General features: G+C 39.2%; 8 protein-coding genes across 21 annotated transcripts; 4 read left to right on the plus strand and 4 right to left on the minus strand.

Moving 5' to 3' along the window:
* Positions 1-12,337: 12,337 nt before the first annotated feature.
* On the plus strand, positions 12,338-26,501 carry runx1 (RUNX family transcription factor 1). Of its 2 annotated transcripts, none has more exons than XM_088401929.1 (8): positions 12,338-12,472; positions 16,849-16,988; positions 17,069-17,179; positions 19,368-19,524; positions 20,374-20,478; positions 22,304-22,552; positions 24,413-24,559; positions 24,635-26,501. In XM_088401929.1, exons 1-8 carry the CDS (start codon positions 12,385-12,387, stop codon positions 25,156-25,158), a joined length of 1,521 nt encoding a protein of 506 aa, XP_088258055.1. In that variant the 5' UTR covers positions 12,338-12,384; the 3' UTR covers positions 25,159-26,501. The 2 variants fall into 2 exon arrangements, with proteins under 2 accessions (XP_088258055.1, XP_088258063.1); XM_088401937.1 differs by lacking the exon at positions 12,338-12,472 and adding an exon at positions 15,579-15,891.
* Positions 26,502-27,216: 715 nt separating this feature from the next.
* On the plus strand, positions 27,217-34,014 carry donson (DNA replication fork stabilization factor DONSON). 3 transcript variants are annotated; one of them, XM_088401898.1, is made up of 11 exons: positions 27,217-27,723; positions 27,961-28,035; positions 29,412-29,612; positions 29,762-29,940; positions 30,046-30,121; positions 30,942-31,132; positions 31,330-31,476; positions 31,929-32,127; positions 32,840-32,909; positions 32,985-33,115; positions 33,208-34,014. In XM_088401898.1, the coding sequence occupies exons 1-11, from the start codon at positions 27,319-27,321 to the stop codon at positions 33,346-33,348; spliced, it is 1,815 nt and encodes a 604-aa protein (XP_088258024.1). In that variant the 5' UTR covers positions 27,217-27,318; the 3' UTR covers positions 33,349-34,014. The 3 variants fall into 3 exon arrangements, with proteins under 3 accessions (XP_088258024.1, XP_088258033.1, XP_088258042.1); XM_088401907.1 differs by having other exon boundaries at positions 33,265-34,014; XM_088401916.1 differs by having other exon boundaries at positions 33,268-34,014.
* On the minus strand, positions 33,923-41,356 carry LOC148427291 (serine/threonine-protein kinase 24-like). The gene is made up of 11 exons (XM_088401948.1): positions 40,695-41,356; positions 40,219-40,449; positions 40,061-40,117; positions 38,542-38,650; positions 37,600-37,757; positions 37,131-37,316; positions 36,905-37,053; positions 36,377-36,500; positions 35,843-35,911; positions 35,628-35,764; positions 33,923-35,549 (listed from the first exon to the last, which is right to left on the minus strand). Exons 1-11 carry the CDS (start codon positions 40,728-40,730, stop codon positions 35,516-35,518), a joined length of 1,290 nt encoding a protein of 429 aa, XP_088258074.1. The 5' UTR covers positions 40,731-41,356; the 3' UTR covers positions 33,923-35,515.
* A 1,060-nt stretch (positions 41,357-42,416) lies between these two features.
* Positions 42,417-74,751, plus strand: LOC148427292 (sodium-driven chloride bicarbonate exchanger-like). Of its 4 annotated transcripts, XM_088436791.1 has the most exons (27): positions 42,418-42,651; positions 44,679-44,708; positions 53,755-53,836; positions 56,360-56,503; positions 56,604-56,745; positions 57,620-57,780; positions 58,116-58,304; positions 58,627-58,715; positions 60,952-61,109; positions 61,194-61,281; positions 61,529-61,675; positions 61,974-62,074; positions 63,137-63,311; positions 63,498-63,631; positions 63,725-63,970; positions 65,420-65,525; positions 67,281-67,442; positions 67,552-67,665; positions 68,243-68,404; positions 68,492-68,743; positions 68,823-68,891; positions 70,265-70,438; positions 70,567-70,689; positions 70,819-70,883; positions 71,341-71,445; positions 71,949-71,986; positions 73,543-74,751. In XM_088436791.1, the coding sequence occupies exons 1-26, from the start codon at positions 42,604-42,606 to the stop codon at positions 71,959-71,961; spliced, it is 3,279 nt and encodes a 1,092-aa protein (XP_088292917.1). In that variant the 5' UTR covers positions 42,418-42,603; the 3' UTR covers positions 71,962-71,986; positions 73,543-74,751. The 4 variants fall into 4 exon arrangements, with proteins under 4 accessions (XP_088292891.1, XP_088292900.1, XP_088292917.1 ...); XM_088436765.1 differs by lacking the exon at positions 71,949-71,986 and having other exon boundaries at positions 42,417-42,651; XM_088436774.1 differs by lacking the exon at positions 71,949-71,986 and having other exon boundaries at positions 42,417-42,651; positions 56,607-56,745.
* Positions 74,752-76,171: 1,420 nt separating this feature from the next.
* LOC148427293 (uncharacterized) lies at positions 76,172-78,729 on the minus strand. 2 transcript variants are annotated; one of them, XM_088407719.1, is made up of 6 exons: positions 78,530-78,729; positions 78,340-78,437; positions 78,140-78,268; positions 77,486-77,602; positions 76,503-76,649; positions 76,172-76,434 (listed from the first exon to the last, which is right to left on the minus strand). In XM_088407719.1, the coding sequence occupies exons 2-6, from the start codon at positions 78,426-78,428 to the stop codon at positions 76,410-76,412; spliced, it is 507 nt and encodes a 168-aa protein (XP_088263845.1). In that variant the 5' UTR covers positions 78,429-78,437; positions 78,530-78,729; the 3' UTR covers positions 76,172-76,409. The 2 variants fall into 2 exon arrangements, with proteins under 2 accessions (XP_088263845.1, XP_088263846.1); XM_088407720.1 differs by having other exon boundaries at positions 78,514-78,729.
* A 428-nt stretch (positions 78,730-79,157) lies between these two features.
* LOC148427294 (dipeptidyl peptidase 4-like) lies at positions 79,158-92,605 on the minus strand. 5 transcript variants are annotated; one of them, XM_088407449.1, is made up of 27 exons: positions 90,274-90,368; positions 89,724-89,856; positions 88,340-88,427; positions 87,246-87,341; positions 87,043-87,134; positions 86,755-86,829; positions 85,929-85,981; positions 85,789-85,861; positions 85,520-85,640; positions 85,026-85,180; positions 84,803-84,900; positions 84,601-84,730; positions 84,469-84,507; positions 84,277-84,375; positions 83,328-83,398; positions 82,962-83,015; positions 82,775-82,887; positions 82,443-82,490; positions 82,274-82,372; positions 81,688-81,757; positions 81,424-81,618; positions 81,300-81,354; positions 81,119-81,218; positions 80,383-80,441; positions 80,237-80,309; positions 79,628-79,701; positions 79,158-79,559 (listed from the first exon to the last, which is right to left on the minus strand). In XM_088407449.1, the coding sequence occupies exons 1-27, from the start codon at positions 90,300-90,302 to the stop codon at positions 79,467-79,469; spliced, it is 2,385 nt and encodes a 794-aa protein (XP_088263575.1). In that variant the 5' UTR covers positions 90,303-90,368; the 3' UTR covers positions 79,158-79,466. The 5 variants fall into 5 exon arrangements, with proteins under 5 accessions (XP_088263575.1, XP_088263576.1, XP_088263578.1 ...); XM_088407450.1 differs by lacking the exons at positions 89,724-89,856; positions 90,274-90,368 and adding an exon at positions 92,542-92,605; XM_088407452.1 differs by lacking the exon at positions 89,724-89,856 and having other exon boundaries at positions 90,274-90,347.
* A 1,666-nt stretch (positions 92,606-94,271) lies between these two features.
* LOC148427295 (sorcin-like) lies at positions 94,272-99,752 on the plus strand. Its single transcript, XM_088405201.1, has 8 exons — positions 94,272-94,403; positions 96,212-96,421; positions 96,494-96,563; positions 96,640-96,683; positions 96,765-96,912; positions 98,339-98,452; positions 98,517-98,575; positions 99,352-99,752. The coding sequence occupies exons 1-8, from the start codon at positions 94,380-94,382 to the stop codon at positions 99,376-99,378; spliced, it is 696 nt and encodes a 231-aa protein (XP_088261327.1). The 5' UTR covers positions 94,272-94,379; the 3' UTR covers positions 99,379-99,752.
* On the minus strand, positions 99,745-121,353 carry LOC148427296 (voltage-gated inwardly rectifying potassium channel KCNH7-like). 3 transcript variants are annotated; one of them, XM_088405189.1, is made up of 16 exons: positions 121,135-121,353; positions 119,462-119,692; positions 116,015-116,170; positions 115,001-115,480; positions 112,379-112,593; positions 110,734-111,159; positions 108,897-109,128; positions 108,658-108,825; positions 107,295-107,495; positions 105,667-105,921; positions 105,376-105,581; positions 104,305-104,389; positions 104,022-104,210; positions 103,340-103,499; positions 103,121-103,263; positions 99,745-101,740 (listed from the first exon to the last, which is right to left on the minus strand). In XM_088405189.1, exons 1-16 carry the CDS (start codon positions 121,268-121,270, stop codon positions 101,682-101,684), a joined length of 3,342 nt encoding a protein of 1,113 aa, XP_088261315.1. In that variant the 5' UTR covers positions 121,271-121,353; the 3' UTR covers positions 99,745-101,681. The 3 variants fall into 3 exon arrangements, with proteins under 3 accessions (XP_088261315.1, XP_088261308.1, XP_088261301.1); XM_088405182.1 differs by having other exon boundaries at positions 103,121-103,499; positions 105,667-105,910; positions 107,296-107,495; XM_088405175.1 differs by having other exon boundaries at positions 103,121-103,499; positions 105,667-105,919; positions 107,296-107,495.
* Positions 121,354-143,211: the final 21,858 nt, after the last annotated feature.

Consider the following 143,211-nt stretch of genomic DNA (forward strand, 5'->3'; position numbering starts at 1 on the left):
GTTAGTCTTTATTAGTTGTATTTTTAAAAGCTTAGTCTAATCATTGTTAATTTAAGTAGTTGTTTTTGTTTCTTTCAATGTGTTTTTAGAAAAAAAAAACACAGTCGGTAAAGTGTTGCAACTTTTTTGAAGTATTATTTTAAAAATTATTTTGGAAAATATCCATCCATCCAAAACTTAATCTTCACAACAGTCCACAGACTTTGAATTATGATACAATAAGTGCAGTACATTCCGTTTCTAAAGTTAGATGCATTGCAACCCAAATTAAATAAAGCTAGGATGCCTTGTTTGCCAAGTTGCTAGTTTCTAAAGTGTATTTAATTTTTCAATTCCCGTTGAGGAGTATTAAACACGGCTGAACATCAGTGCCAAAGGATCGTGTAATACATTAATTGCCAAAGATGAAAACGAAGGGCACTATCGTCAGTTTTGGTTTTCTAGACAGATTATTTTATTTCTTAAAGTGACACTGTGTAAGCTTTAGACTATTTTTCATTAGAAATGAATACATTGTTATTATAAATTTCATAAACTTGCAAATAAATGTGTCCTTAACGACCGACAGAATGTTTTAAATATAATCGTAGGTCTAGTTATCATTAAATTATATTACATGGGAGGCTGCTGTGTTTGTTGTAGCTATGGGCAGCAGGAGATGCTGCATTTACCGTAATGCCCCTGAAGCTCCCACAGGTGCATGCCAAACACTACATATACTCCCTTTATAATACTTATATTGATTTCATTGTTTGACGCAGATGATAAAGAATATCACGTTTGTTAAATTTGTAACTTGAAGAATTATAGAGCAGCAAAATATGTGCTCTTTAGGGTTTGCATTGAGGCAAAGCCAGAAAAGATGACGCTATGTTGTTATTTTATATCCGTATTTGCAATGTAAATCTTTCTTTTATGTTTTAGCTTGCCATTATTTTTTAACTAGTAGTCTCATTCAGGAGGTTAAAGCCTCTTTTCTGAAGAATTGATTGTTTGCGATACTGCTGCTGGCCGTGATGTGAGTTGAGCTGAGTTGAAGTTACTGCCACAATGAGATAGCCGCCATAAAATCACTGGTGGGAGGAGCAAGGAGGTCGCAAATAGAGAAATGAGATGTACCCAAGGAGGCTACCTTTAAAATGTTTGCTGCCAGGTCACAGTATTCAGACAAGTCAGAGTCTGACGTCGTCGAACATGACTCAGTCCTGATTTTCCTGGAAAATTGCCTCCGACTCCACCTCCCCTCCGAAGACTTTGCATTCGAGTTTACTTTTGTTTGTTGATCCATCCTGTTGTATTTTAGCAGCTGCTAAGAACACACACAGAGTGACTTGGCACAGACGTGAACCGTGTTCAGTCGGACTTGGTTTGATGTCGTGGGAGCTCAGTGGGGGTTGCTAGCGTGGGGGTTGCTAAGGATGACGAAAGGAGCGCAGGCAGTTGTTTTTGCCTTTTTCAACCTTTCGTTTTGAGAAAATCAATGGCATGTTTTGATTATTTTGAAAGAAATTAATTGCATACCAAAAGGAGATTTTATTCACTCCATTAGAGGTTAGCTCATCGTTATTTATTACTTAATGATTCTGTGTTTGTTTTATGACATTGGCGACCTTATGTCTTCAGAAAGCACTCTTTTGGCCTTGTACGTCTGATTTGATCCAGGAAGTTGCAGCTGGGGGTTGTGTTTTGTCTGGGAGGGGTCAACAACGAGCCTTCTCCCACTGAGCTCTCCCAGAACACACGCAGTAGGAAGTCCACTGTCCGAAGCGCTTCCAGGGTCTCTCTCCACTGTTCAGTCACCGTCGAGTCGTGACTGTCTTTCTTTATAAATGTTATGTCATATATATTTAAATGATGTTTTAAAACACACAGTGCTGATGTAATTGGATTTGAATCGGATCCAAAAGAGTATTTTGTCACACTGCATCAATTGAATGGTCATGCTTTCTGTGGTGTGCTCGTCTTGGCCACTTGTGAGCAGCGTAAGAGACAGGTGGCTGTGGCACTACCTGTGCCATTCACAGAGATGTCTCAGAATGATCCAGATTGTCAGGACGTCACTAATATTAGCCGTTAAATGCAGATGTTTGAGAATATATGACTGAATACTGTAAAATTGCCTGTCTACATGTGTTGCTGATCATGTTCAATCACTTGCTTAAAGGGAGTATGTGTAATTTTTTACATGCGCTTGTGGGAGGTTTAGAGGCATTACGGTAAATGCAGCAATATTGTACACACCCTTCTCCCCCATGTAGTATAATTGAATGATAATTAGACCTACCATGATTTCTAAAGCATACTGCTGCTCGTTATGAATACATTTATTTACAGGTTTTTGAAATGTATAATTTAATATCTTCCTTTTTAATGAAAAATGGTTTAAATCTTACATATTGTAACTTTAAAGCAGTGGTTCTCAAATGGAGGTACGTAAAGGTACTTCAGGGGGGTATCAAGAAATTAATTTTTCAAATTAAGAACAAATTAATTGGAACATAAAACAACTGTGATCCAAGGCAGAAATAAAACACAAGGTTTTTCACAGTCTCTCTTTCCACAGTTAAAATCAGCTAGAGATACCGCTAGAAATCCATCCATCCATTCGTCCATTTTCTGGAGCCGCTTATCCTCACAAGGGTCGCAGGGTCGCCGGTGCCTATCCCAGCTGACTTTGGGCAGTAGGCAGGGGACACCCTGAACTGGTTTCCAGCCAATTGCAAGGCACACAGAGACGAACAACCATTCATGCACCTAATCACACCAATACATACACCTGTCATGCATGTTTCTGGATAGACTGGAGAGACTCCACACAGGCTTGGGGAGAACATGTAAACTCCACATAGGAATGCCGGAGCCAGCTGGATTTGAACATGGGTCCCTGAACTGTGAGGCGGATGTGTTAACCACCGTTCCACCGAGCGGCCGCCTCTTGAAATGTTGTTCCAAATATTAGTAAATGGGACACAGATTGCACGGCGCTCCTGTTTTAAGTCATGTTTGTTCATCCTAAATTGTTTGCTGCTGAGAGGGTACTACCCTGAAAAAAAAAATAATAAAAATAAATCACAGTTGGTACATCATTGAAAAAAGGTTACTGGTTTTAAGCACTACTACTATTTTTCCATAAGCCAACCTTCCAGGTCCACTGATACTGCTCAGCACCACAAGTAAGTGGTTCCACAAAGTCAGTGGTTCCGAAACATCACCTGGCGAATACAACATGACACCAAAACCACATTAGATTTCCATACAGTGGATTTATTAACATAACACATTCCATCGACTGTAACTGAGTTTTATTGCTCTCATAACTGGGGAGGGCAACATAAACATCTTAGCTCGGCCACAGCAGCAGCCAGAAAGGCAGATGCGTGCACATGTAGCATGACGTCGCCACACAATTGTACACCGCAGCACGTACACCGGCTCTCGTCCTAAATGCACCGGTATGCATGAAAAACTGGTATTAAATAAAATAAATAAAGAAAAAAATGTTTATTAACCCTAATAATAATTGATATTATATAACTACTTATATGTGTGCATCAGCAGTTAGATTTAAGCCCCTTTTGAACCTGCTGTCTATTTATTTATTTATTGCACGTCCATGTACCAATCCGAGCTTTGCGTTTGACACATTGAGCACTCTTGGGTTCAAAGATTACACATAATACATAATATTTAGTCATAGCTTCTTAAAGTGAGCTGAAAGGCTACCTTTATGTGGTTGTTTCATATATGAATAATTCAAAATAAATGGAAAGTGAACAACTTGTAGTATTGTAGGATTCCTCCACTATTTGCCCAACTGCTTCCTGTTATTTGAGTCACTGCCACAAGACATTTGTATCTCAAGTCTATACTTGAATAAATGAATCCATCGACAACTTATATCGGAAAAATGTCATAAACGCGTGCACTCAAATCTCAAGGCTGACTGAAATTAAACCTGAAGTCAAGATGAATATGTTAAATTCATCATAACTCAGAAAAGATGAAACTAAGGTTTGAACCCTGAACCTCAACACATGCTTACCACTTGTCAACCACTTTCAGCTGATTATAATGTATTTATTAAAATCCCTCCTTTCTCCGATCCTTGGTTCCCATTCCATTAATCTTAGATGTTTTGATGGAAATAAAACCATCAATGTGGCATGTTATTGTTTCGTATTTTCTACTGGTGCTGGCTCCTCATATATCAGGCTGAATTTGTGGTTGTTTTCTCCCATTTCTGTCATGAATTTACACCTCTTGCCACATCATGTGGAGTGCTGCGCAATCTGTTTCCACTTGCCGACATTGTTCGCTGTTCTCAGCCTCGTCACCTTGAGCTGAATGTGGTTTATCTGGAGGCTGCACTTGTGGCGCTTGTGTGAGTGTGTGCGTGGCTGCTTGTGTGTCAGGTAAGGTCAACAGAGGAAACTCAACAGGTCTGTTGGTGGCTGATTTTAAGATGAGGTGATGCAAACTTTACAATTTAGCACCCCATAATTCAAGTTTAAGGCAGTCGTAAGTTGTTTTGCTCCCAAGCTCGGAGCACACTTTTCACCACTGTGCATTTTTCCCGTCAGTCTTGTATGAGTTAGAAAAAAACTCAGCTGTATTTAGTGACAATATTGATGGGGCGTGACATGGAAGAATGTAATCCTTACAAATTCTGTGGAAATCCACTGATGAATTACGTACAAGATATATGTACTGATTATGTTATTGTCAGTCTACTGTCAAGACAATGAAGAAGACGTGACTTTGTTCAACAATATGCAAATTCCTTCCTCTAGCTTCACACTTCAAAAACACAGGCCATGACTATTTACTTCAAGGTTGAAGATTCAACCTTACTAGCATGCAGCTATCAAATGTTTTGGTATTTGCATATTCTACTGAAAATTCTATTGACTATTCAGATATTGATATTGAAATATACATGAATATTATGGGTGTGCCAAAAAAAATCGAGTCACTTAAAAATCTGGATTCTCATTTACTACAATTTAAATCAATTTAAAATGTCTTCAAATCGATATTAAAGTTAAATATCGATCCCTATCCTGTTGGCTTTTGTTTGACATGACATCAACACACAGCCAGTTCTGGAAAGTCAAGCCAGAGCTGCGAGACCCACAAAAGAAAAAAATAAATAAATAATGGAGGAAATTCCATCCTCTTTGAAAGCAGTCTTGCAAACTTGTGTGACACATAAAAATCGGCTGTGAATGTAAATGCGTTGTTTCAGTTCGCCACTACCAAATGGAGTTTGACTGTAACAGATCTGGTGAATGTGCAAGCATAAAAGTTTGTCCCAGTTCCATGGAAGCTGTGATGAATATTTCTGCCGCCTTCCTTCTAAATAGATTAATAATTACAGCAATAGCGTTCAGTCATGTCTTTATTATTAACTCTTTCTCTCCTCAAGGCCGACTATCCTTCCTCTAATGCACTTTTACATATGGCGCACACGCACACGAATTGACTGCGCTAACCAGGAAAAGCTATTTACACAGAACAGAACGCAAATGGCCAGTAATCAACATAACGCAAAACATCATGTCCACGAAACCAAATAAAATAAAACAGAACAAGATCAAATTCAAAACAATGTAATATATGGAAACGCCAAATCAAATAGCAAACACTTATTACTCTCGTACGTTGTAAATGAATTAAAATACTGTAGACTGAACTAAATAACATGTTGATAGGATAATGTGGTCTGTCAGTAGAGCAGTGGACCCGGACGGGCCAGAACTGACGTGTGCAGCAGGAATATCTGTCGCTGCGCTTTACGCGTTGTAAAGCCGTTTCTCTGCACTTGCATGCTGACTTGAACTGGCGTCAAAGTTTTCTAGCGCAGACGGTAGAAACCGCCAACAGCAAAGTGCCATTTGACGATCGATGAAGTCTGCCAACATCCCTAGCTTTCTGGTTGTTTCTAACGTCTCCTAACCACACGGGGTCCCTTCAACCATTAATGGGCGAGATGGCGGCTTTGTGTTTATCAAAGTCTGGCTTGGACGGCTGTCCCGTGCGAGGCGAGGCAAGGTCCCATCAGTGCTGCGGTTAACAAAGAAGTCATGCAAAGAGTCGCCTCACCCTTTTCATACTCTCGCTCACCCACTCTGCCTGCCGTGTGCCCCATTTGTCCCCACTTTGTGGTTAAAAAAAGAAAGCAAAGTGTTGTCTTGATGTGTGTGTGACTGCGTACATATGGCTGCCACCCATTAGCATCCTCCTATTCTTGTAAATTCCACACATTGACTGCGCCTTCTGATTTATTCATTGCCTCGTTTGGGATTCGATGCGTGTGGTCGCTTTCAAAGTGTCTGATTGGCTCATTTGACTAGACCCTTCCACTTTCATGATTCACTTGCGTTACAGGGAGTCTTCTGGGGTGCTTGGCATGTAAACGCCCAATCGTACACTGCACAGTCCATGCCAACATACTGTAACTAATGCTTGATAATGTATTCTTAATGGTTATTCAATTAAAATCTGAGAATGCGTATGTTTTACTTATGGAGGGTTTTTTTGATGTGAGGATGGAAAGATGACTAAAATATTTGCAGGCAAATCCATTCAAAAGATATATGGACACATTTTTAAAAAATGTTAAAAATATATATATATATATATATATATATATATATATATATATAATTTCAAGGTGCATGTGGCACCTTTCATTAAAATTGCTGTATTGTATGTTACGAAAACACATCAGTCTTTGTGAATTGGTGCAAAACTTTTTTGAATAACTTCAAGAGATTCAATACCTTCAATAGTTTCATTGGCATATTCATACTACACAATGAAATTCTTATCCAGTTCACTTTCCCAAGCAGACTTACATTCCAGAGTAGAGCAAACAATAAAGTACACAATAGTAGGCCATAAAATACAGGCAGTGATATTGAAGCACTGTTATGAACATATTATGGAGTGGAAGAAAACTATGAATATAATCTTTTAATCTAGAGAATATTGTATAGATCACTTGGAAATTCATCTTTGTTAGGACAAGGTACCCCTTTTACATTATTGTGGCAGACCTAAGTGCAATATTTACCTAGTCAGTATTATGTGAGTGTACGTGTGAGCGTGTGTGCGAGTGTGCATAGCAAACAAGTAGAATACAAAAAGTTCTATTACCTCACAATCAATGTAAAATGTTTGTTTTTAATTGTTTATATTTTATATAGGAGGATAAGGAAAATATTTAGCCTGACTTCCCCTTCAGAGCGAAGAAAAGATATTACACAGAGCACCAATACAGCAACTTTGATAAAGTTTCTAAAAAACAAAACAATGAGAACTTTAAATGATTCCGTGATACCTTTTAACAAATAAATTCCCATTAAAACATTGCTGTTCTATTGCTCACACTTCTTTTCACCAGTCATCTTCCACCTGTACAGGTTTCATTGAGTTTTGCTGTGCCGCTGTTTGAAAAATCACTCTAAGTTTGGCGTCTTTGAAATTTGGCCTGCCGTAAAAAAACTGGATATTTCTAGGTGAAACCTGTCAGCCAGTCTGAGAATGAAATTCCCTGCGGGGATAACAAAATTGAAAAAGTGGTGAGAATTTGTAAAAACTAATGAAGTTATACTAGTCCAGTTCACTTTTGGGAGAAATTTAAAAAAATGACGAAGTTATAAGTTTTTTTTTTTGACCAGAATTTCAATAGGCGACAAAATTCCAAATCTTTTCCCAAAGTTGTCATTTTTTCCCAACCCGAAAGGCTCAATTTCCCGAATGGTTCATCCAATTTCCAATATTATATCTGAAATGTGCTCAGCCTTAAGTGGCCATTCCAAACACTTTGCACAGTGGCAAAATTTTATTTAAAAACATCTTATCACATTACCTCTACTAGCCTTTTAGAAATAGAAATCAAATATAAGTAACATATGCCATAAGTGCAATTTAAAGGCCTGAAATAATGTGCATGGCGACCAGTGTGGAAATCCAAGGAAAACCAGCAGATGCTGGATATTGAAAAATATTCAAATATGATCAAAGAGGTCTGATTTGTCTGTCATCAGCATTATTGTCCTAAAATGTATTCAACCCCAAATTTCTGACAAGGTGATCCAAACTTGGTTTCTTCAACTTGAGGGACAGGGAGAACGAGAGCGCGCCTGTGTGCACGCCGGAGACTTTCTCGGCCTAATGCACCTGCTCAGCTATTCAAACTGCACTAAATGCCGCCGGAGGCTCCTCGGTCTTCTTGCCTCCATCTCGCCCCGGTGTCACTCAACACGTGCGCTCTCACTTTGTGGGCCCCCCACCAACCCGCCCCCTCCCCTTCCCATCCCACTCCCCACCTTCAAACCTTCAAAGCCATGTCGGCTCCGTTCATGTGAAGCGGCTGTTCACTGTTCTCTGTCCTTCATTTCTTGTGTCAGAAAATCAATCGTTAGTTAAGCAAGAATTAGCCGCTCGTCTGGCTGAATAATTCAATATGCACACACTCGCTTATGCACAAAAGATGAAGACTGTTTTTGATTTTTTTTTTCAGTCATTTTTCGGACAATTGTCAAGCTCTAAATCAGATGATAGAATGGAGAAGGGATTGGGATCTGTGGTCAGTGTTTCTTACGATTCCAAAGAAGAGGTATGGCTTTTATACTTTTAGTGCAATTTGATTGTAATTGAATGAAGAAGCAAGAATACAGAAAGGGTAGCCACTTTCATACTTGGTTCCTGATTTACTGGCTTATCAGGAGAGATGTTACATCAAACACTTTAGCATAACTTGCTATTTCCCAAGAATGAGTCGTTTCATCATCGCACATAAAGATAATGAGATGTGTGACGTTGACACTAAGTGAGTCTCTGGTGCTCGATTACTACTTTGCACATGTAACCAAGCAGAAGTGGGTGTAGGTCACATAGTTAGTGTAAGTAAGTCTAAAGTTCTAATCTTCAAATTTCAAGCAAGTTACTGAGGCAAAATGTAAACGAGTCAAGTCTAGTCATTTATTTCATCCATCCATCTCCATTTTCTATAACCGCTTCACCTCACTAGGGACGCAGGCTTGCTGGTGCCTATCCCAGCTGTCTTCAGGCGGTAAGCAGGGGACACCCTGAAGTGGTTGCCAGCCAATTGCAGGGCACACATTGGCAAACAACCATTCACACACCCAATCACACCCAAGGACAATTTAGAGTGTCCAATACACCTATCATGCCAGTTTTTGGAATGTGAGAGGAAGCCACGATGCTCGGAGAGAACCCACGCGGGCACGGGGAGAACATGTAAACTCCACACAGGGAGACCGGAACGAGCTGGAACTAACATCGAGACTCTGAACTGTGAGGCAGACAAGCTCAACACTCTTCCACCATGCCAACCATTTTACGAAAACATATGAAATAAAAATAATTTTAAAAAAAACCACACATTTTGTAAGTGTAGGTTGTAGCCTATAAAGTGCAGTGGTGCCACCAGAGGTATACCGAATTATGGCTTTAGTCCTGCTGTGCCATCCCAAGATTTTAACTGGCCCCCTTCTTGCCACTCCTACTAAAATATCTGTAGACAGTTTTTTGTTGTTGTTTGTTTTGTTTTGTTTTTACATCTTAGCTACACCTTTATTATGTGTTTTGCTTGTGATGTATTGCTTATTGAATGACTTATTTCTTGTTTTGATTTTTGCTGTGTGTTTGCGTGTCACTTGCTAGTCCTGCTAACTCTAATGTTAAAAAAATCGATTAATTACTTTGAAGCAGCGGTTAACTCCATCCACATAATACATCCCATGAATTATAGAGAAGGTGTGTGAGTCTGTCTACTGTATTGTTTGTGTGTGTGAATTGACTGAGCTGTTAATCAGCGACACCCCTGACACTCATATTTGGAAGCAGAGGAAGACTGTGTTTAACTACTGTGCTCGAATCAACAAGCACTTTGCAACCCGCTTCATTACTTGTCTTCACCTGATCACTACTAGCCGCACCACCACCTCTTGATCAATTCCTTGTTCGGGATGACCAAATTGTGCTGTGTAGAGCTTTTTGTGAGCGTAACACACCAATATTGATCTACGTCCTGCCAATGTCGCTGCCCTCAGGCTGGTCCAGCTAAGGGGACGCATAGCTGCTGGCTTTTTATGTTCGTTCAGAAAAAAAAAATCTATTCATGCTTTTTACATACAGTTTGCCCTCATGAAGGCTCGAATGGAGCCCATCGTAATTGATTTTGGGCTAAAGGTAGACTACACAAGACTGACGCTCACATTCACACCATCACTGAATGGAAATAGGAAATGAACCCAGGCGGCCTGCACTGAGGTCAGGTGAATGTACTACTCATCAGTTCTTACCGTTGGAGAATTGAAGCGCAAATATTTTGTGACTTTAGTTCTTTAGATGTTTCCCTACATTAATAAAATATGTATATATTATTTTTCTTAACATTTGGATCAATTCTTCAAATTCAGCTGTCTCCTTTTTTTTAACGCCAGTATCGTATTTTATGTTCTTAGACAGTATTAGTGCTTTTATTATTTAATTATGTGGTAAATGAAGTACTATTGAGAATGGAGGCTTCTAACAAGAACATAGATAGCCAATGTTAAAGCTACGCTATAAAGTATTGTGAAATTGATGAAATGCCTATGTGCAAGTTCTGGGGGCAAATTGGTCCTTCAGGACCATGGACAGCACCGCATGACTACAAAGCCAACAATTAAGATTTGGTGTGGAGTTTGTGGTCACAATTTGCTTGCAGTTCTGATCTCCCAGGTCCAAATATACAAGATGTGAGTGATACTAAATTTTGAGTTGGTACATCATCATTACCACACGTATTTCTGTGTTTTAGTACATAACAACAAATCAAATTGAGTTTTGATACATAAATGTCAGGCCTCTAAGAGGTACTATATGTTCAGACAGAAGCAGACTTTGACACCATTCAAAGGCCTAGGATATTTATTCAAGCTTTTCGGGCATGTTAACAATATTTTTACAATTTTAAAAAAAATTGCAATATTCAAATTTTATCAGTTGACTTTTTGATGAGCTGTACATCCTAATAATTGCAATTAAAAGAAAGAAACTTTCATTATTTGTGAAATTTTGGAACAAAACAGAACATTATGGTGAGGGAAATTTGTTGACTTCTCCTGTAAAACAAATGTTAAAATAAATGCGTGAAAACATATTTGAAAACTGCAAAATGCACGCAACAAAACATACTTTAAAGGGGTAGCCCACTTATCACAGGAAAAATGTATTATTATAAAGCTAATTTGAAAAATGAATCATTTTTCATATCAGATTATTACCTTTAAGAAACATTTTTCCATTTGTTGTCGACTGAAATGACATCACGTCTTCAAGTTACGACCGATCACAGCTCACCTGTTTTGTGCAAACTAAACCGTTATAGGTTGTTAGCTGTTAGCTGTTAGCTTACTTTTTTAGAGTAGCTTATCCTCATAAGGCTTGCTGGTGCCTATCCCAGCCGTCTTTGGGAAGTAGGCGGGGGACACCCTGTACTGGTTGCAATCGCAAGTACCGATAGCATAAATTAAGGCCAGGTATGGGCTAATTACTGATATAGTACTTGGTATCAATAGGTACTTGCCCATCGCTAAAATGTACTGCACTGATTAAAAATAAACTAGAAAAATAAAACAAAAGATGAAAGACAGTTTGAACATTTGATTTTCCCATATAACAGCTAACGTTTTTACTATTTGACTACCTGTATTAAAATAAAATTAAGTTTTGAACTTATTAATGTTATTCGATGTATGGTGCAACACAATTCCTATTATACTGCAGTCAGCCCATCGGTGTGGACGTAAAAACTCAACAGTATATTAAACAAGGAACCAATATAAACAAAACAAACAAATGAAAAAAAAATGTCTTTTTCGCATTTGTCAGTGCACTCAGTTTCAAAGAAGAACTTTCAAATGGGATAGAAAGGAAAGGGAAGGTCTTGGAGATGATGGGAGTGACCCCAAAAAAAAAAAATGGAGAATATGCCACTGAGTGGTAAGTGAAAATGAAATTAGCAGTTGCGAAAGCGCCTGAGGGCAAAGTGGACTCGTGTCCCCTGTGGCTACGTGCTTTCGAGGCGAGGATGAATTCAGCATGACTAGCTGTTCTTCCTTCACATTTTGGTGGGTTTTTTTTTTCTTTTTGCTGGAGGGGAAGGATGGCGAGGTGAATGAGAGTATATAAACTGCTGATGAAGATGACTGACTTCTTTTTTCAGGGTTGATCACCTCCTAAACATTTCAGTCATCTGACCCTTTTTTTCTTGATTTCAAATATTTTGGGGGTTTGTTATAACTTCCTGTTTTTATTGTGCTTGGTTTCAAATTGGATAAGTGACTGTCTCCTGCCAAGGATCTCAGCATGAACCCAGGAGCTTTTTCGGGTTCTGGTCCACTGTCCTTGGCCATGTTCTTGATGAGGAAGGGCCGATCGGGCAGCGAACTCTTTGGTAAAACAACAACTTGTTTCATTTTCATCAACAGTACTTGTGATATGTTTTTTTTCTTCCAAAGTCTCGTTTGAGCATGGCAGTTTTCTTTTATGCCAGAAATCAGATTAATAACTATAACATGATAAAATTCTACGTAAATCAAGTGGAGATAGACCATGATGTTTTTTTTTCTGGCTGTTGGTCATAGTCAAGAACGCTGATTATGAATCATTTGAGCCGATATTCATTTTCGGTAAAAATAAAAAAAAATACACTTCAAATTATTCCAACCTTGACTTTGAATGTTTTTCAGCATGTTTATTGAGCAGCCGTTTTTTTTTTCTTCATAAAATGTAGACCACATACTGCAGCTTTTTTCTGAAAATCCAGCTCACCAAAATTTTAAAATGACCACAATGTTGAAATTTAAGTTATTTTTGTTTTCAAATACATGTAAAACAAAACGGAATTGAAATTGAAGTAGTTACCTGAACTGTTTAAAATCAAAGAAAAGTTTAAAATCGATTCATTATTGGCCGGCAGATTTTTTTTAAATTTCTTTTAAAGGCTGATGCCGATATTCTTCAAAATGCCAAATGTTTGTGCCAATAACCAGCTTGGCCCATAATTGGTCTATCCCTGCCTTTCAAAATCAAAGCGATATGTATGGATGTTTTTTTTTTTTAAATCAGAAGCTGGATTGTTGTATTGGACACCAGGCATCTACTACCAACCAAATAATTAAGATTTTGAAATGTATGGTGTTGACCACCAGCATATATAATTTTAACCAAATAATATGAAAACATGTCTGCAAAAGCTACATTTACAATATCCTGTCATTAATAAATTGCTGGGGAAATGTAAGTAGTTCAGTTGATGGAGCAAGTTGAATTTTCGAAATCAGATTCATGTACAAAAGAATTCTTTTAATTTAAAGGCTCAATATCACTGACGGGAGGGCAATTTTTCAAATTCTGAAGCGAATTTGTGAGGAAGGTTTTCTTCAAATGTGATAAAGTCATCGTGATTTGTAACACCTTCATGGAAACTTTCAGCACCTTTACAACATGTGCTGTCTTGAATTGAAAGAAGATAAAACCAAGATGCAAAAAACAAATCGGATCAGTCTTCCCAGAAATTGATTTTTTTTTTAGTCAAAGAACATGTAAAGATGACACCATAATTACATTTCTTTCTTTCTTTCTTTCTTTCTTTCTTTCTTTCTTTCTTTCTTTCTTTCTTTCTTTCTTTCTTTCTTTCTTTCTTTCTTTCTTTCTTTCTTTCTTTCTGTGTTATCAAGATTGTGAAATATAAATATTACCGAGAGCAAATCACATCCTGCTCAGCTCTGGGCCAGACAAGAAAAGAGGCTGCGTCTACATTTTTTATCATTCCCCTTTGGCCACAGGGGCAGACTGGCGTTTTCTCAAAACTCTTCCGACAGCAGCTGTGAGGCAATAAAAACGTTGACTTAAATCATACGTGCTCACGCCGATGATACATTTGGTATAAGGTTAGGCGTCCCAAAAATGTAATATTTAGCAGACAAAGTACTGTAAACTATATTTTCATCAAAAGTTTTTATTTAGAAAGAATTTGTTGACCTTACAGTAATTTTGTATTGTGTATCTATGTTTTTATTTAGATTATTTTCATTTTTCGTTTGCATCGTCAGGAACATTTCTGTAGCTAGCTTTATGGATCATTCACTGTCATGGTGAGTTAGGATGATCGACTGTCTGTGTTTATCAACAAGAGAGACATCAAAACGATCAAGTATTTTCAAACATCTTCGTTTACCACCCTTAATTATAGGGACTGGGATTTTATACGTCTGGACTCCCTAACATACGTGAGCATAAAATAGCTTTGAGTAAAATATCAAGTCAGCAATCAAATTTAGTACAATACGCTGACTTGAAGACGGCTATGCCTTCGATCCCTCACTGTCCCCTATTGGTCGTAGACCGGTACTGACCTGTTTTAAATGCAAAATTCGGGTGTTCAATCAAATGTGTACGTTTGGGCGAATGTCAAAAGAAAACAGTAGTGACGCTCACCTTGCCTCGTGATATTTGATCTTTTCACCACACATGTACCATTGTAGATCAATGGCAGAATGAACACACTAAAGCTTTAATAAGGTAGCTGGAATGAGTCAAAAGCTGGAGACCAAAAGCAAATGTCCAATACATTGGACACAGAAGAATAGGTTGGGGCTTTGGATGAAGTAAAACGTCTTGATTTGGAAATTGAAATGTGAAAATGAGGAATTATGGGAAACAATGGGAGTTTGAATGTGGAAAGTAGCCCCACATGTCCTGAATGAGCTGATCACTGTAAAATCGGAATTATTTGAATCCTTTGAGAATGTGGTAGGATGGGTTATAGTATTCAAATATTTACATTTATTTGTGATTTTGTTTTTCCTCCTGGAAAAAAATGTAAAAAAAACAACTGAAGACATCTCTAATTTACTGAATGTTTGAAGTTGGAATCTGACGAGAAATCTGGAATAATTAAATACATTTGCAAATTCCAAAATTGTGTCAAATTTTGTTAAAATTGAGAAATGTTAAATAAGGAGATGGTTTTAGATTGTAGATTTCAGAGAATTATAGTCACACGTATAGCACGAAACCACACAGTGAAATTCTTACTAGGGGCTGTGAAAATGATTTTAAAATGAATTATGAATGACCTGAATAGTTTGAAGTTGGAATCGTATGAATGATAAGAGCATTATGAAAGGGTGAGTTAAAATTGAAAACCTTTTTTTCCCCTCGGGAAAATGTGATGTAAACTGAAACAACAGTTGCCTGGATGTTCCATATGAGCTATACCGTTTAAAAAATATATCAATTAATGCAGGGGACGCCCCACCACCATTCAAAAACTCAAATAAAATAAAAACATACATACCACGAACCCTTTTGCACGGACAACGCGATGATTGGCGCCTTCCAACAGACAACCAATCTAGTTAATGCTAAGCACAACAAGAACCAATCAGGTGACACCAGTGAGCAACCGCCGAACTTGCCCGGATGTTACACAAGTGTGCGTTGTTCAGTAAAAATTCAGTGGCTGTGAGCGACCATAGTCATTTACGAGCAGGACACACACACACACACACGCGGACGAGTGTGTCAGATACGAATATGAGCAAGTTTCCGTGTTGAAACAAGTTTGGCGTGTCTTTTTTCCTCCGTCGTTCTTGTTTGGGTGTTTAAACGCTCATTTGCGGCAACATTTTTTTTTTTTTTAACTGTCACAGAGAGGAGGGAGAAGAAACTAAAGGAAGTCGTACCCGCACCGGTTGTAACTGACTTTTAATCATCAAGGAGACAGAAAAGCCTAAAAAGGAGACTTATCTGGACGTTTATTGACTGAAAGAGTCGCACAAATGGTCTTCCTTTGGGACGCCAAATACGGTACATCAGTCATTATCTTTATTGATTATTATTTCTATTACTAGATTACACAGTCGAAGAAAAATGTGCTCGCTCTATGACTGGCTATTACTCATATATTGCGTTTCAAATGCAGTATTTTTGACAAGCATGATGAGTCATATTAAAAGGCATGCCTCAACTTTAACACAAAACTAATGTAAGCATCAAAATATAATAGGTAGTTTTATATAAGATTTTTTGAAGGGGGCGAGGGGCTATTTATACTTGAGGATGGAGGGCAAATCAATATTAACATACTTTGAAGTAATTCTTCATGGCAATGTTAAAATGTTAGTTAATCTCACCATTCAATGACAGCAATGTAAGTATTACAATCAAATTTGATTTTTTTTTATAGATAGATAGATAGATAGATAGATAGATAGATAGATAGATAGATAGATAGATAGATAGATAGATAGATAGATAGATAGATAGATAGATAGATAGATAGATAGATAGATAGATAGATAGATAGATAGATTTTATTTGCTATGTGGGTAAGTAGTCCATTTATAATAATAATTATAATAACAACTATATTTATTCCAAACTGTTATTAGTACACTACTGAAAATTACCCCCATTAGACTAAACATATTGCAACTGTCAATCAAAATTGAAAACATTAATTTTGATGCCAATTATTTTTATTACCATGGCCAGATATTGTGGCTGTTGAGGTCGCAACATGTGCCAGTTACCAGTGTGATGCACAACACTGAATCGATAATTATTGGTTTAGCAACTAGCGACGTAAAATATTTTTAGGTCTCGAAAAATCGCTTCAAATTGTCGCCGTGATTCTGGAAACGTCTCTTTAGTCTTTTTTTTTTTTTTCTTGATTTCATATATTTCTTGTATTTGTGTTTCAAGCTATTAGTCATTATTTAGGAGCAGATGTATTTCGGTAGTGATTGAAACATTGTCTTCCAGACCCCTGCCCTGGCCGGCGCTACACTCCCCCATCCACCACCCTTGCCTCAGGGGGAAAGATGGCCGAGGCCCTGGGTGCGCAGGAGGCTGGAGGCGGAGCATCCCTGGTGGGCAAGCTGCGCATGGCCGACCGCGACATGGTAGTTAACTGCTCGTGGCTCCTCGTTAAAGTTTTTATTATCTTTAACCAAACCGAAATATATGATGATTTATTTCGCAGGTGCTATCAGATCATCCGGGTGAGCTAGTGAAGACAGACAGTCCCAACTTTTTGTGTTCTGTGCTGCCTACACACTGGAGGTGCAACAAAACTCTACCTATTGCTTTCAAGGTCAGAAAGCCTCTGTACATATAAAACTAATTGATGGATAAAACATTTGAAATCTTAAGTCCAAGAAAATATTTTGGTCAACTATTGTCAAAATTATTTAAAACACAGTTTAGTCACAAAAACTGCTGACAATAACTCACTGTTATCAAAGGTGACGACAATTTGCAATTTAATCAAGCAAGAAACATAAAGAGGTAGACAGCAAGTGATGTCATGCACTGGATCTGGCCCCCGGGCCTTTTGTTTGACACCGGTGACTTAGCTTAGTGGTACGTGTGCCCCTGGGAGTACGTAAAGGCACTTGAGGAGGTGTGTGAGATTTAGAAATGATTTCTGAAGGTAGCAGAAAATCTAATTTAATACCCTTTTTCATGCTAATTAATGGGAACTTGAAGCAACTTTTGGCTTACTTGTATTACAGCTAATCCTTCATAGTGAATGCCTTTATTTTCTGAAATTTTATACAGTTGCACATTTTCATCAGTGAGGCAATTTTCTAGCAGATGAGCCAGAATTAAAACAGATGACGTGACAGCATCTATTTTCTGGTATTTGTAGAATCAAATAAAATAGAGCTGAAACCAGACATGTGTGACAAGTTTAATTAAACAGTCAAGGATGTCACAGCAGTCTGCTTTAGGTCATATATTTTTCCATCCAAAAATGTTTTGTGCTAGTTCAGGGGGACTTGGCTGAAAAACAAAAACAAAATAAAAATCACAGGGGCTATCAAGATATTTTGTGCGTGTGATTCCAAACACTCCAAACTAAAACAGAGTGCTGGGAGAACCACAGTTGTGAAATCATGAAATTTCAATTGACCTGAAACAATCAATTGACAACAAATGATGTAAATAATTTCACATTTAAATCCATTTGTTTGTAAATCAAGACAGGATTACTTTTCCCTTTTTGTGAGATACAGGTGTTCCTAGTGAAAAATATGTGACTTTGGTCAATAAATGTTGTGAATTACTAGGTTGTCAGAATATGGAAAAAATAACAAACAATACAACGACTATTTTATCTTATCTTGATGTTAGGAAAGAAGAAGAAGGAGTCCGGTCTCTCTGTTGTCGTCATAATCATCATCATTATCTACTTAGCTTGGCTTTAATGGATGCACCTTGTCTTCAGTGCCTTAAAAGTAAACTACAAGTAGCATTAATATGAAAACAAAGCGATTCATAATCTGCTACGACCCACGACATCAAACACACATGTGAACTGACTACATTTTATGCATGTAGTGTATTACAGTAGTTGTGCGTGTTCATGGGTTAATGGTCTTGTTACATCCTGTTGATGCTCGTGCACGTCTTTCCTGCACTTTCAGGCCAAAATGCATTTGTGGCAAAAGTGGCTTTTAGCCGAAGACCCGACTCATTTAGTAGGGTGTGTTGCATTAGCCCGATCGCAGGTCCTCACGCTCGCCAACATGCATGGGTATGCGCGTGCTGTGTTATGCATCCAAATGAAGTATCGCTTGCCTCTTCCTGATGACAGATTATTGCTATGATGCATGCAAACCATGGATAGGTTTGTGGGTTTATGTATGTCACCTGATTTTTTTGAAGCTCTGCCAATGCCAAGTCCTGATACAAAACCTCGGCAATATTGAAAAGGAAAAAAATAGCACCTCCCATTTGTCTATTTTTTTGTAACAAAACAATTGCAACATGCTTGCTTTTATATGGATAGTGGATGGATTAGGATTGGGGGATATATTAAATTGGGTGTGTCCACTGTCTCCACTTTCCACATTCAATTATTTCCATATGACAAACTTTATCATCGTTACATGACATCTTCTTGTTAGCTTCCCTTGACAACTGGCTGTGTTTATTTAATTGCGTTGTGATGTTGCACAGTATTCATTACAGAGTTACAGAGCGTGTGTGTGTGTATACATATATATATATGTGTGTGTGTATATATATATATATATATATATATATATATATATATATATATATATATATATATATATATATATATATATATATATATATATTTATATTTATTTATTTATGAAAAATATGAAGTCACAACAAAAGGACCACAAAAGCCACATGGTTTGGGCCTTAATTTGAACACATTGAACAATACTGATTGATAATGTTTCCAAGTCCTTTGTCAATAATTAATGATTTTTTAATTTTTTTGTTTTGGGCGGTGGTTCAAACAGGTGGTTGCCCTTGGAGAGGTCCCCGACGGTACAATGGTGACGGTGATGGCAGGCAACGACGAGAACTACTCGGCAGAGCTCCGTAATGCCACGGCTGCAATTAAAAACCAAGTGGCCCGATTCAATGATCTGCGCTTTGTCGGCCGCAGCGGGAGGGGTATGCTGTTTTTCACGTGCGCAAAATTAGCACACCTCTTGTGCACTAATACCACATGGCACTGACGTACACATGGCAAAGCGCAAGTAGCAACATACTGGTAGAGACGCTCCCTTTTTTTCCAGACACACACACACACACACACACACACACACACTCAACACTTAGGCAAATAGTTCAACTCATCTATTTAAAACAGCAGTGTGTGTATATGACAGTTTAAAGAAAAGAAAACAAGTGCTTTCATTTCCATACATGCCAGTGGAATTATATATTGGTGAGAATACTAGTCTTCTGTGTATACGGTATATACTTATGAACACCTTATGAACTCTGAAATTAGTGCAACGTTGAAGGGAAGCAGTTCTCAAAAACTGTGTTTCTACAGCTGGAAGTGAACACAACATCAGAGTGTTCAGCAATGGCCATCAATAGATTAGTAAAGGAAGTCAGCTAGTAGTTTCTTTGTTTTGACACTTCCACATTTACAAATTTGTAAACATCTGTTGTAGCTCTGATGCCGTTAAGATGATGAAGGAAAAGATTAACTTGGTCATCGTTAGTCAGAGCTTCCTATTTTGCAGAAATTTACATCCAACCTTGTACTCAGTAACATTGTTTTTTGGCTTGTGACAAGTAAAGTATTTTAAAAAAAATAAACAATGGCAAATCATAAACAAAGACTTTAATAAGAAAGATTAAAATATACAGCTGAGTTGTCCTTAAAATGTCATGAAATTTGTGGTGGTTTTCTATTCTACATCTGCATGGGCTTGAACAATTACTTGATGGCTTTTTTCATATTGTTTTATGTCATCCCTTCATCTGTTTTTTTTTCTTCACATGTAGGTAAGAGTTTCACATTGACCATCACAGTGTTCACCAACCCCTCTCAGGTGGCAACATACCAGAGAGCCATCAAAATTACAGTCGATGGTCCCAGAGAGCCACGGCGTAAGTAACAAATCCAATTCCGTGTGGGAATTTTTCTTTTCTTTGGGAACACGTCAGTTTGAAGCATTGCCTTGAAGGTCAAATGACCACATTTTGCAGCAACACTTCTGGTTGAATGAGCTCAATTTGCTGTCTTGCTGGCTAAGACAGAAACTTGGAATTCTTGCTTCTGAATGTGCAGCTAAATGAGTCATCGATGCAAATGTCAACTTCCTCTATCACTTCAGCTCTGCTCTTGCCGTTGTGCATGACTATCACTGGTATCAAGCAAACAGCTCTGAAGTGATCATTGCTGGAGTTTACTGGAGGTTCAGCGCGACACTTCCTATTCGTGATTCGCTACGGGTGAATTCAGCAATTCGGAGTAAGTTTGACAGATAAAATTAATTCATGAAACACCGCCAGTTGGCACAACTGTTTCATGAATTATTTTATTTGTCAAACTCAAAGTTAGTAGGCGGTGCCAAATCCTGTTTCGCTCAAATCTTGTCCAATCCAATGCTTTGGCGTGAAGTGGATGGAAACATGGCAGCTATGATGACGAAGGACCTTCCTGAGCTTTCAAGCGAATTAGGTAGAGATATTTTAGACCTTGTTGTGTATGTGAAAGCACGGCCTGCCGAAAACGATTTAATAGAACATAAAGTGGAAGAATGTATTGAAGTTTTGTCATTTCTGCGCTTTCCGATAACGACATTGACCCAAGAGTGACCAAAGAAGTACTCCACATTCGTTGGTCTTTCTTGGCTTGAAGAGCAGGGTGACCAATCAAGCGTTCGGGCCCATCCATCAAACTTTGACGGGGGAGTTTGACAGATAAAAAGAACTCATTAATCGCCGCAACACAGAACCGTGAAATAATTAGCTAAATGGATAAATAATTATATATATATTTTAATGAAATAACAACACATTTAATGAAGCTGATTTATTTGATTAATTAATCTTTTAATAAATAAATGACACGACATTAATTAAGGGAACATTTACTTAATTAATGACACTTTAATTAAATTACTCAATTTGATTAATTGATTAATTAGTTACACTTTTTTCTTGGTACATGTATTTACTGAATTTTGGTACCTTCGGTGCTCCATATTGTGATGGGGTTGATTTCTTTACTGTCGAAACAACTCAGCAAAAAGTTAAACAAAAGAAGCGCCGCCCACTCGATAAGACTTGCTCTGCCAAAGACTTCAGATAAAACGATACTACCAGTCATAATTTTATGTGTTATTTGTTAAAAGGAAAATCCAATAAAATAACAATTAAAGCTCATTTCTGCAATGATGTTCTTGCAGCTAATGAAAAAAAACGGCTTAATTAGTTTAACACTTCCGGGGGTGACACTAACCCTAAACAGGTTATTCAATACAGCACAGCAGTTTTACTTCTCAACTCCTAATGTGTTGTTTTGTAGCTCTGGCACAGTGTAAAACAGTTAACTATTTAGAAAGTGTTAGTTCAACTATACAGTGTGAAGCTGTATAAACCAGGAAAAGTGTATAAATGGTCTCTGTGAGACTGTTTAACACTCTGATGTATTGCCGTAAACGGCGACAAACACTTTTAATCCAGCCTAAAGAAAAAATAGTACTTGCATCTGCAACTACAAAGCCTTTTGGATCAGGCCTCAATCACTTACACTTTTCACAATTTGCGGCAGGGCTATATAATAGTGAGGGATTACTGTGCGCATGCACACATTAGGACCTTTGAAGTGTAACCAACACCAATGTGCACACATACACAAGCATGCACACACACACACACACAAAGCTACATTGTGTATATCAGGCTCAGTAATGAAATTCTCTCTTAGGTCATCGTCAGAAGATGGATGATATCAAACCTGGGTCATTGGCTTTTTCTGAGAGACTCACAGAGCTGGAACAGCTGAGGCGGAGCACCATGAGAGTGACACCCCCACACCACCATCATCCTCATACACATCATCATCATCATCATCATCATCATCAGCCCTCCGGTTGTAACTCACGTCAGTCGACGGCGGCCGCCGCCTTGCACTCGGCTACGTTCTCCAGCCCCGCGCACACCCAGATGGCAACTGGTAAGAACTAAAGTTTTGGGATGGTTGTGACACAAAAAGGGCATCAATATTGTTTACGCTTTTAGGTATACTTTTATGTAACAGAAAAGGATTTATGGATCATTTGGAAGGGCTTCTATTTCAACGTAGAAGATAAGGTGAAAAGTAATTGATGAAAGAATTTTGCTTATCCCAACAAAAGCACGTAGGGATCCAAAACATAAAAATGCATCAAACCCAATCTTTTTTACAAGCCTGTTGTTCCTCCTTACTGTTTGTGTTTGTGTGTCATCATCGTGGAACCTCACTGGGGCACTAAACAGTGGTATCATTTCCTCTTATTTGCCTGGTGGTGACGCTGAAAGTATCCTACTAAATGTAAACTAACACTTTTGTCCAACAAAAAAGAACACATTCATTTTTGTGGAACTCCAAGCTAGTCTCACTTCCAAGCTGTCAACCTATCAAGTAATAGAAGGGATTTGTCACGATATAATTATATATGGCCAGCTAAACAAACAGATGAATATCAATTAGTTTCTGCAAATGTTTACCTTTTTTAATGATCAATTACAGCATTCCTACAAAAGGACAACTGTTATTTTGCCACCAAAAACACATTTTTACGGTCTGTTTTTGTACGTGTTTTATTGATGGGAAGGACTGTCCAAGTGTTCAAGATGCTACTAAAAATATATTTATGTCAAAGTGTACAGTATATATGCGCGGATTTTGCTCCTTTTGTCCAAATTTGTCACTCAAATGACCTATTTTCAAACAGTGATTACTGAAGAACGGAATAAAGTAGAATCTTACTTTCTTTTTCTGGGTAAAGAACGGAAGCCAATGTTTCATATGGCACCACCAATGTCTACATAGTCATTCAATACAATCTTCTGTCGGCCTTGAGAACATGTGTCAAAATACTTGAAATCTGCTGGCACTCTCGGGGTTGCCTTTTCAGATAATGCTTGGCATTGAACGAGTTAAAATAGATAGACTTAAATAGCACTGTTTGAAACTAAATAGTTTTAGTTGAAAATAGTTGACTTCAACTTTCAGGATTCCTCATCACATCCATTCCAATGGTAGTATCTCAACTTTTTTCTCGCTTGGGCTCAATAAATCAATATGTATGGTGCCGTACCAGCTAGCCAGCTAGGCTAACCAACCACTTAGCCGATGGCCTTTGTATGCTGTGTGAGACGGTGTAACAAAGACAAAGAATTTGGATTCTGTGTTTGTTTCCGAGAGTCAATTCACATTTTTGCTCAAGTCACCGAAGTTTTGTTTTTGTTTAGGAGGGCTGGGCAATAAATTGAATTAATATGATTCATTCCTTATTTCTTAAATGGAAGCTCTAAAAATGAACCAAACTCTGAAATTGGGGTTTTGGTCAAGTGGCAGAATGTCAGATGGGTAGTTTACATACACAACATGTTCACGATAGCTACAGTATTAATAGACTTTTTGCCTATCTGATTGACTTGATCATGATGGGACAATATTTGTTGACGTTCTATAGCTAAATCAGTGATTGTGTAAAGTCTAGTTATGAAATACCTAATTGCGGCATTCAAGCAAGTTATACGGAAGCTATGAAAAGCTTCTTTTTTTTTTTGCCTGTAGGTTGAATGTTAAATCTATGTCAAGTTTGATTTAAATTGTGTAACTTATTGTAGTCTGAACATTTGCATATAATTTATTTTTTTTAACAAATGAATGCTACTTTACATAAATGTTTATTGGGTTTGTTACTTTGATTTAAATCATACGGGTCCAGAATGACTGGAAAAAAAAACATTTTATTTTATGTCCTAGTTCACAGCCCCAGTAGCAAGTGCTGTATTAAATGCTTTTTCCTCCTGTCCCTTCTCCTAGAAGGTCGACAGATGCAGTCATCTCCATCATGGTCCTACGACCAATCCTATCCCTACCTTGGACAGATAACCACACCTAGCATCCACTCAACCAATCCCCTCTCACCAAGTCGCTCATCGCTAGGCGACCTTTCCTCGCGTCTTACAGGTAATGCACACATTTAAAGATTATGCAAGACCAAAAAAACACATTTGTAAGCCTTGAATTTTTTCCCTCATTAAGGTCCTGACCTGACAGCGTTTAGTGACCCAAGGATGACCTTGGAACGATCTTTCACTTCTGTCCCCTCCTTGCCAGACACTCGCTTCTCGGACCCGCGTGTGCATTACCCCTCCACGGCTGCCGCCTTCACTTACACACCCCCGCATAATCCCGTCTCCAACGGCGCCATTGGCATTACCATGGCGACAGCTATGGCCACCACACCCGCCGGGAGGTACCACACGTACCTGCCGACTCCATACCCATCAAATACACCTCACCAGGGCCAGAACAGGCCCTTCCAGTCCACCTCCTCGCCATACCACGTGTACTACTCCACGTCAGCCGGCTCCTACCAGTTCTCCATGATGGCCGGAGGAGGTGGTGGGGACACACGATCCCCGCCGAGAATCCTACCACCTTGCACGAATGCCTCGACAGGCTCCCCGCTCTTGCCCAATCAGAATGAAGGTGTGGTTGTGGAGGTGGAGTCCAGCCATAGTAGCTCGCCAGCAAACGTGGAGGCTGTCTGGAGACCTTACTGACAGGAATGTTTCGTGAATGTTTTCATCGGCAAGCGATCATCAAAACACTTCTACTGATTGTCAAGACTGACGGATCAAAGATGTCTGAGGTCAAAGATCATATTTTTCATTTTTCAGTTGCTCTTCAATTATATTATTACAGTGGTGCATTGACTCCAGAGTTACCCAGGCGAGTAACTCAGATCAGTCAAGTTAGTCTCACATCAGATTTCCCCTTTGGAGTGGTTGTCGTCAAACATCATGTCACAAAGGTTACATGACCAAATTCAGACAACAGGAATTCGCACAACAAAAAACATTTCAAACAGCTTTTATAATTGTACATTTTTATACAATGTACATCACCTCAAATAATTTAAGCAACTGCATGAGTGTGGGTACCGGTGCGTGTGTGTGTGTGTGTGTGTGTTTGGAAATTTTATTCGATATAAAAGTGGATGTGGATTATTAAGGTTTTTTCCGGTGTTTGTGTTGCATATCCACTGAGATCATTTTGATCACCTTTTGGCCACTCTAAGGATTTACGTTTGGCACCTCGTCAGTTAATTCTGCTTCAGTATTGTACAGTACTACACTTCACTTCAATGTAAATTAAGTTTTATGGTTTTAAGCAGTGGAGTTCATCTTTGTCTCTGCAAAACGCAGTCTCTTGGAATCCCCAAAATACGTAACAAAATACCTGAAAAACAAAACAAAACAAAAACATAATTTGAGCAAAAAAAAAAAAAAAAAACGAAACTTGTACTGTACTTCCATAACTGGTGGTGGCCGGATGTTGTGTAGCTTGATGCCGCCATCTAGCGGTCGTTATTTCCGCTCGCAATACAAAAACTGGACCAGATTTAACTCGCGTCTTGCAAAAAATGAGCTCGTTGGGACACTCTTGGGTCAAAGTACCACTGTATAATTATTGTTTTGTTGAACTCTGACTGGGCAGTATAGAGGAAAGTGGTTAGCACTTCTGCCTCGTAGTTATGAGGTCAGGTCAAATCTCGGCTCAGGCCGTATGCATGCTCCCCGAGACAGTATGAGTTCAATCTGGAAATCTTTGATTCCTCCCACATTTCAAAAAACATGCATGTTTGGTTAATTTAAAACTCTAAAATGTGCATAGCTCACCTAAAAAATAAGTTTTTTTTATTTTTTAAATGTATCTTCTATTACATAAATGCACATGTAAAAACCCGGAAGGAAAAAATGAAGTGTTGGTTTGTTGTCTCATATCGTGACTTTCTAAAAATATTAGAGTAAGTCGTTTTTTTTAAATGCAAATTTTCAGGACGCTGGTCACCTCTGCTGAAATCGGCTACATCATCAAACAGATTGTTCACGTCAACACTGAAATAAAATTAATAAACACAGCATAATAAGTAAATGGTTTGTTTTACTATTGATATCGTATTGGAATTTAAAGGGAAAAAAACAGACCTTGGGCCATTATTTGAGGAAGGTAACGACAGTCATTTTTTGACGTCAAATCCATGTTTTCAATTTAGACCAAAGCTAAAATAAAATCAACAGTCTCACTGTTCTAGGAGGGAATTGTTATTTGGTGCGAAGGAGCCAAGGTCAAAATTGGACGAATCCAGATCCAGAATTTCCCCATTGTCTTATTCCTTGTTATCAGAAAGCTAAACTTAGTTATTGAAAAATATTCGTTTGCCTGTTTAGTTTCCTACTGAATACATTTCAATGATGACTCACCCACAAACCAAAATTGATGTCCTCACCAAGTGATCATTGAAGCACGCTGAAATGAGAAAACCAGTCGTAGAAACTAGAAAGTACTTTCTAGTTTCTGTTAGAACTACGAATAAATCATGAAGAGCTGGCACTGAATGCTGGGGAGCTAAAATGAACGACACGTAGAATGCGAAACCGATGTTTGACCCTGACCATCTAAAAGATGGGTTTGTAAAATACTTCCATTAATATAGTAAAGCGATACACTCCTCGCCAATAGACAACGGTAATGCACATAATAAACGCTAGCCAGTCTATATTTTACTAAACGAAGAAGACAATCGACATGCCGAAGAAGAAATGTAATACGTCATACCGCGAGGCGCCAGTTTTTCAAAGCGTTTGTTTCTCCGTGGATGATATTTTCAGGATTTTTTTTAAGTTACAGAGTTTCCGCAAAAACCTTCTGCCAGCACAATGACCGAAGACTCAAGCTATTCTCCTAGTTTCAAACGACCTTCGGAAATTATGCGAATGCGAAAGAAAAGAACCCGCAGCGAAGCTTTCGCTTCTAGCCCGGGTGTTGACACCGGCGGTACCGAGCAAAGTTCTTCCCCACCGTCGTCGTGTGTCCGGCCTTTTTCGCCCGGGCCACTTTTTTTCAAAAGCCACACGAGCTCCGGTGGTGGGCTGAAGCGCAGGAACCCTTTCGCAAACATTGAAAACAAAAACAGTCCGGGAAAGAAATGTCTCATTTTCGAGAACGACGAGGCGCAAAGGTCAACAGCAACAGGAGATTTCACAACTAATAGGAACGACTCTGTTTTCTCTGAATTGATTAGCAAAGTAGAGGACAAGGAACTACACGAAAACGACAATCAGGTTAGTTGTCAGTTATATTTTGAAGAAATGTTTCCCTTGACTTGACAAGTTTAGTTCATTTGTAGCACGAAATATATATATCTCAAGTCACCCATCCCTTTTAAAATGAACATTCCTTTTTGGCGCTATTATGGGAAATTGGACAATATGCCGTGGGACGCTTGAAGATCTCTCACGGACAATTTAAGTGCCGTACGTACGAATGTCTTCGCCCCCTAACCCCTTTCCCTATGTCAGGAGTGTCTTTCGCCCTCAGAAGATGTCTCTCTTTTTGAGGAAAGCGAGGAAGATGTCAAAACACCATTGCTGAAGGTAAGTGTGTGTGTGTGTGTGTGTGTGTGTGTGTGTGTGTGTGTGTGTGTGTGTGTGTGTGTGTGTGTGTGTGTGTGTGCGTGCGCGGGGGAGGGGGGGGTAATTTTATGCAATTCTAGATAGTAATGATGAGATAAAATTTTCAGAATGTTTCATCACTACAGGTAGGGTTGTGACTTATAACTGCCCTAGCTTTTGAACATCTATCACAGTGACTTTAAACTCATCTATTTTAAATGATGTACCCCCTATGAAATTGTCTTCTGTCTTTTTGTTCAGCAGAGTACTCCATAACCAGTTCAAAGCATTTTTGGATGATAAAAGAAACTCTTAAAACTGTGTGCTATTCAGTCTTTGTCGGATTTATGAAACTTTGAAAGTATGTTTGGATTGGTATCTATTGCCGTATTTAACCCGGAATTATCGATTGTGTATGGTCATTTGTTTCATTTCTGACAGGTCTGCCAGAAAATTGTATTACTAATGACAATACACACCTGTTTAAAAAAAAACCAAAATAAAATAGTTTTGCTGGAAAAGAGTGACTCACATTTTTACGATAAGTATTCCATGAGCCAAACAATTTACTCTTACTTGAAAAGGAAAAATTACCAGTCCTGCTATGGCATTAAAAAGTATTAAACTTGGATTAAACTGCAGAAATTATGTTAAAATTGCACATACTTCCTGAAGTGCCTTTACGTGGCCTGAGAGTACGTACTTGAACCTCAATTTGAAAACTGCTGGTCCTCCATCCAGTGCAACTCTACATCACATGTATTATATGTGGTGGATTTTTTTTTTTTTCCATTCCCGGAAATCTTCTAGTTTCTCTCTCTCTGCTTAAGTAAAAAAAAAAAAAAATCCATTCCCGGAAATCTTGTAGTTTCTCTTTCTCTGCTTAAGTAATAAGCCAATGCTTATTGGTCATTATTTTACCATTCAGTTTGTAAACAGCTCAGCAAATGTCTACCATTAAATGTGTCTATTCTTGTAAACAGTACCTTAATCTCTTATCTGGATCTATTATCTACATTCTATTTTGACAAGGAGTCTCAAATGTTCAACAAGAGTTCACATTTAGGTCTCTCAGAACACGCTGACAAATTTGTGTTCCTAAAACTCATCCTCGAATTAAATTACAACTTCAAGCACTGTGTTTTATTTGTTATTATTCAATGTTATTTATTATTTATTCATCAATCTTTTGCATGTTCCTGAATTTAAAAATGTGGTGATAATGCCTGAAAATCTGGGTCATATTCCCAATTGATACCAATTCAAGTTGCAGTTGAGGGGTATCAAAGTTTCAAGATTCCAGTGCATTTATTTGACCTTTTATTTTATTTTTTTTCCTCTCTCTTTTCTCAATCCAGAGCCCGCAAGCCATTTCACCTCTTTCCATCGCGCCACCTCTGTGCACAGAGTATCCAGCAGACTGGAGCTTGAAGACCCGGGTTCTGTTTACATCCTCGCTGTCGTTGTCTTGGTCTGAGCAGCCAAAAGCTCAAGAGGAAGCCTCTGGGCTCAGCCAGCACTGCCGAGCACAGTTCACCGCATGGCCCCACAATCTACAGGTATAGCGACCTAATGTCGTGTTAAAATTTTTTTTTTTTTTTTAAATATATATATATACATACACACACACACACACACACGCACATACATACGTATACATACATACAGTACATATATATCGAATTTGTTTCCTTTGTTCTTCCTACAGGATCCAAAGTCATGCACAGAGCTTCGCTGTGCCTTCCAGCAGAGTCTCATCTATTGGCAGCATCCCAGCCTGTCTTGGGTGCCGCTGTTCCCGAGAATCAATGCTGATCGCAGGTTTACTGGAAAGAGTGCTCCCTGGGCTCAAGATGCTGAACTGCAGCGAGGTCTAATAAGTGACTGGTAAGGATAAAAGTCCTTTCCAGTTCTCCACCAAGCAAAATTGATGTTAACATTATACCTTGACCTACATTGTAGAGGACAAACAAATTCTGTCTGTCTGTGCAGGTCGGCCAGTCTGTCATCACTCTACAGTCTATTAAAGGCCAAACTGTGTCCTTATTTCTATGTTTGCTCCTATCAGGTACAATTGTCTTATATGGTTTGAGCAAATGCCAACAGGAAATGTATGAATTTGAAAATCAGGAGGGAAAGAATTATGATGTGTTGCTCTGCACTTTTGGGGTCTTGATGCACTGTTCCCTAGAACCCCATAAAACAGTTACCTCTAACTGTAGCTGTAAAGTAGTTATTTATAAATTATTAATTTGTTGATTATTTTATTGATTAATCGATTAATTGCATTTAAAAAAGTTTTAGAGCCCATCCCCATATTAAATAATCAGAATGCGTAAGTTCTGACACCGAATATCGAACTGATATTAAGCCCTCTTTCAAAGAATCGGTTCTCCTGATGTCAGCCAATAGTAGTATTGGCGCTAGTCTTGGAGCCGTTTTGCGAGAGGGGGGTTGCGTATCATAAGTAGCTTCAGGGAGTTCAGTACTCAAATTGTCATCGGACTGAAAAAGAAGTTGTATTGAACATCATTTTCAAACAGGGCATTATTTCAGTTAAACATGCAGCACTTTCACAAACAAAGGAATTAAGGTTCATCTGTTTTGGTCTGTAATGTCAGAAAATAGGCAAATGTATCGCTTCATGTTTTTCAGAATAAGAGCAGACGTTTGCAATTGCATAAAGAATTACATAAAAATAACAAAGATAACATACATCTGTTTTCACGGATGGCGGCAAAATCTAAGAATATATACTGTTTAGAGGCTGAAATTCCAAGGATTTGACTTATTTCATGATTTCCAGCTTTAGTTCAGTGGATATCATCTACTTTCCCCAGTACTCATATACTCTAAATAAACATGTACCTGTTTGTTTTCATTGTCAGTTCACAGTGTTGTTCCGGGCTGCAGGACTTGGTGGGTCAGACAGTGTTAATGCACTGGTTTCTCCCACAACCAGAGGCCTTCGGGATGCCATGAAAGATGAAGGTATCGAGTTCGGCCTGCCTCTAGTGGAGGGAAGGACAACAAGCAAAGAGCAACAGCATCTTATTGATGAGGAAGGGCAACAGAAAGAGTAAGATGTGATATTGTATCTTCTGTTTAATTAATAGGAAAATGTATTGTTGCTATCTTAATTTCACTTCATTTTTTTGGAGACTACTGGAACAATGGCTCTATCATGCAATCATATATATTGTATCTGCTGTATCTTATCCATCTACCCATCTATCTATACCCACCTATACATGTATCAAAATACTTCTATCACAGTAGCTGCAAACACAAAGAAGAGGTGTGCTGCTCAAATGGCCCTGAAGCTGATGACGACGATGAAGATGGGGCCGGCAGCCTCTCTTGGCTGAAGGAGATGGGAGTTCAGGACAAGATTAACAAACCAGACAGCGTTGGCATCCAACTGTATCCTCTTGTAGTCAAAATTAATCATTTAATCAACACCAATTTTAATAATTGACCAACCTTTTCAGAGCCTTGTTTCACTAATATTGCCCAAATTATCTGATTTCAGCCACATGTTATTCTCTGACCTCTAATTCTTCATGAAATCTGAAAGATATATTTGCACATATCTGATGTTACTTTGCGAAACAAACCAAGTCGAACCTAATCACGAGATTAAAAAGCATTGGGTAATGAACAGTAATTGAGAAATGGTTTATTGACTTTATGACTAGTTAATAGACTAAAGCACGATCAAATTTTCTCTGGGTAATCGATGGATCATTCAACAGAATATCTTTTAGAAAAATTGTCAGTTGTGATAGCCCTGGTATCCTCCAGTGTCTCCTCCAGCTTTGCAATGCCGCGTCCCATTTCCTTGTCACGTGATGCCCTTGACGATCTGCATGCAGTCGCAAGGAAGGCCGAGCGGTGAGCGTGGACCACAAGCCGGAGTCTGTGGTGTATGTGGAGGGGCAGCACACGTTCACGCTCATCAATTTCCTAATCAACTGCAAGAGCGTAGTGGCGGCGGCCGGATCTCAGGCGGGGCTACCACCTACGTTACTGGCCCCCGTTGCTTTCAGAGGAGCTGCTATGCATTTGCTAAAGGTAATCACAGATGACAGAAATATTATCATTCTGTACATAAGTAGAAGTATAGATTACTTAAAGTAAATGTTAAAAAGCCAGTTCTGATGGACCTGTTGAAGTTTTTTTTTTTTTTTTTTTCCAAATACAAACAATTGCAGGAATGGAAGTAGTCTTTACTTTGGTCAAGCTATAGATGCTTGTTTAAAAAAAAAAATCGGAAGTAGAACTTCCACCAGTGACCTGAAAAGCCCTCAAATGACGACGTGATGTACCACTCTTAGATCGGTGATCCCAGACTTTTTTTGTGTCACGGACCGGTTGAGACACACATTTATTTCTTGCACCAGCGACTGTGGTGACATACTAAACACAGTAACTTAATAAAAATGAATCCCCGGGAATAATAAATGTGCCTCAAATTGTTTAAAAAAAAAAAAAAAAGTTCAAATCCGACTAACTGTGTTAACATCATCGCTACTGCATGATCAAATTAAGATGACAGAATTGAATACTGCTTTGGTGGGGTGGCTAAATGATTATTTAGTAACAGCTTGGGCTGGCCATGCAAACTCAACATTTTAATGCTGTCTTCTTCGACTCTTGGGTGCTATTTGTCAAAAGGAGTCAACAGGTTTGTGCCTTTTTTTTAACAACATACCTGCACAATATCTTTATTTTCAAATTTACATTGTTAGTGTTAGATGACCCAGGTGTGCTGTGATCCTTCCAGGCCCGCTGTGTGAATGTCAAGAGCCAGGTTGGTACATCATATCAGAACATGAGCAGCATGGAGGTTACAGGTGCGTATGGGACACAGAAGCAACCTTAAGCTGGGAGACTGCAGAAAGTCAGTTTGTTCTTTTTCGCCCCTCAAGGCCCCATCCTGCCATCCTCTCTGCACGCCATTACAACCCTGCTCCGACCCGCACAGAAAGGAAACTTCTCAGCCACTCTTTATACACATGCGCCGACCGCCATCTTGAATGTTCGCGGAACTAAGCAACAGGTAAAGTGCCCCTTGGTGGGGGAAAAAACAACACTTAAATGTAAACTTTTTCTGATATTGTTTCTGATATTTTCTTTTGGGGGGGGCGGTAGTGTGCTAGTGGGTCATCGGACCTATCTTCATTTGGCCTCAATCTGGCCTCCATCCAGCAGCTCCAGCAACCATCCAGCTTGGAGAAGGCATCTCTCACACAGATCACTATGAACAACTACAGCTACACCTGGAAGAAGTGATTTGCTTCTGGCTCCTCCTGATTCAGCTAACGAAGGGGGTCGGTGCTATCATCTTCAGGTTTTATTTATTTATTTCTTTGCCCAAATCAAAATGCACTTCAATGTGTAAATTGGTTAACATTCTGAAATGTTTAACAAAATTAATGCAATGTTTTGGTCTTATGCCACTTATCTTAAATGTTTAAATGCACACATACTGAAATTACTAAATACAATTCAGTTATAGCAAAGGTGTCCGACGACAGTCCTCTAGGGCCAGTTGGTAGCTTGCGTGTTTTCCAGGTTTCGTTCCCACACCACACGCGCGATTCAAGTGATTAGCTCATTAGCAAGCGCTGCAGGCGCTTGAAAATGCTCCTAGTAATTTGAATCAGGTGTGCTTGAGAGAGCATTGCAAACATGCAGGATACCGTCCCTCGAGGACTGCAATTTGACACCTTTGAGTTATAATATAGGCAGTAATTATTTCACGTGGTGGGGTTCAGTTATTTATTAAGGTTCATTGGTATGAAAGTGTATGCTAAAAAATGATTGTTTTGTATAAATTTGTCGACATAAATGTTTTCTGCACAAATTAGCAGTAGCATCTTTATTTCTTGTGCCACTTTGAAAGCTTACATTTCATTTCTCGAGCAATGACTCCAGCAAATATTATATACAGTATAAACTGCCAGCTATGATAAATTTACACAATTCTTTAGAGTATTTTTTTTTGTACATTTCTGCTAAGCATTCCTTAATTCAATAACAGCAGTTAGAAAAATACCATATATTTCTTACTTTGCTTCTTACCTGTGCTGATAAGTGATACAACCTATCAACATTATTGCTTCTTTTGCACAGTAGATTCTGGAGCTCTTAAGTAAACATAGCAATACATGGCTATTAGCAACTGTAAAAAAATGTTTACTTTCAGTTCTCTTTCAATAAGTGCCTCACTTTCATGGACTTGAAAAAAAAATCTGAAATGAAGACTCTTACAGTGAATTAAAAAAAAAACAAAAAACAGACCATGGCACTTCATGTGTGAGGGCATGACAAGTGGCATTGTTTGGCTTTGTTGTCACATAAATCTCCCATTCTTTGAATATAGTTATACTATCCAGGCCATTGAAATGAAAGGATTGGAACTTCTAACAGAGAGAGAAAACACTTGCTCACTACAGAGTCCCAGACATAAAATGAGGGAAGGACATTGTTGCCGTAATGTAGAAACAAAACTTAATTTGTTGTGACCAGTGGCTGTGGCTCCACAACAGCCAGTTGGTAACAAGTGCACCTTCTCTACAAATGGAAAGGTAACGGCTAGGTTTAGGACATTTTGTTTAGCGTTTTCTCATTAAAGTGCACGCTATTAGTTTACCTAGATGTTCAAGTTCTTGCAACGCTTATTTGAACCCACTAAATAAGTATTAGAAATAAGCATCAGTACAACATGATATATGATGGTAAGTATAGAAATTTTGTTGACCTTATTGGTCAGCTCCTGGGCGTTTGCTGACTTGCTATCATACTTTGTTAAAGTGAATGTCATATTGGGATACGCGATTGTTGTTTCGATTCATATTGCAATACACAAATATACCAATATTATCACTAATCCCTACTACCAATAATCGTTTTATGCGTACAATGCACCTATTTGGTTACCATAATTATGTCCGGGGCTCCGTAACTCACACTGATGAAAGAAAGAAATCCAAAATGAAATGATGTGCATCTTTAAAAAAAAAAGTTCCTTTAGCAGTAGAAGCATCTGCACAATGTGTAGGGGACATATTTTGTACACAGTGATACAGCTCCTGCAAACTGACAACCCCACCCACTTGACAGTTAACTTAAAGCACTTTACCTGAGAAGAACGCTGCTGGTTACCTTTGGGCATGTTGGTGTAAACACGGCATTCACACCATGCATGCTTTGTCAAAAAGGTTCCACCGGGATATGCCGCTATCTTGGGTTAAACAAGGAGGGTGTGGATTTAAGTCTTGCCTTGGGGCCTGATATATCTCAACTCATGGCCTAGCAAAATGCCATAGCATGAGTCCCGGCAGAATAGATGGTGATCAAAATCAGCTGCTACTGAATGAACGGGTCAATGGCAAAGGGGTGTGCATGTGAGAGTGGAGAGAGACAGTTCCGTGGCTAGGTAGCAGGGTGCCACTCACTATGGGAAAGAAGATGATCTGCTTTTGGAGAAGCTGCCCAAAAAAAAAAAAAAAAATCATAAATGTAAAGTTAATCCCAATCAGTAGAAGAGAAAATGGTGCTGGTGGTACCTTTGAAGCCTGTGGATCATGTGCGCCACCAGGGAATCCGAAATTCCAGGGTACACTTCCTCGGCCCGCAAGATGGCTGCCTTCAAGTCGTCCAGAACCATGGGTTTCCGGTTGACTTGTTCATGTCTAGCCTTGAGCTGGGAATGTTAAAAACTCTTTAGCCACTCAAAAGGTTCTTGACACTTTCATTGCGGATTTTGCGACTGAATTGTCACCTCGGCTAACACAGGAGTGATGACTGTGGAAAGGCTTTGTGAATAAGGCCTCTTTGGAATGTCTTTAGTCTGTATGGAATCATAGAGGATAAAATGAGAAAAAATGGCAAATATAAACAAAACTATCATATCATCCGTGTCTAAAAGTGTGGTAAATGTACTCAGGATCAAGTGCCCGGATCTACACAGAGGACAGGTGAATGAGATTTGTGAACCCCCGCTATATTACAAATGTTTTGGTATTTTTTTTTCCCCTAGGTTAGGTACACAGGCCAAGTCCAAATTTACAGTTACATGCCACTTTGAAACACATAATGAAGTGGCGCACTAAACTCTGTTCGAAGACGAAGTTGTAATCACGATACAAGATGACGAAGGAGAGCATTTATTCTTCATAGTTTGGTAGAGAAGAAATGCGGACATCTGTGACAATCCCTAAAAAGAATTAACTCCAAAAGGAGAAAAGATAATTCTCTGCAGAAAAAAATTTAAAAAATGCAATTGATGTGAGGTTGTAGATACTTGGTACATTACCTGCTCAGTTGCCGCTGACTGTCCCTCGCCATTTTGTAACTTCTTTGGGTCCTTTTCCCGAATGGTAAAGATCCAGTTGTCACTGCCAAAGTCGTTACCACCTGATGCCTGCCCATCTTGCTCCCTAATATACATGTCAACCAACGTGTCAGATTTATGCGAACACAGCATAGTCATATACAAAAATGCAGAGATGGCACTGGTATGCACTTAAGTAGAAGTCAAGGTGCTTGTTCAAGGAAATTCAAAGTGCGGATTGCAGTACTTAATAGTAAAGACAAAAAGTACAAAAAAAGATTTTTGTACTGGTAATAATGTGCAGAATTCCCATTGTGATCATCTGGCACATTACAAATATCTGCTTTGCCCAAGTGATACGTATCTTTATGTCATTACATATGGGGTGCGAAAGTAGAGTCATCAAAAAAGACAGATTCGTTCAGGTACCCGGTACGTGAATACTCACTATCAACTATATATTTGTTATTTTCCACAACTGCAAAAACAAATAGAGCTGTGACCGCTTACGAGTCTGACTCATCAGAACTTGACTCTGTGGTTCTTGATTGCTCTGCCTTCCACCGTTTGTACTTGTCCACCAGCTCGGTCAAGTAGGACGTCTTTTTGGCGTGGCGTACAATCAGCTTATGTTTTAGCAGCTCCTTGGCGGTCGGCCTCTGCAAAAATGAAACCCGCAAAAACCCTTTTAATTCAACCTTGATGGGTAACTTAGAACCTGGATGAAAATACCTACAAAACCGGGCTCCTTGTTGAGGCAAGCCTCAACAAACTCCTTGAGAGGCTTGCTGTAGTTTCCCTCCAATGTCGGAGGGTTGTTCTTTGGGATTAGAAATAAAACTTTCATGGGATGGAGGTCCGAGTGTGGCGGTTCACCTTTCGCCAGCTCAATGGCTGTGATGCCTAAAGACCAGATATCAGCCTGAAATCCAAACAAAGATGTTGCTGCGTTTCTCCTTGTCTCAAAATATTTGGTATCTAATAATTGAAACACGGCAAAGGTAAAACAACATTTGTGACAAATACTCCTTTGTAGTAGTCCAAGATTTTGTTTTTTAGAATCTAGGTTGATTATGGCCCCAGAAAAAGATTGTTCAACCTTCATTGTTCTTCATTTTGTGTTTTTGTCAAATATCTAGGTTGATCATAGCCCCAGAACAAGATTGTTTAACCTTCACTGTTCCTCATGTTGTTTTTTTGCTCACTTTAGAGTCGTATGCAGACTGTTTTATGACCTCAGGGGCCATCCAGAAAGGTGTTCCCACAAACGTGTTGCGTTTGATCTGCGTGTCAGTAAGCTGCCCGGCTACGCCGAAATCTGCCAGCTTCACCTCGCCTTGCTCAGAAAGCAGCACGTTGGCGGCTGGGGAAATGCAGAGTTGAAACAACAAACATATATGATTCATTTGACCACACTGTTATTAGAATTAGCATAGACTTTTAAACAAATGAAAAACCTGAAGCATTTTGATTAGAAAAAAATGTGCCACCATGTGAACATTTCACATTCTAGAAATTGTAAACAGCAACAGTAAATACATTTCATGAGGTGAATGAAACCGCAATGAAATTTACTTAAAATGACTAAAACAAAAGCATAAGGGCAGAGTTGATAAAAATGTTTGCAGATGAAAATAGTTCTCTATCGACATGCCTTAAAGAGACAATGTGTCAGCGTTAGACCGTTTTTCATTAAGAAGGAATAAATGATTCAAAAACTTGCAAATAAATGTGTTCTTAATGACCAACAGTATGTTTTAAATATAATAATAGGTCTAGTTATCATATTACATTACATGGGCGGTGTCACCCCTCTTGAGGCTGCCATGTCTGTTACAGAATAAAATAGAAAGCCATTTGTCAATATTAAAGTATAATGAGATGTCAACCTTCACCATCATGTGCACAAATGGAGGTGGTCCCTCTAAAGCTCTGGCTAAGGTCAGTTTAGATTCATAGGTGAACTATCATGAGCCAACCGATTCACATGTAACAAAATTAGGAATGGGAAAAAGTAGTTTCTCTTTTGTAATTGAAGCATACAGCAGAGATAAAATGTAAAATGCCAGCTGTTTTATTTAAAATGTATTTCTGACACTGATTGGTCGCTTTCAATGCATGAGACATAAGTGTGCATGAGAATGTACCTTTGATATCTCGGTGGATCTTCTTCTCAGAGTGCAGATACTCCAGCCCTTTGAGGATCTCTCTCAGAATGGTAGCAATTTGGGTCTCATCCAGAGCACCTGGCTCCATCTTATAAAGGTAAAAAAAAAAAAAAAAAAAAATCAAAATTGTCATAATTTAGGAATGCTCAATACCACGTTTCCAAACAAATACCAGTATTCGTGACTAGTCAATGATACCAAGTACCGATATCGCTAGTACTTTTGATACACAAAATTTCCCACCAAAAAATAATCGATCATTTTAAAAACATATACATTAACATATATATATATATATATATATATATATATATATATATATATATATATATATATATATATACACACACACACACACACACACACACACAGAGTATATACTGTATATCTAAAGCAATAATTCGTTAAAACCACAAGAAACAATCAATTTGATATTTTTCTAGTTCCATATTGCAAAATGGTCACAACTGGGAGGCCGATATTGGAATCGACTGCAGTCACAAGTTTAGTACTTGTGACTGCAGTCGATTCCAATATCGGCCTCCCAGTTGTGACCATTTTGCAATATGGAACTAGAAAAATATCAAATAATGAGTAATAATATCAAAAAATTTGAAGGATATAATAAATATCCTTCAAATGAGGCTTGCATTGCCGACAATACTGATACACTGGTATTGGTACTTGTCCCTCTCTAATCATTACAAAATGTATTACAGTGCTAATTCTAACATTATGATAGCAAGTTGCTGCTCCAATTGCTGCACTATAATGCTTACTATACTTACTACAATGCATTTAATGAAATGGGGAAACATTCTAAGATTTGAGCTGCGCATGGCTGGATCTTTATTTCCCATGTAGCCTAGTTCAGCCAAATCTCAGTACAGCACAATGGGAGAGAGGCCAAAATAACAAAAACAAAGACAGACTGTTATATTTTTAGAATCAAGCCCCAAACACAGGACATTATTAATCTGGTCATCCACCACACCCTTGCAAGAGACCGTGAGCTCAATCCCTCAACCAACGTGACCGTGTTAATGAGTAGGTAAAATGATTCAATATGTGATATTTAGTCCAAGTTTAAACCAATACATGTATATTCCGCATTTTGATTACAAAGAAAATTAAAGGCCACTAACACTGGTGAAAAGAGGACACGCTTTGATGTTCTGAGATAAATGAATGCCTGGTGTGGAATTTTGACTTTTCTACCACAAGGTTTGCCTCAGGAGTGAATGTCAACATGTAGGTTCAAACTTGTACACCATTACAACTTCAACCCAAAACATGATTTTTGCAGCAATTCTGTGTGCATCTACTCACGCTTCTTATCGCCTTCAATTTCCCGCGTCTTACCACAACTGTCACTGAAAAAGTGTTCCGACATCAATATGCATTGCCACAATGTTTTTTGTTCATTATCACAAATGCATTGCTTTCAGTAATTCTCATGTTTTGACAACTTAAAGAAAAGAGAGCTCATAAGACTCACCAAATCTAAAGCTGAGCCTCCTCCTAAATATTCCATGATGATCCATAACTTGGCATCCTATACAGTTGAGGCACATCACATGAATCAATCATGAATCAGAGAAATGTGAGTGATGGCTCCTCCAATAACATTGAACTAATTGTCTGGTGAAACATCACCTTCAAGTAGGAGCCATAGTATTTGGTGACAAAGGGGCTGTCGCATTGGCTCAGCACAGTGATCTCCTGCTGTATGTCTTCAATCTCATCTTCGGCTTCCTCCAGATCAATGATTTTGATGGCCACCACTTTCTGAGTACGATTATCAATGCCTTTGAAGACTTCGCCGAACGAGCCCTTGCCAATGCGCTCCAGCTTGGTGAAGAGCTCCTCTGGGTCCACTCTGATGTTCTGGGTGGATGTGGAGAGGTAATGATTGTATACACACAAATAAATACAAGGAAGAAAAAAAAAAAGTATTGGGGAGAAAATAAACACTAACGGACTTGAATATAAATTAAGTCTTTACGCACCTTGTCAAGCGCTCTAAAATTACTATTATATGTTGTCTGTTTCAATGTTTAGCTCGGACTGGTCTTTAAAGTCTGTCTGCTGATGCTTGTATCGACTATGAGAGCAATAAACGTTGGGCTTACCTGCATCCCTGGCAGGTTCCCAGGGGGATGGGCCATGGTGGGACTGCCTCAGAGCTTCTAGGCTAAACTAATATCCACCACTCGATAGGTTACGCGACTATGGGCAGCTAGGCCCGCGGGACTACGATGTCCGGGGACTGTTAGGCTGCTGTTGTGGAGTTCAAATAATGTCAGAAACTCCCCCCAAAAATGAGATGCATAATAAGAGGCTGGAAACGCTAACAGACGTTTGCTAACAGTGAGACAGTCGATAAGCTCCGAGTCGTTTAACGCCTCCCTTTAATTCAACGTCGGTAAGATGTTATGAGGTGGCAGCGGTTTCTCATGATGGTCGGGAACCAAATTGAACTTGCTAGACAGGCCTTAGCCCTCTGTCACTTTGTCAAAGTGAAGTCTTTCGGTAACAGTTTTAGCTCGCTGAACAGTTAGCATCGTTAGCTCGCTACCTAGCTAGCCAATCATAACAGACAACCGAATGTTGTCTGCTAGTAGTGGCCGCAAACAACGGCGACCCCGGCATGGCATGTACGGAAAGCCAAAGAGCGGAGTCTTAAGGCAACTGTATTCGCACAAACTCTTCGTTATAAGGTCGAAGCAGCCAGTGTTTTGGTTGCCTTCCTCAGTTTAGCCCCGAACTCCCAGCCATCTTGTTATAGTTATGACGTTTCACTGTAGGGCGGTTCTGATCTGAACGATTCCACCGGTCTGCGTGAGCAGCCAAGAGAAGATAATTTTCAAAGTGGCCGATGTTCAATCGTTTACAGTATTCATATTTGCGTTTATTCCGTGCTATTGTATTCTAATTGCTTATGTCTTGCAAAATGGCAATGCTGAGTGAATGTTGCGACCGCAGTACTTATTTCGTATCCGTATTTGTTTTTCTTGTCATATAACCCTCGTTTCGTTCCCTACGTCATCTTTCTTTCCAATTGTCCAATATCCCTGCCCTATTCACATCCTTTCCATCTTGCCTTTGCCTAAAAGACACTTCCTTCCCTCCTTTCTTATCATTGATCATCTCTTCCTTCTTTTCACCCTTTCATCTTAAATTCTATCCAACATTCCTAGTATCCTTTCTTTCCCTTTGCCCATCTGTGCATCCATTCTTAGTCTTCCTTTCTCCCATTCTTGTTTCCTGTGCACTTTCTTGTCCTTTTTTCTCCCCTTTCCCATCCTTAATTGATTCTCGTCATCTCAACCCTTTTGCATTTTCCTTCCTTTACCCATGTTAATATGAAGTGTACTGTATATGTTGTACAATTCATCTCAGACAAGTCGTAAGTACTTGAGCTAAGGTTAATTAATTAATTACTACACTACAGTAGACTAGATTGTTCCCACATTTTACCACATGGTTGCGCCATAGTCCAGGAGTGTTGTGCCGCAGCATCCTTCGTCATGATGCGCGATGGCGGTACTCGATCGCGTGCCGCATAGACTGAAATGTGCACAAGATTACACGATGTGACTTCATTTCCGTCATTTTACCACATGTTGTCTATAGAGTATAAATAAATGAGCTTTGTACCACTGCCGCATCAGGAACTCTTCATTTATAGACGGCCAAAAACGTAAGACACAAAGTCAATGCGCCAGCTACCGTTTCTTGTGTATTAATCACAAATGATTAAAATGTGCACGTATCGGTGTTACAATCAGTTCGTACGGGGGCTTTCCGGCACGATCCCCCTCCCCACGTTAGAATGGGCAGGCACAACCGCCCTCCTCCATGCGTAAAATATGTAGGACATGGTTTGCCACCTCCATTTGAGAAAACTCGAACCGGTAAATATACTGTACAGCGAGTGGAGGGGAGAGCAAGCCGTATTAGCCACTCTCCTCATCGTCAGCCTTAATCAGCGTCTCGACTGAAGAAAAGCAACACATTTGGTAGGAGGGGGAGGAAAAGATGGACATTACCGACCAGGGTGCTCAAATGGAGCCTCTGTTACCAGCGGTGAGTCAAATGAGTTTTGTCTTCGTTCGCATGTGAAATATCCACGTTTGGGTATTTCTCCTTAGACTAAAACACAAGACGGTCGTTTTATTAGTTTATCTTTCTTGATTATTTTCACAGTGCTTCACATAATGAACGTGTTTTTTTTTTTTTTTTTTTAATTCAGGTTCTCCGCAATGTGTAATTCGAGTTTACAGTAACAGGCCAATTCATTAGAGCCACGTTTAATGTCAACATTTAATGTCAATTAAGGCAAGACCTTACATGTTTGGACAAGCCCAACCAGTTATAGTATATCAACATTTTTTTTTTTAAATTCTGGTTGTACACTACCAGTGAGAACTGTATTATTGGTCTCTCAAGTAACAAACTGTGGGAGACAAAATACAGCTCATCTAAAGATTGACTTAATCAAATGCTGTCAGTGTCATTCAAAGCAGCAGTTATTATAAACGCAAATGGAATGTTAATTTGTACCCAAGCCCAATGTGTACTTCACGCGCCCTCTACTTCCTGCAGCCTCTTATGCAACCTGTGAGCTAGGATGAGGCATCTTTGACTTGATTTTACCACACACACTTTACACTAGCAAGAAGGTCTGAATTCTCTGACATCCATCACACTATTTGGGATTAATCATCTTTAGCTGATGCAAATTCAAATTGAACATCTGTCCACTAAGGTCAGAGGCCCACTCCATATAGCCAACAGCGGAATCCAAACAAGGATGTCTGAAGTCGCTGTAGCGTCATAATTACTATTCAGGAGCTTGAAAGATAGAGAAAAAATAGTCACCCTTCTGGAGGGAGATGGGAGGTATTTACTAGGTTTTTAACCGTTACGGTACATAGCGTGCTCGTTCTCCCTCTTCTTCCATGTGTTGTCATAGTGTCAGCAGGATGTCATGTCTATGTGGAGCAGGAGTAGAGCCATAATTGCCGGGAAGCAAGTATTGATGTGATGCAATGTGATTTAAAGCAGCATTTCCCAAACCTCTATTGTGGTGAGGCACAAATTTACTGTGGAATAATCCATGTTTGACCAACAATTAAAATGGGTGGATACATAGGTTAACAGGTGAGTAAAAGAATTCCTGCATCTACAAAAGCAAGGAGGTGTCTAATGGTTATCATTAGTGATTAACAAAATTATTGACCTTCACCCATTTTAAAGGGCCGATGTCATGATATTTTAAGATCAGTTCTATTTAAATAGAATGCATAGAAATTATATTTGGAAAATTGGCAATTTAATTTGTTATCAGACATATGTTATATGGTACCAATATTCCTAACTAGGAGGTGAAACGTGTCGTTTACTTAAGCTGCACTTTTTACCGTATGGCTGCCTTGTCCCTTTCATGACTTCGTTCAATGCCAGCCGGCCACAAAACATTCATCCATATGTGCGTCATCTTGACCACTTCTTCTCACGAAGGTTGCGGAGCGCTGGGAACTACCTCGGCGGAGTGAATGGAGACAAAACAGGCGTTTTACTGACAGTAAAATACAAAACCGTGTCAAGAGGCTGTGCTCACTAAAAGCTGTTCCTCCTATGTAATTGGTCCTTTGGGAAGTCAGAATTCATAACAACAGTTCCGTCCGCAGGCGAATTATTTAAAATTGACGTTGATTCTTCAACAGTGTAATCCCAAACACATATTTTCACCATTTTCTGCCACTGTTTATCATAAATGTTCCCCTTGATAATATGTTCCATAAATATACGAATTTCTCTTTAGCGATTTCTTAGCTCAGTTTCTTTATCTTGCTGTATGTTAGCATACAAAATGTTAGCACCTTACAATTTCTTTGTTTGTGTGTAACATTAGCCCTATATTTTAGCGTGCTTTTTCATTTTTGGGGTGTGGTTGGGTGCGATCATAAATTGAATATTCTAATTCTCACATTGTAAATTTGAATAAATTTTGTGATGTGTCATTCAGACTCATCTAGTGACATTGGTTACTTGTTTGAGTGAAAAATGTCTTTCTTTTTGTCCTGAAGACTGATGTCTTTTGATTGCAGGAACAAAGTACACAAGAAACTAAAAATGTGGTAAGTACAACTACTTGAATTCTGTCAATTTATCAACACAGTATCTTGGATTGCTTATGAAGCTAAATTACCAGGAGCTAAAAAAATGTGACAATTATCAAGACTGCAAGGCTCTTTCACTTTTAGTTTTTAATCTTGTTTAAAAGACTGTAAGTAAAAGCTGGGCAGCAGGCCACAGTAACTTAAAAAGTCAATGAAAAGATACCAGATGCACAAAGTATGGAGGAGCCAACCTTTGACGGCTGTTCAAATGTTGTACTGAATCTTCTTCAAAGGCACTGGGATATCTGACGTTCAGATTCAGACACACGGGAAAAAACATGCAAAATGAACCATGTTTCCTTTTGTTCTCTATTGCCCGCTTTAGTGTAATCCCTCACTTATGTTTATAGAGTGTTCTGATATTGGATTTCTGCCCTATGACATTTTTTGCTGACTGAGATTGTGCAACAGGTATTGTGTTCCTCCTGATCAAGTTAGCATTCAAAATGTATTGAATCCATTTTCATTCCACTTGTGGTGTTTCAAGCAATACAACCCCAACGCATTGTTGATCCACCTTCATGCTTAACAGTTGGACAGAGGTTCTTTTCAGTGAATTCTGTGTCCTCTCTTCTCCAAACGTACTTTTGCTCATTCTGGCCAAAACGTTCAGTTTGGACCCCATCGCTCCACGGAAGTTGTTTCCATAAAGCGTCAGGCCTATGTATGATTTTGCGAACCTCAAACACGGATTTTTATGGTGAGCACATAAAAAAAAAAATTTTCCCTGATTACTAAATAGTACAGTATCTTTTCACACTAGAATCATGTCCCACGACTCCAATGTTGGCCAAATATTTCTGGAGTGATCATGCTCTTATATTTTACTTGATCTTCCAGTGTTTGGTTTAATTTTCACTATTTCTGATGATGCCATGTCTGAATTATGTTCTTAACAGTGGATATTGGGATCTGAAGACACTTTGCTCTCTTCTTATAGCATTCTCTTGCTTTGTGATGGTCAATTATTTTCAGTTTTAGTTCCGTTGTTGGGACAATTTCAGACGAATCTGGCTATTTAACAGATGATCTTTCCAGATGATGATTGTGACTGATCCATGACAGTGTCAGGTCCCAGTTATTTTGAAAATGTGACTGATGGATAAAAAAACAAAAAGTTTTTAGAACATATAAGAATGTCTCAGATATAATGTGATGCCTTTTGGAAGTTTTTCCTTCTTTGCTTAGCTTTTTTTAATCTACATGAATAATTAATGTACCTGGGTTGCCCATTTTTTACTCACCATTCTATTTGCGCTAGTACTTTATGAACAGAACATCTTACACAAGCAGGGAATCAAGTGAGCTATTTGAACACGGAGCTCATCAGATGATGGACCAATCGATCCAATGTATTTATATTTATAAATTTGCTGTAAAGTTGACCCCCAATTTTTGAGATGTATTGACACCAGCCTGGGTCATAAATACCCCATCACCCTCCACTCCATCATCCCCCAAAATTGTACTGAGAGTATTGATAAACATTCGATGCACATGAATTCCCTACCCTAATGAACACCATCCCTCCAAACGTACTACAGTATTTATAGAAGCACAATCCTGTAATCTTTTTCATCAACACATCGATATTTAGCATCATATTTTATCAATATTATTATAAGTGAATGCTTACAATTTAGGATGTTTTCACACTAGCACCTTCTATCTATCCATTAAGGCATGAGCAAATTAATCAGCTGCTTAGGTTACCGTGATACCGAGGTAACTCCTGTACAAGAGCAATTAGCAGTCAATGAGCATTAGTTCTTAGTGCTCTATCAAAACATGAGAAGTAGTCAGATGACGCCAACAAAATGTAACAACTAAAAAAAAATTACGTTCACAATGGCATTGGCAGAGATGTGTGTGAGTGGAGCAACAGTGAAACACTAAAGTAACGGTAGTTGTTTTTGATCTATTTTTGGTTGGGCACGGTGTTAGTTTTGACTGGTGCTGGTTGTGGTTTTTGCTTGGCTTGAACTTGACGAAAGTTAGTCTAAACAGTGATGGGAGTCTGACAGGATTGCCCCGATTGCTGTTCTTTTTCTGAAATATGAACTTTTATGCAGTCCCTGACCCAAGGCTTGTGGTAACAAATCTACCAGGCTCGGAAAGAAACAAGATGTGCTCAAATCGTGGTAGCATCGGTGATGTCACAGCGCTAATCCCTGTTGAGGGGTGGGGGTGATGGGCGGATTGGCGGATGAGTGCGAGTGAGACACATTTGACCCTGGATGAGAAGAGACACGACTGAATCAGAGCTGAGCTGAGTTGCATTTCTTCACTGGAATTTTTCGGATGCGAGATTGCCAGCTTTTTTTCCGAGCTGACATCGAGGTGAGCTACGTCATCTATCCGAGTGGGACACATAACTCTTCTGACCCTCTCAAGCTGCTACCGCCTGCAGAACAAGGGGGACAGCGACCATCCTGTCCCATCCCAAGGGACCAAAAATGCTCTCGGTGGACTGCAGCCAGGGATTTAGTTACCAGGTAGGCTACTGGAATTCATGTTATTTGGAAAGTACTTGCCAAGGGTTTGAAATGTGCTGTTGTGCATGAGAGAGGTCCCGGGGAGCTTGGCTTGACAGATGGGACTGTTCTGTTCCGAGATTGGGGCTTACACCTGCTGCACTGATCCCGGTTGCTTCACGGAGGAAAAAAATTGACAAAAATATTCACGTGTTTGTGCTGTTTCAACAGGCTTTTTACACAGTAGGAATATGTCTCTTTTTATTAGTAGTGATGCTTTCAGCAGCGATCATCGCCACGGTAACCATCTGTAAGGATGAAAAACCATGACAACGAAAACCTCTCGCCAATCGCAATAGCCACCTATAATCCGTCTCTGTCTTTGTAAACTACATACAAGCAACAGAATCATCTGTAGTTCTTACATGAATGCAGCTTGAAATGGATTTGCATTCCTTTGTCTGTCAACAACTTTTCTCAACCTGATGTATTGTTACCTACCGTTTTAACATGTACCGTATGCCTCTTGCTGCGGTGTGTTTTTTGTTTTTTTGGGGGGCAGGGGGGTAAACTGTATGTTTCCAAAGTTGCTCCCGCAATAGTAATTTAACCTTCATTATGTTGCTCCCCAGGGAACACCCATGAATAGCTTACTGCAGAAATTAGGTCACACATTGTACCTGCATCCCAGAGAGTTACATGATATTGGGAAACGATTACTCATAAGGAGCATGTACGTATGGAATACATGACTTGAAATAAGCACATCGGGTGCTTTAATGGGGTCATAATATGTCAAATTGACTTTTCAATTGCTTGTTTTACTAATGGCTGATTTCTGGAGTCCATAAAATGAAACAACCAAGTTCATGTTTTCAAAACGACTGAGCTGTTCTTTACTGGTTGTGATGTAACAGTTTGGCTAATGCTTATAATGCCGTCTCAAGCTGCCTGTGACTTGGCAGCAAGGGTGGGTGAAGATTCACCATTGTCACGTGACGATATGGATCCAGCTGCTGGAAAACACACAAGCATTGTTATGTCAAACCCAACAGTAACTACGCTCAAAAAAATGATTTTAAAAACCTGCCTGTCTTGTTGATTAATCTGATATTGGTTACATCAACCAATAAATTGATCAGAATTTGGTCAGTCCTTTTGGTTATCGGACTAACAATTACCGGCATATTGGTTAATATAACAACTAATGAAATTGGTTACAGTGAAATGAGATTGGTTGTAAATTTTGTACATAATATTTGGTCTTTCCATGTGGCATACCCGGTATCTAATACAGAGATCCCAGGTTGGAATGAGTTGAGAAAGAATAATAAACAATAACTTTCCTTTTTGGGGGGGGTGGGCAAATTAAGCAATATATTTGTTAAAATGATCAGTTTGTTTGGTTGGCTCCATCACAATTATACATAAAATGTAGTTTTTGTGGTTAATCACAATTGCTGATCACTGAGTCAAAAAAAAAATAACTAATCACTGATCTGATGACAAGATGGGGCAATATGTCTATTTAAACAATTACTTGTTTTGTTTTTTGTTTTTGCTGCCTATGCATGTGTACTGTTTTTAGATTATCAATAAAAGTATTTATTTGTTGTTTAAAAAAAGAAGATGTTTTTCCAAGGCACAAACGTCAACGACCTTAAGAAGGCATTTTAGAACTACCCAAAAATAAAGTGAAAGTTCAGTCAGGTAAAACAAAAATATCTTAAGACAAAAATAATTGATGCAACAATTCGCTGTCATTAATTTACTATACTGTAATTAAATTACTTTATAGCACCAGGTAAATACTGCAAATATGAAAGTGATAAAACGGCAAAAGATTGCTACAACTATTGAAAATCACCATTCATACTGGTACAAATGAACATAGTAATGTCATCCCTCAAAACACTAATACTACATTGGGTAAATTGTGGAACAGATTGATGGTATCACATTGTTCGGCAAATAATGACATTACAGCCAATAAACGACCTTGCATAAAATGGCAAATATCAGGTGATCGGGATCAAGCCGATCAGATTGGCATAAAGTCTATTAGATTAGTGGGAAACACTACCATTAATGATCAGTTGTCTTAAGCAAAAGATTGGGTAGACACATCACTACCAGTTAACCATTTTTGAGGTAAATGTATCCTATATATTTTCAGGGTATAGGGTCGCTGTTATCAATAGCAACTAGAGTTATTCCATTTGTTCATAATAACTGGCAAATACTTGAATGTTCAATTAAGTTATTGTGTTTGGTGAAGGACCTGCTGCATATACAACACCTTGATGTTAATCTGCTGCTTCCATGAGTGAAAATAATGTTTATTCTCTTCCTGGAAATAGGTTTTTTTTTTTTTTTTTTTCAGGAGGGGGGGGTCCACCTCTAGGCTTTGATTAAACGAATGTTCAGACAGTTCTAGAAAAGTGTCTATTGAAAATGTATGCAAAAACAGGTGGAGTGTTTGGATTGTGTCTTTGTCCCAAGCCATGTGTGTTCATGTACTGTATGTGCAAGCATCATGACCTTCAGGAGAGGAACGTGACATTGCTCTCATTCTGGACTCATTCCTACCAGAGCAAAGCTGTACATTAATTTCTTTGTGAAGGCAGAGTATTATTTTCAGCTTTTGCATTGCAAAGCATTATATTGTTGTCATAATGTTGTGGCCAGTTGGCACGCAATAATTCTTCTGGAGCGATGATGCACTGTACATACAGAAACACGTGAGCATTTCTCTTTATCACGCTTGGTCGCATGTCCACCCCTCCTCCACCTCATCCATGCCTACTCCCCCCTGCAGTCTCAGTAACATGCTCCCTGTTCTTCCCTGAAGGCCCGAATCACATGACACATATCATGAAATTCATGATTTCATTTCTTCTCTGCCATTGATTTTTTTTTTCTTTTTCACCATTCAAAGTGTGTTGGGTTTAGCTAAGGTAGCCATATGATTGCAGCCTATAAATAGAAACAGGCCTGCAGGGTGGATATTTTGGGCTCATCATTACATAATAGGGACTATGAAACATGCATTTGTGTGTTTGAATTTTGGGGTGGAAAACAATTGAAACAGCACAGTACTTCAGTCCTGTTTCCACTCAGAACATAGGAAGTCTGGGGCAAAAAGTGCACTTGCGTCACGATCGAGGTTTATGCTACCCCATAATCGGGGTTAAAGAACCTCATATTTTTGGTAGTCCACGTTGAGTTGATGTAAAGTGATGCAGTCAAATAAACTGTGAGTGCATCATTGATATTTTTTTTTAACCCTCAACTTGCTGTGCACACCTGTGCACCCCCTGTTGATTTCAGCGAAGCTTCTGTCTTGATAAATGGCTTTCGGTTTTAATTATCATTGCAGAGCGGTAAAATCGACCTGCTGTTGAGTTCAAACCCTAAATAGATTATGTCTCTGTTGTGGACAAACTAGACTGACCATTTATCCAACTTTAAAACTTGAAAACTGTCAAATTTGGACAGTATTCCTTGTACATGTGGATTGAGATGGCATGCGGTTCCTGTGATATAGGTTTGTCAAATAAATAATAAAATGTTTCTATGTACCCCCTGCAATGTGGTCACACCACAGACTAGTCTTTGGTGTTTGGTGTATCGACAGATGTTTGAGATGCCCTACTGTGTGAGTGGTTATTGAACGATCCTCCAGTCAACTGTGCAAGTGACGACATGCTCGCTTTCTTTTGCTTTTCTAAACAGCTTTCTATAGTTTAATGCAAGCACTCATTTTTATAAACCTTGTAAATCTAATTTATAATCAACTGTTGCCATACCTCATAATCCCACATTGGAAACACGCCACCAGAAATGCTGAGCTTGCAACAGTCTGTCAACATTTTCCATTATTCTTAGACACGGCAGCAGGTAGTAATTCTAGTTCCATTTACAGTATGCGGTGAACTTGAATGTGAAAGTGAACGGTTGAATCCTTGACCATTTTGGGCCCTTTTCTTCCACATCATTCATGTAGTATTTTAGCCGAGGGATGGAACATCTTGTTAGTGGGATAACTGAGCCGTCCTGCCATGCTTAACTTTGACATGTTGTCACCATCTGGGTGAAATTTCCGCTCCTTAGTGTCCTCAAAGTGTCCTTGAGCGAGACACTGAACCCCCAATTGATCTTGATGCTGCGTCATTAGTAGGTAAAGTGCTAGTTAGTCTAAAGCGCTAAGGTAGTTTAAAGTACCACAGGTAGAAAAGCGCTATTTGACTGTTAGTCCATTTACCATTTATTTAATATTCTTTCATTGCTTTTCTTTTTATTTGAAATCCCTTTGATATAAAGGGTTAAATTCTCTTTTAAGTGGTTTATGACTCACTGTGACCATTGTCACATAAATGGAAAACAGCTTGATAGCTGGACAAAAAAAAAAAAAAAAAAAAAACACATGACATCTGAATTTGACAAAACAATGGGACAGGTGAAATCTAATTCAGGATAAGAGGCTCAAAAGCAGGACTGTCCTGGTTAGATTAGGACACCTGGTCACCCTACAAGAAACCTTTGAAGAACCTACACAGATACAAGACTTGTCCTAGTAGGTCAGATACATTATGTACATTCAGACAGTACTGGAATGAATTAATCACGGGACTGAGGCTCTTCACTGTTAAAAGACTGTATTATTAAATATATTTAAAAATATATCATTTTAATTGTATTTAGCTTACTATTCAGAAGGACATTTTACACACAAAAGAGCTGCTTTCCAATCAACACTTGACAAAAAACCCTTCATTTGCCAAGCTCTATTTCTTTAAGTTGGCGTATTTGCATCTGTTGTTCTGCTTTGTGTGACTTACAATTATGAAGAATAGACCAATAATTGTGCTATGCCCAGTTGTGGGTAGGTAAATTGTATCAGTAAATTATGTACGTCACAGTTGTTTGTTGTCCACCGTGGGAGCTTATCATCTTAAATTTTCTTATGCAAATCTAGCTATTTGGATGCTAATAATAGTTGAACACACATTTATGGCTATCAGCACCACTTGTTCCTCACATGGCAAGCAGGTTTCTAATTTAATTTGCAGGTCAGCAAGCATTAGACGAGTTGTTCATGAATCTTTAATGTCTTTTACCTTTCTTAGCTACATAAAAGGAAAGAGAAAAATAGAGTGCATTTCAACATTCAAGAGACATTGTGCAGGTTTATCTAATGTTGCAGTAATGTGATTTAAATGCGAGACAAGCCTTTGTGTTGTTGTTTTTTTTTGTCTGTCTCTCTTGTCAGTGTCGTGAGTGGCTGAGTCATGAACACTGACCTCAACTAAGGCAAGTGAGGGCTGCAGTTGTTTGGTTTTTATTCTGGGTTCTCCTGTAACATCCTCAAAGAGTCGCCGTTGCATTCTAGGAGTCATTTTAGTTGCCTAACCAAATTTGGGACGATTTACAGCTGATTTCAGTTTTCTTCCTTTGTGGATTATGTGGTCAGACTGTGGTTTGTTGGAATCCCGTATAGCTCTGGAAATGCTTTTTCAACCTTATCCAGACCAGTAGTTTTCAACCATTTTGCCATCTTATGCCGTTTTATTTTATTCATTTACAGTCTTACGTGTTACGTTTCTTCATCAGTGGTTGTAGCCTACTTGACATTATGTGACAGGTGCTGTTTAAATAAATTATTGAGTCTGCAAATCTAGCATTATTGTGTCTAGATGTGAACTCAGCCATGCAAAAAACAAAAATGAAATAAGGTTAATGTTACATTTTCATAGTTGTTACAGGAAGATTCTATCTACATGGATTCCATAAATAATCATTATCTATGTCTGTGGTTTTCTTAGTAGCACAGATAAGGCTTCATTGGAAATTAAATGCCACGAGCTTGACTGTCTGTCCGCCAAACAAACCTTTTTGATCTTACGGCTCATCATCCACGTGCTAGTCCGTGTGCGAGCGAGCGACGTGCCATCATTTCACTTGCTCTTTAATCTTTGCAGGATAAGCGTCAGATGTTCAGCAAGCGCCATCCTGAGCTTGTCATGATGTACTGCATGTGTACTTATTTTGTTTGCAAAAATCAGAGGCATTATGTTGATTGGAATTTGCATTAGATGAACATTTAAATCATGTTTAGTCCCTTTAAATGGACATTTTATACATTTGATCACGTTTCAAAGCAGCTCGTATGTATCTTAATAATATGCTTTCATCAAAATAGCCCAAGGATATGGGCATGCTAGCATGCATGACACATGATGGATCTTAATAAGAAATGGCTCTTGTCAATCGTTGAAGAGCATTTATTTATCACGCTTTTCAAAGCATGAATAAAAGTGTTAGATGACCCTGAGCCAGGGAAAGCAGCTTTCAAATACCGAATTCGAATTGCCTGGCTTTGTTGTTATGTCTGCAGCGAGTTTCACTCTTTGGTGCATTTTGGACATATCTTTTCATTTCATAAGAAGAGTGTAAGATATATATATTTTTTTAGATTACATAGAGTTCTTTTTCATCCCTGAGCTATGCCTTTTCTGTGTGTTTGTCAGCGGACTGATGAAGAAGCAGTGGTGGACCGTGGCGGAACCCGTTCCATGCTCAATACCAACTTTGAGAAGGAAGAACTAGAAGGTAATACTTTCACTTTTATAAAATAACAATATTAATAATAATGATGATGATGATGATGATGATAATAATGATGATAATAATAAATTAATTGTATTTCAAGGCTTTACTGTAGGGCCGCAGCTGTGAAATATTTTGATATTTGAATACCCTACTGAAAATTCTATCAAATAATCAGGTATTTGGAGAAACAGAAACAATGTAAATATATTTTTGCTTGGCGATAGAACAGTTTTCCACGTAATAAAATTAAAATGTTCCATCCATTCATTTTCCTAAACCCTTGTCCCCACAAAGGTCGTGGGCTCCCTGGTGCCTATCCCATCTGTCTCTGGGCAGTAGGCGAGGTGAACTCTGAACTGGTTGCCTGCCAATTGCAAGTTACACAGAGACGAATGACCACTCACACTCACAAACATACCTAAAAAATATTTAGAGTGCATGTTTTTGGAATGTCATACGAAGCTAGAGTACAGGAAAAAAAAAACATGTGGGCACAGGGAGAACATGCAAACCCCCACAAAAAGGCCAAAGCCAGAAGTGAACCAGGGACCTCAGAACTGTGAGGCAGATGGGCTAGTGAAAGAGGACAACAGTTGTTGTGGTAGTAAAAGCCAAAAGGAAGACGATGATAGCAGCTGACTATTTAACTCTCCATGACATTAGTGAGATTTTAGACAAATGTCTCCCTGTTTGGTTTATAAAATGAAGCAATATCAAAACCGCAGTAATGATTTTTGCTGGCTACATTTGAGAAAGCCTGCTTCGTTAAAACATGATCAGTAGGTACAGCAACTGTGTCAATTCCGTCATGTCTCTAAAATGTCTTTGAAAAACAATCTGACAGCTCTCGCAGTTGAGTACTGCTAGCCTCTAACGCTGATACCATCTAGTGCTGATAGCCGCTAACATTGAAGCTACTGCTAATCACTGGTAACAGGTGCCGTATAATACAATGTCAGCATGGTTATTACAATTTTAAGCATCTTTTTTAAGCAGCAAGTGTATGCATCGATGTCCATATGGTATTTGGGAAGGGCAGGTTCATTTTAAAGTCTTCTCACTGCACTCGGGGCCTGTTACTGTCATATATGGCATGAACACCTATTGATGCAGTCAACTTGACTTCTTCCTGTACACGAAATCAACGCGTATCTGATGCAAAAAAAAAAAAAAGAAGAAAATACTCTGAGCATTTCTTGAGGCCCTCGAATTACTGAGACTCGTTTCACTCCTACTGGCGCTGTACTATGTCAGTCATGCAAAATTCTAGAATAAATACTTTATGTGTAAAGACTAGAATGCAGCACTTTTTAATATTACTGGGCACTGTGGCACCTCATATGGTGCAGGAGGCAAGAACAGGGCATTCACAGTTCTCTGACCACTCAGCTGAGGGCCAGGGAAGGGTGGAGGGTTGGGGTTGTGTAGCTCTGGCCAGTCAGCTCGACTGCAATAAAAAAGAGGAGACAGTCAGCTCACATTATCTTCACTCTAACCTTGTGCATGCATGCTCACTCAAGTTCTGCACGCACAAGTGCAGCAACTAAAATGTGGGACAAGCTTTCTGGAAGTGCCGTTGTTTGATCTGCATTAACTGCGAACAAACAATAAAAAGCAGAATGTCTGAAAAGACTAATCAATCCTGATTAGCTAGCTCCAAATGACAGGGGTGTTCAATGACACCTTTTTCAGATACCAGTAAGAGCACTCAACTCTTGAGTAGTCGCTTATACCGATACCAAGTACTGTTACCTCTAGTACTTTTGATACATGAAATGTCCTCCCAAAACAATGACAGGTAATTTCAAAGAAATAGCAATCAAATTCCATTCTAGCAGTTTTTTTTATTTCATGAATGGCAATTTTCAAATTTGTAATCATAATCTGCTGTAAAAGCACACGAGTATTGGCTGCCATAATGAGAACCGATACCTAAAATTTAATAAGAACAGGTACCAGACCAATATCACTATGCAGTACTCGTCCATCCCTACCAAAATGGATAGGTTCGTGGGGTAACATCAAATCCTCGATCTACATTGACATCAGATGTAACTTCATTAATTGACCAAATCAATAAAAATAGTTAAACATATTATCTAATATATACAATGTAAAATATTTTTTTGAATTCAATCATTGTTTTTCTTAAGCAATACTCACAGACATATATTTTTTCTCTTCAATGAAAAATGACAGATACTGCAGATACTGAGTCAGTTGCAATACTTAGCTGTGAAACTCTTGTCTTCATGACAGCATTATACTGCCCCTGGTGGCCGGGATTCGCAAACCAACAAGAAACGCAATCAATTAGTCATGAAGAGCAAACTGTTCTATTCTCTTAAAGTTATTGAAATAAGTTTTTATAAATTATGGTATTACATAGTGCTGTTTTCCTATTAAAAGAAAAAAAAATTGTAGGGGGGGGGGGGGGGGGGGGGTGCATTACTTAAACTCCGTACTCGAACATCTGCAGTTGGAAAATAAGCTTCTTTTTTGTTCCACTTTTGTTGACTCCAGGTCACCGCACTCTGTACATTGGTGTCCATGTTCCTCTGGGTCGGAGGTCACATCGCCGCCACCGTCACCATGGTCATAGACATAGGAAACGGTCCAAGGAGAGGGACTCCACGGCTGATGACGGACGAGAATCCCCCTCACACAGTCAGTGCCTCGCTGTTCATGACATTTACTTGTGGCTGCTGACATACATAATACTGAAGCTTCAGTTTTAGCAGAAATGAAGGCTTGTCCTTTGCTGCAGCAGACACACCAGCCCAGAGAGTGCAGTTCCTGTTGGGGACAGAGGATGGCGATGAGGAGCACATCCCTCATGCCCTGTTCACCGAGCTTGATGAAATCTGCCTCAGGGAAGGGGAGGATGCAGAATGGAAGGAGACTGCCAGGTGGGGATGTTTTTGTTGCACCACATCCCACTTCATAATTCCTGCAGTCCTTATTTTTATGTTTGTAAACAATGGACGTCAGAAAGCGATTGTCGTTTTCAGTTAAAGTCAAACGGTAGACAAACACTTGTTGCTTTTGGTGTTGGGCTATCAAATAAATATTCGACATTTAAAATTAATAAAAATAATAAGACGAATTGATGAAAAAAAATCTAAATTAATTAGGAATGTGCAAGTACAGATACCAGTTATTTATATCAGGGCAGTGCCTGGCTTATTTAAACTTATTGGATACTCATGAAAGCTGGTGATAGTACCCAATGATCCTTAAAGAACACGTTTTTTAACAGGAGCTAAAGGCATGCATGAATAAATAAATGAATAAATAATTAAAAGAATGAATAATGTTAAATGTAAACGGTATAAAACATAGTGCTAGTTATTTTTCTCAAACACATTAATCAATGTGATTTGGAAAATAAAAATCTTTTTGACAGCGACTGAAAAAGTTGAGAACATTCGCAGACTTTGACATTGAGAGCGTCGCTGCACCATCTAGTGCCATAGATTTGCATTACACTACACAGCGCAATAGCGAAGCCCCTTTCCCTACCAAAATAAAGAAATAAATGCTATGTTGCACCATTGACACTGAACAGTGGTATAGGAGTGAAACGAGTCGCAGTAATTCGAGGGTGTCAGTTGAAAAAAAATGCTCTAGGTGTTTTTTTTCCTGCCTCAGATACACGTTGATTGACTGTACACTATAAGGAAGAATTGAAGTTAACTGCATCTTTGCGTTTATCAGCTCTATAAGTCATGTCATTCTAAACGTTATGCAAAAACTGAAATGATAGGTATCTAATGTGTGTAGGTGGCTCAAGTTTGAGGAGGATGTCGAGGATGGCGGCGAACGATGGAGTAAGCCCTACGTGGCTACGCTGTCACTTCACAGTCTTTTTGAGCTGCGCAGCTGCATTATGAATGGGACTGTTATGCTAGACATGAGAGCAAATTCGCTGGAGGAGATAGCAGGTACAACAGTTTTTTTGTTGTTGTTTTGTTTTGTTTTGTTTTAAATTAGGAATCAATGTGAACTTATAAAGAATTTTCTTGTAGCCACTATTTTGTGACCAAGTAATTTCAAATGTAATTATTGTTAATGCAAACAATGAGCCCCCGCAAATTCACAGTCCATTAAGCATCTATTTGCACTCATTATTCTCCTCAACTAGTTGCTGAAGAGCTCACTTATGCTATATTTTGTGCCTTTTCTGTAACTTATCAAGCCAGTGTGTGCATTATGAAAAAAAAAAAAAAAGTCTAAGTCCTGTAAAAAAAAATCAAGCCCAGCTTGCTCTTTTTTTCAGATATGGTCCTGGATCAGCATGAAGTCTCTGGCCAACTGGGTCAGGATGCCAGGAGAAGGATTCGTGAGGCCCTGCTCAAGCAGCATCACCACCAGAACCACAAGAAGCTTGCCAATCGCATCCCGATCGTTCGCTCATTTGCAGACATAGGCAAGAAGCAATCAGAGCCTCATTCCATGGATAAGAATGGTGAATATACGTTAGCCATTACAACACAATAAATACACGCAAACATTTACAATCACTACAAACAACTTAATTGGGCATTTGAGCAAGTTATGCAGAAGCTATGAATACCTACTTTTTTGCACAAGTCATGAATGGTAAGTTTACGTTAAAACTGATCAGTTTTAAATGTATGTTGGGTTTATTATCATCCAATAAAGTACAATGTTAACAACTTATTGCTCTGCTAATGTAACTTTCACTATGGCTTTTTTATTTTCATTTCTTTCATGAGATTCTTTTTCTCCTCATTTTGTTTGACCTGACATCAGTGTTTTCTTGACAGGCCAAACAGTTTCATCTCAGTCCCAGGCAGCCAGCACCGAGGGCAAACAGGATGTCAGCAGAGAAAACAGCGCTGTCGACTTCAGCAAGGTGAGCCACCGCTGGTTTGGCTGTTTATCCGCGGAAAAGTGAGACCCGGTCAAATTATTGATTTAAGATTGGGTACCGTGTGGAATGGTCAAGCTATGAAGCTTATCCTGGGAAAATGGACACCATGTCATTCAAGGACCAACCCATTTACATTACAGTCAAAACTTTGAAGCTTGCTCAAGAACATACTCCTCCGCAAATGAAAGTTTGCATTCTGGGTGCTTTTGTCTGATAGTTGTAAAATAGAGTTAAATACATCCTCAAGATGCTTGTGTGGGCTTTCTCCAAGTACGTTGACTTTACTCATAGGTGTTAATGTGAGTGTCAATGGTTGTGTTTGTGAGTGCTTTGTAAAATCACAGTAGATTGTACCAGCATGGCTTGCAGGGTTCCTTTCTGGGGTTTTCTGGGAGACAAGTAAAAGTAAAAAAGTAAAATCTACCACAACTACCAATGTATGTATCTTTTAATTTAATTCACAAGGATGTATTCATGACAGGATGATTTCCCATCAAAAATAAATCTTTTTCATTTCAGAAGCATCCTACAAAACGTTGTTTTGGTTCTTAAAGTAGATAATGGCTTTGGTTGCCGGTCAGTGCAGGGGTGGCTCTCCAAAGAAAATAATGAAACCACCATACCATTTGCTTTGTCACATTTAACAGAAAGATGTGATGGAACAGTTGATCCAATTAGCTATACAACATAAATGTTATGTGTTTTCACAAAACCAGGCTCCCACAGAAATTAGTTTTGAGTTATTGATGATATTTTCAACAGAGATGTCTATTTTGTAATTTCTCAAAAAACAGCCTTAATTTTCTCGCAGCCAAGTTCAAATGTATGAAAAAAGGGATCAGTAGATGATGCGCACCTTTGAAAGATTATTGTGCCAAAACTTTAAATGTGTTTTTCTCAAAGGTAGAGATTTCACTTTCACTTTGGCAACATTCAAATTGCTGTAGTTTAATCCATTTTTGAGCGACCTCCATATATATTTATATCAATTTAAAGTGAATTAGGTGTAGCAGAATACTGTAGTTTTCTGGACTCAATTTTTGTTTTCATAGACATTAGTCAGATTTTGTTAAAACATGCCATAAAGAATTGTTAACTTGTTTAATTTTAGGATGTTTAATAAGTTAATGTAGAATAATTATAAAAGTGGCCCTTGCTTCCTTCCAATTTTCTGTCATTCAACTCACTATGAAAAATTGTTTGATATAGTACTTGTTTGCTGCCGAGAGAAATTGATAAATATATATTTTTCCCCAGTAACAGTGGCCCCTTCAGAAATTTTTAATCGGGATTATTACAATTTTGGAGTGGCACAGCAAAACTCAAGACGATAATTTCAGTTTATTAATTTACTGTCAAAGGAAATCTGCCTGTCAAAAAGAAGGACGTAAGAAAATGAGTACTCATATTCTTTTTACTGTGTATTTAATGTTACTAATGTGCACATACAGCACTAATAACTACAATGAACATTTTGAGGTTTGTAATTCGTAAAAAAAAATATATAAAGGCGTATATTTTCTATTCTTCACTTGGTACATACCTGGAGTAGCTTGGCAGATTACACCATCACTAATAACACCTATTGATGATTCTTACACTTTTTCCACAGTAGATGATTCAAAGGTGTACAAGTGTTACAAAAAACATAAAATACTTGTAAAATACAACAAAATGCTGTGATCTACTTGTCTGTTATGAAAAACAGTAGACTAAGCTAGCAGGTTAACGTTTTTGAGCTAATTGCTAACAAGATGCTCGTAGCTAGTTATCCTTAATACTAATTATAAATACTCTCTGACACAAAATAAAAATGCATTTAATTTATACTGACTTCTAAAGATCGCACGAAAACCTTTACAAAGTTCACATAAATGATGTTCATGGTTAAGGACACAGCGGTAAATTCACTCTTACGTAAGTTCCTTGCAAGACGCTAAACAGAAGCAAGTGCCTAACAAAACAACATTGTTTGCTTTTGACTAGATAAGCTAACTTTTACCAAAAAAAAAAAAGGCAGATCTGACACCATAGAAACACAAAATAAACAATCATATGACTCTTCATGAGCCAGAATATGCACCTTTATTTCAAACCATACATCTACTGGGCAAAAGTACTAAAACCATACGAGCCTTTTTGGTGACCACAGTGTTTTTCAAATCATGGCCCCCGAATCATGGCCTTAAATGAGTCATTGAAAAGTTTTGTTTTTTAGATTGACCTTCACTTCATGAAGAAGATCCCCCCTGGTGCAGAGGCCTCCAATGTGTTGGTTGGGGAGTTGGAGTTTCTCAACCGTCCTGTGGTGGCTTTCGTCCGCCTAGCACCCGCTGTGCTGCTCAGTGGCTTGGCTGAAGTTCCCATCACCACCAGGTAGCTCCCGCTGTCCACAATGTTTCCTCTTGGACAGATGATCCCATGTGCTCCCTGGCTGTGTCCTCTGTGTACATTTCATAGATTCCTTTTCATCCTGCTTGGGCCCCTGGGAAAAGGGCCGCAGTACCATGAAATTGGACGGTCTATCGCCACCCTAATGACTGACGAGGTGAGCTTTTGGTCTAGGTGACATGGAACCAGCAATCGTGACAGAGTATGTGTCTTCCTTGAACTCAAGCTGTCCTTTGAATTCTGCCCCCGAAAAAGTAAGCTCCAGAGGGATGAACGCATGCCATGATGAGCATCTGGATTTTCCACAGTGCAACTATATTATTAATGCCAGATGTTGCTTTTCACCCCCGGGATGAACTTAAATAAAAACAATCGAATACCACCCGAACTCTTTACCTCCCCAGGTTTTTCACGATGTGGCATATAAAGCCAAAGACAGAAATGACCTTGTGGCCGGTATTGATGAGTTCCTGGACCAAGTGACAGTGTTACCCCCGGGAGAGTGGGATCCCTCCATCAGAATAGAACCTCCCAAAAATGTGCCCTCTCAGGTAAACTCACTCATTTTTATAACAAGTGCGTTCTGCGTAAAGTAATCCATTGCCGGCTGCACAAAATCCATTTAATATACTGCTTCACAATTAAAAGCCTTTTGCAGGAAAGGACAAATGTGAAATAAACAAAAGGGATAGGGGGTGAATATTTTGCACTACAATGTCACATTTAAATATGAATGCTTTTGGTGTGGGTGTTTTGAGTGCAACTGCACTGTTTTAATTCTCCACTCTACCTGAAAGCGTGGAGTTTGGATTCAAGAACAACATCCCACTTTTTTTTTAAATCACGCAGGAAAAGCGAAAGATTCCTCCTCTTCCAAATGGAGTCACCGATCTTGTTGACTCTGAGGAACACGGAGGCCACGGTGGCCCTGAGCTTCAACGCACTGGAAAGTAAGTAGGGAAAAAGGAAAGATTGGAAACGCCTTCAAATATTTTTTTTTTCCAACATTGTAAATGACTACTGAAGTCATCTAGTCCAGTGGTTCTCAAAGTGGGGTCTGCGGACCCTTAGGGGTTCGTGGCCTGACTGCAAGGGGTCCGTGAAATAATCTGGGTGTTTTGTAATTGATTTAGTTGATCTTTTAACAGTTACAGATTTGTGCCTTGTTTGGCTTAGTCTTAGTTTATTAGCGCCGCCTCTGGCTGCTGTTGATAGTGCATTGATAGTGTGCTGTCTGTCTACCCATTGCAGTCTTAATAAAGCAACCAATTCAACCAGTTTAATATATTTCTTAAAAGGTTAATCATTTTTAAATTTGGCAAAATACGTTTTGTGTGTACAATTGCTTGCTGAAGAGGCGATGAAGCCAGCAAAGCTAACACTGTTTTTGACTAAATACTAGGCAGCAACCGTTTTGCAATTTTTATTTCCTGAACTTCTGTATCGCTGAAAAGCAACACACGTACTAGTTGTTTAATGTTGTATGTTGCCGAATAAACAGGGCACTTATATTTGGCCTAAATGATTTGTTTTGTTTTTGCAAACATTTGCGAAGGGGATCCTTAGGAACTTTGCTTTCTAAAAGGGGTCCCTGACTAAAAAGTTTGAGAACCCCTGATCTAGACAATGCATCAACACACAAATAATCGCTTAGTAAAATTACAATGTTTGAGGTTTTTGATTCTTCAAAGGTAGCAAATCTTTCATCTTCATATTTTCTCAGTCAAGTTGATGTGAATGTTACCTTATGACTTTGAACAACTTTCAGTTAACAGCTGTCCATTTTCAAATGTTAGCAGCTTGAATTTCTTGAAGTCTTCATGTGTATGAGAGAGCATTTGAATTGGAATGTTTTCTAACCTTTTGACTCGGTACTGTAACTGTTTTCATTGGCTGGTATTTTGCAAATCGCAAACGTTTGACATTTACCCACTGGCGTGATTAATCTCGCAAAAGTAACCTCACGGTTTCATAGCAAAGCTTTGCACCTAAAATGTGGTCTCCCCCCCAAGGCTGTTTGGCGGTTTAATCCTTGACATCAAGCGGAAAGCCCCTCACTACCTTTCTGACTACACTGATGCCCTTAGCCTGCAGTGTCTGGCATCTTTCCTCTTCCTCTACTGCGCTTGTATGTCACCTGTCATCACCTTTGGAGGTCTTCTCGGTGAGGCTACCGAAGGACGTGTGGTAAGAGGATTAAAGCGGGTGAATTTTGCGGGAAATGCATTTTCCGCAAACACAATATTAGTCACGATGCCATGTTAAAATTAGAGGAGGCACATAGAACATATTAAGGTGAAGAAGACAGTGCCCATGCTTCACTTCCTATAATAATATTCGACACACAACAGTTGTTATTATTTTTTCCTTCAGAGTGCTATCGAGTCCTTGTTTGGGGCGTCTATGACTGGAATCGCTTACTCGCTTTTTGCTGGACAGCCGCTTACAATCCTTGGCAGCACCGGTCCGGTCCTTGTGTTTGAGAAGATCCTTTTCAAGTTCTGCAAGTGTGTTTTTTTTTTTTTTTTTCCTTAAGTTTTCACAGTTGAATCACGATGCAAATAGACGCTGTTTCTGAAAAGTTTCCCATCTTCTTGCAGGGAGTATGGCCTCTCCTATCTCTCTCTGAGAGCCTGTATAGGCCTTTGGACGTCCTTTTTCTGTCTTCTGCTTGTGGCCACAGATGCCAGCTCGCTTGTTTGTTACATCACCCGGTTCACAGAGGAAGCCTTTGCTGCCTTGATCTGCATCATATTCATCTACGAGGCCCTGGAGAAACTCCTTCACCTGGGCGTGCACTACCCCATCAATAAAAACAACAACCTTCAGAAACTAACACAGTATTCGTAAGTGCCTTAATCAGGTTATTGGTTCAAGAGAAAGATCTGCCCTGTTTTCTACAAAGGTTGACTGTGGTGGGATGGAAAACAAAACTGTATTTTTTATTTGATTCCTTTCTCCGCAATTTTTTTTCTTTTTCCCCCAAAAGTACAACATTTACTCATTCCGAATTATCTAGCTATGACTGGATAGTCGAAAAAGTGGTTCTCAAATTGGGGTGTGTGTACCCCGAGGGTACATAAAGACACTTCAGTGGTTACGTGAGAAATATACTTTAAAAATACCATCAATTCAAAAATCCTTTTATGGTGCATCAAAGTGACACTGTATAAGATTTAGACTTTTTTTTTATTAAAAATGAATAAATTATGTTATTATACATTTCAAAAACTTGCAAATAAATGTGTTCTTAATGGCCAACAGTATGTTTTAAATATAATTGTAGGTCTAGTTATCATGAAATTATACTACATGGGGGGTGGCACTCCTCCGGAGGTTGCCATGTCTGTATAGCTACGGACAGCAGGCGGAGAGTGTTTACGGCCGTAAAACTCACACAGGCGCATGCAAAATGTCCTAGTGCTAATTTCTTAGTTAGAAATTGGATTGTCCAATGTCCCACTTCCTTGGAATGCAACATATGCCAAGAGTAAACGTCAGAGACGCGTGTGACAAACGGAACGTGCTAACAAGAGCTCTTGACATGAAAGCAGACCCACTGCTCGCTTCACTTTTACTTGAAAGGTAAGAGAAGCAGAAATACTGTATACCTGACAAATAAAATACATTTGCTGCATATGTGATAAATAGTTATCAATGCACTAGCATTCTATCGAGCTTTCAATTCTGGTTTCTTTTAAGGTTTCAGGCCTGCTAAAGTCATCTTTTTGCAAGAAACTTTAAAAAATAGGTATTCAATTATGTTAACAATTTAGGAAAATTTCATGTAACTCCACAAAATGGATTTCATATTCAGTTGGCTCTTCAATTTCATTATCTTAAAAACCCAGTCCTGCCCAACAACAGGGTGGTTTGACCCAAACCGCTACATATCAGCAAGCAAGCATTGTCTGTCAAGTGCTTGAAAACTTTATTTTGAAATAGGTTAATGATTTCTTTTTGAGGGGAGAACTTTAATATGATACCAAAGGAAGTCCATTTATGTTCCTAATTTTCACGTGCCCAAATATTTATTCATAATTAGGTTATTACGTTTTTTTGTTTTCGCTTTTCTTCCAAATTCAAGAGACCACTATGCAAAGCTAAAAAATTAAAAACAGTTACTAAATCAGACAATGTTCACACAGGACTTTGTTTTAACTCTTTTTTTTTTTTTTCCCCCCATCCCTAACCAAAACTGCTTTTCAATGAGATACTTGGCTGAAAAACGATGGCACGGGGACTATATTCCAGTAAAAAGATTGAAAAGCACTGGCCTCCATTGTATTCCACAGGTGCACTTGTGTGGAGCCCAGAAATCCCAGCAATGAAACTCGACTGTTTTGGGAGGAGAGGAACATCACGGCCTCCCAGGTCAACTGGACCATGTTGGAAGTTAAGGTAGAAACATCTTTAAACTCTGTGGTTGGTTTTACCAGTGCAATCCATTTCTTGTTGGACAATAGTTATGCCTCGAGGAGCTCTCAGTGGTGGAACTGCCACAGAAGCTCTGGTTTGTTGTGAACTTATTCCGTGACAAGATCTATTTCTGCCATATGAACTCCTATTGTAGCATTTTGAGCACAAATGAGCCCAGACCACTAAATGGATAATTAAAACCTGGACAGGGATTTCGGAGGATTAGGTTGTCACTCGCTATAGCTCATCAGCAAATCTGTCCCGTAATGAAATTTATATGGGCCCACAAAATAATTTAAAGATGCATTCAAAAAAATGAATATGACTGAACCCATTCGTTCGGTGTTCATAGGAAGTAGACAAAACTTCTCACTTTTACAAGCAATACCAAAATGGATGTTGCAACTTACAAGTGGAAGTGACCATTTATATGTCACATGTATATCTTTTTAAATTGACTATTTTACAGCTTAGCACTAAGTACACAGTGCTTCCATATTTGACATGACATCATAACTCCTTTGTCAGTTTTCTACTTCTGTCATGTATGTTAAACATGGGTGCCATCCAGTGTTCGAAATGAGAACTATAGCACCATTTTATTCTTTTTAATTTTCTTTGCACTTCACTGAGCTCCTTGAAAATATGTTGTACACCCATGTATTTTGATTGGGTAGTTTCAGTTTAGTAAAAATGCATCACATTTGTTTATTTAATTCAATCTGTTATATATTCATTTTTAATCAATAGTTTTATGTGTTTATGAATTTCATCTTATTATGTGTTCCTTACAGAATAAGTATTTTATTGACGATGCTAAAAGATCGATGCTCATCATACCTATGGAAACTGTTGGGCACCTGGGCCCCAACAGAAATATTTGGAGTCACAAAAATTACACAATAAAAAGGACAAAGCAATTCTATAGTTAAAAAAAAAACTAAACCAAAAAAAAACACAGAGTCTTTGCAAGAAGCTAATGCTGACATCCCAATAACCAGTGATGGTTAGTGTCAGTGTTTGTGAATACACCAAAATATATTAAATTATAGTATCGCCTATTTAAAAGTGATATCACTAATCACCAAACAATGTTTAGTGATATCACCTAACAATGTTTAGTGACATCACAGTTTAGTGAACACCATATGAAAGAAAATACACATCTGGGCTTTCTCCAGATTTGTCCAACTTCAGTGAGAGACAGAGTCTGACTCACACAGCTTATCTAGTACAGCGGTCCCCAACCACCGGTCCGTGGACCGGTACGTGGTTCAACTGGTACTGCATGTTGGCAACATGTTAAACAAAGTTGTCGGAAATGTTTCTAAGTGGTCAAGTGTTGCTTGGACGCACGTTGATTTGAGAGTATGTCTCCGCATCAAAAAATTATGTGTCTCGGACGCAGGGACGCTGGCAAACAAGAGCACTGAATAGCATCGAAAATGTCCATTCACTTCATACAATTTAAGAAAAAATGTTTTATTACTCTGATAAACAGGTGACTAAAAAGAAAGTTATTTTTACCCTGCTATTCCACATATGTGACACTAAATGTTTTTAAGTAATACTGTATACCATGATTTTAGCAGATTTGATCATTTGCCAACTTGAGAATAGATTTTCCTCCATGTGGCCCCTGAGCTAAAATGAGTTTGACACCCTTGCTATAGATTCACTTGCCTTCCATCATTATCATCACACTACCATCCTCATCGTGTCCTCTGGTGCCAGTAGGAGTGCGAAGAGCTGCACGGGGACTTTATAGGCAGCGCCTGTGGTCCCCACGGCCCTTACATTCCTGATGTCCTATTCTGGTGTGTGGTCCTCTTCTTTACCACCGTCTTCATGTCCGCCTTCCTCAAGGAGTTCAAGACAAGGCGCTACTTCCCTACCAAGGCCAGTACCAGTGTAACAACCACTTTGTGGTCTAGCATTTGTGGTCTGTCATTCTGACATACTGTAAAAGAAAAAAAAAAAAAAACGTCCGTGTTTTGTTTGTCTTCAGGTGCGGGCCATCATCAGTGACTTTGCTGTCTTCATCACCATCCTCACCATGGTCCTGGTTGACTACGCTCTGGGCATTCCATCACCAAAGTTACAAGTTCCTAGCAAGTTTAAAGTGAGTCTTATCCAGTCCACGTGATCTGCATATGTGAAATATTGGACTTCCAAATATTCAAAGCAATGACTGATAATCAGTGTGCAATTTTTTCATCATCCTGCTCTTATGCTTTTTGCTTGAGCATCCTGGGTCATATGATTTGAACATCTTATGCTTGATGTCAATCAAAACATCAGAGGCCTGGGGATTGTTGGGAAAAACGCTGTGAGGGAGGCAGCTTAGAAAAAAATTATCATATTTTAGGTGTCAATTTTTTTTCTTTTTAGTGGCAAGAATTTTCGAAATCCTTTAGAGCATTTTATTATAAGGAAAATATTTGACCTGACTTTCTCTTTAAGAAAAAGTCATGTGAAAAAGATGCTTCAACTTTGCTTCATGAACCTGTTGTTGCATTGTTTTACTCCTCTAGATGGCACTGTTTTGTTAAAGCAATAGTTATCAAACCTTTTTTCAGCATTTTACCCCCTGTGAAATATTTTGCTGCCAAGTACCCCCTAACCATTGTAAAAACAATTTTTGGGTTGACTTCCCCTTTAAAATGTAACAGCTCCTTTTCTGTCTTTACTGTTTTTAGCCAACCAGAGACGATCGCGGCTGGGTTGTAAACCCCGTGGGCCCCAACCCATGGTGGACGACCATCGTCACTTTCATCCCTGCTCTGTTATGCACAATTCTCATCTTCATGGACCAACAGATCACGGCTGTTATTATCAACAGGAAGGAACACAAACTGAAGGTACTCCTATCCAAACATGGAAATGACTTCAGAAGAAGTTGTTGGGCTCGTGGATAAAATATCCTGGATTGGGCTGTGGTCTTTCAGAAAGGTTGCGGCTACCATCTCGACTTGTTGGTGGTCGGGGTGATGCTGGGCGTGTGCTCTGTGATGGGCCTGCCGTGGTTCGTGGCCGCCACCGTGCTTTCCATCTCTCACGTCAACAGCTTGAAGCTGGAGTCTGAGTGCTCTGCACCCGGGGAGCAGCCCAAGTTCCTGGGCATCCGCGAGCAGCGCTTTACTGGCCTCATGATCTTCACCCTAATGGGATGCTCGGTTTTTATGACATCTGTTTTAAAGGTCAGCAAAATAAAGAAATGAATTGATGCTGTGTAAATATAGAGACCTCACAAATTATTCATCTGGATTTCAATTTTAGTTCATCCCGATGCCTGTGCTGTATGGAGTGTTTCTATACATGGGGGCGTCATCGCTTAGAGGCATCCAGGTGAGTTTTTGGAGTCTTTGAGATGGTTTTGTTGTATAATGTAAGCCCATTGGACTACAAATTCTGTTGGGTGGTTGGCTGCATCTTTTTTTTTTTTTATTAACAAAAGCATTCTCAAATGTTACAACGTTTTCGAGATCCGTCAATCTCAAAGTCTAGTTTTGTCTTCTGAAAGGGTGACGGATGGGCCTTCTCTTGTGGCAAACAAAAGGGTCAGACCTGTTCAGTTGTACAGTATTTAACTTTAAATCCAATATATTTGTGGGCGGAACTCTGGAGGAGTGGTTAGCAACACCTGCTTCACAATTCAGAGTCCCGACTTCAATTCTAGCTACCTCCAGCCTTCCTTTGTGGCGTTTGCATGTTCTCCCTCTGCCTCAGTGGGCCTCTCCTGGCTTCCTCCTTCAACAAAAAACATGCATAAAATGTGTATTGGTCAGTCTTAATTGTCTTTCGGTGTGATTAGGTATGTGAAATGTTTTTCATCCCTGTGTGCCCTGCACTTTGCTGGCAATTAGCTCAGGGTTTCCCCCGCCTACTGTCTGTAGTCAGCTGGGATTGGCACCAGCAAGCCAGCGATGCTAGTAGTGAGCATAAGTGGCTATAGAAAATGGATATATGGATATATTTGCATTTGACATTTAAGAACTGTTTGTTTATAAAAAAGTAGGTACACTTTTTCAATGTTTATATGCAATATATTTTAGCCTAATCGTTATGTAATTGCATTTTTTTACTCTCCCATGTTTAGCGTAGGAATGTTTAAAGCATTGGTTCTCAAATGGGGGTAAGTGAAATTTAAAATACCTTTTAAAAGCAGTATAAAAAATCATTAAAAATAGTGATTACATGTAAATATTTCAGGAAAATAGACTGTGAGTTCAAAAAAAGTTTTGTATTCAATTTGATTAGCCCAAAAAAAGGGTATAAAAAGGGTCTGGCCCAAACTGCCATTATGCCACCTAGCATCAGCTGTTAAAAAAAAAAAAAAATCTTTGTTTAAAAATAAGTTAAGGATTTCTTTTTGAGAACTGACCTTTACTGTGATCCTAAAGGAGCAAACTGTACTGTATGTTGATAGTACGTCTTATGTGCACAAACCTTTATTTACTTACTTGTTCTTCTTTTTTTGTTGTATTAAATGGAGGTCCAAAGTTTAATAAATCAGACAGTGTTGGCACAGAACTCTGTTTGAAGTCCCCCCCAACCAAAAATGCCTTGGGGCGAAATCACTTCAATAAGTAGGAAGGTAGCTAACTAGCTAGCTAGCTCGATCGACAGACAGAGACAGAGAGAGAGAGAGAGAGAGAGAGAGAGAGAGAGAATGTTTTTGAGAAAAGGTGAGTAGCTACATGTGACCTCTGTGTTTGCAGTTTTTTGATCGTCTCAAATTGTTTGGGATGCCGGCCAAACACCAGCCTGATTTCATTTACCTTCGCCACGTTCCACTGAGGAAGGTGCACCTCTTCACCATCATCCAGCTCAGCTGTTTGGTGCTGCTGTGGGTCATCAAGACTTCCAGGGCCGCCATCGTTTTCCCAATGATGGTAAAAAAAAAAAAAAAGAGGGAGAGAAAGAGTGGGCTGGGTCATTCCAAGTCATTGACGCCATTGAGCATGAACCTTTGTTTTGATGCCGATTAAAATGTGTGTTTTGCGTATTTATTTTGCGCAAGGTCTTGGCGCTAGTCTTCATTCGAAAGCTCCTGGACTTTATCTTTACCAAGAGAGAACTGAGCTGGTTGGATGACTTAATGCCTGAGTGGAAGAAAAAGAAACTCGAAGACGCTGCACAAGAGGTGCAGTGATGCTCAAAGGACAATGTGCAGTCATTTGTACACTTTTAAAGGAAAATTTCATCTACTGCACTTTGTGGAGATGACATAGACTCCTGTATGTTGCTGACGGTCACTTCTGCCTCTCCGTAGGAGGAACACAGTATTATTGTAGAAGAAGAAGGCATTGTGCAGGTTCCTCTGGAGGGACAGTTCAAGTAAGTCGTTTTGGAACACCCACATTGTCTTAATAGGTTCTGTGTGTCTCCGCTCGTCCAAACTTGGCACTCTGATGAATGCCATCCGTTTTGATAATCCCAGAGGGCAGCCATTTTATCATTGGCCGTCCAATGAAAATGACATGACGTTTGCTCGGGGCTCAGAAAACAGCCAGTCTCTGCTGACCCGTTTGCTGAGTTTGGTCATGTGAGAATTACAAGTTGATCCATGATTCATCATTACCTCAGCAACTGCAATGGCATTTTCAGTAAACAGCAAATGCCAAAATGGCTGACACTGAGATGGATCCTTCCCTGTATTCCAAAATACAATGGTTAGCTGATCGGCATAGAACATGTTATTGTTATGGAAATTTTAGGGTTGACAGGCTCAACCTTTATCGGCATCTCATTTTACTTTTTATTTTCATTATTATACGTTTGTGTGTACTTGAAGGGGTGACCCAGCTACAGTGAACATCACTGATGAGATGTCTAAAGGTTCCTTTGGGAATGTTTGGAAAGGTGTAAAACCCGTGGAAAAGGAACCAGCTGCCAAGAGGTAGGCCCTCAAAAACAACAGCAAAAAACTAGGGGGAGGGCGGGGTTGTTTTTGGGTGAACCTGACAAGTGTGTAAATTTTTTATTTCCCCATGCGCAAACTGTGTTTTAGTTCCCGGAAAACATTTAAAATACATATACTGTATATTCTTTCGGTTTATTTTTTATTTTTTGTGATGCTACCATTAAATCAGAACTTCAGCAGTGTTTATTTTTGTGAATTTTATAATGAAAGTTGTCATTGTTGTGAAGTGACTCCCGTTACTTAGTTTAGTGACTATAAATTTAACCAACCAATATTTGTATTGGCTTGTCAGACTGTTCTACACAAATACATTTTTTGAATGATCTTTCTATGACCCCGGATTTTATTGTTTTTATTTTTTTTTACAAGTGTGTGTGTGGATGTGACTTATGAGCAGCCCTGTCCTAATGGTTGCCCAGCCAGTAGACTAACATAGAATCTCCTGCATTGCCTCCCTCTGCCTCATTCCACCCATCAAGCTCCCCTTCCTAAACTCTCAGAAGCTGAGAAGCCAAAGGTGAGTCTTGTCCTGTTGCTTCTTTAGGGTTTGCAATAGCGCCAGGTTTTGACCCAATAAATGCTTTTGGTTTAAAAACATACACTACAGTATTCGCCAGGGCGCGCATGCTCGTCTGCTGGCCGTGCATGGTTGCCTTTTGCTTGTTAGGGAGACGACAGCTGGGCCTCGACGGGAGGGGGCAAAATTTAATTGAGAAGCACTGCCCTAGATCATGATATTTTGTATACTTTCCACCGTTAAATATATGCATATAAATTACGTTTTGCATGTTGGCAAGTTAAGTTCTTATTAAGTGTAAGTTTTATGGTACTAACCAGGAAGTAAAACGTCTTGCCGGCGGTCCGTGCTTCTCACCGTGTGGCTGCCGCTTCCCCTTTATGATGTCGTTCAATGCCGCCGGCCACAAAACATCCATCCAGCTCTCATCTTGACCCCTTATCCTCATGAAAGTAACGAGGTGTTTAAAGGTGCCAAAAACTGGCCTTTTACTGGCATTGAAATGGAAAACAGCGTCCATAGATCAGAGTCACTGACACACGTTCCTCTCATCAAACCAGTCGCCATGGGAACCCAGTATTCAAAAGAACATTTGCACCCACGGTGGCCGCGTGCTCGCAAACATACATTTTGTCCCACCTAGACACAGTGAAAAGACACGATTTATTTGTGAACGTCACATCACTAATATACCAGGATTGCAATCAACCCCATTGAGCACCCCTTGTCTAAACACAGGATTCTGATCAATATTGCTTTATAAATATAAAACAAATTGCAAAAGTTGACAGCCAGTCACAAAATGGCCGCACCCTGCAATGGATAAAACCAGGCGGATGTTGCTTCTAAATTCATACCCATAAACCGAATGTTAATCGGAATGCTGTGTTTAGATCTGTGGTGGTACATAGGACATAGTCGTAAAGAAAATGACTTGACTGCCTTCAACGTAAAGAAATGAATTACATGTGTTGTATTTTAAACTAACATATGGCTGACAGAGGGAAGACAACTAGCGTAATGCTAACTCACGATGCAAAATGCCGTCATGGGCTAATGAATAGCAATGATGGTTCTGTGTTGCAACCTATAACCCTTCTCACAATCTGCCCATCTCTCCGCTCTTTATTTTTTTTATACCATCTAGCTAGCTATCCAATCAGATCGCTCCATCGTCATACCTATGCTGCTTCCAGCCTTTAGGGGCATGTTTGCATGATATTTTAGGAATGTAACACTAGTTCTGTTGCATCGCATAGCCATATCCTCCCGAGCCCCAGCCTATTCGTTTGGACATTTGTTCAGTTGATGACATGCCGGCCCTTCCGATAATGTCTCTCGTGGTGGGGTGAGATGCAAAAAAAAATTCAGCTATCTTCCTGAGACAAAATGGACACAAAGGTGGACACAAACGAATAGGCTTGTTCCTAGGAGGATATAGTCCTTAATGGAGTTGTTCCTTTCACAATTACCCACAGCCTTCCTTTGCATGTACTAAACAAAGTCATTTTCTGGTATTTGAGTTTTTGTTACCTTTTTTCTCCTCACTTGCCCAGTTTACCCAAGAAAGTTGAGAAGCGCCACAAGCGTCGGAGGCACGACAAGAGCTTGGATCGGGAGACAAGTTTGTGATGACACACACTGGCAGACAATGCCATCGTTCTGTCTGTTCTGTTCATTGAAAAAAAGAAGCTGTGCCACACTCCACCACCTTTGTACTGTGATACACCGATTTTTCTTTTGTTGTATGTGTTGTGTGAAACTTGTGAATAAAACGTAAACTGAGAAACAACGTTAAAACGTCAGTGCACAATTGTGTGAAACCAGCAACAAAATGGGCCAACTAAAGGACATCTTTTAACAAATGTTTAATTATATTTCATATGTTTTGCAAAACCTGTAACGTTTATAAAATCCTGCCTCAGCCAAATTCTTCAATCGCTAAATATGTGATGGACTTCACTGTAGAATTTAGGATTTCTGTGAAAAAGTGTGTCTAAAGCGAATCATTTTGGGGGAAAATATTATATGAAATCTATACAATGAATATATATTCTGTATATTATTTTCTGTGATGTTCCGACTCTTTTTGTTTCCCTTATCATTTTTAAAGTAGCACTCGATCTGAGCCTCCTTTGGCAAATCACTACTTGCTACTTTGTCTTTTTCTCTTTATTTATCGTTGCTAAACATTCGAGTGGCTTTTAGAAAACTCTTTACCGCTGTCAGTACGTGTCATCTACAGACCTAGGCTGTCTTCTGTGTTGTGTTGGCGTTCTAAATGTGTTTTTTTTAATGACACCATAGTACTTCTAGGGATGCAATAATGTTTTGGGTTTTTTTTCTGCAAAGGGCAACCTGTAATATGTGCTGAATGGTCTTAACAATGTACCATATATATTTTGTTTTCTTCAGTGTTACTAATATTATATTACTACAAATGATGTCTAAGGCATTTTTCTGATGTAGATGTTGATTTCCCAATATTTGACGCTTCTCTTGCTGCTTACACAAACTAATAAGAGGTCAAAAGAATATCACTATCACATATTTTGACTGCATCTGTGTGTATTTTATTATTATTATTATTATTATTTTGCCTTAAATTTTGATAGCTGATAGCCAAGTACTTTCGGTTCACAATTTTATGCCAGATTGTGTAGTAATCAGTTCCAATTTGTTGTTGAATTGTGCTTTTGCTCAGCAGACTGAGGAGAATGCAATCAAGAGTGTGTATAAAATTTCAATAAACATACATAATGTTATGCCGCCCCATGGTTTATTTTTGTTTCTAAACTCAAGGAGCCACCAGGAGAAAAATAGTACTCACGGCCAGTACTTTCAAAGGGCACTTAGAAATTTTAGCCTCTTGTGTATTGGGGCTTTTACAACATACTGGGAAATATCTTGCGCTTTGTTAAACTCCGCTTTAGACTTTTACTTACCCCAAATTAAAAAAACAAAACAAAACATTTTAGAAAAGTAAACGTTATCTGCGGCGTCATTGTAGGATATGGCAAAAGTGGGGTTGGTTTCTGGCTATGCGCACGAGACATACAGGGTGCATTCAAATGCATTTGGACATTTCAAAGTCAGGCATAATTACCTTTTATCTATTATAGATTTATTTATTTATTAATTTAATGATCTGGGGTTACCCACTGCCTGATTTACCCGGCGACAGTGGATTAATGGGATAAGCCCCCCCCCCCCCCCCCCCCCCCACACACACACACACACACACAACCAAAGCACTGTTTACAGTGAATTGTCTTTAAACATCTTTTATGAAAAACAAAATAACTAAAAAAGGATAATTAAAAATCAACAAAGTGCGTCTTTATTCAATGCGCTTTATTTAAAAAAATCTTTAGACATCAAACAAAAAAAGCACTTGGTATCTTTAAATGTCTACGACCATAATGCCAATAGTCACGCCACATTTTACACCTTAAGAATCATTGCAGCAAGACCGTATAACAAAACTGAAAGGTATTTTGCAAAAATAAAAAAAAAAATAGTGTTTCAGGAATTCAGGGAACTTTTGTTATGCAGGTTATATTTAGCCTTAGAGCTCCTACCTGTGGTTGCTTGGTACATTGTTTTGCTGAGAGAATTTTTTTTTTTTTTTTTTATCAAAATATCAAATATCAAAATTATGATTGTTTATTTGTTTTGGCTTCCCAGTGTCGTTTGTTGAAAATTTGACACCGTTCAATGCGATGCAATTTGCTACCAGCGTCACAGTGCGTGTATGATTCGCTAACACCACGTTTATTGTTATTTTCTCGTTTTATGACAACCTAACACTGGCCATTGTTTAAAAAAAAAAAAACAGGCCCCACAAAAAAACAGGCCAAAAAGTAAGTGAAGTTTGGTCATTTAAAATGCTGTTATCAAGTTTTCTCGCTGGTTCAAAATTTAAAGCTTCAGAGCATGCTTACAATAGCTGTGAAAGTCTTTTTAAATGTCTTCACGATCTTGTTATACCAGCGCACGCCAGAAGCACCCTCAATTAATTAATTATGCAGGGTATACTGTTCAATATTTTACATTGGATTTAATTATTTTTAGATGTTTTGATAAAAGAATGTATCTATTGGTATCATGGCCACGTTATGCGATATTTTTTGAATTGCAATAGAAAAAAAAGTCATCATATCTGAGCAGTAAGTAATGCAAACGCTCGATGAAAAAAACATTTATTTTGCAGAGCAGAATTCCATATACCTGAGCTTTATATTTGTTTTGGTTTTTTCTTATGCTTATTTTTACATTTCATAAATAGAAAATAATTTAAATGTAGAAAAAATAATTCTGGAGGTGCCCTCAACACAATGGAAGAATCTCTCGTTTTGGGGTGGGATGGCTTCCTGTTCCTCATGTTTGTTTTCTCGCATCTTCCACACAGAGAGCTTTTTCCTCAGTGGTCGGCTTGTCTTCTCTTGCTGGAATCCACAGAACATCACGTTAGGATCATGCTAGTTGGCCCGGGCAACTACTGAGTGATCTTTACCTCTCCGCTGAAGACTTGGAGTTCATGACCCAGAGTAAGTACTCCTTGGCCGCCATGGAGTCCAGGACTTTGTTGACGTCGCTGGTGAAGCTTCCGTCCACGTGCCGTTTCCGGTTCAGCCCCCGATCCTGCATCTTGACGTCCCATCTAAGTACACGAACACCATGGAAACCATTACGGCACCATTACTGGACTACGGGGTGTCCAGATTTGCGCCAGTGGGGAAATTACAGGTGTTTTTTACTTTCTTTCGTTCCCTTTGATGAATTGTGAGATTACTCTTGTTTTATTGCATGATTTTAGATAGCAAATTTGGCAATTTGCATTTTAGTAGTCCATAGTAATTGTTTCTTGTTATCGGTAAAAATACGTTGCCAGAGTTGCTTTGTATTGATGGGGGGAAAAAAGAATCATGTTCTTTACCTCTCCTTATTTACAAACCATCCATTTTCTAAGCGGCTTATCTTGTTCAGGAGCTCAGGAAAACGGAGCATATCCCAGCTAACGTAGAATGTTAGCGTAATATATTCAATATTCTGCTTTTGGGCAAAAAGCAGAATACACCCTGGATCGGTCAGCTCCAGACAACCTTTCTGATTTTGTGAGAAGTGAACCCGTGCTACCCCAGATGTCAGACAAACGAAACCTTACGCATTTACAAAACGTAAACAAATCTACCCTGGAAAGTAATCTCATTACAGTTTGATAGGTGATTGACATTGAACCTGCTAGACTTCAAAATGGATCTATTTTCTTTGGATGTTTTTAACGGCAGTACGTTATGCTAAAGATTGAAGCTAGCTAGCGTTGTTCATGTTGTAAAATGCAACTTCTCTTCACTCCACTCAGCGCGTTCATATGATTTATTATTGCATGAAAAGGGACATGAAGGTCAAAGGTGAAGGTGGCAGGAAAAAGCAGCCTAGGTTGTCCCAGTGGAATCAGGCACTGGAGGAAGGCAAAGACGCAGGAAGTTCCCCTACTCTCTTTGCGCCTGTTCGGACATGATCTTGGCCACAAAGTCTTTCAATGCCCGGTCCTGGAGGAATGAGCTCACGTCGCTGGTGTACGTACCCTCGGCGTGGCGTTTTTCCGGGAAGCTGGGAACACAGGAGCCATATTCTGTCACTGCAGTGGCTATATTGCGCTTCGATTATATGAGGTAATATCTTTGTTTCAAGGTATAGCTGACCGTTTATGAAGCTGTTTAGCTAAAGTCAAGCCATATTTAGGTTAGGATTTGGATGTAGAGTCTACATTTTTCCCCTGCCCTGGTCCGCGTTGGTTCTCCATACTTAATCCCAAAATGTGTTTGCATTGTTAATTGAGTCAACCATGTTTTCCCCCCCGGCAAATTCTGTCCTGAGCGAGCCTATTCATTTGTGTTCGCTGTTGTGTCCATTTTGTCTCAGCAAGGTAACAAAGTGAACTGTGTCCCACATGAGACAGCACTAGGATGTCCTCTTCTGAGCACACCAGGACTTAGTGGGGCTACTCCAATGTGTCAGATGATTAAAACCGAAAAAAAAAGTCCACTTCAGTGGACGCGAATAAATAGGCTGTCTCTCTGGAGGATATCATACAACATGATAAACTATCACATCAGAATACACCCGTTGTCCAAAGGCACCACTAACCCGCTCCTCTTGTTGTTCATCAACCACCGAACAAAGTCCTGAGCTTTGCGGTCTTCGAGATATCTGCTGTAGTCGTTGGAGAATGTCCCTTCCGAATGCCTCCTCACTAAAGCATCATCTGCTTCTGAGCTAGAGGTGGACGAACATGTCAATCACAGACCGACAAAGGAACATTTATTCTCAGCCAGTTTGGGTTGTACCTTGACATGTCTTGAAGAGGAACCTGCCAGCTACTCTGGACTAAGCTGAGGACGACAAGGAGGCCAGCCAGGGAGCCGATGTTTGTCATTGCTACAACCTGTCCCGTAGAAGCACATCGACACACATGCGACGGTCGTTCTATAAAGCCGGAACCGTCTGTGAAGACAAGTTACCTGTAACGCCGCTCACCTTTGTGCTCTTTCACAACGCCGATAGTTCCTGGATAACTTCTTGTGTTCGCCTGTCGCTCTCGAATACCGCGTGCGGATGTGCTCAGGTAGGATGGTTTCACCACTATTTACGGCCCGCCGATTACTCTCGACCCATTAGTCATTGTGTTTCGGTTCTTGCTGGGAAAGCCGCTGATGCGTGATGCACAGAGTGCGAAGTTCAAACAAATAAACTGAATACTTAGGGCAAACAGATAGCAGGATGTCATCCTTAAATTGGCTACCGTTATATCACGTGTACAGTGTGTGTGTGTGTGTGTTTGTGTAGATTTGAATGCGGGCACAAAGGTAACAATGAGTCAGTATTTGAGGATCTTTGATGATTCAGTGAGGAAGGAGGGGAAACATTTTAACATCAGTTTGTGATGGACAGAAAACCTTTTGCTGCTCTCTCTCTCTCTCTCTCTCTCTCTCTCTCTCTCTCTCTATATATATATATATATATATATATATATATATATATATATATATATATATATATATATATATATATATATATATATATATATGCACACACACTAACACATACTAACACATACTCATTTCTTGATTTTCAAACAAAATTCACACTATTCCTTTTGTACTACTGAGATCATAACACCTTTTTATTTGTCATTTGTTATTACATTATTATATCCACCAATATCACAAAAGTGGACAACCATATCAACATAAGCAATCATAAATACAAGCTAACTTAGCATCCAGGTTTGAAGGTCAAATACATTGTGGCTATTGTTTTTATTGACTGCACTGAATGCGGTTTTGAGTTATGGAGTGCTGTTTTTCACTTGTTTTACGAAATGCTCCTCAATTTTAATGACTGTACATCATATAAACAACCGAGCATGTAAACGTGCCCTCGTGCGACTTTCGACGCGCTGATCCAGTTGACTTTACGCGAAGCATCTCTGTAGGAAATGGCTCATATGGGTATAGACGTGCTGGTTGGCGGAACCGGGAAGCCCGTGGTTCTTGTCCGTGTACCACTGAAGGACAACGTCAACACATTCAAGGTGGAAGTTTGACATTTGAACATCTCAGTTCATCCGCTTACCATAGCTTCAAAGTCCACGTGCTCGCTCACCAGAGCTTCGGAGATCTCAGCCGCTTGCTGGAAATGAACGTTGTCTAGAAAGAGGAACCGGAAGTTATGCCAAAGTAGCCTTCGTTGTGTTCAGGGTGGGCTTGTTCACTTGCTCGTCCACGGATCCTTTTTCTTCTCCCCTTCACTTGACTTTGTGACTTTGTACGGTTCTATTTCGCCCCTCCAGACCGCCAGAGGCGGTGCTTAAAGCGCGGAATCAAACCTGCGCTTTTAGTTTCCGTATGTCCGAATGCAAGATGTTAAGAGGGACAATTCTCAAACGACTTCATGACATCTGTACAAATGTAGAACCTCAGCATTAACTCCTTCTCTGACAGCCTAGTAAAAATCAATGTCAACGGGAGTGAATGAGTTCAAATGGTAAGATCATTTTTAGTTTTTCATTTTATTCATTGAGATTCAGATCAGATATTCAGACCTTTTTTTTCCAGTTTCCGTTTAGTTTGAGTCATTTTACTATTTTTCATTATCCATAAAAACCTTGGTCTGTTCAAGATAGGCTGAGCAGGATCTTCCATCGCATCCTTGTTCTTAATAACTTGTAATAAAATGACTCACCGTCTGCTGTTCCGTGAATCAGAAGATACTGCACTGAATGGAAATTTTTGGCCCGTGCAATAACTGTTGAGTTCTGTGCAGAATGGGATTGAATGTGAACATGTATACAGTAGCAAGGCAAGTAAAAGGGGTTGATGTAAACTTACAGCGTAGGCTTCTGGATTATCGATTGGCTTTGTCATGTACCGCTCGGTGTAGATGGAATCTGGAAAGAACCCAAAGTGGACTGTTGATACTGGATGCATTGCAGTTTGCAATTTTTGTCTAGCATGCGTAATAGTTCAATTTTGGCCTAATTCTTACCTACTTTGGATAAAAATAACTAGAGGGATGCACACTATTTGATTTAAGATCAAATAGACCAAGGAAGTATTTTTTAGCTCAGACTTGTTTTTTGTTGAAAATTATTCGGTCATACTCTTTAATCCTGCTTTTTACACTCAGGAAAAGTGACGACTTTAGGTTCACTTTAAAACATACTTCTTTGGTCATAATTGTCAGTGTATATCGTGAGATGATTTGTGTGTTTGGAAAAAACGGGATTTGTTTACTGTAAACTGAGGGATCTTTGCACAATTGTGGGGGCAGTTGGGCTGTACATGTATGTCAACTTAATGTAAATAGTTTTTCGGCTTTAGAATGACATCATTAATGGGTCGCGATTCGCGATTTCAGTCAATGAGATGCTGGCAAAAAAACAAATCATAAGCAATTAAATCACCACTGTGCCAAAGGTTAGATTCCATCTTTTTATATGCATATGTTTAACTGGGGAAAGTTTAAAATACCACAATAAGGGCCCTCCCTAGAAATGAGATATTTCTATTTTTTGTTTACCGTGCTAAGATTAGTGTAATGTGATATTTGTAATGAAAAATATACCATAATATTCCCATTTGGAGACTGGTGCAACTGCCATTCCACATTTAAAGACTCCACTTCCAGATCCCAAAGCCATGGAGGCCACATATCCGCCATAAGACTAAAAAAAAAAAAAACCCTCATTAGACTACCTTGAGGTGCAAGTAGCATAAACATGACCTACAGTTTTTGGATGACTCACCCATCCCCATATAGCAACTCTATCTTTGTCAATAAATCCCATTTTGATGAATTCCCTAAAAGAGAAATGTAGTTAAGGTCTCATGGAGGGAAAAGATCTCGTGTTGACCCTTCAGCCTCCTTACCTTGCTGCTGTTATCTGATCTTCCACTTCATAGGACCCGAGCCGTTTATAGATTTCATGCATTAGCTTGTCGCCTTGGTAACCGCTGCCTCTCCCATCAAAGCTGGCAACGATGATTTTCTCTGCGCTGGCAAGGTACGTAGACCAGCTCACGCTGTAGGTGAAATCTACCTTCTGGCTGCAGGGACCAGCATACCTGCAAGGGTGACCTGCGGTTTGTATCCTATGAGTTATTGCGGGAGGCTGGCGGGCGATGTACTCTTACACATCCAGCAATAAGGGGTACTTCTTGGACTCATCAAAGCCTGGTGGCAAAACCATCTTGTACCAGAGTTCTGTCACAAACAAAAGAAAAAGCTTCCATCGCACACACAATCTATCTCAAAAACATTGCCAGTTCACAAGTATTTTTTTGTTTAGGAATACTAAAACATGTAGTTACAATCCATGCATATTACCTTCTACATCATTTGGCAGAGGCATGGCCTCGTAGGGTAACGGTAGCTAGAGCAGGGGTCACCAACTGCGGTTCTTGAGCGCACCTATCCAGCATGTTTTCGGCGCAACCCTTCTCTCTGAGAAGGACTCGCGCATCAGAAGAGGGTTGCATTGAAAACATGCCGCATAGGTGTCCTTGAGGACCGGAGTTGGTGACCACTGAACAAGAACAAGGTAAGTGCATTTGAGGCAACTTCCGATTCAGCTAATCTTCAGGTTTTATTCCTAGTTCATAATGGTAAAAGTGACGCTAGTATCGTCTGCCGTTGCGAGTATCGGTACCTTGAAAAAAGGCCAGGTATTGGCCCAATATCAATACGTGTCCCTAACAATAGCCATCTGTCTGAACTCACTGTATCCAGCAATCTCCACAGTTCCTCGACGTATGCTGGGCATTCGGATGTCGGAAATCAGTTGGCTGAATTGTCCGTTATCCTCCAAACGCTTCAGCTCTATTTAAGAAAAGCAATGAAAAGATTAATGAATAGAAGTCTTTTCCATATTTAGGTAAGCAGCTGTCACCTTTGCCTTCCTTGCAGTCCAGAAGAGAACTGTAAGGAATGCCAGGACCTTTGATGAAAAATAAGCAACTTTAAGATACCACACAACATTTTAACATATCCTCCAGAGTGCCGGCCGATTCATTTGTGTCCATTGTAGTGGACATTTGTTCATGGTTCTATACAAGCTAGCACACTAAGTCCTAGTGTGCACAGTAATAACAGGACATCTTGGCCTTTCTAATTATGTCTCATGTCTTTGGGTAGGATGCAATTCACTTTACGGTCTTTGAGAGACAAAATGGACACAAATGAATACGCTGGCTCTATTTGGCCTAAGAGACAACAACTGACCACGGCAGCTCATGAGGTAGAAGCTTGCGTTCTGGCTGAAATAGGCAGAATTATACTGGCAGTTTTCACTGTTCAGGTTGCAAGTTAGACACTTGATCTCTCCCTTGGTCCATCTACAAGAAGCACAAGCTATATAGGATGCACGATGAATGGACGTCAATGAATCACAACGGTAAAGCGGCCTTACTTATAAACATTCCTTCCTCCCGGTTTGCCTCCCTCTTGGTTGCTTGAGTAATATCTGTGGAATGTTATTATTGTTAAAGCGTCAATAACCTTAAAGGGGAAGCCAACATCATTTTTTTTTCCCAATAATACGTTCTCTGCGGATCCCCTAAAGCTCTAAACATGGTAGTTTCGTTAATATTGCATTTTTGGACCATGAATTGAGCGTCGCAATCCACCCAGCTCAGCTGTTTTCTGAGTTTGGTCATGTGATGTTCGCTCTTTGGCATCAATCACTTTTTCAAATGATTACCAGGCCTCAAATATTTTGTTCTTTCCAAAGTGATTAGCCACTAACCAATTAGGTATACAAAGAACATTTACTCACACACTATCTGCGGTTACTTTCTGGATGGAAATCACTTCCCATTCTCCTGTGGTAATTGCCGTCGCGTTGCCCTGCAAAGGACAAGTTGGCATAATGTTTACCCCAAAACATACCATATTTTCTATCTATCTATCTATCTATCTATCTATCTATCTATCTATCTATCTATCTATCTATCTATCTATCTATCTATCTATCTATCTATCTGACATCACCTTAGTATTCACAGCCTTTGCTTAACGCTCCACCTTTGGCAGAAATTTCAGCCTCAGGGCTTTTTTTTAACATGTTGCCACAAGCTTAGCAGGCCAATCTTTTAGCAGTCCTGCTCATTCTTATTTGCAGTAGTTCTTAAGCTCCATCAGGTTGGATAGGAGATGACTGTGCATAGCTATTTTCAGGTTTCTCCGGAGATGTTCAATCAGATTCAAATATTCGCCCCAGTCCAAGGTCAAAAGTGCTCTGGAGTAGGTTTTCATCCAGGATATTTCTGTCAATTGCTGCATTCATTTTTCTTTCGATCGTGACTAGTCTGTCAGTTCCTTGTGCTGAAAAACATCCCCCATAGCATGATGCTGCCACCACCATGTTTCACTGTAGTGATGGTATTGGCCCGGTGACACGTTGGTGCTCTGATAGAGTAACCACAAGGTTCTTGGTCACATCCCTGACTAAGACCCTTCTCCCGAGCCCTTCTTCCAGTTTAGACACCTGACCAGCACTATAAAGAGTCTTAGAGGTTCCAAATGTGTTCTATTTACAAATATGGAGGTCAATGGGCTCTTTGGGACATTTTTCTGTATCCTTCCCCAGATTTGTGCTTCAACACACAGGGCAGACAGGATTTAGTGTGTACTGTCAATTTTTGAAAAAATTAAAGGCTTTTGTTTGCACCTATCATACAGAAAATACAACTATTTTGATACTGTAGTTCATTCTTTCATGTTACCTCTACAATATGATGTATGTGCTTGTAGCCTTTAGGGTCGCTCATCAACAAGTAGTAACTCTTCTTATCTTCAGCAAAAACTGGAGCTGATGGAGAAAACTAGCCAGAAAAACGTATGCGTAGAAAAATGTTAGCAGAGCTGAAAATTTCCCCTGCGGTACGTAGTTTTTATTTTATTCTATTTCATTTTACCCGTCCAATCCAACCACTGGCGCTTTCCACATCCAGACGCTACAAAAAAAGCAAGATAGAGAAAAAAATGATACATAACATATTTAGCAAAACTGGTGGGCTCATGCAAAGTGCACACCACTTGTTTCGCACCTCAACTGGTTGCCAGATGAAGCCTCGGAGGTCGTAGATCTGAAGGATAAGGTGGTTTTGGAGCCTTTTTAACCACTGGATGGCAAGACGCTGGTCAGTCCCCCAAGACACTGTGGCTAAGTAGTGCTCCCTTTTTGGACACAGATGGCAAAATGTCATCATAATCCAACACATACTCTGACTTTATCAGGGTTTTTCTTACTGTGAGCTAAATGTATCTGGAACAAGAACCTCAGTGATGATTGTTGTGTTGTCCGTGTCCACAACAAACAGCTTCACCTCTGGGTTTGGAGAACCTGCCTGACGACAACATGAGAAAACACGCGCCTTTGATTTAGGTTAAGGTCATGGACATGTTGTAAGAGTTAAGGTGATACCCAGCATTGGATGTGAAGGTTTAGGTTGCTGGATGAGTACCCACCCACCTTGGGATATGGGATAGAAACAGTGCTTGGATACTGCCGATCTCCGTACCAGGAGAACTCCACGGTGGGGACCTCTGTATCATTGAACTCGACGTAGGCCACATATTTTCCTCCTGGGGACCACCAGAGGCCCTGATTGGATGAGAACATCTCCTCTTGAGAGGAGAGGACAAATACGCGCTTTAAATAAAAGTCATAGGCTAGCATGCACGGACATAATTGTTTGTACAAAATCTTTATATACTATAATACTGACACCAGTGTTACGTTTTTACTTGCTTTAAATTGTTAGAAAACATAAAGGTAAATAGTTAAAATAATCATCAAATATTGGCCACTAGACTGCTTATTTTTGGCCGATGTTTGGAGGGCCATAATGGACTTATTCTAATTGTTGTCACTTTCACAGTTTCAAGTTACTTTCGTGGTCTTTCATGTTCTTCTAATTGAATGGTTTCAAGAACTATGTATATGTTTTACTGCTGTTTCCTTACCCTCATACACCCAATCTGGAATTCCATTCAAAATGGCATTCTCCTTGCCATTGAACGTCACTTGCTGGGCCACTGAATCTGGGCTGGTCTTTATGTACACATTATTTTTCCAAACAAAGGCCTAGAAAGAGAACACGTTTTGAAGGCTCCATAATCTCAAACTGGGAGTTGGCATAAGTGTTTGGAAAAGGCAGGTCAAGATTTTGCTAATTCATCATGCACCCCAACGTTAGATATTGCGAGTTCAAAATGTATTCAGTCACACTCACCAGCTTGTTTCCTACAGGCGCCCACGCCAAATATTGGATATCTTCAGGCAGGTTGGAAGGTTCTAGAAACTTGCTACGGGAATGTATGACAGTGACGTGGCAGGAAAAATACACAAAACACAATGTGTCTGCATACTTACTTCAAAGTCCGATCGTAAATTGAGTACGTAGCTGTGAATGAATGCCTCCATTTCTATCAAGGAGAGACACAAGCAAACAGTGTGAGTCCCTAAAAGTTCAGATTTTCCATTGAACTGATTGTAGAAATGTGTATTCTACAAACCTCGAACCCCTTTTATTATTTTTTTTAATAAATTGCAATCATAAAAAAATATGTTTGCTTACTATGCTAGCTTGATTGACAGGACAAACAATTTTGGCTAATGCTAGCATTGAGCAAGCTTACAACTGACCCTCAGCTACATGATTCAATTAGCAGTGTGACTTTAATGAATATATTTAGATTTTTATGACAGAGTGAGCGTGTTAAGACAAAGAAAACTAGGACGCACATGTATGTATGTGAACTACCTCTTATTATTAAATAAAAACTCATAAATAGAACTAATAATTTATACAAATAATAAAACACATTCAACTAAATTAATAAATAAAAATAATTAAACAAAAACTACCTCTAATATTTATTAGGAGTCTGACAAAAATCCAGTTTGGACCAGAAAATTTTATTCAAAAGATGTGTGTATCAAATCAGAATATATATATATATATATATATATATATATATATATATATATATATATATATATATATATATATATATATATATATATATGTATATATATGTATATATATATATATATATGTATATATATATATATATATATATATGTATATATATATATATATATATATATATATATATATATATTATATACATACTGTACTTGACATTATGTCTTGTTGAGGCAAAATGAGAGGATACAACAAAAAGTTGAGTCTTACCATGGTGTAGTTACTCATAAATGCCACGAATCTGCGGTCAGCTGACAGCTGATAGTCAGAAGCGCCTTTTTCACTCTAAATGGGAAGAGAAACGTTTATGACAATGTTCTGATCCAGTGCCAAGTTGCTCTGGTGGGCCCCATTAAATAATAACAACAATAACAACTATACTGTACCATGGATGTTAAAGCACAACAAATACAGATGAAAAGGTCACAGTTCAAAACCGTTCCACTTTCTCCTTCGGAGATGAATGGAGCAGATGTTTAAACAAGATGTCTGACTTACAAACGTGTCTGCTCTCAAGAAGATGGAGGACTCTTCCGAGGACACTCTATGAAGATAGACCGAGCCTTGGCGGCTCTGCAGGTACTCATCATCTACAAAGTGAATGAGCTCAGAATCATTAGAAGTAAAACATGCTTGAGAAATAAGAAGCTCACATTTGATTGGCAGTGAAATTGGAAACGGTCAACGCTTTGCGTACCCACCAGAAAGCCACCGCATGTTGTATGATTTTGGTCTGAGGGAACTGTTAAACACATCGTCCAGTGTGAACGAGCGATCCGTGACTTCATGGTCCCCCTCTAAAAAATACAAGAAAATTGCATGCTGCGTTGCTGTTGCAATCACTGATTGTTCTAACTGTAACTCAAACTCTTATCTCAGCTTCATCAAAGAAAAAGCTCCTTTACTCATAGCAGTTTTATGTCATATGTTCCAATCATATCAGCACTTTATTTAGCCCAAAGCCAAGGCGAGGACAATTCATTGCTTTGTAATGTATTCAGCTTATAATTTGGCAGATTTCTGTTTGTACGGTGCGTATCAAAGGTCTACACACCCCTGCTCAAATGCCAAGTTTTTGCTATCCCCGCCCCAAAATGCCAAAGATAAATCATTTTAAAATGTTTTCAGAATGATTCTGATCTGCTATAACCTGTATCCAATTTATGCTTTGCTACCAGAAGACAATTGAAAAACTTAAATAATTGAGTTGCACAAATGTGTACACCGTTTTATAACTTGCATATGGCTGTGTTCAGAATGTATCGGTCACTTTCAAATGAATTAAATGGCATTTATCGCACATCTTCTACTGTTCCTCTTTTTTTTCATTTTTGTTTTTGTATTAGAACCCTCAAAGTTTCTTTGCTAACACTGGCATCTAAATTCATAAAGTCCATATTGAGATGTGTTTAATTTAAACCGTACCATCAGAAATATTCTTCTTCTTTTTTTTAAATTAGCCTTTCATGTTAGTAGTCTCCTTGACAGTAAACTTCTTTTAACCGGTTTCTTTTGCTTATTTGGTTGGTCTCTTATTTTGCTGATGTGCCAGTGGCAAATCAAGTAGATATTCCAGTATTAAACAGTCATATGATCCTCATGGTAGAGACTATAAATGAAGGGAGGGCCAGTGCAGATGCTTCAAAGGGTTGGAAACAACTTGCTGATGGTACTTAAAGGTTAACTATTAACATCAATTTCTCTTCCAGCCTTGAAAAATAAAATGTCTCCCACAACAAAATGCCAAATATCAATCTGTTGCACCCCCAAAAAAACAATTGTACAAACAACATACCTTTTAAAAAAATCACAGTTGGCACTGTGATCAGAACAACAACAACGACCAATCCGAGAATTCCAAGGACCACCTTGCCAGCAGAGACCTGAGTGGATTAAACAAAAGCATATACTCGTTTACATTGCAGACTAAAAGAAGAGCATGTGCAGTCAATTAACTAACCATAATTTCAAAAAACTAGCAGAAGAATCACCAATATGGGTCCCCACAAAAAAAATCACAACAACACCCGTACCGCGTCAGGCAATTGTGTTCACAGGAGGTTGTGTGTGTATACAACTTTGCTGTTAAATATTACCTTAAGTTTCAAAGGTAAGCCAATAAACAGGCGAGCAAAGTTTGACAAGATAATCAACTGAAGAGAAACTGAGTTTCATTTTGTGAGGGTCATTTCAAATGAGAATTGCATGCCTTTCCAAATAATGATAATTTGTTGTTCAAGATTTTTAATGTTTACTTATGGTGTCTGTTATTATGTTTTTTAATAACATCAAAGCTAAAAAAAAATCTGTCTTTGTCGATAGACAGATTCTTCCAGTCTTATTTTTTTTATTTCTTTTGCGTGTTAGTTTTAGTTTACAAAAATGAAACATTGTTCTTGTTAAATAGTTTTTCTTTTTACATAATTTTCTTTTATTCAATAAGAGCTGTTTGTAGAAGCCACATCCCTTTGGCTTCCACTAGCACAAATAAAGCCAAGAGCAACTTCTAGGAGCATTTATATCCAACTCCCCCTCTTTCTTTCTCAATTCTCTCTTTCACTCCTCTTTTTTACATAATTTTTTTAATTCAATAAAATTATGTAAATACCTTGTACTTGTGTTATCTATCTATCTATCTATCTATCTATCTAGCTAGCTAGCTAGCTAAGTAAGCTAGTAAGCTATCTGCTAGCTAATTAATTAGCTAGTAATCTAATTAGCTAGTAAGCTAGCTAGCTAGCCATCTACCAATTAGCTTACTAGCTAATTAGTTTACTAGCTAATTAATTAGCTAGCAGATAGCTTACTAGCTGATTTACTTACTAGCTAATTAACTAGCTAGCAGATAGCTAGCTAGCTAATTAGAATGCGAGCACGAGTAAACGTGAGATAGCTATTGAGCTAGCTAATTACCTAGCCATCTTACTCGTACTCATAAGCCTGTAAATCACAGGTGTCGAACTCCAGTCCTCGGCCAACCTCGTATCCGATGCCATTTTATTAGCAAGCTTTGCAGGAGCTTGAAAATGAGCATAATTATTTGAATCAGGTGTGTTTGTGATAGAAACCGGAAAACATGCAGGATGCGGACCCTCGAGGACTGGAGTTCGACACCTGTGAATGAACACAATGATAAATGCCTATGACAGCAAGTTAGCAACCATCGTTAGCAAATCTACCTTTAAAATGGCAGTGGTACGATGGCATCTAAAACTTAAAATAAGTAAATGGCAATTCCAGCAGACAGCCAGCGAACTTTTCCGGGCTTGCCTCATCCAGATCGTTGACATGTCAATACTAAGCTTGGAGATGCTGCATGGGTAGAGGCAGAGCATAGTCACGCTGTATGTAGATATCAAAACGAAGACAGTTGGTCATGTGTTCTAGCCCGCTTATAAAAATCAAAAGTGTCAACGTTTGTCATGCGAAATTTAGCGAATTTGCACAAACTAACTGTTACACATGCACATTGTCTTTGTAATCTTATGCCAAAATCTCTAGGTTGGAGTTTAGAGAAAGAAGTCAAAGTTTGCCTCTTCTGACCTCTGTGAACTTTAAGTCAATATTCTTCCAAACGTCGGGGTTGCATTCAATAAACGATCCTTGTACTTAGTGACGGAGCATTTCCAGTACTTTAAAATTTCTAACATGCTTTCAGTGAAAACAAAAAAAATGCAATTTAGAGTAGCCAACGTCGTGGCTAGCTTTGAACTGGCGTCTTAGTCTTACCCTTCCAATGTCATCCACAGATCCGGCATAAGCAAGAGGTCAATTTTTGTCCCCGAACTCCTTTTGTTTTTGCGCCTAGTTCCCCTTTTAATGTTTTCAAGCACTGTCCTGTCTGGAAATTCAGGTCTTGCCACTGAGCTACACATGAGTGAGTTCAACAGAGAAATCTATGTATCCTAAATACCTGAAGCTTGACGTCAACTAAGAGTGAATCATGTCTTTTTTGCACCTTGTTTTCCAACTCAATATAGTAAGGTTAATATTATAGAATTAATATTCAGTTATTATAGAATAAAAATCATACTTTCCTAATGTGCGATTGTTTTTTCAGAGTGTTTTGTTGTGATTCAGAGCGCTAATTGCTCTGGAGAAAATCCGTCTTGTCTGTTTGTCCTGCTTTTTTTCATCCTTGTAGCACCCTTTGAAAGCTTGATGTCCAAAATTTGTGTCTCAGTGTATCTTACTCTGTTGAAACACAAACCCACAAACCACAAACCTTCAAAATAAAAGTCTTCATGTCGAAATTCAAGCATTCAGGTCACTTGTATGTCAATGTGTTTATTTTGAAGTCTCACCACAGTTGGTGGCATTTTCCAGTCGAAGCAGTAGTGCATTCCCCTGTATATTTCGTTGTCAAAATCGATAATCCGATGGCAACTCTTGAAACATGTTAAAGCACTTTTCATATGCACTATATGTAAAATAAAAATTATAAAAAACAAACCTTTTTTTTTTTTTAAATTGCATGAAACAAAAATGAACAGCACTTTTGTGAGAACAGCATTATTCCCAGGAACAGCCACGCAAGTGCGCAAGTCTATTTCCGTCCTTCCGGAAGGTGTGAGGTGATGATTAGGCACGGTAAACTGTAAAAGCCTGTTGAAAGCTTAACAAATAGAAAAGCTCCGCATTTATGGGGAATAGACAACATTTTCAACACTTGTTCCACTCATAGCAGACATCCTCTGCAAACAAATTTTCTCTAATGCAGCACGATTTGTTTGACGACGACAAGCTTTCCGTTTATGTGCCACTAAACCAAAACCTTTATTCGTGACATTTTCAACACATGTAGTCTCAGTAAAGTGTACATAGCCTTTTTTTTTTAACCATGTCTTTACTTAACATAGTTTCTCTCTCTACGATGAGTCAACAGTCTGATGAAAAAAAGGTTTAGAAAGCAGGAAGCAAGCCAGACATTATTTTCAATTTTAAATACAAATGGTCACGCTCAGAGAAGCCTCTTCAAAACTTTATTTTGCCTCCATGGTGCCCATCATCTATAGGCGCCATCTGGATGTCAGTAGTGTTGATTTTTGCGACCTACTAAATCAGTGTGACATGGCTGCAACTGCTCAGAAAAAAATTAAAGGCCCATTTAGACAAAATGAGAAGTACAAAGGTACGGATATGTATTTTCAAATGTAGCACAGAGCTATCAGAGACAAATATTTAAAGTACAGAAACCTGAAAATCTACTGAAGCATACTCTTACTTTCCATCATGTACTTTATGTACCGTTGTCAGCTTGACGTGTCTGTACTTGTAGTACTTGTAGGGTTGTTGTTGTTGTTTGTTTGTTTTTTAAATAAAATCCACATAATATTGTTAGTGATGATGAGGTGACTAGGATACTGTATGCCACAGGAACATTATTCAATGGATAATAATCATTTAATTGTAAATAATAATTTCCTTTATTATTTTTTTTTCAAATACATGCACACACACACACGCACGCACACACAGAAATATCCAGTAGTGCAAAGACAAATGACACACAAAAATCCCCAAATGTAAGCAACAACGACATAACTGACAGATGCCTGAATTAGTATACAAAAACATAATTGAAGAGACAAAATTGAAGTTAAATTCGTCTCAAAACAATGTAAAAATGTCCAACAGTTATGGTTAAAAGAAAAGCCAAATAAACTACAGTACCATAAATTGCTTTTGGGGTGCCCCCTAGTGGCCGGTCATTGTAATCGTCAGAGTTGGACAGGATGTACGCAGACGAACTGTTCGTTCCCTCTTTGCTGAAGCCACCTGTTTTCTTTTTCGCTGTTGCTTGTTTCCAATGATTGTAATGTGGAAGGCGTGAACTTCAATACAGTAACACCACTGAATGCGGTACATTTGCAAGTTACAACAACCCGATTTACGTCACCTGCCTATCTAGTTGCTCATATATGATGTTACGTAGCTACACCGTTAGAAAACTGAAATTCTGCATATTTCAATACCAATTATTTTAATGCAACTCACCTTTCCAGCCTCACAAGTTTGCAACAACATGTCAAAAGCCATAAAAAATGGTCCGATTACATCGACCAAGGTCTAGTATAAGTGTTCCAGTGAAATGGTTGCTCCACACCGTCTTTACGTCTATAAACCCACGTTATTTGCTACCGCAAACTTTAAACATTTCCATCAGATAAGCCTTTCTTTACACACATTCGATCGTAGCTCATAAGCCGATGTGTATACCATATGGATAAATTAGCCGAGTTACTACTGTATATACAAAAGGATGCTGAAGAAGATGAAGAAAAAAACAAAACAGATGAGAGTAGAATGTACTTCGAAACAGAGGGAGTTGTATAAATTTAAAAGCAGGCGACATGACATGTGTAACATATACCATATATTTATATAACATATATTTAAGTAATATAGGTTTTAAGCAATAATACCAGCGACTAGCAAGACCTTGCCATTGCCACGCCAGAGATGGAAACATGGACCACAGCACAGGCGACCAATCTGACACTAGCACGCGGCATCATCACCAAGGCAACTTTTCAAATAAGGTTCATCTTTGTATTCAAAACTTTAAACCACTTTAAACACTTGATGAAAATTTGTATCCATCCATTCATCACCTTCCACTCATCCGAGGTCGGGTGGCGGGGGCAGCGGCCTCAGCAGTAAAGCCCAGACTTCTCTCTCCCCGACCATTTTGTCCAGCTCCTCCGGGAGGATCCCCAGCTGTTCCCAGGCAAACCGAGAGACATGGTCCCTCCAGCGTATCCTGCGACGACCCGGGCCTCCTATCTGTGGGGCATGCCCGGAACAACTCACCAGAGAAGCGTCTGGGAGGCCTCCGAACCAGATGCCCAAACCACCTCAACTGGCTACTCTCAACGCAAAGAGGAAGCGAGCCCCACCTCCAGGTCTGGCTCCAGAGGGGGGGCCCAGTGACCCGCGTCCACTCCAGGGGAAAAGAGATGTCATATTTGTATTCGTCATAAGGGATCTATGAGTCGCGCTTAGTCAGGTCCCTCACCTAGGACCTGTTTGCTATGGGAGACCCTGCCAGGGACTTAAAGCCCCAGACAATTTAGCTCCTCGGATCACTACGACACGCAAACCTCCCCACCGCGGTAAGGTGATGGCTCATGGAGGGTGAACATTTTTAATCGTAATCGACTATTCGTATTCGGTCTGAGTGACAATGTAGGGCGGGGGGAAAAAAACTGTGTATTTGAAGATGTTTCCAAAATTTGCACTGACATCCAACTGCTAATAATATTTTACTTTTATGTTAGAGGAGCACCATAATCTTGATACCTCCAGTTAGCTTTAGAAAACCAATAAACTCAATTAAAGTTAGATAAACTAATTATGTATTTTTTTATATTATACTGATTTTTTTTTCAATCAAAGGGCCACAGTAGAAGAATAAAAGTATCTCATACAGCTCTGGAGCCGTGGGTTTCAGACCCGTGGTTCAACCAAATCGCGTCAATTTGCCACATCCAATATGGCGTTGTTGTTGCCCTACGTTCGGCCGCAGTAACTTAAAATGGCAGCGGTGCAGATACTTCTCATTTGCAATTATATCCCTCCTTGCTCCTCAGATGGCGCGTCTGCTTCTTAAAAGTCCTAAGCACTGTCAAATTATTTCACATTATTTCAAGTTCCAACGAATCGAGGAGGATTGTAAATGTAACATGGAATTTGAGGGGCGGATTTTGTTACGTCATATCCGGCGGTTCCTTGGGCAAGACTGTGAGTTTCCGGAAGTCAAAAGGAAAGTTACTGGAGTTAGTCACGACTGGACACTTTTCAACTTGTGCCAACTTTCTGGTTTCGATCAACACATGGCTTACCCTGGTTACGGTGGGGTGAGTACATTAAACGTGCCTACATTAACCCCTTTATAATCGAGTTACAGTGGTTGTATTATTTAGTCATTTTTATATATTCATGTCTTCCGGGTTTAAAAAAAATCTCACCACGCTCAACCAACCATTCGTTAAGTAAGTAATCCGTCCTGTTCGGTATGTCATCTGTATGCAAATCACAGAATACATTTTTTAAAATGTGCATCTGCTAAAACCACATTAGAATATTTTCTGATGTTTTACATACATGTTCGTATGCCCGACGCGCAACGCAGAATGGAGCGCCAAAATGACGGCGGAAGCCTGCGAGAATGCCCATAGTTGTCGCTGTTGCTAAGCGATTGAACAGGAAGTGGCCTGGTGCCTTTTCCACTTGTTTGGACGCGCTGTTGGCTCCAGCTCAGCATGATGATTTTTTCGTATTGTTTTTATGGAAAGCCCTAGCTTTCATTTACATACAAACTAGGAGACGATGAACAGTGGCTGCAAGAACAAAACACTCCACTCAAAGTCATGTTTCTTTTACTCTACTATTTTGAATCAATGAAAGCATACTTCAATTAACCAATTAATTGATTTAAAGGATACAATTTGAATGATTAGGGACATATATTTTTTTTCATCACGTTTTATCTTATACAATAAATCATGTATCACATTACTTAAGATACATAAAATATATACATAAAAATCATGGAAAGTTCTGAAAAATGAATACAGATATTTTTGGGAAAGTAAACAAAAAGAGCACACTACAATAAATCAATTCAACTATTTAAGGAGATAATACTAAATGTGTACAATGCTTTAACGAAATACCACTATAAAATAAACATTTAAGGGGGCATATTCTGATGGTAAATATGTTTATGCTAGCGAGATTGTCTGAGGCCTAACAGCTGCAGGTGAAATGCTGCATGTTTGTGTACAAACATAGGAATGGGTTGGACTTTGCATTTGCCAAGTAATCCTTGGGTGTGTCATTGGCATTTATTTGTCAACATTCACTCCAATAAGATACTTTGACAAGGATGGGCGACTAGCGATATTAACTATAGGTATTAGGCCGATACCTGGTCTCATTTTAAGGTATTCGCAATGGCAGCGATGCTAGTATCTGTCGCTCCCTTTCGTGGAGGTTTTCGATCACATGGTGGAAATGAAACATTAGAGGAGTAGAATTTTTTGGAAATTTTTGAAGAATATGCTTTATTGGAATAGACTGGTCTTTCTTTAAAATGATGTGTCTTGTTTATTGGGGAAATTTTGCCCGACAAAAGTCCTAGTGGTCTGAAAAAAGTGGTATCTAACATTCTTACATTTCATCTCTGAAATGATTTGTCATTGTTTTTAGGGGAATTTTTTGCGTGTCAAAAGAACTAGTGGTCTGATAAAAGTGGTATTCAACATCCTTACATTTGAATTAGGCATCTCCTGTTTTTTGTAGTAAAAGCTACAAAGTCATTTCCGGCATCTAGTGCAAACGTGTGCGCTTGATGCACAGCCTTTTTCTCTGTATTTTTCCTCTTTACTCAAAGCTATTCTCATGTTGAGGCAGATGCAGTCTGTTTCGTCACATTGTTTGAAGATATTTAGTGCGCAAAGTTTTGTTTTTGAGGCGGTACTTGATATAAAAAATTGAGACGCGTTAGTAATTCTCTGTAGTGTTGTAATAAGATTATTGATAAAGAAGTTGAATTATATGAATTTGCTGCAATAAACAAAGCAGAAGGTACTGCTTGCTTGATTGTTGCAGGTGGCTTTTGTAAATCATTGTTAAGCTTGAGTGTAACATTTTCCTTTCTTAGTATGGCAACCCTATGCCACCCCAAGGAATGCCTAGAGGGCCTATGGCCAATCACATGAGTGGCCCAATGATTGGCCCCATGGGAGGCGCCCCACCTCACGGTGGTGCATACGCCCCATATGGAGGAGGAGGCTATCCGGGCACGTATGGCGCTCTTCCCCCCGCTGCCAATGACCCAATGTGGGGTTACTTCACAGCCGTTGCCGGCCAGGTATCAAATGCTTTCCGTTTTCCCCTAGTGTCTTTTCAGCAGACGGAGTTAGAGTTACTCACTTCTGTGCAGGACGGTGAGGTTGATGCAGAAGAGTTGCAGAGGTGTCTAACTCAGTCCGGCTTCACTGGAACCTACAGTCGTGAGTGACCGTCGCCATTTTAAAGCCATGCAAAGTTGTGCGCGTTTGTACAAATGGCATTTTCTTCACGTCGCAGCATTTAGCCTGGAGACGTGCAGGATCATGATCGCCATGCTCGACGTATCCTTTTGTAACCGCGGCGATAAGGTCATTGTAACCGTCTGTCGTCAGCTAATGAAGCTTAACCACGCCCTCACACAGAGAGACTTTTCGGGCAAGATGGGCTTCAATGAGTTCAAGGAGCTGTTTGTGGCACTCAACGGCTGGAAGCAGAACTTCATTATGTTTGACCGGGACAGGAGTGGGACGATTGAACACCATGAGATGACCCAGGCAATCAGCTCTATGGGTGAGAAAATCCAACTGAAAGTAACATTACATATGACTTATGACATTAAAGGGACACTCCACATATTCAGTCTTTTTCAGCAGTAACACCTTATTATTGCGATGGCTAAGTTATTTTTCACACACAGCCATGCCTTTTAAAAACACATTTCGCCACTCGCTGTTGACCGACGATGACATGACATGTGCTGGAGACTCAGGATACGACGTATCACAGCTCATCTTGTGAACGTCAAATAACCAACAGCTGAGCCATGAATCGCAGGTGATGTCATGTTCGTTTGACAAGAAGTGGAAAATATGTTAGGTTATCAATTGTTCATGAAAAACAAAAAACCTATAGACAAAATAATAACTTTTTACTGCTGTAAGTCGCTAGATATGTAGACTATCTCGTTAAAAATATTTTCCACTTGCTGTTGACTGAAAATGGCATCGCTTGTAACAACCGATCACGGCTAACCTGTTGGTGATATGACGTTCACAGGCTTGAGCTGTGATTGGTCATTAATCAGCACATGTTTTATCATTTTGGGTTGAGAGCAAGTGGCAAATGTGTTTTCAAAAGTAGCAATCGTATATAAAAAGTCATTTTAGCATCAAATGAAATATTGACAAAATAACTTCACTGCTGAAAACGGCTAAAAACGTGGACTGTCCCTTTTAAACTCACAGCCTCAAAATGCAGTCAACCCCTTTATACTTGTAGTTTAACATTCATAAATTCACCTATTTACTTTCTCAGGCCGAAGCTAATATATCTTAAAGCAACACAAAAGAACTTGTTAACCTTCACGAAATATTTTTATAACTCTTCTAAACATCATGGTACAATTAGATAAATTGTACTTTAGTCATGGTGTGAGGGGTGTGTATCACTTTTAGTAGCATTAAGTCAAGTCAAGGAGGGTGGCAGGAACCCTCCCACACAAGAAACTACAAACATGGTGACTGCTATCCGGCACACATCACGTCCCCCTTTCTGGGCAAAATTACTGCTGTCATTGCAGAAGCTGCAAAAATAATTGAATAAAAAAACAAACAAAAAAAAACTGTCTGATCAGACATGTAAAGTCAGTGTCATTTTTCTGTTTTAAGAAAACCTTGATTTGTGTCTACGTGTGTCGCGAACTGGAAAATGTGCATTTCAATTCATTTAAATGAAAAACGGATTTGTTGTAACCTCCTGAAAGCCAGCCTATTCATTCGTCTCCACCATAGTGGACATTTGTTTTTAGCTGATATTTTTGATTGATTGGAACTATCCCACTAAGTCATAATCTGCTCAATGGAGGACGTCCTGTCTCAATTCAACTCACTTTATTTTCGACGCAACTGTGTACAGAAATGTAAATAAATGGCAAAATGAACTGTTTCACAAAACAAATTCAACGTACTCCCTTTTTTTTTCCCTGCCGCTCAACCAGGATATCAGGTCAGTCATCAGGCTCTGAACGCCATCGTCAAGCGCTACAACAAAGGCGGCCGCATCTACTTTGACGACTACGTGGCCTGCTGCGTCAAGCTCCGTGCGCTCACAGGTAAGTGAGGGCGCAAATCAGCAAATTGACCTTTTTCCTCACATGTTGTTTATTCCTACTGCAGATCATTTTAGGAAGCGAGATACCATGCAGCAAGGTTCTGTGCACTTCCGCTACGATGATGTAAGTGTGTGTGTACTTGTTCTCTCTACGCCCTTATAATAAGCTGTGGGAAACATGAAAGCAACACGCAAAGCACTTGGGTTGGACTATTCATCAAAGAATATGTTGTGGATTTGGCTTGTCTCCTTCTTTAAATCGTTATAATTAAAGAAAAACATTTATGACAAGTTCCAGACGCCGTGAAAGTACCTGGAATGCATAATGTTGCTTAACTAGCAACAGCCATGCCTGAGTATGCGTTATGCTGCTAGACACCTTTGTTGGAACATACAACAAAAGTCTTTACACACATTGTGCAATGCAAAAAAAAAGCTGCATTTTGAAATTTTCACTTGCGCTAATGCTAAATTCAATGTAGTATCCCATTGACATGCTAACAGAAATTAGCATTGACTTGGGGAGTCCATCAAATAATATGAACACCTAAACACTGAATTAAAAAAAATCTATTGTTATTGTTGTTTCAAGTTATATTTCAAGTTGGGCTCTAACGATCCAACTCACAATTCAGCTCACAATGTGGGAAATCGGAATCACACTTAATGTGCAACACATTTATAACTTAGGGAAATAAGCGCGAGAAAATTTGAAAACACAGTAAGTCGTTTTTTTTTTTTCTACATTCCGGCTACTTTACAATTAAACAAGCTAAAAAAAAATCATCAATATCAGTAATTTTGACTACTGCTCTGATTTGTATTTTTATTAGAATGATAATGTTGCTTTGTTCTTTCTTTACAAAATCCTCTTGCCTTTTTTTTTTTTTTTTTTGGCAGTTCATCCTGTGCACAATGGCCATTTAAGTGCTACTGGTGTGCGGCGCGCCGAATCCAAAATTCCTTGGGGGGCCGATCAATACCAATGGTGGCCAGTCAGGTCCCTGGAGGGGTTATGGGCAAGGGACCATAACTTTAAAGCTTGGCATAATATTAAGAAAGTATTTGCTTATAAATGGATGTACACATACTCACTTTTTTATGTATAAAGCCAAACGTATATTGATAGTTTGAATAAGCCTGTGACACCTGTGCCATTGAATACCTTCGTATATAAATGGTTTGAAATTCTAGTCATATATATCTATTTAAGATACACATATATGCGATATGTATGTATTTTTTGTAGTCCTAAAAAAATGCACATAAAATAAGACATATTTGTTTACTCAGTTTTAAAATGTGCTGTGTTTATTGACTGTGTATTTTTGTTGTCGTTGCACTTTAACATTTTCATCAATTTCATCAAAACAAAACAAACAAAAAGCATTTAAATTAGCTGTGAAAAGTGCTGCATCGTATCACATTCTGGCAAACAAACAAAAAAAATCTCCATTACTATTTTAAAACACAAACATTAAAATACCAATACAAAGTTATTTTAAGATCGTGCAAAGAGTTGCAATGATTCAAACCTAACGTTTCAAACAGTTATAACGTTTTTGAAATGACAATCAATGGAAGACCCACATGTGTTGAATATAAAAAGCTTGCCCCCTTAGAAACGATCTTAAGTCTGCTCTTTTGATATGATGTCATTGGGGTACTCACACTGAAAAAAAAAGAACTTTATATTTCAGGAGCGATTGGCTGGAATCCTTCATTATCAGTAAATAATGTGAATGAAGATTTAAAACATACCAAAGTAAATGCTTTTAAATCCAGGTGAAAAATTCTCTTCCAAAATCTTGTTCAAAGCTATTATGTAAACACGTTTACTTTTTTTGTTCATCTCTAACAGCTTATAAATGTTGTACTTTTAATTGTATGGTTAGCATGTTGAATAATGGTGCCTATGAAATTCAACATTATGGGATGCGACCAATCTCGTTTGGTGATGTGAAGTAGGCACGCCAAAATATCCTCCTGAGCCCCAGCGTTTTCATTTCGTCAGGAAGACGCACAGGCAAGAAAGTCCTTGCTTCAACGATTTATCCACTTGAAAGCTGCATCGGAAAACACACCAACGACACAAAGCGCAATTACGGCTTCAGTCGCAGCTGAATTGTGGGACTTGATGTCCGGCGGTCTCTTGCTACATCGTGGTTCGGTTATTGCGGCCCGACTCTTAGCGCCCATTTTCATTTATGACCATCACATTTTTGTATTGGTTTCCATTGCGTTTTGTCCTTTAAAATCAATCTTGTTTGAAAATAGAACATTCATGTATTTAAAAAATACAATAAAATCTCCCTCTACTACAGTGCTTCTCAAATAGTGGGGCGGGTGGATGACCCCAGGGAAAAGGCTTTGTTTTTGTCATGTGCTGTAAATGCAGTGAAATAAGAATTGCATTTAAAAAAAAGTTTCAGGCACTTCGGTGCACTTGATTATTTTTGTGTCTGTTTCAGACTAAGCTATAACATATAAACGCTGTAAAAAATTAAGTTGTTGAAAGTTGATTAATATTGCCTTTTTTTTTGCTCATGTTAAAAAGGATACAGGTATAGGTATACTTTTACCCTTTTTATAGATAATCCTCTTTATAGTCAGCACCGAGTTTTTTCCAAGAGAGATGACGTGGCCAAATATAATTGAGAAGCACTGCTGTACTACATTTATTTATGACCCAGGTTTACCTCAGTTTTTTTCTTATTTTTCCTTGTCGGACCTGGCAAAAAAAAAAAAAAAAATTGGTTTTACGTATTTTTTTTCTTAACAAAGAAACAAAAGAAGGGCAAAAAAGAAAAAACAAGTGGAATCTCTACTTTGCGAATTTTGGTTATCACACGTATTTTTGGGAACGCAACCCCTGCGACGTGTGAGGAAACTCGTTATCAAGGAACATGCTTCAGAAACCAAACGTACACCCCCAAAAAAACAAAAACAACACATGCACATTTCGTGTTACTGACCGCGTTATACTTGAAATATTCATGATGTTATCCTCATGTACAATATGTTCAACATAGTGTATCAATGGACTTCAGAAATCCAATTTACAACTAGAAAGACATTCCGTAAATGAAATTCCTTTGCATATTGAGTTTCTTCGACCCTGAGTCAAACTTCAAAGAAAGTCCTGGACGGTATCGGCCGGGCTGCCGCTCTATGGGGAATGCTGGTACCGGAGTCATTCATCAGAGTTGGGCGCTTCCCGATGGGAGTTTCTACTCTCGGTGCGGCGCAGGGAGCTTTCTTTCAATCTGACCTCGTACGGGCCGGGACTCTAAAAAAGACAGAACCCCAGTTTGGTTGACTCATTCGATCCCAAACATGCCTTTATACGTCTTTGCAGTCCACCATTCAATGTACCGGTATTACGAAAGTAACTGATTACTTTTGTCCTTTAGTACCAAAATCATCAATTAGATACTGAAAGTACTAAGTATTTTATTACCTGAAGTAATCACTTACTTGAGTATCTAATGACTTACAAAATTACCTAAATTGATGTATATTGTCATTTGTTACTTTATTGTTTAACAACATAAAGTAATCAATTACTTAATTCTGAATTTATCAGCCACTTTTAGACCCTCCATTAGCCAATCATTAAAAAAAAAAGTAAAATGTAAATGCATTCATAAACAAGGCACTGTCATCAAAGTGAAAAAGCTGAAGGTGAAATGCTGAATTTCAATGCCTTTTATTGACATTCAGTTGTCATAAAAAGTCTACACATTTTTGTTCAAATTGTCATGTTTTTGTCAAAAAATGAGCCAAAGGTAAATGCTGTCTGCACACCCTCATAAAAACAACATTTATCATCCATTATCATGCCTAGGCTTGCAAATAAGTAACTGGGGTTTTATACAAGTGTTCAAACGCGAATCAGGATTTCAAAAGAAACGTGTATTAATGTTTCAAAATAAGGATTAGGGTTTCAAATAATCGGGTCCAACCTCAGTATAGGCTTTCAAATTCAAACTTAAATCAGGGTTGGAAAATAAGAATTGGGATTTAAATTAGGGTGTTAAACTGAGGAAAGTTGGCTTCCCAACTGTTGTTAGGGTTTCAAATTGAGGTGAGAATATTCATATTTGTGAGAATCTAGGGTTAAGATTTCAAAATTAAAGTTGTGCTTTCAATTTAGGGCTTCAAACTAATGTTGGGTTTCAAATTGGGGAGTTCAACTGAGCGTAGGGTTTCAAAGCAGCATTTTAAACTGGTGTTAGGGTTTCAAACTAGGAGCAGGATTTTAGTCAAGGGTTAGGATTTTAAATTTGGGAGTCAAACTAGGTTGGAGTTTCAAAATTTTGGTTAAGTTTAGAGTAAAGCTGGGATTTCAATTGAAGGTTTCAAACAAGTGTCAGGGTTTCAACTTTGGGTGTTAAACTAGGACGTAGGATATCAAAATAGGTTTTCAAATAATGGCTTTGGTTAGGCTTTCAAACTAGAGTCGGGGTTTCAAATTGGGGCGTTACAGTAAAATTAGTTCCACGCTAGGGTTTCAGTTTTTAATTTTCAAGGCTGTCCAGCACATGAATGGAGGAAAAAAGTTTTATAATGCCAGAAAATGTTTGTTTTTACAATGCAAAAACCTGGCATGCTGTTGGGGTGTAGGAGGAGCTCTTTGGATGGTGAGAATGCATGTCTGGTCTCTTACCGGAGGTGGATGTGGAGTAGGACTGAAGATCCGCCTTCACCACTCCGGGCCGCACGGTGTTGTAGGCGGGTGGCAGGGTAGTCGTGTGCCTCTGCAGCAGGCGGAGGATGGCTTGCATGTCGCCCGTCATCTGGCACTCCAGCCTGTGGTCGGAAACGCACAAGCGGAAACGGGCGGTCGGAGATCACCTCGGACTTGCTCGCGGTTGCTCCTCCGCACCTGTTGAGGTGCTGTTGCAGCCTGTCCAACCGCTGCTCCACTTCTGCATAGCTGAGGTCCGGATCGGCGGAGGCGTCCTCGGGCGACGTCGCCCGACTCTGCGGCGACTCCTCGCCCTCGACGCGGCAGCCTGGATGCGGCCACGCGTCTTGGAGGAGATCTGTTGGAAACGCTCGCTGTCACATATATAGTAAGACCGTGGCCTTTTTTCTCCTGGTCATTTACACGGTCACCCTTCCGCCGTTCTTGGAAGTTTAAACACAAACTTTAATCGTTGAGGCGGTATTTTCGGCACTAAAATCCATACCCCCCAAAAAAACCCATCTATGAAAGACGAAATCTAATCGCCACCATCTTTAACCTAAAGCATGCCACCTTTCCTTCAACCACTCAATTACATGATAAGGTAGACAAGTTTATAACAAAAACCACTAAACCCACATCACAACACCTAGCACGCTGCACATGAGCAATTACACCCACTAGGAGGCATACACATCATGGTTTTGGATTGCTTTCAACCTCTGAGTCATTCATTCCAAAACTCCATACAGAAATGCCTGCGTAAAACAAAGTACACGTTTGATTACATCATTTCACGTATGATTTTATGTACTTCCTTCTCATGGCATCAAAATCTAGAGGGAGTCAGCACAGCAGACCTTGAGAATCACGTCCTCACCTCTTGCACGGAGCCGTACGCCATCTTGGGAAGGGCCGAGCCCGAAGGCGGCGCGCTGGTCCGTAAGCAGCAGGTGTCCCAGTGTACCGGAACACCAAGGCTTCGGTCTTTCTTCCTCATCCGGGCCTTTTGCCTGCGTGTCGACGTCCCCGTTCTTGCTTTCCACGGCAAAAGATGGCCGCTGCTTTGCTGCAGATGAGGAAGTGCAACGGATAATTTAATCGTCGGACCAAAATGATGTAGGCTACTGACCGAGAAAAAAAGGAACAAACTAAGAACGTACCTGCGGAAGACTTCCTCCTGCAAGGCACGCTGTTGGGACTCATTGAAGGGTCCGCGCAGGAATCGGTGTCTTGCAAATCAGCTGTCTGTTGCAAGTGGAAAGAAACGTCACATGTTTTGGTTGCCAACAGCTTCATCTGGAACAATGGGGTTGGGGCTGGCAATTAGGGTTTCAAATTAGGAGTATGATTTCAAAATGCGGTTTCAAACTAGGGTTAGCATTTCAAAAACTACCGTTTCAAATTGGGGTTTCAAAGTAGGAGTAGGATTTCAAGATAGGGTCATTGTTTCGAATTAGGGTTTCAAAGTTGAAGGATTAACATTACTTTTTCAAATTAGGGTATCAAACCACATTAGTGATTCAAGTTTCCGTTTCAAATAGGATTACGATTTCAAACTAGGGTTGGGGTTTCAAATTAGGGATTTAAACGGGGTAAGGTTTAAAAAATAGGGTTGCAAATTTACACAGTAAAGTAAGGTTGCAAATATGGGTTTTAAACTAATGTTTTTTTTTTTTTTTCGAGTTTCAAAGTAGGAGTAAGGTTTGAAACTAAGGCTAGGGTCTCAAACTGGGGTTGGGGGTTTCAAATTGGGGTTGAGGGTTTTGAAATAAGTTTCAAACTAGGAGTGGGATTTAAACTCAGGTTTCAAACTATGATTAGGGTTAGGTTTCAAATTTGGGTGTTAAAGTATGATATGGATTGCAAACTTAACACAACAAAATTAAGTTTAAATTAGGGTTTCAAACAAGAGTTGCAGTTCAAAATTCAGATTGTAGTTTTAAACTAGGGTTAGAGTTTCACAGTGCAGTTAATCCAAATGCATTTCACTAAAAACTTCAATACAACCAAACTGTCCTCAGCTACCGTTGACGAGGAAAGGATGAGCGGGGAAGCATTTGATAAAATTTCAAACTTGGAAACAACTTCACTGATGCGCAATCACCAGTAGATGGCATTGATGTCCCGTTTTTAGGTATGGACCCAGACCACTTTGTGAATCCCACTGAGAGAAACGGCTGCATTTTCTCACTTTCATGATCATCTGACGTCTTTGCATACGGAAGCCATACCTTGGCATTTTCATCACAGAGGTCAAAGGTCAACTCCAAGTTAGTCATAAAATGGTCAGCAAATTCTGGATACATATCCAGAACCTCCAAGAGTTCCCCCCGCTGGATGGTGTGCAGATCGCAATAACTGAGAACGCGCACATCAGCGCACGATTTTCCTGGCTTGCCATACGGCTGGATGGTTTCGCCAAAGATATCGTTCTTGCCTGCAGGTGACACGTGCGGCCGGTTGGCATATTGTCCACATGTTGACGACCTCAGCATCTTCACTACCAATGCTGGCCCACTCACCCAAGATGGCTACGACAACATCTTCTTTGAGGATCTCGATGGAGCCCCGCGTGACGAAATATAGCGTGCTGAGTACGTCTCCGCTGTGGACCAGTGTGTCCCCGGGGGGCGCGTGCGTGGTCTTGAACCTCATGGCCAAGGCCCGGAGGCAACCTTTGGTGGCCCCGCGGAACGCCGGACAGCCCTGCAGAAGGTTCTTGTTGAGGTGAAGGCAGATGTCTGCCTGGAGGCACTCTGGGAAACCCTTTAGGACCTACGTTAAGGCAGACACGTTTGGGATGAGCGCTAGTATTGCATTGGCTTCCCGCTTGAGTTCTGTACAAGAAAAAGAGTGACCTTTCGATTTTAAAGTGCCGTTACAATTTGTACAAACATCACATGCCTACGGGAGAATGCTCGCATAAGCTAATAGTTTGTACTTTTTTATGTTTTTACCAAACGTATTTCTTCGGTATTCCTTAGCTTCGAGCAGACTAACTTAACTAAAAGACTCAATTCATTGTTACTGCGCCATTACTATATTTTTCCATACTCATTTATATGTTTCACTTATCAGCTGAAGCATTCTGTGAGCAGTTATACCGAATAGCATCATGCTAATATTGTTAGCTACACTGACATTTATAATTATGTAAGAACCTAAAATCATTTGTTAATAATGCAATTTTGGTAAGCATTTTAAAGCCAGGTTAGCGCTAATTTGCTGGTATAACAAATGCTAGGCTAATGTGAAGAGTAACGGGGTGTGCAAATTGTACACATGTACCTCCTGCTCTTACCGGCGTGGTCCAATCATTCCATTTGGCATGAGGCAGACATGAAAAAGACAAACTTAAATAAGTAGTATCAACAATATCATGAACATGACTTGGAATTGGTAATGCAGTAAGAGAAACTGAGGTATTACGCTGGCTAATTCATTGCGTGTCTTGATGTTACACAAACAAAAACAACAGCGGCTTAATGTTAATGTAATGTTCTTTTTACACAGATCTTGAAAGAAGGCATTTTTGGTGGCTTGGCATAGCTTTGTGTTACCATGACGATCAGGGACAGAGCTTGTTTGTGCACTGTAAACGTGTCAAGTGTGGCTGACTCATTTTCTGACAAAGGCAATTCTCCCAACAACATACTTGGTTAGTTCTGTAATATTACACTTCATGGGTGAGACATGATTTTTTTTAAGTTATTTTCTGATATGTTCATTCTGTATACATCAACTAAATGTGTTTGCTGTTTTGCAATATTAAGTTTCTACGCTACAATTGGTGAGGCATGGATGCATGTCCAAGTGTTACCGTAAACAAGTGGTTCTCAAATGGGGGTGGGAGAACTCCTGGGGGTATGTGAATGCACTTTAGAAGGTATGAGAGATTATGACGGGGTTTTTAAAAGGTATCGGCAAATCTAATACGATGCTTTCATTGTCATGACTGGAAAAACGGTTTCTTTTCAAAGTAAGAGCAAATTAATTGGATCACAAAGCGACCTATTGCTGAATTGTGTTTCCTTTGCAAAAAGTTGTGTTTTGATGTTAGTTTCTTTTAAGGAGCCTTTGTTGTTTGTTGTTGTTTTTACGTTGAGTCGTATGCTTCATTATAAAGGCATCCGAATGTGCTGCTTTCATACCATATTCATGTCAATGCCATTGGTGTAGGTCCAGGCATGCTGAAAATACTCCTCGAGCCGCTGCCTAAGTGGGTTTGGGATCTGGTGAAAGCGGATAAATTCTTTGACTCGGAGCATCTGGAGGTGATAACGGGCCGTACTGGAATACAACCTCTGGATGATGGCCGATACGTTTCCAAAGATACTGGCGTACATTAGTGCTGAAAAACACAAAGACATTTCAAAAGAACGTCTCGGACGATTTTGAAAAGAAAATTTATTAAATTTACACTTATTTAGCCCTCTATAGCAGTAAAATGTTATTTAGTTTATAATTAATGTGATGACTGCATTCTTTTTATTTGCAATGAATCCCTTTCAAAACACATTTTGATTCTTTGGGTTGACTGAAAATCGTATTGCATGCTAAGGGCTCAGATAACGGTAGCTCATTGCGTAAATGTCACGTGACCAAAGCCAGAAAACTGGTGAGCTGTGCTTGGTCAAGTGGAAAAATTTGATTTTCATTCATTATCAAAGTATTAAGGGAAACATTTTACATGAAAAAGACGTAAGTTGATGGTCAACTTTGACACGCCAAACCTTACAAAGAATGTCTACATTTGTTTGTTTGTTTTTTTAAGGAGAGGAGCTGACACACTTGACTAATGCTTATCCAATATAAGCCAATTGAGCACTGTAGTGATGACTGTGACCACTGGACAGCAGTGTTTCTACACCTACGACACAGCTGTTACCTACATGCAAGTGTAACTGAAGAATGGAAGTCAATCTTTCAATGGCAGCACCCATTTTTACATAGACATAGTGCACAATATTCTGTTGGCCTTGAAAGGTGAGTAAAAATGCTAACTAAATATACTGGCCCTCCAGAGGCTCCCTTTTCCAATAACGCTTGGCACTGAAAGAGTTAAGTATCGATGTCATTTCTGGGATTTAATGTCAGGACATAAAAAAACGAAAAATTACACCCCTGGCATTGAATGACTTTCTGGATGCTGATTAGTTCTATTTTAACGCATGGGGCTTCTTGTGCTTGATTTGTTGGGAGTGGACACTGATTGGCTGCCATTGTGTTTGCCATCACCTGATAGGCTCCTGCTGTGGGAGGGAGGGCTGGAGGAAGACGTGAACATTGAACAACAAGTGAGTGATGTCGGTCCAATGACCAGTACAATTAAAAAAATGCCCGAATGGCACATTTGATGAAGGTAGAACGATATGCATTGTTTGTAAGGAAGAGCTTTCTTACCACATAAGCGGCTCGAGTTTAGCTTACCACATACATAATGAGAACATATCTCTTGAGAACATTAGTTTACAAAAGTGTGATTTTGAGAGGGTTGCTATTTCGTCACTCACATCCAATGAGCATGACACAAATGGAAAAGATCTTCTCTGAGTTGGTGTTGGGGGAGACATTGCCAAAGCCCACGCTGGTCAGACTGCTGAAGGTGAAGTAAAGCGCAGTGACGTACTTGTCTTTGATGGACGGCCCCGAGCCCGGGTCGCTGTAGTTATATTTTTTCCCTAGAATGAAAAACCGTAACATTATGAACCGTCAAAAGATTTCACGGACTATAAACTGGCGAGGCGGTCACCTATGGACAGGCCCAGGTTGTCGAGCCAGCCGATTCTGTGCTCCAAATAAGGCTTCTCCACATTGCCGATGGCGTACCAGATACACGCCAGCCAATGAGCGATGAGCGCAAAGATGCACATTAGCAGCATTAGTACGGCGGCGCCGTACTCAGAGTAGCGGTCCAGCTTGCGTGCGACGCGTACCAGACGCAGGAGGCGGGCCGTTTTCAGCAGACCGATTAGGGTGGTCGTCTGCGAAGCATTGCAGTGCGAGCTACTCAAAACAATTCCAAATTACAGTCAATATTAAGCTACTTGCTGAAAAAAACTCTTCATTGTCTTTTTGTGATATTCGGATGACCTCTGCTGACCTTGAGAGATCGCTAGAGAACGCTACCTCCGCAGACACTCACCAGCGTTCGACCCCCAGTGGGATAGGGGCTTTACTAGAAGGTCCCATGTTCAGGTTAATAGAGGTTTCCAATGTAAGATTAGCACAATGGTTTCATCTTTACCACAAGTTTAGTTTGAATGCATTCCTAGCTTAGAAGCATACCCATGCTACCCATTTCACCTAGAAAGAATACAATTCAATCCAAAAGATATGCAAGAAACTTTTTGAACGACAGTGGACCCCCGGTTTACGACATCTCTGCCCTATATATTTTTCACAACACGGCCCGCGACGTTATTTTTGTCTCCTCTTTACGCCATTTCTCGGTCATCGCTCATGTCACTACAATGCTGGTCTGCTATTGGTCGGTGTCACGACTCCCTAAGATAAAGGTCTACTATTGGTCGGCGTCACTGGGTCATAAAGATGCTGGTCTGGTATTGGTTGGCGCACAGGGTCACAAAGATGGCTGCCTAAAGACTTGTTTGAGAGTGCTTTCAATATGGTATTTATTGTGCATTTTACCGCTTAATTCAAACTTGAATGGGTTAGCCATGGGTCCCAAGATTGCGAGTGATGTTAAAGAGAGAACTTAGATGATTTATAAGGAAACGAAGCTGGAGATAATCACAAAATATGAAGCTAGCCTAGGCTAGGCTAACCTTACTAGGGGTAATGGGAAAAACAAGCTTATCAAAAGTTAATAAATCCTTTCTGTATTTTTTATTTATTTTGTTATTTAATTGTGTACATGTATATTATATAGATACATAGCACTTAGTATTCTATTTTGATACAAATTTTTATTTGTTTATATAATTTTGATGTTTTTTACCTGGAATTTTACATTGGCTATTTAACATAGGTTTGAATTGACCGCCTTACGGCGAATTCGCGTTACGATCCCAATCGCGGAACGGTTTAATCTCGGAAACTGGGGGCACACTGTATTTGTGAAAAAAATGTCATCATTAGTCAATTTGATGACCAAAGGAGACTGGTGGACTCACTGCTGATCGAACGCCGCTAAAAGCGAAATGACGAACAGAAAAAGGTAGACAGGAAACACAACGCAGCCTTCCAGATTAAAAGCAGATATTTCAAAATAAAATAAACAGGTAAGTAAACGATACAACCTGAAGTGGATTACTCTGAACGAATGTCATTTTAATGCCCCTGCTTGCGACCACCGATGGATTGGGTCATTGATCCGGTCAATTTCAACCATTAGCTCATCAACAAGCTCTGCCGGATCTTGAAAATAATCCCAATCGTTTGAATCAGGTGTGTTTGAGGGAGAAAGCTGGAAAGCATGCAGGACACTTGCCCCGGACGACGGGAATTTCCCACCCCTGAGCTAGCATGCATAACACGTTTCTTTACATAGGCTTGTTTAGCAGCGGCTCCCTCGGAAATTGTCACGTCCAAAAACGGTTTCCGCTCGCCGACATTTAACACCTCACCTCATCGGATCCCGATCCGAAGATGAGCAGGTCGAAAGGGATGGCGGCCACCATGTCGATGAGGAACCAGCCTTTGAAGTAGTGGATGGCTATCTTGCCCGGGTGGCTAACCACCTCCTCGTTGCTGTTCACGTAGGTGGTGCGGAAGTTGATGAGGATGTCTACGATGAACATGATGTCCACGATCAAGTCCACCACGTTGAGCGGCGAGCAGGAGTAGCCGCACTCCCGTCTCCTCTGCTCCTCGATGTCGTTTAGGAGGAAGGCGGCCGAGTAAGGTGTGAAAATGGCCGTGTAGATGACCAGCAGCAGGATGAGCCAGTCCCACACTGCTTTGAAGGGGCTGTAGTGGAGGATGGTGCACTTGTCCAAGCGCTGGCTTTGCAGTTTGTACTCAGGCAACACGTCGGCGCCCAGCGAGAGAACCTGGAGGGGGGGCGGCGACACGTCATTGTGACCCCCATCTTTTTGGTTTTTCATCTGGGTACGAAGCCGGTCACTTTGTACTGTGTGCCAGGGATGAGCAATTTCTGTACTCAAGTTTCACGTTTGTCGGGTCATTCAAAGACAAAGCGAAAAAAGACAAACAGATTTCCATGTAAAATACAGACGACCGTACTTTCCGCAATATAAGGCGCAGCGGATTATAAGGCGCACCCTCAATGAATGACATAATTTAAAACTTTTTCCACATATAAGGCGCACCGGATTATAAAGCGCACCCTCAATTAATGACATATTTTAAAATGTTTTAAATCATAATATAGTAATACTCAAAGTAATAACAATAATAACTCAAACAATAACTCTAAACTTTCAATAGCATAATAACTCAACGTCAATATGACCAACCTTGTTCAACTGTAAACACACAAAAGAAACAGGCAAAGCTTACTTTGTCGCTTCATTCCCCATCTATCAATCCCAATCTCAATATTGATCCATATATAAGGCGCACCTGACTATAAGGCGCACCATCAGCTTTTTAAAAAAAATTAAGGATTTTAGGTGCACCTTATAGTGTGGAAAATAAGGTACATATTTTTTAAATAGATTATCATTCATATTATATTTGTATGTAATCCAGTAATATCATTATTTCAGGGGTTTTTTTCCATAAAGTAAGGTAAAACAAAATTTTAAATATAAGTGTTCAAAATTACATGAAATACTACACAATAGATAAAATACTAATCGTACAATTACTTTTTGTTAAATTAGCGCTTTGCTTGATTTCGTCTTTTACAATGAGAAATCATTTGATCGCTACGTGAACACAACATAAATAAAAATGAGTGCATTATTCAGTCAAGCAATTACCATTTTTTTAACTAATTACTTGTAGTTTGTAACAGGTATCCACTTGATTAAAATCTTGGAATGATCATAAACTCATCAAATAAAAAATAACATTGTTTCAAAGACTTGTGATTTTTGTAAAAAAGAAAAAAAAAAAGAAAACTACCAAATTTGATGCATCGTTACAAGCATTTTTCTTATAGTCTTTTCATAGAAATGAAGTCTCTCTCTCTCCCTCTCACTATAAATACTGTATATATATATCTATATATATCTATCATCATCAAGCTCTAGTTATCATTTTCAAATGATAGCGATGTAAAGTACGGCCGCCATATTAACTCACCTGCGTGACCTTATCTGTGACATTGTGCGTCCGATCTTTGACCTTGGGCGCAATCACGGTTCTGTCGGAAGACGGAGGCGACGGACACCTCTTCTCGACGTTGCTCTCGGTGAAGTTTAGCGTGATGAGGGGAATCCTGTTGATTGTGCTGTACTTGTTGAGGTTGGAGTCGGAAGTGGAGCAGAACAGACTCGATTTGATCTGGATGAGAGGCCCTGAGGAAATGAAGCAAAGGGCGGAAAACATCAGAGGACAGGCTGGTGCTCAGCTGTCACTGGAATGACGTGGTCAGCGTCGAACGAAGGGAGCTCAATCGAGTACTAACGCGGACGAGACATCGTCTGTGCGGTGAAACATGAACTTGACGTTCTTGACCAAGGTTGGACATCATGGATGTTTTACTTGACTGTATTGTCTGTGTTTGATTATTGAAAACGTAGAACAATGCTAAAGCAATGCACGGGAAGATTTCCAGTAAACTACAATGTGACCTTGACTAATAGTGCCCCAATTTATTTTTGAGTTGCAAGACTTAATTAGTCGGTGTGTGTGTGTGTGTGTGCGTGTGTGTGTGTGTGTGTGTGTGTGTGTGTGTGTGTGTGTGTCCTTGGTTTTTGTCACACAGTGGGGACCAAATTTAGGTTTACTGTCTTTGTGGAGAACTCTTTCACTCATTGGGATAAGTTTGCTGGACCCCACAAGTTCAGACCTTTATTGAGGGTCAAGACTTGCTTTTAGAGTAAAGGTTTGTATTGAAATCTGGTTGAGTTTAGGCTAAAGGTTAGGCAATCTGTTGTGATGTAATTCAGGGAACTTCATTCATTATCGAAACCTTATGGGGAGCTTTCATTTGACTTTTTAAGTCGTGCTGATGACCACGAGAGGTCCCTGAACATTCTGTTGGAATTTTGCATTAAGTAAAGAATTTACAATGAATACAGTTTAATAAAGATGTATGTTGTCTAATTGTTTTTCAAAAATATAATGAAAAAAAAGATCAACATGACGTAAATTTGAAGTGTAAATTTGCTAAAGGGACAATGTGTAAGATTGAGACCATTCTTCATTAAAACGGAATACATTAAATGATTATAAATTTCAAAAACTTGCAAATAAATGTGTTCTTAACGACCAACTGTATGTTTTAAATACAATCGTAGCTCTAGTTATCATGAAACGATATTACATGGGGGGTGGCAGTCGTCTGGAGGCCACCATGTCTGTTATAGCTACAGAAAATGGTAAATGCAGCACCTCCTGCTGTCCGTAAAGAAAAATGGTCGAAATCTTACACATTGTCCCTTTAACAAATATAGGCATAAAGGCATTTCAACAAAGTCATGAGTTGAAGTTTATTGATATTTTTAATTTGGATGCCAATATTTTTCTTTTTAGTGAACATGAATATCAGCTCCAAATATCAGTATCGGCCTCTTTATTCCATCTATCTCTCATACGATATAACATACTGATTTATTTCTTGTATGGGATGGCGAAACAGGCAGTTGAGGATCAGATCTACTTGTACACATGCACAGCTTCAAGCCACTGTGAAAAAACATGCTCTGGATGGAAAAACAGCCAGACTAATACCACCAGATACTAAACTGTGGGGCACGAGAGGTACAGTATATGGGAATGTGGTACTCTAGAGTGAGTTCCAACTTTTTTTTTTCTTTAATTACAATACGCCAGTGAAATCATATTTTCAGACAAGTCCCCCCTAACCAGCACAAAGAATTTGGGGATGATTTTTAAAAAAGGGACCAAAAACAGAGTTTTTCTGCGTAATTTATGCATACATATTCCGCAAGCGCATTGTTAATTACAATGCCATGTTCAGACATATAGAAAAATAGGGGTGGCAAAACAACAGATCAATAGAAAAAAAATATGCATGTAGAAAAAAAATATTAGCGCAGAGAATAAGATTAAAGCCCTTGAACGGTCTTAAATACACTTGCACAATTAAAAGCTTAAAACAGGTGCTCACTTCTTATGCTCATGTATGCGCTATAAAACAACTCGTCACAGTTTTTCCCGCTGCCGACATCATTTAGGGTTGCCACTTTGGATTTTGATCGTTTCGTTCGGACAGCCAGACAGCAGCGGCAAACACATTTCATGGTGCCAAAAGCGAGCGCTGCTCTGATTCAGACAGGCGTGAGATGAGACCAGTGGAGAGCGGTCACCGCAAAACATTCATCCATCCTTTTTCTGCACACGGTCACGGAGTGTTGGGGCCTGTCCTTGCTGACGTTGCGCAAAAGGCTGGCCGGTCGACAGTCAATCACAAGGCACGTATCGATACGGGGACAATAATTCACACTGTCACGGAAAAGTAAATGAACCAAAATTGCTTGCGCTCAAATCAAGAGAACAATGAATCCCGCATCCTTGACTGACATAAATGTTCTCTCCTGTCAGGGGTTTTTATTTCTTGTTGTTGTTTTGTTAGGTTTTTGTACTTCTGGGCCACCGCAATATTTTAACACATCAATACGTTTTTGGGGAGCAACAATAGTACTTTTAAGAGCAAAGTAGAGGCTGTCAAATATGGAAATGATAAGATGCTATCACTCGTATGGTTGCCGAGGTTACAGTAGAATGGAAGACTCCTACCTTCGCTGGCGTGCCGATCCCTGAAGACCATCTTGGAGTTGGATTTCATACCATCCACATTGTAGAGGGAAGAGGCCCTGCGGATGCTACACACACTCTCCTTAGAAGCAGTTGGAGTGAGGCCTGGGATGGATGCAGCAGCAATAACTGTATCACCATGGCTCTTCCCAAGAGTCTGGACGGGGGCCTCATCTGAGAACAAACGTTTCCAAGGACCTTTGGGCGATGAGTGATCCAAAGGGCCAGACACCGGTGTGGAACAAAAACTTGGAACGATGAGGGTGCGGGTGTCGTTGGGGTTTGAATGACTCCAGCTCTCCGGGACGTTGGCGAGTTGGTCGTCGCACATTGCTAGCGAGTCATCGCTGTGAGAAGGAGAGTCCACCATCACATCATTGGGGTCTTCCTGAGGTAGGGATTGCTTGCTGATGCCCAGAAGTGGGAAAACCGGCAAGCGGAAATGGAAGAATCTCCTTTTCCCTGAGGGAGAAGTAGACCACACTTAAACATGGTTATAGAGCACAACGGTTCTCAAATGTGCTTATATGAAGGCACTTGAGGGGGGCGTGAGATTTTAACAGGGTTCCTGCAGGAATCAGAAAATCTAGTGTAAAGTTTTTTGATGTTATGACAGGAAAAAATGCACTTTTCTTTTCAAGTTAAAAGCAAATTGATTGGAACATGAATAGCCTTATTGCAATTTTTTTTATAGCGATTCCTACATAAAAGTTGTATGCCTTTATTTTGTTCATTAGTTTACATATGTATATTGTCCTGCGTGAATCCTCCGGCATTGTCCACCACAATGGACACAAATGATTTGGCTGGGAGATGTTAAATGCGCAAAGAGGAAGTACACCGCTTTTCAGAACGTCAGCGCTAAAAGAATTTGTCTTCAAAATAAAGAGCAGTAATGTCAATATCATTCAAAAGAATGAAATAGAAGGCAATAAATGTCATACCAGAAAATGTCATGATGTAGTAAATTCAGGTCTTGAATTCATTTTGACTTACGTTGATCAGCTTTGGAAGGGGAGACTCGGTTGATCTTCTCCATCGACTCGCTGCTCCCATCGTCCAAAATGTAATCAAAGTTGAGAATGAACATCGTGACCACACCCTCTTCATTCTTCACCGGGATGATATGAGTGGCACAGAGAAACTTTGAACCTGCCCAAAAAGTGCTTGTTTTATCATTAGTGAAATCATCCACCTATATTGACATCTTTTTATGTGACATACACTTGAAGGAATGATTATTTTGCAGGCTGTACAGTGGTCAGTTTAAAGCTTACGAAACTGTATCAATCTACTGTCTTGTCAATATCCCAATGCACAATCGTCATTGTTGAAACCAAGCAACAGAAGTTACATGAAAACGGCCAATCAAAATCATAAAATGGGGTCGAGAATGCACTCGCGTCTTTACTGTATATTCATGCTTGTTTGACGTAGGTTATGTGTTCGGTGTCACCTCTATTTACTATAAAAGTGGGTCACCGCAAAAATTGAGTTATAAATCGAATCAATTCAGTTGACTTCAGGCAGCAAGGGTTTGATTTATTCATTGGGGAAGCTTGATTCTCAGCAGAATGGTCCCCCCAAGCCTATAAAACTGCAGCCAGGACAGAAAAAGACACCCATCCAACCAACCGTCCATTTTATTTAGCCGCTTATCCGCATTAGGGACGCTGGTGTGCTGGTGTCTATCCCAGCTTCTTCGGGGAACTCTGAACTGGTTGCCAGCCAATCACAGGGCACGCAAAGACTAACAACCATTCACGCTCAAAACCTAAGGGCAATCTAGAGTGTCCAATATACCTTGCGTACAAGTTTTTGTAATGTGGGAGGCAGCTGGAGTTCCCGGAGGAAAGTCCCGCAGGCATGGGGAGAACATGCAAACCCCACACAAAAGAAGCCGCTTAAAAGAAGACATAATAAGTCATATAAACCTCTTTGTGTGGGTTTGTTTCAAGAAATGTGTCCTAGACCATTGGCGTCACTCTATTATGATGACAGTAAAGACAATGTACAGCTAGTGAGCAGGAAATAAAAAAGTACCAGGTAGTCGAGTTTTAATGACGACTGCATGAAATCATATTTCTATTTCGCTACATGTTCAGATGAGTCATTTTATCCGACAAGCTAGATTTGAAAGATTTGAAATGTCAAGTCCTCTCCTACGGCGGAGATAATAGATTTCATGAAATAAATTATTCAGGCAATAAGGACTGGAGCACGCCGTCCAGTTTCCGTTTCGTTTGATTTCATTTCCACTATCAATAATTAAGACGCTGCACCTAAGCGGGCCAAAGTGCAGCGTAGCCATCCTCATCGTAATGTGCTGCTGAGTATCAACGTTCAACTTTTTTGCAAACTTTAAAGCGTGAGTGTAAGATGGTGACGATCGTCGGTCACCTTTCCGAGCCGCGCTATCTCGATCCGAGGGAACTTTCTCCTTTGACATACACCCTGTCAATTTGTCATTGACATAAAGTGCGCGGACTGGTTATGGAGGCGCACTGTATACACGTGTTTTGGTCATGTCGCGATGCAACCGCATGTATGAAGCGATAATACACCAAAGAGCTAAGCCTTTCTGATACAGGACTTATATGTGGCACATGCTCGACATTCCTTAGATATACTGTCCAGGAGCTTTGAAGTGTTTTAGTGGGAACGAGACGGACAATTCTTAGAACTATAAGACACGGTCTTGTCCCTTGAAATACTTTTGACAGCCTGTAGGAAAAAAAGAGTGTCAATCTGTGGCAGCAGCACATGGCTTCAGGGTCTCATCTCAATTTGGAAACAAAGATAAAATAAACAGTTTTTAGATGTAAGATGTCAATACCAACGCAAAAAAAGGGGTTTTGGGGGTGTTTCTTTGTTTTACTGTTAGGTATTCAAGTTTGCTGACCAATGATCTGAAGGTTACAGATAGATGACTTTGCAGTTTGTTTGTTTTTTAATCACCAAAGGTCACCAAATTGTGCTTGCAAAATGCAAAACTGAGCAGAGGGTTGAAAAGAGACAGAACAAGGCATAAAGATCGAGCCAAATATTTTGCTGACAAAAGCCCCTCATTTCAAGCACTGTGAAGGACACGGGGGAGGGGGGGGGGGCATAATTCAGCCTAGGGTTGACTAAAACTGTCACTGTAAATGTCCTTTTATTCTTTCTCGAAGAAAGAACATGAAACCCGAGATTGTTAAGGTCGATTACGGCCTTCCAAACGTCAGTCATAAATAATCGGCCAGTAATTTGCCGATTAGGTTTAACTGAACGTTTACGAAATATTTACAACAGTTGTATACAAGCGAAACTGATGTCATTATTTGTTACACATAAATCTATTCCAAAACTTTGTGTTTTTAAATAAATATCATAGTGTTCATTGATACGGTCATTCTATTCAAAACAAAGGAAAGCTTGATCTTTACAAGCAATGATTAGGTGCTAATTACTGTGACAAGGAGCCGCCTGATAACGTCATAGTTTGTTGTAAAAAAAATAATGTATGAACTATAACAAAGTGCAACATAAACCATTATGTTTTATTTTTAGAATTATTCCAACTAATCGTTTGATGAATAGGTTAATGGCATTTTTTTATATTTGCCTCTCATATCTGTCAGGTCTTGGTAGCAACATGGCAAGAGTTTTCATAATGAAAATCTGTCAATGTGCTATATTGATATTGGTCTGGTATCGCCCAAAAAAACGTTATCGAATTACATCGGTCGGCATCCAAAATATGCAATATTAGCCTAAAATTGATTCTATTGTACTTGTACTGAACTAATCTCAAATTGTTATTTTGCACCCCAAAGAGTATCATTAGTTTTTATTGTTTTTATTTGATTTCTCAGGGTCCTTTAATTATTTTATTAAAGTGCAGAACATTCTCCTGATCGATGTTTGAATTAAGTAACCCAAACGTTGAACGAACGGGACATGTTCTATCAAACTTACCGCTCACGTCTCTTATAACATTTTATACAAAAAAATTAAGCACATATCAGTCCTGCTGATATCATATTGAATCAATATTGGTGTTGAAAAGTTTTCTAAGCTGCAACATCGATATCATCTAACTCGGTTAAGTCTCTTCTGACATTTCATGAGAAATATCGAATTAAAAGCTTGTATCGTTCCAGCTGTTATCATATCGATAGTAATCTAGGTTGCAATATCGACATCATATCACTTGCCCAAGTCTCATCCAAGAAAGTAAACAAAAGCATGATCTGTGACTGCTGATAAAATATCAGATATATACTATATCGGTCAGTACTCTAGGTTGTATCGTATCAGTATCGTATTGGATGGGGATAGCCCTACTTATAAGACATACAGTACAGTATGAATCTGACTTTCAGAGCACAGGAAAAAGAACATTCAGACAAAAGAAAGCGTCGAATTGCATCCCGACCTTCAAAGTCATTCACGGTCACTCACCATCCTTGCGTTGGTACATGATCTCCACCTTGCGTTCCTCCGAGCCGAGGAGGGCCTGGGCTACTTGGGTGATGGCGTAGCGGCTTGTGGACTGACCGTGCAGGAAGTCGCACATGCACGACTTCTGCATGACATCCGGCCGGGAGAAACCCGTCATCTCGCAAAAGCCGTCGTTGCAGTAGATGATGGCGCAGTTTTGCACGCAAGCATTGGCGATGATGAATTTCTTATCTGTCGACGCAAATTTCAAATCATGTTTCAACTAAGTGAAGCACACGGAATTTTCTTGTGTGTGAAATGTGCTATATAAAGGAAGCTGATTTCTTTGTATTTTGTACAGCGATTACTAACTTTAATTTTCATTCGGTTTAACTTTCTGCTCAACTATCATTTTTATAGCTTGCATTGTATGGGCGAAGCTTACTATTTGAGACCCCTTTAGCACATGTTGTCGTCGTTGTTAGATTTCCTAACAGCAACTCCATTTGAGAACTTGTTCTTGGGCTCAAAAATAAAAAAGCGAATATTTTGTCTAAAATTAATTTGGTCAAAGTCATTTTCACGTAGGGCGGTGGAAGAGTGGTTAGCACGTCTGCATCACAGTTCAGAGGCCCCGGGTTCAATTCCAGCTCGCGTGGGTCTTCTCTGGGCACTACGGTCTCGCTCCACATTCCATGCATGGTAGGTGCACTGGATCGCAGCTCAGCTTGTGAATGTCACATGACCAATAGGTGCTGTGATTGGTCATTATCTGAGCCTTCAGCACATGTGGTATCATTTTCAGCTCACAAGTGGCAAAATGTGTTTTTTAAGGTATGTCGGACACTCTGCCCACAGGCCATCCGGATTCTGAACAAATCCCTCACGTGCTAATCTGCCTTGCCACCAGTCACTTTACGTGCACCTTACAAATCCTGCACAGTGCAGGAAAGCTGCTAACTACATAACATGTTGCACTATATGATATTTTGCACTATCATCCTCATTTGTTTACAGTTTGTTCCACTCCATCTATGCCATAATATGCTCACAATGTAAGTCTATTCCTTTATTAGTGGTTCATTATTATTGCCCTTACTGCTCTTACTGTTTTCTTGTTTTTGTTTTATTGCCAACTTTATTATTTGCTCGATTGTGGAATGTAGTCTGCTCGGGGAAGTGATCAGAATAAGAATTTCATTGTGTGGAATTACTATGCGTATGACAATAAAAATGTTGAATCTAATGGCATACAAAAATAATGTTGTTATCAAATTAGTCAAACAAAACTATCATTTTTCTGCTAAAATGGTTAAGGTGAATAATATCATAGATGAGTGTATATGGGTGTAAATATTACCTAAGAACCAATCAAAATGCAGTATAGTAGCTCTTTTGACAATGACAATGATGATGATGGCGATGACAATGACAACATTTATCCAAAGAATGATAATGAATTTCCAAATAAAAAGCACCAAATGCCGGTCGTACGAATTGCTGAGTTTTCACATGAAAACAAATACGCACCAATATTACTGACAGGTCTCTGTCCGCTCAAAATGACAACACACTTTGAACGATGATCAAATCAAAGAGCAGGTAGACTCGTGCTTTACGTTGATATTGAGACAAGACAAGACAGCGCATGCACGATCTCTCACACACACACAATAAATACTCAGTGTACTCACTTTGTCCTTCGAATTTACGAATTATTACTCCGAGAAACGTATTATGTGGCGCCACGTGACCCCTCCGAACTGGCATGATTCCCGCACCCCTAAGCGCAAATAGAAAAAGAAAGACGTTCCCTTTGTCACCAGTCATTCATGGTGATCTGAAAATAAAAGAGCCCCCATGATACAGGCTTGGCGGGCTCGGGTGTTCGCGTGCGTGCGGGAGCCGAGCTCAGCTCAAATCGATCGCTTGTCATTTCCGAGATGATCTTGTGTGTCACACCTAAGTGGACATGCAGGACTGTGGTGCAGTGTTTGTGCAAACGTGCGGTGGTGGTGAGGGTTGCGGATGGGTGGGGGTGATGTCAGTGATGGACGGGGTGGGGGGGTTCCTTGCGGGACTAAATAAAAGTGCCAAAGGACGCAGGGCCGGCGTGTCTTGTGTCAAACTCTTTTTATTGGAATATATATGCATTTTTTTCCCCGAATAGTACCGATAAGACTTCTGTATTGACGCCATCCATCAACCTTTTTTTCAATGATGTAACCTCTCTCTTTTTTAGTACCCTAGGGGGTACTTGAAGGAACCTCAGGGGGTACTGAGATTTTAAACAAAACAAATACACATGCAAAAAACCTTTAAAATAATTATTTGATTAATTGTTTCAGGAAAATATAAGTTCATAAAACACATTTTATGTTCAGTTTTATTCTTGTAAAAACCCAGCTTCTCCCCCATTCTAGAATTGTTCAACCCAACTTGTCGTGTGCCACCTCTCGTTACCTGTCAAGTTAGTGATTTATTCTTGTAAAGACGTCTTTGCAATGTTCTCAAATGAGGACACATTAAAGTTGTATATTTTTCAGTGGACAAATATTTATTCATTCTTATTAATTTTTGATAATAGGTCTGATACTTGATACTATGTTGATAATTTTTTGTGGAATAATATTTATTAATAATTAAGTCAATGATTTATTTTTGCGGATGGATCTCTACTGTAACCCCAAAACATGCTTTATGCTTTCTGTTTAATATTTTTCTGTGGAAAAATATGCATTTTTATACATATATATGCCACGCATCATCCCGAATGTTCCGAGTGCGTAGTCTGCCTTATTTATTTTCTCGTTCTCATCTTTTTTTTCCTCTCTCTAATGTATCTGTGGTCCCTCTACTCTTTGTCCGTTTCAAAACATACTGCTGCCCCATTGAGTTTAGCCTCTGAGGTTTCTTCCTGAGAGGGAGGTTTTACCGCTTACCTCTTTTGCTAAGTGTTTTGTCGGTCTTATATATAATGTATGGCAACTGCGGTTCTTGACAAAGTCTAAGTGTAATGTGCCTTTAGGCAACGTTTGTCGTGAATTGGCACAAACTCAATACACTTGACAACTTGCAGTTTATGCAGAAAAGCTTCCGTGGGGAAGTTTACTCGCAGGGAGTCAGGAAAGAACAATGTTAAGGGCCGCTCTTTGTCACCTTTCCATGTGTATGATCTTGCTATCGTTTGAGAGCTACACGGGTCAGCTTCGCACTCAATGAAGCTGCTTTGTCTTGTCTGTGTCCCACTAACAGCTTCAAACATCTGGCAAGTACAGCCCACCAGATCCTTGGCAATGACCTGGCTTGTCCCTTTCAAGCACTTTTGGAGTCTGATTAGATTAGTGATGAAGGGTGTTCCCACTTTTTCCTTTGATCAAATAACACCTGGGCTGAAAAGGGACATGGAAAATGCAAACTCACAACCAATGGGTCGACTCCATCACATGGACTGTCAACAAAAAGTCTGCGCACTTCATCCTGTTCAAATGCTAGGTTTTTGTCATTTAAGACGGATTTATTCTCCCGGGAGCCAGTCTATTCATTTGTGTCCATTGCTGTGTCCGTTTGGTCTCAGGAAGACATACAAGTGAATTGCACCAAGCCCAAACAAACACATGAGACATAACTGGAATAGACAGGAGGTCCTCTTCTTCGCACACTAGGACTTAGTGGTGTAGCTCCAATGAGATAAAAAACGTAGACCAAAAACAAATCTCCATAATAGCGGACAAATACATAGGGGGGTTGGCTGGGTCTCTAACATTCATTTGTGTCCACTATTTCATTCGTGTCCATTATGTCTAAATGAGGTAGCAAAAAAAAATATACCTCACCTAAACACTTGCGATATGATTTGAAATGCCAAGATGTCCTTTACTGAGGACACTAGGAGTTGAATGACTCAATAGATATAGATCCAACTCATGCCCACTAAAGTGAACAAAAATGAATAGGCTGGATCTCAGGAGGATATCATTAAAAATACAAAACAACTATGTACTAGCGTTGATAAAATAAAGGACTTGTGCAGAAAATGAAAAACTGTGAATCTTTTCCAAGAAGGAAAGTAAAAGGGTAAAAAAGAAAGTAGAAAAAAAAGACTCTTCATCTCTTTTTGTTGTTCTGCCTTGCAAAACAAACAAAAGCAGTATGATGATTCTTTACATTACACCTATAGAGTAAAACAGAAATCATTTCTAATAGAATTGTTTTGAATCAAAAATCATTTCAATCAAGATTGTGAATGGAATCGCCAGACAGTCACAGTGTCCAATACGTCTACCATGCATGCTTTTGGGAATGTGGAGGGAAACCAGAGTACCTGGAGAAAACCCATACGGGCATGGGGAGAACATACAAACTCCATGAAGAAGTCCGTAACCAGAATTGAACCACAATCTTTGTGAAGCGGATGTGCTAACCAGTCTGCCAGCGTGCCGCCATGTCTCGTGGAACTATGGCTAACAAAATGAATTTGCCCACTTGCTTTCAAGGTTTTTTTTGTTTTGTTTGTTTTTTTTCACTACACATTGCTCGAGTCAAATGATAAGACCTGGTCAATTTAAGGTCATTTTTCAAATGCAGTCAGAGCTTCGGGCCTTCAAGTGATTGACGACCCCCCCCAAATGTGCCTCCTGTTGATCCTCTTGTTTCCATGCAAGCTCCACAGGCTTGGAGAGAGCTGGAGCCACTGTTGCCATGGAAACGGTTGTATACTCCAACCATGAAAACTGAAAAGAAAAATGCACTGATTCGTTTTGATATTGCCGTTTTTGGTCATATTATGTCTTATGCCACTCAAAATGAATACGTTCTTGTTTCGTAGCAGGACAGCTCAGCTCTGGGGCAAAATATTGCATCTCTTATCACACTGCCAAAGTTTCACTTGGGCATGGATTTTTTTTTTTTTTTTTACAATGACCTCTGCACTATGTTCCAAAATATTCTCGGTGCCTGAGGACATGCCAAATGTAGACACTACATTGAAAACTCCATATTTCTAATACCTTGGCAGGACATTCAATTTAGTGGCTGTCTTACAAGGTTAATTAGCCCACCAATCAATATGGTGTATTGCTTTATGGCTACTGATGAGAGATGTTCCAAATAAGAATAGTGAAAAAATGTGCTATCTTTTTAGCTGATGACATTCAACAGCTGGCTTCTAAACTCCTCTTCGAAAGTATTGGAACAGTTTGGATCGTTTCTTTTCTTTAGTGGAGCAATTACATTAAAACAAACACTAGACAAGAAATTAACTTTTCAGCTGTTATTTACTTGAATGATACATTAGAATGGGCATCTTAGGTGAGCAAATATTTTATAGGCGATAGAGATTCGTCCATTTGAAAATACGTTGTAATAATTGAGTCCGTGACGCACTCCCAAATTTAAAAAAAAAAGAAAAGACTAAAGTAAATCTACGCTGTCCTCTGCTGGCCAAACTACGAACACAAGCGTGACAAAATGATAAGAAATCATCTTTCTAAAGCATTGATAACACAGATTTGAATCCACTTTTTGACAGACACTCAGCAGAGATGTGTACATATATACAAATAAACCAAGATAAACATGGCTATTTCCTGTCATTCAAAGATGTCACACTCTTAGTGGGGATTTTAACACACTTCCTTGATACAAATGACAATTGATCATTTCATCTGTTAATTTTTTCATTTTAAAGTCATAAATGTTATCACAATGCTGCGATTTCTTTTCTGCATGCTGTTCCCACTTTCACCAAAGGAGAGCAGTATTTTTGCGTGAATGACCAAATCCCTGGCAAGTTCAACATCCGTATTAAAAGTTTTTTTTTTTTTTTTTTTTTTTCGTGAGCAGGTGTTGTCTTGGTAATGGCAACACGTGTGTCTTCTAGCGCATCGATTCTCAAAGATTGTGTACCCCACGGCGTACGGAAAGGCACTTCAAGGAGTATGGAAGATTTTAACAGGATGTATTCTAGTGTCAGAATCTCTACTCAATTGCTTTTTAATGCTGTGAGGGGAACAGTAGATTTTTCTTTTCAGATTAAAAGTAAATTAATAAGAACATGAAGCAATTTCTTGCTAAATTGTGTTATAGTGACCCCTTTGCAGAATGATTATGCTTTTCTTTATATATATATATATATATATATATATATATATATATATATATATATATATATATATATATATATATATATATATATATATATATATATATATATAGTATATGCTACGTATGGATTTTTTCCCATCCAAAAATGCTTTGTGCTGATTAGGGGTTACTAAGCTGAAAAAATATGTCACAATGGGGACGTAATTGAAAAAAAAAAAAAAAGATTGAGAAGTACTGCCTTAGGGCAATATAAACGGACTTTTTATTTTCAAGACAGCATTACCTCATATTACCTGAAAGTAATAATTGAAGTAATGTTTCACTCACCTGACTTTTGTTGCCGTCAGTGTGGGTTTAGTTTCAAGTTGCGACGCTTCGACTCTGATTGACCAATCCTGGGCATCCTTTGACTCTGCCCAAAGCCAAGTTTCCTTTGACAGGACAATTGGTGAAAAATAGCAAATGGTTGGCTAATTACCTGAATAGGTGAAACTAATGGCTCGAGATAATCCAACCGAACAGAAATTCAAAAACCGAGAAAACTCTCAATTGGTCAATGCCGGCCATTCAAAAAAATGTTGAATGTTTATGACGTCTTCATTGCGTGATAACATTTTGACCTGACCTGGTATTATCTTGGTATTGTGTGTTCTGATGCTCTTTATCAGCTTGCGGTATGCTCAGCTGAGAGGATTTCTGGTCTCTGGCTGCCCCCCGCCTGACATTTAGAGATCACAGTGATTTCTTGTTATACACGCGGCTGTTTGCAGAATTTGGCAGCAGAATTTGAAACCTAATACAAATGAGGCAATGAAACTCCAACAGCGTCACATTTCTTGAGCAAATAATTGCCCTTTCTTATTTCATGTGAAATTAGCCATGAAAACTTTGCCAAAAAAAGACATAACAGTTGGTATTCAAGGGAAGAATCGTTAAATGCAGGTACAAATGTGATATTCAAGTGGAAGCAAGGGTGGGGGTGTAATTGTGATGTGAGCCAACCTTACAGTTTGATTTTTTTTCTTCTTCTTCTTCTTTCTGCCTCCAAGCCAGGCTATGAACTTTCAAAAAGGCAGCAGGGTAAAGCTGCCATGAAAATATTCCAGACTGGGGGAGTAGGGCAATGGATTTTAGCCTGTGGGGCCTGGAAGGAAAAAAAAAGTGCAGAGGGCATTTCCAAAAGCCAAATTAAATGTGGGTCATAACTGTCAGTGAATTGCATTATTCTTCGAAGCAAACGTCGGTGCCGAATTCACGATTCTGCTTTTTCACAAAAACATTGTCACGTTTTTCTTTTATTCAATGAAACTTTGCAAAAATGAAAACAATTCCACCATTGTGTACCATTTTGCCCAATCCGTTAATCTTTACATCAAAGTCATCTCGCGTCACAGGGAAAGAAAGCATTGGAAGAAGACACCAGGGAGCTGAAATTTCACCCAGATGGTGAGAACATATCAAAGTTCAACCCAGCATACCAGGAGTGTGCCATCCCTTGGCTAAAATGCTGTGAGAATTTTGTGGAAGAAAATTACCCAAAATGATCAAAACACCGCACAAGCATTTAAGTTGTTAACAAAAAAAAAGCCACGAGATTTTTTTTTTTAATTACCAAAACAGGAATTTAACTCAGCGTTTTTTTTATTTCATTTTGTTCTTCAGTTCTCTTCAGTCCATCTGTTTTTTATTTATTTATTTATTTATTTATTTATTTATTTATTTATTTATTTATTTATTTATTTATTTATTTGTTTGTTTGTTTGTTTTACTTGAGTTTTGGAGTTGAATCTTATACTGTTGCCAGTATTTTTTTTTTTTTTTAATTTCACGCTTCTGTACTTCTACTTAATTGGAGTACAGAAAGAAAGTAAACACAGAGGGAGCAGAGGCTAAAAAGATTTAGAGGACCTGACGGCAATAACACTAAGAGAAGACACAGTGAAGTGTAAACGCACTTGCGATCTGGTGCTTTTAGCAGGAGAGTTGCTATAGGGGGGAAAAAAAAAACACTTTAAAAATAAATAAAAGAAAAGAACCTGTCAAGGTTATTCTGTTGTCAGTTTTACTGGACAACCTTGCACTTGAAAGTGTCACGGGTAGGAGGACGCACGCATTGCCGTGCATTCATGAAGGAAAGGAAATTGGTTTTAACTAGGGCACTTATATGATCCAAATAGTGAATGTATAAATTAAACGAGCTTTTGTGAGTGTTCAAACAAACATCATCATGGAGAATCTTGCTTTTAGAGCTTGAGGTGAGAGCCAGGCAAACCATTATCTCGGTTTAAATGAAACGTTTGCTCCGTAAACGGCCACTCTTTTTTTTTTTTTTTTTGCTATAAAGGCGATGGAGACAATGTGGTAAAAGCCTTCCTGACTTCCGCCGATTAAAATGCCGTAACATGTGAATGTGCCGTTCCTAAACTGTCTAGTTACAGATAAAATGTCTTTACCGCTAACATGTACAACATGTGTATTTTCACATGTACTGTTAGACCAAATGAACAGCTCTACATAATTTCACCAGTCTGATTTTATAGGTCACTCCATGTATAACGATTGTGCGTATAGATTTTCTTTTTACCTTTTCTTTCAACTGAAATGATGGTGCAACCATATTGATGGTAAATCATTTAAACGATGCAATCTGATCGATTTTGGACACACACACGCACACACACAGAGACACACGCACTTAAATGTCACCCATGAGGCGTTTACTACACAGGATGTCTCAATTAAATCATAATTCCAATGAATATGGTTGAGTGTTACGTGAAAGAAATCTAAAGACGATTTAGGTTAGTGAGCCAGTGTGTGAACTACCAGTATTTACTCTATCCTTATGTAAATAGTTTGCTTTGCCACTAACACATATGCACGCACCCCGCTATTATTTATTTATAGATTTTATTACTTTAAAATACAGCCACGCAAAAGCACAATGGAGCCACTTTCTGGCCCCTTCATTACAAGGTCATTTACCGTTCCAGACACGCGAACATCAGCCTGGTCCCAGACAATAAGATAACACAGATGTGGAAGCACATCACAATAAGGCTCCTGGGAATGATTAAAACATCAGCAGATCTTGAAATAATGCTTATAGGTAAATAGGAAGAGTGGAAATTAGTCGCACTAAACAGACATTTTCCATGTGAAAAATGAACAGTAACTTTTGGCCATATGCTCGGCCCTTGTCACAAATTTAAAATGGTTTTCACTGTGTTTCTTGAGGACAATTGTCATGTACAACTGCAAATTATGTGTTATTATTTAAAGGGACGGTCAACCCAAGGCTTTCTTTCCAATAAATGTTCTATGCGGCACCACAATTATAATCACAGATTTCTGAATAACATTTGTGATTTTGGAATATGAAAATGAATATGCAAAATCCAAATGTTTAGCCCATGTCAGTGTGTGGCCATTTTTCAATAATAACCAATTACAGCTCAGCTTAAAAACTTCACATAACAGTTTTTATTGTTTGGGTTTCTCATCATTCATCCATTAATCCTGACAGACTCCGCACCCATCTCTGACTTTGAAACAAATTTATAGATTTGGGAAATTTTCCCTTTTTTTTTGTCCTTCCTTCACAGTACCGTTGGTACTCTGACCCCTTTTTTGTGTTGGTCCTTTTTTGGAAGTTTACTTCCACTGTATTCGCCAATCCATGGCTAAATATTAATGACACTTCCGTCATAAATCCATCCCCCCAAAACGAAATAAAACTCAAACCTTGCCCACAATAATAACAATCAAACCTTCGTCATTCTAAAAGAAAAGCCAAATCTGAACCTAAATAGATGAACATTTGACAAACACACCAAACCCACACCGCAATGCCTAGCGTGCATGCAACAACATGTATGCTGTACATTTGTTTCCCTGGCCCCAGACCGCAGTAAACAACCATGTCCACTAGAGGTCATCCAAATCATTCTGTTTAAGACAGCGTTCAACCTCTGGAGTCTTTCCTTCAAAGACAATTCACAGAATTGGCAAATTGCACTCCAAGTACAAAGCAACTAAATCAATCAACTAAAACAGTCTACGTTGCATTTCCTGGCTAAAAACCAGAGTGAAATAGTCGCTTTGCTATATGCCCCTTGGGTGAATGCTGTCACCTCCTTGCCATTTCAGACTGGCTTGCTCAAATTTGTGCAAGCGATTTATTCATTCATATTATACTTAAAACACAAACGTATATGAAAATCTCTTAATACTGAATTAAACTAAACATTGCTTTTTAGGTTACACCTGTACAATGAATGTGTTGCGCAAGATGGTGTTCAGTATGCATTTAAGTTTAATAAACCTTGACTCTTAAACACATTGCAAACCTTGATGTCCCAGCCATGCTCAGTTATCTCAATGAGGAGAAAGTGTAGCTCAGTACAATACATTAAAGACATGTTCTTTCTTAATAGTGGCTGCTGCATACTAATGCATTAACGCTTAGCGATTTACTACTGGATGCATGCATGCATGTGTGCTCGCTCTTCTTTTAGACTGGGTTTATACTTAGATGTTCCAAAGTATATGGTAATTCAAACATTTTTAGAAGATCTGACCGATTGATAAACCATCACCAAAGGTCACAGGCAACTACAATGATGGACAAAAATGACAGACGGTCAGCTCCGTCCATCGTTTTAAAAATATTTTCGTCAATCGGCAGTCTGTCAGCAAAGGACGTTCATTGATGACGGACCGACGAACAGTTCCAGTCCCATTGGACTGTCCACTTCTGTAAATGTAGAATGTAAACGTAAAGACTACGTATGGGAAAAATATGAAGAAATGCTCAATCACACTGAATATCTATTTGAAATAGCACAGTGTTCTTGAGACTTTTTTTTTTAAATAGGGCTTTACACTTCTGCCTTGAAGGTCCTCGTGTCTGCCCCATTTTATTCCAGCATATCAGCAGATATTTTGTCCTTTTATTGATGTTTCCCTGTCATGATAAGTTAAAAGGTCACCCCCCCCAACAGTTTTTCCAATGGCAGCTCAGTTTTGTATTTTAAGCTCTCGACTTTTATGAATTTTCTTTGCGCCACTTCAGTCACTCCAGCACCTTTCCTTCTTTGTTGATGTTTTAGGTTCAAGGGCTGCGTGGAACAAAGAGCATTCAAGTTGTCGTTATTTGAGGAGGTTGATTGCTGCCAAGTTCTGCTAATTTCAACAAAGCGTGCCGTGCAGCCACTAGCCATCTGAAGGACGCGTCATATTCAAAGGCTTTTTTTTCCCCCTCATCATGCTCATTGTCTGCTGCGCTATTAGTATTCAAAAGTTTTCATGGACATCACAGAAGTAAATTATGATGATTTCAAAGGGCAGTCAATCCTTTAATAAAAACCGTCAGTTTTTCAGCTTGTTTCCATGACCAGAAGCGGTTTCATTTCTTCTTTCTTTCATATCCTTAAATGAAGTATTTCGAAGAGCGCGGTGTGAATAGTCAGTATTTACCGTATTGAACTGTCGGCGTTGTCGGAGTTTGACTGACCTCTGAATAAACATACTTTATTTGCTCTTTAAAACAACCAGGCGGTTGTTTATCACCTCTGCTTAGAAGAAGCCATTACAGAAAGACATGACATTACATTACAGAAAGACAGAAGATTTTCTTTATGGTCAAATGAAAACCCATTGTTATTTTTAATCCAGTCCTGAAGGCACTTCAGACTTTTTGTGAGATCTTAACAGGATTTCTACAGGAATCAGCAAATCTAATTTAATGCTTGGTTAATGCAGTTCATTTTTTAATTCTTTTCAAATCAAGAGTAAATTAGCTAGAAAATGAAGCAAATTAAAGCTAAATTGTTCCATAGTGACTCATTTGCAAAATGTTTATACATTTGTATCATACAATAGGGCATTACCATCAATGACACAAATTTTCTGGAGGAAGAGCCAGAAACAAAACAGATGATGTCAAACAATTTAACCTATGGAGTTGAAGAAGAAAAAAAACCATGGAGATATTACAACAAATGTAGTCCCAATGCTCAATAAATTAATGCCAATTACACAGCATTCTATTTCTTTTCATCCCATTTCCAATGCTTTGTGCTATTAGTAGGTACATTGTTGAAAAAAAAACAAAAAATTCACGGGGCGTACATCATTGAAAAAATGTTGAGAAGCACTGCTCTAATCCATGCCTGTTGCCCTTGCATATATCAATTCTCTTTGTTTGGCTCATTTTTATTCCTACCTTATCTCGCCATCCCTCTTGTCTCGCTCTATCAAATTCTGTGTCACTCCCCTTCGCTTTACATTCTCTCTCCGTCCGCCTCAACATTTCAAAAGAATGAATTACCCATAGCTGTCACTTGGCCCTGGCAAAGAATTCATTTTTGTGGGTCAAGTGTTTCAAACTGTCATCCTTGACAGGAACCATCTCATACAATAACTACATGGATGGACCTTGGCTTTGGAGTGCTTTCGTTTTAGCCCGCCACCTACTTTCTCTGTGTGCGCTGAAAAGATGTCGGCCATTGTGGAATACAAGACGGGAGCAATTGTGTATCGGTAGCTAGGATAAATACTGCGTTAATAGGTTGAACCAAACCTCGAGGGAAAAAATGCGTGGCTCGAAAAGACGGCAATTACAGCATAAATAAAATGTACTGGCCGCAACCGGAATTCAGTTTCCCGAGGCCTTGAAGACGTAACAAGGATGAAATATTTGAACAGAAGGATGAATTTTTAAAAAAATCTGCTTTTTTTTTTAAATATATTATTAAAATAGTATAAAATTGGATAAAATATCTATAAATATAAATAATTTAAAAATATATTATATACTGTATAAATACTATAAAATATTACCTTGAAAGTAACCTATTGAAACCATTTGTATTCAGCTACCGCAATTGCCGATCACACAATCCAGTAGAAAGTTAAAACAAAAAAAAAGGCGATCAAAGTCACATTCACTTTTCCTATTTGTATTATTTGCAAGTTCCAATTGCAGGATCGAACCGACAAACAAGCAGATGAATTTTCACCTTAACCTTTGAAAGGGAGGCAGACCATCGCGGCAGCGTTTAGTTCATCTGATCGATGGTGCTCTTTTGACTCGGACCGAATGGATTCCCATGCAAATTCTGCCAAATCAATTGACATTCTCCAGGATTTGAATGAGTGTCTTTTTTTCCCACAGGCTTCTGATTGCATGCTTGCATGATGGAATTATAGATTGGGAGCACATTGATATTATTATGCGACTAAACTAATGAGAATAGCATCTCAACGATCTACTGATAAGTGGATGATGGGATTCAGATTTTGGGCATCGTACAATCAAGCGTCTTTATTGTAGAGACAAAGCATGAGCATTTTGCTCTGCTAGCACGTTCTGACATGTTTTTTTTTTTCCCTCTTCAGTAGGAGACACATGCAAGTGAATGTAAGAGCGAGAATATTTTGGGAGCAGCCTTTTTTTTTTATAAAGTTTTTGCTTATATACCAAACTCATTTACTGCCAATCATGGCTGTATAGTAGATGCATTTTAACTGAAAAAATAAACGTATTCGCTATCATTGACAGCAACAGCATACTGTATGTGTGACAGGAAAAAAGTAAAGTTAATCTCTTTAGCAAAGAGACTACCGTAAACCCTCTAATAAAGGACGCACCTTTAAATTTAGGCTCAAAATCTGGTATTTTCTATGTTATTGCGTATGAGACGCACCAACAGTTTGGCAACAAAACAATAGCAAAACACCATGTAAATTCTTCAAATTTAAAAATCTTAAAAACAAATCATGAGCATGCCGGTGTGTTAGAATGGCCGTGTCAAATTTCTTCCAATGAGAATCTGCCAGTTCGATTGGACTTAGCTTCGGCAACAATGATAAGAGTAATAAAGACAGGTTTGTGTCAGATCATCTCTTAAAAGTCTAACAAAGTTCCAGTAGCTACCACTTCAACAAAGAATTCCTTAAAATGGCAACAACCTTCACCATAAATTAAGGGTAATAGTTGAAATCTACATATGACAATCTTGATTAAATGCGTGTGCCAAATGAGATCAATTCATTATGTTCCTAATTAATCAAGCTGGAAACAACGTCTGCGATAGCGCGCTCCCCATGGAATACAGAACGCCCCTGCAGGAGAAGCATATGCAAACACGCTCGCTAATTGAAATGATCTTCGAATGCCTAATTGAGTTCAATTACGTGGAATGAATTACGCCTTTATCAGAGCCACATCCCTGACAATGTCGAGTGTACAGTAATATTTCATCCTGAGGGAAATTACTCACAGATGTGGCACGAGGATGGATGATTGTGAGTGAGAACAGGAATTTCCCTGCTGCTTGATGCTACCGGGAAGAGGACAAAGACGCCACGAGCAGCACGCTTTGTGGATCTAAACGGTGACATGTTGATCTTGGACGAAACCACAAAGGAGAAAATTGATTTAAAAGCAACACTGATATTGACACACGCAGTGACACACAATTCAGTAATATCATAATTCCAAAATGGTTGCTTAACCCCTGTGCCGTATTCCTTTGAACGCATTGAAGGAAGACACTTGGGAGCTGAAATGGCACTACCAATTAGTTATCACACAATGAGTTTATCCCCTGGTTAAAACAACAAAAACAAAAAAAAGCGGCCAGAATGATATGGAAGAAAATGACCCAGAAATGGTCGGGCACTTCAGCTGTGGTGACCAGATGTTTTCTGTTTTTCTTTTTTGTCCGGTCACAAAGCAAATTGTTTCGAGCCGTGGTATGGCAATCGCATAGTTGTCATAGCGATTCATACGATAAACTATTTGAAAAGAACTTTAAACTGTTTGCTTTCATTGATATTGTGGCACACTGGACCGAGAACGACTTCCGGTTTGGCGTGTAAGTATTGCACCAACCAGCAATGACTAGTCCATGGGAACATTTGATCATTTATTTATTTAAAATCAGATGAACTCAATACACATTTTACGACATCGGATACTAAATCTGGACACCCTACGTTAAGTGTATCACAAAGTCATTAAGTTGGCAACACTGAGTGGCCCTGGCTTTGCCGCATTGCCCGAGTTCCGTTTGCCGTTGCCATGGAAACCAAATTTGGCATTGGAAAGCTTTACAATGAGTGATGTGAAGAGTAAAAAGTTACATTGGTCATTTTGGGTTGAAAATCCTTGAAAACCCATGTGGGTGTAGTATAGCACAAAAAGTGCTTGAATAAACATTGGCATGTTTATGAATGAGGAATACGAGAAACGTTTTTGTCTAACCTGATCCCAAACATCTCCGGGATTCTACGGATATTTTTCGAATGAAATAGGCTTCTTTTAGGTGATGATTTTTACACCGGGCTGATGTTCAAGTTACATTGAAGTCGGTTCAGTGAAGTGTTTCACCCGCCACCTCCATCCATCAGTGGAAAAAAAGCAACCTGTCTTGTCACAGGAGGCTACCTTCAGAAACACTCTTTTCTTTTGTGTGTGTGTGTGTGTGTGTGTGTGTGTGTCAGGATGGCGACACTTCCCAGAGTGTTCACAGTCACGTTAGCAGAACGAGTGACATGACAGCGAGCTTGCTTGTCCATTGAAGGGTTCTGACTGCGTTTGTGTCACCGAGCAGACAACAACTCTCTGTTCTGCATTCTCTGCGGTGAAAGAGGCTCACTTTTTGCACATTTTTAACCAGATTTATCGCAAACTAGCACAAAAATATCAACGGCTAATAAAAAAAACGAGTCTTAATAAGATATAAATAAAAAAACTGTGTTGTTTCTGTTGAGAGTTGCTCAGGCACGATTAGCAAATTAGACAGGTGACCACCATGCTTCACGGAAGATTTTCAAAATAAAAGCATACCAAGGCCATTTGTGTCCCAAGTTACTAGTTATGGTGCAGATTTATATTGATTTATATTGCGGACACAGATGTGTGGAGAAAATTGGTCTGGTCTGGTCTTTGTTATGCCATCATAAGTCGGCCCCTTGTTATGGGAGCCAAAAAAAAAAAGGTACTCAAAAAAGTATACAATAATTTATCTGTGAATGGAGTACAAACGTTTTAGTTTTCATGAAAGAGGATATTTGTCACGTTTGCGTTCATTCTAATTAGCAGAACTGAACCCAGCCGTCAGTGTTACGTACCTGCCCCGCGCGTTGTGGTTCTCCAATCTCCGATCAGTCCGGACCAGGTTCACCGAGCCAGGTGTGTCTGGTTGCCGCGATTAGAGGAAGGTTATTTGGCTTTGGTTTTTCATGTTGTGTCATTGTCCTCCAGTCTCGTGGATGAGCGCTAGCTTGCTTCTTCGGGACTTAATTGTAGACCTGTTGTTCTTACGCCCGAATGCCATTTTTTCTCGTGGAAGGTTTAGTCATACGAGTTCAGTTCAAGTGGTCTTCTTTTGTATTTTTTTTCCGTGTTCAGAGAATTTGCGTCTGGGTCTAACTCACGCGACCGTCACGCCGCTACTTACAAGATGACCCTCAGCCGTGACAAAACGATTTCAAATTGAGTGCAAGAAAATGCTGAGAGGTGATAATTTGAATGATTAGACATTTGTTGGCAACTGGACCACCAGGGAAATTATAATGTCCTCTTATCGACACAAAGAAAAGTAGTAGCCTACCTCTTCTTCTTCTGTTCATGGATTCAGAAGGATGCTGTAATATTGGTCAATTTTTGTTTCAAGAAATGTAGGACAAAACGCCGTTTCAGCGACTGGGCGTTTGGAAATATTGTAGCCAATCTTGTGTACAAAAAAAAAGTGACTTGATTATTGTTTTCCTTGGAGATGTCTGGTAGCTGTAAATGGGGTTATGGTTCAAAAAATTGAGTTGGATTGGGAGTGAGTGAATGTCTCTTGATGTGGCAAGAGCGTGAGGGATTGAATTCAACGGCTGCCAGTAGGACGAACCCCAGGGTAAAAGTCACGTGTCGTGTTTAGGACTTGGAGGATTGAGGTGAGAGGTTAGGGCTATTTGAGGGGACGGGTGGGGGTGGCTTGACAAGAGTGAGAGCACAACATCAAAGTGCGAAGTACAATTTCCGCCATTCGTTCACCACCTCACCTTCGTGCATCTCCAACTCGGATTCATTCAAGCAACATTATAATTGGACCACTGGCTTATTTCGATTCCACGCCAGAACGTAACGAAGAAAATAGACTCTTTGGTGTTGCTATGGTGATAGCTTGATGTCCTATCTTAGGGGCCTATGGAAACTTAGTTAACATTCATCCGCATCCACTTTCTAAACGGCTTACCCTCATTACCGCAGGCGATTCCAGCTAAAGTCAGATCATGTGTCTTATTTGTTTCTGACAGTAATACAGATATTTTAATTAAAGATGTTTTTCAGAATATACTAAACTGCTTAAGTTTTGTTTTTTTTTTCAAGATTTTTGCAGGCCACATTTAGAAAGACACATTATTGCCAAACTCCTCACCCCTAAATCGTCTAGACTTTTATTCGTAGAGCGTGGTAAAATATGCAATGTATCATGATCACCCGTCCACGCTGGATGACTTGAAAGCAGTGACAACGGCGCTCATCCAGGCTTTCTCAAGCTAGCAACTGATAAAAGAAAAAATGGGGAAAAAATGAAGGATCAAACCCTGTATTGAGACAAACAGAAGTCACCTTCAACATAATTTATATCAAGGATGCACATATAGACAAGGGATGGAACGAAACACAAATCCCAGGAGAAAAGATAGCTCACAAGATTGAGTCCATGACAACAAGACATGACAAGATTTTGGCAAAACTTGTAAAAGAAATTATGCAATCTTTTTTAAAAAAGCTAAGTTTTGATATATATATATATATATATATATATATATATATATATATATATATATATATATATATATATATATATATATATATACACACACACACACACACACACACACACACAGTGGACCCCTGTGTTACAGCATCCCTGGCTTACGTTTTTTTCATGTTGCGATGTGGAATTCTGAGTTTTTTCGTCCCCTCTTTATGGTACCTTTCCGGTTTTGCGACAAAATCTACTGTCATGACCCTAGAGGGTTGGCTTTGTGTTGTTTTGTCTCCATCTGCAGAGGTATTTGAAAGCACGTCTAAAAGCTAGTCTTGACAATCAAAAAGAGGTCTGAAGAAGTGAGGACAGGCCTGAATGTCCTCGCTTCTCCATAATGTCCTCACTATGTCGGTAGAAAACTCAAAACAGTTCTCAGGAACACACACACACACTAGTAGCAATAATGAAACAAACATACTTTGGAAGATGGTGCATCGCACCTTACTAATGAATTGCAAGCTTAAAGTTGGTTTGCGGTTGAGGCCAAAGAAACATTTTTTTCCTAATTTCAAAATCTCTTCTAGTGGTCTATCAGTTCCTTAGAGGTCAATATCGTTTTCCTAAGGTACCGGTTTCTACGGAAACTGGAACGATGTATGCGTATCTACTTTGTCGATTTTTAAACTACCTCCATGTATATCATTTCAGAGAGAATTAAGTGTATGATTAGAATATATAATTACCTCAATTTCCAGCAGACCCTTTTACCAGAACTGGTCACATATCCTCTTGAGATCCAGTCTATTCATGTGTGTCCACTGTAGTGGACATTTGTTTTCGGTCCTAGTATGCTCAGTCGATCCATCATTCCCAGTGAGTGTTTCATGTGCTTGTGTGGGATGGGACAAACGGGACACAATAGAAGACACAAATGAATAGACCGGGTCTCAGGAGGATATCCCATGTCTGGAAAAGTTGGAGCACAGGAGCAAAATCGTCTGTTAACTGCATGGTCCACTGAAGACCATTACCTTTTTTTTCCCTTTAAATATGCATGTCTTCTTTATAGCTGAGCTGCAATCTTATTATGACTTTTATTCTCATCTTTATGTCTTGGTCAAAGATAAATACACAAAACACTTGCTGTGCTGAAGCACCAAGTATTATTTTTCATAGTTATTTTGAAGTCGTTTTATGGAAATTTTTGCTTCTGCCTTGGTTTAAAGTATGCGCAAAAACACCTTTACTTTCTTGTCTTTTTTCCCGCCGCTGACAACGGCATCATTAGCACATCTTGTCCGATGCATTAGGCATAATTGGAATCAACGTCTATTTTTGATGCTCTTGACCTTCCCCTGTTTTGCAGCAAGCGTCATCTAACTGCTGAGAATGAATCTTAACGAGGAGAACACATGCTAAGCGCCGGGGCTTTGTTTCGTCACGTGCGCGATACTCTCTTTGTAGAACTTTGTTCTTTTCTCTAGGAGTTGGTGACTATGATGTGTTTGTCTGTGAGACGACACATACAACATTCTTTTATTCTTTTTATTCTTTTATGCAGAATTCTTCTTTTATGCCCAATATTAATAATAAATAATTAATAAAAAAAATGTAATTTAGTTTTTGTATAGTTTCAGTGTGTATACATATATACAAACACACACTCTCACACACACACACACACACACATACATATATATATATATATATATATATATATATATATATATATATATATATATATATATATATATATATATATATATATATATATATATATATATATATATGTATACGCACACACACGCACACACACACACACACACAGTGGGCCCCTCTGTTACGTGTGTATTACAAGTGATTAGGAGTACACATTGTACACACTTTATGCTTTGTTTACACGAAAAGGGTTGGGTTCGGATGACGATCATTTTTGCTATTTTATTTGCCGTTTCTTCCTTGTCATTGGCAAATTTCGAGTACACGATCTCTACGCAATGATGACATTTAGGACAATTAAAATGTCCTAAATAATTTAAAAAAAATACTCACTTAAAAAAAACAAACAAACATAAACTTTACCAAGAAAACTGTCAGCAGTCGTTTAATGACATTTGCCTCCTTCGATTACATTAAAATACATTGACTGGCAACAAGAAGGGCAGTATATGAAAACTCATAAGTGCACATTTGGATTTGCATGTATATACAACAAATACAACACACACACCGGTTAAACATTGAGCAGGTGTGTTAAAATACTGGAAAATACATCACACTCAAACAGAAAAAAGGATTTAAAAAAACGTTGAAAGGTGCTCAGGTATCTATATACACATTCACCTTAGTAACGCACAAAAGATTGTGTTGATTATACATACAACTGTGTGTGTGTGTCTGTGCAAGCATCAGTTGAATGCAAATTGGCTACCCGGATCAGATGGCCAAAGTACAGCCATCTCAGGTAGCCTGCGCCAAATCTCATTTTTTTCTATTTTATGGTTCTATTTTTGTAACTTCTCAATGCATTTGATCTCAAACCTGCCACCTCTCAAGTAGTCACTAGATTTACAATAAACACCAAGAGGGTTTCCATAAGCATTGAGGTAGAAATAACAGGTTTTGACCCCCCCCCCCCCCCCCCCCAGATGCAGAAGAATTCTGGGATTTGGTTTATTTCTGCCCCCTCAAATGTAGCACAGCCTACAACACAATGTGGCGCTGCTGGCCTCACGTGACATCTCCAGAAGATTTTTTTTTTTTCTTAAAACTATTTTAACTTTAAATGCAACAAGAGTTGCTGGATCCACAATGATTAAAAAGCAAGAAGGTGAATGAATCCTGCTCAAATATGTAACACTTGAGTGCAGGACAATGGACATTCCAAATAAAAAATCTTGAACATATCTTAAAAGGAAAAATGTCATTACCGTAATATGTTCTATATAGTCCCGCTTGTCTAGTGAATTTGTGGAAAATAGAATCATTTAAATCCACCCATTTGTATCTGCTTATTTGATATTACACAAACACAATATCAATCATCATACTGTGTTTAGACTATTGTAGTGAGGTTGCATAGAACATACCATAGTAAAAAAAACATAAAAAAATTGGCTCCATACATTAATTTTTTTTTTCCAAATGTAACATTGTTTTGGGTTAATAACTCCTGCCCGCCTTCAGCAAATAAAATATGTATACACTACAACACATATCGCAACCTCGCAAAGTGAATTAAGAAATTCTGAAAATAATTATACGATACACTTTTGAAGATGATTGGTGAGAATGTGCAAAGACCAAACTATGTAGCACTTAATGTTTGCTAACTACTGTAGCATCCCAACTGTTTTGAACAATTTTCGCAGATCACTTTCAAGATCAAAATTTTAAAGCCTTATCCAGTACAGTATGTATTTTTTTTTTTTATTCCTTCAAATTTGGCAACTTTTTCAACAACACTATTCTCTGTAGCGTTTCAAATTTAGAAAATATTTTTCCAATTTGCAGGGATTTAAATATAGATATTGACACAGAAAGGCGGAAAAATTATACACTTTTGTAATACCGTATCTCCCGAAATATAGGCGTATAAGCCACAGCCTTTATTTTAGGGTTAAATTCAGGTATTTTCTGTTACCGTGTATAGGATGCAATATAGTGACAATATAAAAACTGGAGCAAAACAGAATACATTTTATCGTTAAGTTCTTCATATTTTCCTTTGTTCCTATCCGGTTTTTAGATATTTGTTGTTCGGTACGTGCGTTTCAGATTTCCCACATTGTGAGTGGTCACTGAACCCCTCGTTAGTGTATTGTTTAATGTGCTCTAAGCAGTTGTTTTTCCCTTTCCTTGTGACATAGCTCAAGCTCTTTTTGCCATTAAAAATAGTTTGGCACTATCCATGTTCCACCAAGTTCATGTTTGCTCATTTATATACCGTAAGATCATAGTTAACAAACGCATCAATGAGTCACGAAATACATTTCCATGTTTTCAACCCGGTGCACTCTTAATTGAATCAGATGGAGACATTATAACTTTTCCATGATCCTCTCCGTTTCAGTAATATTCTTCTGTGTGAACACGGTTGGACTCGGACATTGATTCAGTCTGCTCGCTTCTTTTAATTTTTAACATTGCTGTTAGCTGCAACAGGCACTGGCTGCTAACCGCCCTCTTGCACACGCCGTTACGGTAATTATTTTAAATAAGAATACAGCAGATAGAAAAATGCAAACCTTAAAACACGACTTATGTGGCTGACAGATCAATCTTTCTTGAGTGGTGTCCAAAAAAAAAAAAAAAAAATGTTAATAGGACGCACCCATGCATCTTATATTTGGGGAATTATGGTAATTTATCAATCCAGAACATCCCCAGTGCTGTACATCCATTGTCACCTGTGTAGTTGCCAGGCACCCTTCCCACTGCTTTGGGAACATTTTGGCCAGGTCTACACAAACACTGATATTTTAAAGGTGCTCTACGTACAATTTAGCCTGAGGATATCTTTACAATAGCCGTATTATTTGACCACTTATGACTCAGACGTCTTCCAATTAGCGGATAAACACTTCAGCTGTTCACCATGGGTGCTCCTGCAGGCTCTGGCCAATATTTTTCAGACTGCTCTGTTTAAGGATGCGACATCACGCGCGTGCTCCTGTTGGCTCATTCACACAGTCGCGCCCTAGAGCTAGTATTTCGCTGTAATGGATTCTACATTTGCACATAGTTGATCGCCAATTCATCTAGCACGCCTCAGATACCCACAGTTACTTGCGGAAGGTTAATAAAGAAACAAGTAGAAACATGTCACAAAAAATGGAAAGTTTATAGTGACCGACACCAGCGCAAGAACCAGAGTAAACATCGGTTTCGTGCTGGCGAGAGATCAGACACAACCTGGGCTTGAAAAGCCATATACAAATGGCTTTCTTAAAGGCTAGCTTCACATGGCAGCCTGAAGCAGATTTTTTTTTTGCCCCTTTCCAGCCTTTATCTGATCTTTTGATGGCAGTGTGAATGACACAGATGACTTTTTTTCTCAAATGGGACCCAGGCCACTGTGGTGGTAATGTGGTGCGAGATCAGATCTTTTGACATGTGACTTCAGTCTGAAGGGCCAGATCACCCTCATCCGACTTGCATGTAATTAACAAGCCACAAAGGTCACAATTCTGCTCTCAAAAAGGCAGGAGCATATTGGAAAAACCAAACAATAGTGGAAGAGGCGACAATAAAATCGCCCCCTTCCCCTCCTTAATTTCCTCCCTAAATTTAACAAATTGAAAATATTCTTGTTCCACTCTGACAGCCATTTCATCATCGCCAGTACTTCTCCACGCACGTTCAGAGCGCCCACTGGCTGTGGCGTCACAATGTCCTTAAATGCACATGCGGGACAGTTTTGAGCCAAACACAGGTCACACACAGGTCGTATTTATTTGGAAATGTGAACAACCTAAAAGAAAATTCGGATTTCACAAAAAAAAAAAAAAAAAAAAACTTGGAGTTGAGCACTAAGTCCCACAGTGTGAATCTAGCCAAATCTACTCCAAACGTAAGGAATGATTAAATGGGCACTTAGAAAGAACTGTCTTGCGTATTTTTTTAATTAGCAGTTACCCCAAGATCGTCCACTTTTTGGTCGTAGCTGAAGTTGAATGTGAAGAGGACTGACATTTAGCACAGTACTTCTCAAATAGTGGTGGGGGAGGGAGGGAGGTAGGTTTTGCGTTTACAGTGTAATTGCACATCTGCGGCACCAGGTGGTGCAGTGGCGCTCACATTGTGCGCAGGAGTGATAATTTTTTTTTTTTTCTAAATCACATGAATGATTAACGTAATTTTAAATAATCAGCACTGTATTTTACA

This window comes from Hippichthys cyanospilos, chromosome 2 (genome assembly GCF_059441005.1).
Source record: "Hippichthys cyanospilos isolate Australia breed blue-spotted pipefish chromosome 2, RoL_Hcya_1.0, whole genome shotgun sequence".
Lineage (NCBI taxonomy): Eukaryota > Metazoa > Chordata > Actinopteri > Syngnathiformes > Syngnathidae > Hippichthys > Hippichthys cyanospilos.

Coding starts and splice junctions, on each gene's coding strand:
- runx1 (XM_088401929.1), top strand. CDS start 12,385: ATGAACCCAGGAGCTTTTTCGGGTTCTGGTCCACTGTCCTTGGCCATG. Junction 20,479..22,303: donor TGGTCCCAGAGAGCCACGGC/GTAAGTAACAAA, acceptor ATTCTCTCTTAG/GTCATCGTCAGAAGATGGAT. Junction 24,560..24,634: donor CCTTTCCTCGCGTCTTACAG/GTAATGCACACA, acceptor TCCCTCATTAAG/GTCCTGACCTGACAGCGTTT.
- donson (XM_088401898.1), top strand. CDS start 27,319: ATGACCGAAGACTCAAGCTATTCTCCTAGTTTCAAACGACCTTCGGAA. Junction 31,477..31,928: donor GACAGCGTTGGCATCCAACT/GTATCCTCTTGT, acceptor ATCTGCATGCAG/TCGCAAGGAAGGCCGAGCGG. Junction 33,116..33,207: donor TTCGCGGAACTAAGCAACAG/GTAAAGTGCCCC, acceptor GGGGGGCGGTAG/TGTGCTAGTGGGTCATCGGA.
- LOC148427291 (XM_088401948.1), bottom strand. CDS start 40,730: ATGGCCCATCCCCCTGGGAACCTGCCAGGGATGCAG. Junction 37,758..38,541: donor GATCCACCGAGATATCAAAG/GTACATTCTCAT, acceptor GCATTTCCCCAG/CCGCCAACGTGCTGCTTTCT. Junction 35,550..35,627: donor ATGATCCACAGGCTTCAAAG/GTACCACCAGCA, acceptor TTTTTTGGGCAG/CTTCTCCAAAAGCAGATCAT.
- LOC148427292 (XM_088436765.1), top strand. CDS start 42,604: ATGGACATTACCGACCAGGGTGCTCAAATGGAGCCTCTGTTACCAGCG. Junction 70,690..70,818: donor TCGAAGACGCTGCACAAGAG/GTGCAGTGATGC, acceptor GCCTCTCCGTAG/GAGGAACACAGTATTATTGT. Junction 71,446..73,542: donor AAGGAACCAGCTGCCAAGAG/GTAGGCCCTCAA, acceptor TCACTTGCCCAG/TTTACCCAAGAAAGTTGAGA.
- LOC148427293 (XM_088407719.1), bottom strand. CDS start 78,428: ATGACAAACATCGGCTCCCTGGCTGGCCTCCTTGTCGTCCTCAGCTTA. Junction 78,269..78,339: donor CCTCTTCAAGACATGTCAAG/GTACAACCCAAA, acceptor GTCCACCTCTAG/CTCAGAAGCAGATGATGCTT. Junction 76,650..77,485: donor TCCGAACAGGCGCAAAGAGA/GTAGGGGAACTT, acceptor TCGTGTACTTAG/ATGGGACGTCAAGATGCAGG.
- LOC148427294 (XM_088407449.1), bottom strand. CDS start 90,302: ATGCCGGATCTGTGGATGACATTGGAAGG. Junction 85,641..85,788: donor CGCCTGTAGGAAACAAGCTG/GTGAGTGTGACT, acceptor TTCTCTTTCTAG/GCCTTTGTTTGGAAAAATAA. Junction 82,491..82,774: donor CTACCTCATGAGCTGCCGTG/GTCAGTTGTTGT, acceptor TTTTCATCAAAG/GTCCTGGCATTCCTTACAGT.
- LOC148427295 (XM_088405201.1), top strand. CDS start 94,380: ATGGCTTACCCTGGTTACGGTGGG. Junction 96,422..96,493: donor TCACAGCCGTTGCCGGCCAG/GTATCAAATGCT, acceptor ACTTCTGTGCAG/GACGGTGAGGTTGATGCAGA. Junction 96,684..96,764: donor TCATGATCGCCATGCTCGAC/GTATCCTTTTGT, acceptor GCCCTCACACAG/AGAGACTTTTCGGGCAAGAT.
- LOC148427296 (XM_088405175.1), bottom strand. CDS start 121,270: ATGACTGGTGACAAAGGGAACGTCTTTCTTTTTCTATTTGCGCTTAGG. Junction 105,920..107,295: donor ATGGCATTGACATGAATATG/GTATGAAAGCAG, acceptor GCCTTAACGTAG/GTCCTAAAGGGTTTCCCAGA. Junction 103,500..104,021: donor CGTACGGCTCCGTGCAAGAG/GTGAGGACGTGA, acceptor CGTTTCCAACAG/ATCTCCTCCAAGACGCGTGG.